Source organism: Clupea harengus, chromosome 7 (genome assembly GCF_900700415.2).
Source record: "Clupea harengus chromosome 7, Ch_v2.0.2, whole genome shotgun sequence".
In the NCBI taxonomy this organism is placed as follows: domain Eukaryota; kingdom Metazoa; phylum Chordata; class Actinopteri; order Clupeiformes; family Clupeidae; genus Clupea; species Clupea harengus.
In genome coordinates, this window is record NC_045158.1 from 15,865,422 (window position 1) to 16,002,794 (window position 137,373).

The window sequence follows — 137,373 nt, forward strand, 5'->3', positions numbered from 1 at the left end:
TATTCTCTTTGCTGGTGTGGTGAGTGATGATAAGACAACACTTTCCAGGGAATATTCATTCACTGTCATCTTAGCTGTCAGTGCCTTAACCATGTCATGCCAAGAGTTGCACCACTAAAAAACCACCATCAGTCAGTCTCCACTGCCTGCCTGCCAGCCCCTGACTGCTCAGCTGTCTCTACAGAGTGGGGAGACTTTACACTGCTGGTGACATCACCGTCAAAGAGGCGTCCAGTAACCAGTGTGCTATTGGGCATTTGTGTTTGTTCAGGTAGCAGGCCAGTTCTGCTCTCAACCAGGCTTTCAGACACCTCGGAATAAAACACAACAAAAAAAGAATCAGGAACATCCAGGGAGAAAGCATGTTTTAACTGGTCTTATTGAGCTAAAATTGTCGAGCTAAAATGGACTCCAAATCACCTGTGTCACAAGCAAAAACCTACTAACTATTCCAGGCCATGTAGAATTATGAAGGGTGAGAAAAAGAAGTATGTAGCATGTAGACATTACTCAGTAGCCTTAAATAAATGACATAGATCATGGAGAGTGATCTCAATGTTATTCCACCAGCACATCCCAGTCTGAGTCACAGCAAGCCACATCATGAAAAGCAATCAGGATCTCAACAGCCACCCTGGGAAAGCCATTGGAACATGTTGGATCATCTGGGGAAAATCACCCTATTAACCTCCCCCTTTGGATTATTAACAGCTTAATTTGCTCTGAATCTTTTGCCCCTTAATAAAAACACATAACTGAAATGAGTCTGCAAAACCACTGTCAGTGTGCGCTATGGGTTTAATTTTGCCTCACCAGTCTCATCTCAACAAGTGAAGCATGAACGTCACTCTGTGTCCCTTCACCCTTTAGCCCTTTGTCCACAGCACAGCTGCTGCTTTCAGATTAGTTTCATTTTTTTTTTAACTCTGAATAAGAAGAGCTAAAGTACTACTACGATCTGGCCACTGGTCTGGCTTTTCTGCGGATGTGGTTTTAGACAGAACACACTAAGGAAGGAAAACCAAAAGCACAGAACAAAATGATTTGGACCGGGTCGGATTACCACATAGACATATGGGCTAGGGTCATAATCATATGATTTATCAACCATGTGGCTGACAGATAACTGAACAAATGAGAACTTTACGACGATTAAACAAATTTCATTCTCTATGAACGGTTAGCAGAGGGTTTAAATGCAAAAGATGCATCTATTTACAGGGTGTTAGTCCTCAATGGTCGAAAAGAGACTCTAAACGGAAGTCAGTCAGTCATGACAACTCTTGTATCGGGTCGCCTGTTTGGAGTGCTGACAGTGAGTTCCAGCTGGGTGGGAACGTAACAGGTTTTGTCCGCAAACAAAGCCAAGCCGCAGCGGTAGCATGGATAATCTCAAAGCATCTGGAACAACGACAGCTCAGTAAGCGGGAGAAACTCAGAAACTCCATGCCTACAGCTCAAAACAAACACTAAATCCTTGACTCCTACATTCCTCACTCGAGCATAGTCACGCTCTTCCCCTTGTAACTGTCCATGGTGCAAGACCACAGCTTCAAATGGCTGTGACTTACTGGAAAACCACGAAAGTATATAAAAACGTGGTATATTTGAGTAATGCTTAATTATTGCATTCCTAGAATGTCTATGTACAGAAAGAGTACTTTAGGATCATTCATAGCCATGGAAAATGCCACTTCACATAAAGGAAATTGATGTTGCCTATTTCTATTTGCAACTGTTCCAACCCAATCTATACATTACATCTGGCAGAGAGACTGCTACTTCAGCACCCTGGACAGCACAAACCTACAGACTGTACAATACGTACAGATTCAGCAACATCCGCAAAGGAAACAACAGAAACAACACTTACAACAGAATTAGCCCAACAATGTCTTGTCTTAACAATGTCTTGTCTTCACAGATAGATAAACCAGGACACTTACACATTGTCACTAATCCCACTATTGTTATGAACTATGTAATAAAATGAACACAATCCTTACCAGAGTGGTTGCCCATCAGGTCGTCAAAGTTGTCCACAAAGACCTGCCCAGTTGTCTCAAGTACAGCAGAAGACATGGAGGGTGATGGGACGTGTTCAGAGTCTGAGTCTGTGGGTGTCTTCACGTCTTCGGTCACTGGTTTTGGAGAAGGTTCCGTTATGTCTGAAATTGATTCTTCTGAGGATCTGTCGGCCACGGCCGTTGTTCCGGATTTTTCTGTGGCAGAAGTGGATCCTGTGGATTCCACGACCTCAGGTGATGTTGCCATGGTACCTGTTATTTCAGCCTTAGCCTCAACTGCAGGAGTGGCACTGCTTTCTTCGTCGTGTGATGGGAGGGTAGTTTCTTGCACAGGTTCAGTTGTGGTTGAACTTTCAACACTGGGGGTGTCTGTGTCACAAACAAATGTGGTGAAAGTAGACAGCTCTGTAACTGGAGCTGTCGTGAACGTGTCTGTTTGCTCCACTGACTCTGCTGAGGTGGTCATTTCTTTGAATATCTCAAAAAGGGGTGGAATAGGTGGTGTTCCCTCGACTAGGACCTGAGTTCCGATCTCATAATCGGGCCCGTAATCTGGATAGGCAGTAGTAGAAGCTTCCTGAACTGGCGAACTGGTAGATACAGGTGACTCTGGAGCATCAATGCTTTGCTCTGTGCCTTCCATGTGGTCAGGCTTATGTGATGTGTCAACCACCTGGTCTGGTGTAGAGGCCTCAGTGACTGCCTCGCCACTGGCTGACGTATCACTTTCTCCTACAGTAGAGTGGAAGCCTTCGAGGTCAGAGGTGATCTCCGTGGTGAAGCCCGTCAAGATGGTCTCCTCCGTTTTTCCCTCTGCAAACTTGGGCTCCGTTGGAGAGGCTGTGAAGAGAACATCGGGTTGAATGGTGCCCACCACGATCACAGAGTGGTCCTCCTCATCATCCTCTGACTCTGTTACAGGCTGGGCAGTGGTGGTGATAGCCATCCCCTGTTCCTGTGGTGTGGGGGAGGACATCGCCCGTTCTGTGGCTGCTGGCGCATGGAACACGTCACCACGAGGAGGTGGGGTCACCTCTCTCTGGCTCAGATCCTGCTCTAAAAAGTCGGTAATATCAAAGACAGTCTCTGTAGTCGTCACAACATCTTCTTCCATGTTGTCGGTCTCACTTGCAGTCGTTGGCATCACCTCTGACTCCAGTTCACTTTCTGAAACCTCCGCAACGGTGGGTGGTGCCATGCTTGCAGAGAACATGGAAGGGGGCTCTGTGAAGACGCCTTCATTGAGCAGCTCTACACTAACTGCAGCCTCTGATGGGGCGTGTTGGGCTGTGCTTAGGTCCAGCAGAAAGGAAGCTGTGGAGGTTTGGCTGAGGGTTGGAGTCAGGGTGGGAGTAGCGGTGGAGCTCACAATTGTCACATCCACAAAAGAGGTTTGGTTCATCTCTGTTCTACCTGTAGAATCAAACAAGCAGAGATGAATAGTATGAACCATTTTGTTGTGTGTTCTTCTGTGTGCTGTTCTGGTTTGTCATATTTATCTTATTTGTAACCAGTTAGTTTTGCATGGGTTCAAAAAAACATGCAAACATTAAGTCGTAATAATGACAAAGATCAATTTGATATTCATATGCAATCCATATTAACTCAGCTCAACTAACATTAACTGTATATTTATATACACTTATATTAACTGGAAGATATCCTGATCCTGTTATACTAAAGTAAGATTTCAGTGTATCAAAGTGAAATATGTTAGTCTAATGTGACAGATTCAATCTGACTGATAATTGGGTAAACATAATCCACTGGAGACATCTTTGTTCAGAGAAAATCACAATCCTAATTTGATGGTTGACATGTTTACAGCTATAAATCCTGTTTAGTACAAAATTCGAATTCAAATGTGGTATTATTATGTAGTTCATATGAAATATTACTAGTGCTTTGCCTCTTGGAACCAATTCATTGTATTTTGGTTTCTGGGCCCCACTTTCAAACGCCTGACAGTGAGTGGATTAGCATGTTTTGATTGTGAAATGTCTTCAACTGAAGTTCCTCCATTGTGACGTGTCTCTTTTTTTCCTCCCAATTATTTTTGCCCTTTCACTTATAAGTGAGAGTAATTTTTCCGAAAGTAAATACAATGAAATTAAAAGAAGAACGTTGAATCACATCCAGTTGCTGTCTGCTTTGTCTGGGGTCATATTTGTTGAGTTTACAGTGGGTGAAACTACTATAAAGTCAGGGCTGAAAATGTTATTTATAGAGTTCCCTTTACTCAAAATAAAATTACACAAATTACAAAAGCGTAGGAAATCTATGCATATTGTCTACATCATTGCTTCTCTTTTCTTACGGCCTTGAGGTTGTGCTGGCTTTACTTGAAACACAGCATCAACACACACAGTCTCAAAAGAGAAACCCATGCAAACACATGGGAGGGAGACCATTAGAGAGAGTCCACTATGCTCCACCCAAACTCAGTCTAGTCACACAGCACACACATTCACATACTCACACATAACACACACACACACACACACACACACGCACAAACACACACACACACACACACACACACACACACAAGACACAAACACACACACACACATACGCACACACAGAACACACACACACACATACATACACAGCACACACACACACACACAGCACACATACACTCACTGTACACACACCCTTTGCTGAGAAATAAACATCCTTTGGTGTGTGACAGTTTAAAGAGCCTCTCCTCTGTCTGGCGCAACGCGACAGCACGTGGAGCAGGCTCCAGCTGTTCTGCATTATGCACATGGCCCTGTCACCCTCCCTCCCTAGCTATCTCTGATGTAAGGTGTGACATACTTTTTTCCTCTGTCCAGAAATAAGACACCCCCCCCCAACTCCCTCTCTCATCCAGTCTGCCTGGAGAATGCAGGGTTGCACTGACGTTTCATGGTTGTGGTACAAAGCAGAGCTTTGTTGTATCAACCACTTCAACAAAACTACTGTCCCTTTACCTTCTGTCACTGACTCATTCACTATCTCGTTCACTATCACTGATAAGTCGTTTTTAAGCGGGAAATACTCCAACAGCACCAAAACAGCTACTTGAAAGGTACTTAGGGAAATGCAGTATCGGAAGGTATGACAGACCCAAAATAGACTAAATAAACTGGAGGGGTCATCAAGTCCTGTTTACTTGACCCCTCGGGGGGGCATGACTTGTCACAGAGGTGGTTAGCTTAGCACTCTTTTTGGGCCTGAGCCCTGATGCCCAGCAGGAGGCTGGTTATCTATATGACCCCTGGGTGAAAAGACAAAGTCAAAGGTCGCCGGTGCTCGTAGGTTTTAGGTCTCTGGCAGAAGCTCGCCCCCCATTATCTGAACGTTTGCTCTGATAACTGCTGAGTGATAGTGACAGAAAGGGAGGAGACTGCGAGCGTAAACTGAGAGTGACATGTGAAAGAGAAAAGGCTGGAGAGGTGAGGAGCCCAGGGGGATGCTACCTCAGCACTTCCCAGAAAACACGAATGAGCAAGGGGCCAGTACGTTCAGGGCCAAGCTCCTGACACTGCATGACGATGTATGACAGGAGTTATCTTGACCTAACACTCATTAAGTGGCTTATATTTGTAATGGCTCGCTCATGTCAGCTGATTTAGTTGGTGAATTCACAATGCCTTCCTTTCATGGTGGCAGGGTGTAAAAATTGGATGCTGTCTTGTAACTATGATGAAGTCATCGGTGGCTATGGATACTGATTTAAAAAAAAAAAAAAAAACAGTACTAATGTGTTTGACAAAAAACATCAGGCTAAATTATCAATACAGTTTGATAAAAGCTGAATTTAAGCCTCTGACTTTGAATAGAGTTGATATAACATTCAAAACATATTATTTAGTTTTTCTATTTTGCCAAGCCCAATTTGGCTGCTGAGGAAATGGGTGTGAACCTAAAATGAAATGAGAGTGAGGTCAAGGAATCACTGGAGAATTAGCAACACAGTGTAACAAGACCCATGTAAAAGTTTCCATGCTCATGTGCTTCAACTCAAGTGAACTCTTACTGTAAAATCAGCACCAAATACAATAAAGACAGACTTCTAAAGGAGGGGGGGAGGGGCAGTGACAAGAATAGAGTGAATAGTGAATAGATCAGGTTAAGGGTATTGGTGAAGCCAGTGGCCGTCTCACCATATATGGAGTGTGTTTGTGTTTGTGGGCCTGTACAGTTGTTTGATGGTGTGTCTGGATGAAGCTTACAGGGTGCAGTGAGGTCATACATTAGTGGAGCGGGAGAGGTTGGTTGCTGTTTACAAGGGGAGCTGGAAGCGCAGCCAATGCAGTCTGGTAGAAGTGCACCAAAGTTACATAAAAGTTTACACACAACTCTACCTCTGAAGCAATATGCTCCAAGCTTCCGGGTGGGCTCCGGGAAACCCGTCTGGTTAACGTAGCGGTACATGGTGCGGACGCCGAGCAGGCCACCGCCGCACTGCACCCTGGGTCTAGCCACTGGATGGCGGGCGCTCCCGTCGGACAGCCAGCCGTAGTCACATCTGTCCAGGCCCCTCCTCCACGCAGCGTGTAGGTGCCCCGGAGAAGCCAGGACGGAATCTCGTTTCTTGCACTCCTCCTGGGCCTCTTCGAAGGTCATTTTCTTGGTTGTGGGCGCAAAGTAAACGTCACCTGGACAACACAAACAAGCACGCATCTGGTCGTCATTTTGGCTGTGTGTCAGCTGTTGAATCATTCTAATTCACTGAAAACCCCTGTTATGAATACATGCTTTGTGGGATGCTGGGTGAGAACATGATTTAATTACCTTACTTGCTAGACTCTTGTCTTCACCATCAATAAATGGTGAGTATTCATGGAGACATGGAAAGCCTCTCTCCATATTTACCTCAGCATGAGTCTCAATGGATTTACAATAGTCCATCAAAGCATTATAGTACTCTGAATCAAACGCTATTCCCTGCCCTTCATACTAAATCAGATATATGAGTCAAAAGGGAGGGCAGCAAATGTTTTGCTTGGGCGTGACATTAGAACATTTTTCTGTGGCATGGATATATGGGAGTCTCTCTGGGAGTGTATTTCACCCACAATTGTTTTTATTTTTTTACCCTATGCAATTGGAGTTATCCAATTTAACAGTTAGACTATGAAATAAACAGAGACTCTTCTCCGTGTGTCTCCTGGCATCTCAATTAAACTCCACGAGTAAGCCTTATATCTTCAGTTTGGTGTATTTATGTCAGAAGATGCGTAACAGCTATTTCTTTTACGGGAGGTCAATGATAGAGATAGATGTCGTTGATGCCAGGAGTGTGGGACATACCACTTGTGTCATTGCGCAATAATTGTCTCAGCAATTAATGCGAAGAGGACAAAATGAGCATCTACACTTTGGCTGCTCCCAAGCTTCCACTTTATTGTGCCAGAAGTATCAGTGACATCAATTATCACATATTTTCTGGTATCGCTTTTGCAAATTCTGGAACGTCAAATGAAGATCACTGCCTGTGTTGAAATACTGTCAGTGTGTCTCAGTCTAAACCACAAAGGCACACCACAGAATTGAAATTATGTTTTAGGATGGGTGTTTCTTTTGTCATTTCTTTTCTACATTTTCATACACATACACAACATGTATATATGTTTGAAGGACTTTCTGATTCTTACCATCTAGTTTGTCCACAAAGCAGTACACATCATAGGTCTCAGATGGCTTCCTCAAACCGTATGACCTCACGCCAGGATTGAATTTGAGATTACCATAGCAGCCTGACCTTGGTTTGGTGATAGGATATCTGGACAAGCAAGAGGACACAACGAAAATACACAAAGAAATTCAAAGACAATTCTCAGTTTACCATATATTAGGGTGTAGTATATTCATATATACAGTATGAATCAAATCCAATCTCAAGAACAGCGAGGTATTGGTAAGCAAACAGCTTAGAATGTTTCTCATGGCACATTAATGCCTTGGATTAACATCCATAACCCTGTTTTATGTTCTCACCTAGCTGTCTGATCAGCAATCCAGCCAGCATCACAGTGGTCAAACCCATCCTCGTATGCTGATTTAAGTTGGTCCGGTGTGGCAATGGAAGCCCCTATGTCCGTGCAGGATTGAACTGCCTTGTCATAAGTAAGAGTGTACCTACTTGTACTTGCTCGATAATGGAACACGACACCTGTGGATGAGGCACACAACAGACACCAAGTGAAATATCACTACAGATATCTGGTCCATGCAAATGTCCATTTATGTACAATTCCCTTAAGATAAGTGAATATGATAATATGGACAGGTGAACCAGGTAATCCTATATGTGCTACATATTTCCTCTAATTCTACTATGCACTCAGAATGTTTAATGCTACTGAGTGAAGTGTTTCCTCACACTCAAATAAGGACTGTAAGTGGGTGGAATGGAAAGGGTGGGGTTTAGGGGTCGTGAGGCAAAATAAAAAAAATAAAAACATGAACATAAATAGGGAGTGTGGTGAGAACTCTGTGTTTTTAATTTTTGGTCAGTGTTGAAACTGACACACACACACACACACACACACACACACACACACGTTTGGCTATTTACCATCAACTCTAAGAAGTAATTAATTCAGTAAAAATGCTAATAAGACAGAGACTGCAACTGATTAGTCAGTTCAGGTAAACAAGAAACAACATCAAACTAATGTTATGGTCCTTTGATGCTAGGTTGACTGTCAGTGGGCCTCACAGTACTATTACAGTAACTCCACCAAAACAGTCAGGGACAGATTGCAGCCAAATCCATCTCATCCAAGAGGAAGAAAGACAGAAAGAGGGTGAGACACAGTCAAATCAAAACTCACCATCGACATTCAGAGAGACCATGTCCTGTGTGTCCTCAATGCCGTACATGACCTCGCAGCGGTACGTTCCAGCGTCACTGGCGCGGAGCTTGGACACGACCAGCGAGGCGTCCCCGACGTCCTCAGGGTGGCTCTGCACCGACACACGGCCCCGGTAGCCGCGACCGATCTTGATGACGCCGTTCTGGGCCACCAGCACGATCGTCTCACTGTCGCCCTGCACCTTGGTCCACTTGATGCGCAAGTAGTCCTGGTCGCCGGGGGCGCTGGCTTTGTTGTCGAGGGTGGAGGGCGCATTGGTGGGAGTGGTGGAGAAGTGACACGGCAGCGATACCCGTCCTGACAGCGAGCCACTCACAGGCCTCATGACCATTAGACTTGCTGAGGCTGAAAGCAGACAACACATTTACCATGTATCCACTCAAAATCAGTTTAAACTAGTTAACTACATACCAGCTACTGGATCAGAGTAAAAAAAAATTGCAAAACATGATGTCTTCATTCATCTTTGTTCACATTTTTGGTTACATAATTTCTCAGTATTCGCTCTCTGTGGATGAGGAACCATATTTCACTCACTACATTACTCAAATTGACAGACTGGCTGCGTAAAGTACTGCAAGTGTTGGCTCCAGTGTCTTGTCAGTGACTGCTCAGTGATTTCATTCAAACCAGACCTAAATTTGAAGCCAGTGTGTTGAATCACTACTTTGCCCCGAGCAAGGAAACAGCCAGGCAAGATGACTGAACAGCCAACCTTACCGGGTGAGGAATGCTTAGGACAGGTGGGAGAGCCCCTGGGGCAACACAGAGCAGCAAAGGTGGCTCTTGAACTTAGGCAGAGACCATCTGGTTTGCCCAGACAGTAAGCCAGACCTAATTGAATGGTCTACCATAGAGTCTGGGAAACACACTAAAGCTCCCACGAAAAAGTAGGATTTGATGAGCGCATGATTGTGACAACAATACACATTGAAACACTCACCAGCAAGACCCACTGATCAGGTAGATAGGTGTAAGCTACAAGCTACTGGACAAAAAGTAGGTACATATCATGCACCCCCACCCCCCATCAATCTTTCTATCGCTTATAGCCATGAATTAGACATGCACATAGAGATCAGCATATTTAAATTCACCAAAGTTTGTGAGCCAAAATGTATGTATGACAATGAATATTAAGAGACACTTACCGATAACTGTTGTGTGACACAAGCCGAGTATCCACAGGATATGTTTTATATTCAATAACATCTTTGATCTAGAAAACAAAGAGTTGTTTGTAACAAGGAACATGCCAAAAGTAACAAATATACATCACAAAAGTTCGTTGCACACTTGAACCGGCATGTAGAATCATCTGATCATTACTATGACATCTTCGACCAGTGACCACCATTAACTTGAGCTCCATAAGCCTTTAACCCTCATGTTGTGTTCCGGTTTTGAAACTTCAGTCGTTAATGATAAAAATATTTTATTTTGTCTTAGATTGACGAGGATTCATGACATCCTTCTCCCTGCCTACTTGAATGGATAATATAAATTGTAGCCTCTTCAAACATGGTTACATTTGTTGTGTCCCTTGTCAAACATCACCGGCTTTAAAATGAATTCCCAAGACCTTAATATTTAGAGTTTTATGAGTGAAAATAAATGGTAAAGTTGCCAATCAACTCACTTACATAGAAAGGTTTAAATCAAATTAGATCAACATCAAATGTTAACTAAAATAACCCATGTTGCTAACACAGCAAGAGGGTTAGGGCTACGTGCTCTGGGAGAGTTGTGGGTTAACCTCTCGCCCTGGTGGTCTAGGGGCAATTTGTCCGACACGACACTTCCTCCGAGAACCTGGGTGGTGAAATTGAATATTTAGTTGTTGTAACCCCCCGTAGGGACAAGTCACAAATGTGTGGATGCGAGGTGGCGTGGCAGCGCGAGCAACGGTGAAACCTGTCACAATAATGCGGTAGGTAGCCTAAGCAAACAGATGCAAATCAGCACATTTCTTTCAAACTCGGATTGATTTAAGACATGGTATTATTTGACGGCAAGGATGCGATACTGAGGAAGCCACAGAGGGTACATTCACCTCATCTAACCTTTTGTGAGGGCGGCAGATTTCTCCACAGGTTTCGTACAATCATTGCCACCCCAACCCTTTAATCTATTCTAGGCGCTATTCTATTAAAGGGTCAGATGCTGGCATCGTGTAGTACTATGCACGTTCACAGTGAAAACATGTCAAAGGTAGTATTTTAATTTAAAAGTCTGTCTTATTTATTTATCTCTCATTAACTTGCGTCATTTATTATGTCTAGTGATATCGAGTGACACCCCTGGGGCAAAACTGGAATATCCTAATGTTAAAATTAGGTCGACATATATAGAAGCACATTAATATATGTCGATTTAACGAGGATTACCGGTCCAAACCGCTGTCTGAATTTCCTTACTGGTGAGTGCTGAGAGGGAAAAGTTGTCAAAATCTCTTCAGGCTCTGATTAACTGAAAAGCATCACATGGGCTCCCAAGTATCCTCGCAGTGGAGTGCGCCGGTAGTTTATCCATCATCTCCACCGGTTATGCAGAGGCACTTTACGAAACTATGTACACATTTTAACTCTTACATAGCCTGGATCAAACTGGGCTTCGACAGACAGACACTATTTCGAAAACTCCTACTTCCATCACATTATCGGAGTTCTATGATGCAAATATCAAGTGGAGAGTTTACAGACCAAAATGCTCAATACTATCAGCATTTGTTCATTACCAAATGTGACACAAGCATGAGCAACCCTATTGCAGCAGCTTATTGACAATAACAGCATAAACAATATAATTGATAATAATGACAGCAAAAACAATACCTCAAGTAAGTTTGTTATTCCACATGAATTGAAAGTTTGAGTTGTTCCTTTTTAAATCCAGTACATCCCACTATAAAGAGGCATTAAAGTGTTGTCTGTAAGAGTCCCCTCTCAGGCGATTAGTTCTCAGTTCCTGTCTGCGCTCTTGTGTGTCCCCTGTGCTTGCTGCCCCTGTTGTATGGGGTGCGGCGCCAGTGTGTTACTTGTGATGCTCCAGACAAGAAGACCAAGATGTGTAAGCTGGCTGAAAGTAGAAATCCGGCATTGACCATACACCCACAATTATTTCGTCAGGAGAGGAGGGGCACGCGCAGGTCCACCCGAAAAGTGAGTGGCACCAGCCAGATAAATGGAGTTGGCTAATTAGACACGCGTCACAGGTGAGCCGCTTCATAGAGTCGACTTTCGATCTTAAGACCACTCTGCTCTATAACTGGAAAAGTGAAACATATCAATGCATTTTAAAAACACGTTCGAACGGGTTCTAGCACACATAATCAATTATCTCGGTGCGTTAAGGCCAGTTGGAGGGTGGAAATCGAGTACATGTAATACCTTCACAGGTATCAGACATCAGTCAATTTCCATTCCACACTGAGTATTAAAAACAAGTCGACTTCACGTTATAAATTAAAACTGATGTTTTATTAGTTAAGCCGTATAGTTAAAGTTGTTTCAAGTGTTCACCTGTATTCTTATGGCGCTGTGACATTTTTGTCGGCTGATTCATTGCCATCAAAAAGTTAACATCTTTAACAACTTCACAGCTTCTTCCACACGGGGGAAATGCTGGGCCGTAGAGAGTTAACAGTGATGGGGAGGTCCTCGCCATTATTTCTTTTAATTAAGTCACTGGGGTAACTTATTTCATCCTCTTCCAAAATGAAATCCATTACAAAGACACTAAAGACAACCCTTTAATTACTTTAATGAATGATCTATTCATATAGAAAAAAGTGTATAATGTCAGCAAACAGTTAATAAAGTATCACAATGTATAAAAAAATCTGTTGTTTGCATACTGACTTAAATAATATGATAATACATAAGTGGTGATGACATCTAAAAGAAAATCAGAGTGAAATACATTTTGTCCAAAGCATATAGTCTGTGGAAGGGGTCTCTAACCTGTGAAGCTACAACTTGTCTTCTTCCAGGGTATTCAGTCTTTTATTGCTCATAAATTCAGTAAATAAACAGATAGTTCAGTAAATAAACAGAGAGTTCCCCCAGACAACTGTTCCATAGGGGCCACAGGCTTGTGGCTGGGTTGTTGGTTAAGGAAATGGTTGTAGGCACATAGGTAACGACAGGGGGCTGAACCCTCTCTGTGGCAATCCTGTCGCTTTACACCCACCAGATCCTCCTTGCTTCCCTCAGACACAAGCCAAGACCCGCTACAGCAATAACCCACTTATCTGAACTTTGAGATTTCAGGATTTCATTTAATGGAAATTGCAGCTGTTACCTTCACTCTGCCTTTAGAAAGATTCTGTGTCTGATAAAGATGGTTCAGCCATTTTCTATGAAGTTGTTAAGTATATAGTTATAAAAGTACTCAAAAGTAGTTATAACTGGCAATCATTTCAGTGTATTAGAGCACTGGCATATTTAATTTAATGTAACCTCTTTTACTTTTTATAACACATTTTATTAATTTGATTAACCAGTGGTGTTTCTGCTCTTCAAAAAGAAGAGGTGGTTCATGCCCCACTAGTTTGTGGCAGCACTGTTGTCCACAAGGTTGTGACTACATTTCAAACATGCAGATATTTACAGAGATAACTCAATGATAGCCTTAAGGGATTCTTATACACAGGGTTCGGGCTTTATCACACAATCTATTATCTAGCTAATTAGCGAATGGTTATGACTTTATTGTGGCTATTTCAGAGTGAGATGTAGTGCCAGAATGCTTCACTTTGAAACCGTAGTTAACCCTACATGAAGGTGGCTTTCTAAAGTGATCCATTCAAAACATGTTGGTGTGTGTTGTATTACAATGAGATTATATGTACAATAAGACAATAAGAGTATTCTTTCGCAGTGTTAGGGTTAGCATGGCACTCTTTAGGATGTTTTTTGTATTTGTTTGTTTGTTTGTTTTATTGCTGAAACATGACTCTTATTAAATGACCCAGTAGTTGGGAGGTAGAAAGATAAGAAAGAAAACAATTACATGGCATTCTGAGAAAGCACCCACTGAAAACACAAGAGGGCGAAAGGTATATTATGATAAAGCACCCACTGAAAACACAAGAGGGATAAAGGTTATCATGATTGCATTTAACTGCGTTATATAACACAAGAGGGAGAAAGGTATATTATGATTGCATTTCACTGCATTATATTACAATGGGAAATGTTCTGCCAGAACATTATTGCTAAGCGCCGTCTTAAAAAGAAAACAAACCAAAAAAAAAAGTTTTTTCTGCTACTCTGAAGCGGGTCCAGATGCAATAACCAGAACATGTAGGAAAGTGGTCTTGCCATCCAATAATCTGACCCAACTTTTAAAAATGATCCCCTGAAGTCATGGGTCATCATTGTGACCACCCCCAACTGAATCCAGGGGTTTCAGGGATTTGACTCCAAGCCTAACATATTTTCTCTGTGAAGATATTAAACCAGTCTCAAACTCATCCTGGGGCAAAAATCCGGGGCTCCCTTGACCGAACCAAAAGCCTTTCAGTGCAGTGTGAGAACATTCAAAGACAGCCATTCTTGTAGTTGGTACTGAATGGGGTACCACATCAAGGTGATCATACAGTTTGCAGACATTGCTTCAAAATACAGTTTTAAGACTTTGAAACCATTGTTATAACTATACCGAAGTTTCTAAGGTGGCATTACATTATTCCTGCAAATCAAATTGTAAGCAAATTGTTAATTTTGTATAAACTGGAGCATGTGGCATGTACCAATTGGCAAAGTCAGAGGAAATATGGGGACTTTTGTCGGTCCTGAGCGGGTACTCATTTCCTCCTCGTCTGAACAACATAAACATAATTAATAGGGGCCAGAAATGATAGCAGCCTTGAAGACCCAAACCAGGTGTCTATTGAATTAGAAGACTGCATGCTAGTCAGGAAATGGCTGTGAATCACAGGTACACAAACACACAACATCTCAATTGCGATAGACCATGAAGGAGAGATTAGGTTGAGTTTTGTTCACACAAATATCAGTGTCAGAATATTGATGAGACCGATCAGATTGCTGGCAAAATGCAAAAATGAGGGTCATCTTGAGAAAGCATACTTATGACAAACATCTGTAACAGGTTTTTGGACATGTCCAGGCAGATGTTTAAGAACATACAGCTTGTGTGTTACACAAGATATGTTCAGAATAGTTATATGCAAATAATCTGAATAGTTTACACAATAAGACAGGAAAGAATGTTGGAGATACTTTATAGATGTTGCTAAACTGCTTATAGAAGATGAAAAGATGTACAAACTCACATGTTAAACTAACAAGGCCTAATTTTACAGGACACAACTTCATAATGAGAAAGCAGTTTGGTCTAGGACTGCATATAAAAAAATAAAAAAATGATAACCTAATTAGTAATAGTTATTCATTGGGTTTTACAGAACATTTCTAACTGCAACTCAAATTCTTCAAGATTATCCAGGGACCTTCGGTTTCCAGGGGTCTATGTCCAATGAACAATGTGAGAGACAGTTTAAGAATTAGAGCAGAATAAAGGTACCGGAGCCATTTCCCCCTTATTCATTTATTACAAGAAAACAGGACACAACTGGGGAAAGATAGTTCACTGCATTCCTAATAAAATGCAAAGTGATAACAAGTCACTAAAATGGAATAATTTATGGTCTGACTGGCTCACCACTCACCAACGGCCTGCAGCAATAAAAGACAAAGAGCTGAGATCTTGAATGGGGATGGCAAGTGGAGGCCATAGCAGCATGAAGTAAGAGTTAACTAGGGCATCCACCATTTGAGTGCCTGACTTGTAATATTGTGACAGATAAACGATGGCTGTCCTATTGTAATCTTTGCCAAACGGTCTACTTTGTATTTCTACTTATAATAGCGCACCACAAGAAAGTGATTTGAGGGCCGCTACCAAGTGTGGATGTCCGATCGGTCCTACTAGGAATATACCAATGGTGCTTGATTACTTGATGATGAAGTTAGGCTTGCTATTTATGCATTAGCCTTAAGTGTACATAAAATTAACAAGACAAACCAAAGATTACTATGCAAGTACATTTGCAACCAAATAATGTCATTAGCTTAAGCACTGCCTCCCAGAGCGAACCACAACTGAATACATTGAAGCCAAGACATACAATGTAAACTGTAGCCCTTATTCTGTTTTATTTGGTTATACCTAAACTCTAATGGAACAGTGCTACCCAGCATACATGTATGTGCACAATGTATTATTACTTATTGGCAACTAAAGAAAAACTGATTGATACAGACTGAAATTGAGCCAAGTTTTTTTTTTTTTTTAAATGAGCAACTGAATCTGAGGTAAGAAATCAAAATATCCCATTAAGACTACAGAATGATATTGTGTTGACACTATGCCACCAATTGCCACTCTTTGAAGTATGTTTTTAAGACAACTTCTTTCTGTATCATTTTCAGATTTATTTTGTTCATATATTGTAGCGTGTTGGGGTAGAAAAACTTCTGGTGTGTTGTGGAGCGAGAGACTGTTGGTAGTTCCTAGCATGCCATGCGGGTGAGATACTGATTGTTCCACCAGTTTGTAATGTTCTAGAATAATGCAGCTCATGTCTTCTTTTTGTGTCTGATGTTAGCGTGTGTGACTGTTTATCATTTCACTGTGTGCTATGCTGTTTAACATGAGTGCTAGTCTCTTGTGCTAGTTTAACATTACCTGTCTACCCGTCAATGTCATCGTCACTGTGAAGTATGCCCTGCACTCATGTTTCTCCCAGTATGTGTGTTTTTTCCTGTGGATGTGTGCTTCAAAATAAATGCCTTGAGGCTAAAAAGAGAAGATATGCTGTCGTCACTTCAAGAGAGAGAACCAGAATGTTACAATATGGTGACGTGAAGGAAAGATAAACACTTGTTGTTCCCACTAGCCCAGGCTATTCACTATGTAGTTCTGTGGTCCGGCATACTGCAAAAAATTAAGAAAAGCTTTCACAGCACAACATTGCCAACCATATCACCAAAAGACACAAGTTAGCATGCTAGTAAGCTTTTATGAACTGTGCTGTTGTTGCCCTTACCGTTGTGTTCAAATTGTAATTTCAGAAGAACCAAGAGGTCTCAAAATGATGATGATGTAGGAACAAAACAATGACAAATTGACATGTTTATATATCACCATATATAATACATTTGTCCTAGATTATTGACTAATCTAATGAAATTTGGCACCATATTCTGTCCATCATCCCAAGCAAATCCTGCACCTTTCGTACAGACCACCACCCATTAAGCAAACTAACCTCAAAGAATAATTTAGTTAGGGGTTCTATGCAATACAATAATCCACTGGTTTATGACATACCCCATATAATTGCACAGCTCGTTCTCTGGTGAATGTTCTTTCACAGGTCTTTCATTTAGAGTTTTTCTGTTACTTTGTTACTATAGAAATCTTATAATGCTAAGAACTCTCAGGTTCATCAATGGCTGACTCTGTGAGACTCCCCACTGTCCTTCTATACATTCCACTGGAGACACCAGAGTGTCTCCAGAGGGAGGGGTTCTCCACATACACAAACCATGATGGCGACAACAGCACGTCATAAGCAGTCATTAACGATTTTCCATATGAAAAGGGATGTTGATTTACAGTGTGTTTGTGGAAATGTGCGTGTGTGCTCTGTCATCAGGGGAATAGATGCATAATTCAAAAATCTCTCTGAAACATTGCTTCTCCTCTCATAAAGAGAGTGAGGGAGAGGCAGAGGGAGAGAAGGGAAGCTGAGAAAAAAAAACTGCATGCTTTAAGTAATCAAGTCCTTTCACCATAGTTCTGATGGATTCTCAGTCTATACTATTTAGGATCTGATCATCAGGAACTCTGTAGAATGTCAGTGGTCTATACTCAATGTGTTATCTATCTTCACATCCTTCATTCCCACACAGCATCTGGGAGCTGTTTATGGGAAGACTATGAGGACACTGATGTAGACTGCCAGAGCTATACACAATCCTGCTAATACTCAAGTACAAGAGCTCAGAAGAGCATGTCACTTGGCTGTTTCAACAACACCCCCAAAAGAAGCAGGGGAAAATCTTCACATTGCATTAAATGTGAAAGCAAATATATACTCCTATTCTGTCTCTTTTGACACGTATCTATCTCTCTCTCGCGGTCTCTCTCACACACACACACACACACACACACACACACACACACACACACATAAACACACACACACACGGCTTGCAGAAAGCACTGACAAAGTCGCTTGCTTTTGATATTTTTTGTAGTGTGTCATTCTTAATTGACTTTACTAAAGTTTTGTCTAGTGCTAAAATGGACCTTCTTGTCATGCTCTTTCATAACTAGGCTTTTTTTTACAGGAATGGGCAAGGATTCAGAAACTTTATCATCACCACACTGGTTGTGTACTGGAGTGGAGGCTATTTATTCCTTTTGAAGTAAGACCATTAAGTCAAGTTTTAACACAGGATTCTAATACATCATTAAAATGCAGTTCCTCGACCCCAGCTGAGCCCTCAATTGAGACAGTCTGTGTGAAATATAAAAGGTGCATTTATCAGGGCTCATGGTCTCGGCATTAAACCTTAACCCCCAGACTGGGCTCTCCCCCACAGAGGCAATAATACACTCATGGAGTCAGTTAAAGCCCTCAAGGACACGTGTTGAATCCCTAGGTTATCCCTAGATTCTGTCTCTTTGTGAAAACAGTAAGGAGCCTCTTAGCCTCATTGAGGTATAACTGTACTCACATAGAACTGCACAAAAATTGGGAAATGTAATAATTCAATTCTGCCTTGGTAATTTGGTCCATTGCTTCAGATGTTTAGGCCTAACGGATACTGATTAGTTGTGATTAGTGGAGTGAATCGGCCTCTTTAAGATTAATTAGTATTTTTGTGCTTTCTGTGTTTTGTGCCATGTGAATTACCTTGTAAAATTGGATATCCAATCTCCTGACTCCTTGACCCGGTATATTCTAGCGGCTCTGTTTCCTAATTGTCGACTGTTATTTAATCGCTCTGGTATTGTTTTGCATTAGGGGAATGATTGCCAAAATGAAGGCACTTGTGCAAAAAATAAAAACTACAGATCAGAATACATGTGAAATTTCCTGATTGGGTTCTTTGTTTTAGTGAGATATTAACCCTTTATATTGGATATTCCATTGCTCCCTGGTAAGGGTGGCCCTTTTCTATGACCCTTTAGGATGAGTTGGAGAGTCCTTTAGGAAGTACATGGCCCACTCAATGCAGCGGCTGCGTATCACATGCTCTGGCAGGAGGCTAATGCAAGGTGGCTGTGTGGAGCCTCCCGCACAGCCAGTTCAAAGAGTACCAACAGGAAGACTCGTCGCCACACTCGTATCGCTCAGAAATCCACACTGCCATTTTTTTATGGCCAGCCTGCTGCTTTACTCACATACCTCCACTCCTCCCAGTGTGAAACAGAGGCACGGGGTGCTGCGAGTCAGTAGCCTGACGGCTAATACAGTCGGACATCTTAGGGGCCAACAAAGCCAATTAAAACTCATGAAAGGGAAGACGAGTTGTTTAACTGGCAGGAAGAATCCTCCTCGTCGTGGCAGAAAGGTCACGAAAGAATCCATCAAGCAGAGGCACAGTTTAGGTACACTGGAAGGATGGCATTTTGTGTTAAGTAAAGTAAAAACATACAGTATGGCCAGGGCCAGAATATTTATTTAAAGAAGAATATTAGATCCAACTTTAACCCTTCTGCATCATTCAATGTTTAGTTTCATACAACACCTGTTTCATTCAATATATTTTGCCATTGTTCAATATTCAGGCCTTTCACCTCAAATGAGGACTTTTGAAACATCCTTCCACTTGTAATCACTGATTACTTGAACGTCTCTGTAGATGTTTTACAAACTCACATCCTGTTTTCCATGCGACAAACTTCATAGAAGGACTTTCCTGGGCTCATGAGATCAGAATTATTATGACAAGTTTGGGTTGAGATTTGGGATGGGTCGTCTGCCCCAGTGAACACGGCTCAGGAGGCTGAGTCCTGAAACCCGCTCCCCCAGACATCCTCATTAGCCCCTGGGGCTCCAGAGGAGAGTGGAGTCCTGCATTTGACCCCAGACTGGGGAAGAGTTGACTTTCCCACCATGCCCCATAATCTTCCATTCTGGCACCTAGATAAAATGATTATACAGAGGGAGCTAAGAACTAGAGTTTAAAACTGGGTTTATGTCACCTATGAGCTGAAAAGGACTGACTGTGTAGTGTGTAGTACACTGTAGCCATAGATTACAGATTACATTGTGCCAGACAGGTAATGAAAATACAAGAATGAGAACAGGTCAGGACAAAACATCAACACACGACAAAAAGGACAAATAGGCAAGACCAGGCTTCCAGGTAAAAGTCTGGCTATTTAGATACATTTATAGTATTTTTCATACGTATGTACACAACTGTCATAACTTCACTATGTCTGTTGTTCATTTGGGTGAGCATGCGCTTCCTCTTCGACTTTAGTGTGGTGCTTTTAGTATTTCTTTTTTTTCCCATCAGTCATCTGGACAGCTACAGGCTAGACGAAAGTCAAGCTACAGAGCATCTCATCAGCATTATCATCGTTTGCCACCCACGCGCAGATGTGGTCTTTCACTTCACCGTCAGCAGTACACCACAATCATGTTCACTACCTTGGATGCATTTTCTTGATAGATAATTGCCCTGAAAAGTCAAACAGTAAAAAGAAAAGTTGGGCTTTTTTGTTTAATCACAGAGTATATGGTTGTGTTTCCAAATACTGAAACACCAAGGCCATGCAGTGTCTGCGTCGGCTTTATTGCGAGAGTATAGGGCGAAGGAAGTCTAATGAGATTCCTGACTGCACACATTAAAGCATTCATAAGCCCTGGATCCAAACACTTTGTGGTGGAATGCCTCTTAGCACTAGGGGGTCAAGGTTCAGTGGCTGATCGTAAACTGATCTGCGTGTTTTGGAATTGGCTCATTACATGGTTAACTGCAGACCTTTAGGTGCGAGGATGAAGATGATGAGGAGGATAATTGTAATGATGAGCTGGTGGAGGAGGTGGACGAAGAACGTCTATTGGAAGACTTAACAGAATGCAGTAGTGGTCTTTCAGTAGACATCTTTCATTGTCCACTGAAAGTAGGATGGGCCAGGATGAATTGCCATGGTCCTGCTCGTTCCGAGCAACACAACTGTTTGTTTGATAGAGTAACAACAAACTGAACTAATTTTGCTCAGGGACTGCCATGAATGGGCCATGGTGGAAAATATGAGAACCTCTCAGATCATCATTTGCGCACATTTCTCTCTTGTTGTCATGGTTTTAACTGCGTGTAAAGGCTTCAAGCCATTCAGGATTGTAACTGAGGGTTAGCAGAACTTCTGTTCCTCTAGCAGGAACTCACAGGAAGTTAAAGTGCTCGTTTCTTTGCAGTTAGGTTGCATAAATCCCACATTATCTGAAGTTCACCCGCTGTGTCTAACCGGATTTATTGTTTTTGGACTTCTCTTTCAAATTATTTTGGTGAAAAAAAATGGCGAGGGGATAAACATTGTTGAATTTAGTGTTCATGATAGTCATGCATTTATCCATTTTTTGCTATTGTGCAGCTATGTATTTTTATCAGTATGTGTACTTCCTGGTTTTTAAACATGTGACCTTGGTGGTGTTAGCACCTTGCTCTACCTGTTGAGCTGTAGGGACATCGTTATACAGGTACCTCATTGTAAGGGGATGTGTTATTGATAGTTTTAATGTCTCATTTTTGAGAATCTGTAGTGTGTTTTCCCCAGGCAGTATCAGTTTAAAGTTGTGGTAATGATTTATGGTGCATAACATACTTGTTTCAAAAACTAGGATGCTTGACCATGCAGCTTTGTCATTCATCATGTGGCCTGGAAGGATGTTATACATCGGACGTGTGCACACACAAACACACACACACACACTGTTCACTGCTCACCACATCCTTCAAACAGCATAACTGAAACACACACACAAAAACAGTACATAACCAAGTTATTTCCCAAAAGTCGTATTACATGTACATTTACATTTGGCAACCCATGTAAGCACAACACATCCACTGTCACCAGAGTGAAAAAACAAAACATCCTTCGACACAGTTTTAAATTACTACAGTCTCTGCAGACGCAACAGCTTCTTGTTTAGCCCCAGTGCGTCAGTGATTTGGGATGGCGGCTGTATCAGGGCTAATGACATTGGTCCAGTTGGATCCATCTCATTACCCAGTCAACTGTGAAGAAGCGTGCTTGTTTTGTGTCACTTTGGTTGTAAAGTGATTAGCAGACCATTAAGAGGTCATTGTGCGGGTGGGCAAGGTAAGACCAGACCGAAATCCTCAGAGACAAATCCCTATTCTCCTATTACTCCTTATCCTTAAAAAAAACCATAGGCTCACATACATCCACTTCTTCTACACTTTAAGAGCTTTGTGGGGCTTTGACTGCTACAATTAACCTCTATCCACAGGACAAAACCACAGTGTCATTAGACACGCCTATTAGCCTGTTATTATACGGCTCCTCAGAATGTTACGAAAAAGGTCCATTGATTTGAATGGGCCACCACAACATTTTGGAGGTCTGATATTCCTTAATATTGACCGCTGCAAAAAAATGAATGACCTCTACTACTGAGTTTTGTTCTTCTAATTCAAATCTTTCATTTCATTCCACAAGAAGTCCGTTCACTTAACACATCTGAAATTCATTGTAACTTGAAGTCAGCAAGTAATAGGTTGCTACGCAACACCTGATGAACTATCAAACTAAATCATTAAAAACAGGTATTTTGGAGGAATGTCTTTTATCGTTTTGCCAAGTAACCATATAATAAGCAGGATCATGTACAGTACCTAGTATACATCACTTAAGGACAAAACAATTAAACTGTTCATCCATTCGGGATTTATTTTCCGATACTGACCAGCAGACTGTACATGATCCCTTACATACTGGGCCTAAAACAATGATGTCATATGTCAGCCTCCTTCTCTTAACAGTTCATCTGCCTCCTCTTTTTTCACTGAAACCTCTCTGACACAGGCCCAAGCTGTCCACACACACCTCTGCCCATTTCCCAGGAAAGGGTGATTACCTCCCCGACGAAGTATTGCTCAGGAGAGTGATTAAGTGACAGTGACCCCAGATAACCCTGTTGTCTGCCCCTGACCTAGGTCGAGCCCAGCACTGCAGCCCCAGGACTAGGATTAGGACTAGGATTAGGACTAGGATTTGCACCTTGTCCACAGAAGCAGAATCAGAGACGACATCTGACCCGAGGTTTTGACATTCCACGAATACCCTGTGTTCATATTTCATTTAGTCTGTAGGTGTGTGCTTGTGAGCACATAGATGCATACACACACATACACACACACACACACACACACAAACATAGCTTGGTGTGATGTATACCTTTTTGGAAAAGAACAGTAATAGTCATGGACAGAAGACTCACTGCAAAGCCTGAGGCATTTTTAAACGAACTGAGGATGCACTTACAAAGATTACAGTGGAACTTTCAATTGTTTTCTGATTCGGTTTCTAAATTCTAAGAAATACCTTAACAGGAATAGCTATCTAGCTAGCTCTTCTCTACAGTTGCTTTCAGTTCAAATATTTAATAGATATTAATAACTTGCCATGTTTTCTTTTCTATATATATATATATGAGTATGAAGTCCAGACCAAAAACAGAACCCTATTAACAAATGGGAGCGACAATGTGTTCACAATTGCAATGTAATTCCCACTCCCCAAGAGAGCAAATAAACAGCTTGTTTCTGTTGGCATGCAGTTTATTGGCCAAACGGGCACACCCTGTGACTGTGAATTTGACGCAAGGCAAAAGCTGTAAAGATGGCAGATTGGCTTTCTCTTTTTTAAATCTGCACACACATGCAAGCACACTAATTCATAACACACACACACACACACACACACACACACACACACACACACACACACACACACACACACACACACACAGAGAAAAGGTGTTTGTCAACATTTCATCCCACACAAGCTAATCCTACACACATCCAAAAACCATTGAGTGTGTATATAGCTACATTCACCAAAAGCATTCAAAGTATCATGATGGTAGTAATAGCATGGGGCATGTAAGACATTGTGTAAGGGAAGAAAGTGAGGATGAGGTAATAGGAGTGTGGACAAGGGTCTGTGTCAAAGCAAGACTGAAACTTAAAAATATTTAGACATGCCACTGATGTACATCTTAGTCCTACTTTCAGCCTGAAGCTTCCGGGATGCCTCTATTCTCTAATGACTCATGCTGGCATTTAAGTCCCTGAATCAAAACAAAACTGTTTTAGGTAGATAAGAATACAGTCTTTTGTTTTTTGTAAAATTTGTATTTTCACATTATTCTGTAACTAAACAAGACTTTAAAAGCTTAGCCATTCTCAATGGTTATGTTTGAGGAGAAAAAAAACTGAATGTTACCCAATGCAGACCCATTGATATCAAGAGCCTGTAAAACATGAGAACAAGACTAAACAATACTGGCATTTAGAAAAGCCTTGGAATAAACCTCTTGTGCAAATCACCTCCAACTATGAAAGGTAGTCTTCTGGTCTTGCCAGGAGCTCTTAAGGGAGAGGGCCATGGGCAGTATACAGGGACAGGTCTCTGGTATCAAGCGTGATCCATTTTTGACCATTCACCTTGCTCTCCTTAGAAATAAGCTCTGTTTCAGGCTTGAGCTCTGTTAGTGAAACAGCCCGGCACACACTCAGGACAGGGCATCGTGTTGTGACACAATATGTTACACCCATCAACTGCTGAGTCAAAACAGAGAGAGTTCAAACACACACACAAACGCACACACACACCACATTAAGAAGAAACTGTAATTGTCAGGCAAATAGAAGGATATTATTACCAAAAGTTTGTCCAGTGCCAAAAGAAGAGGAAAGAGGAGCTAAGCTGGGTGTGCTTGATTACAGTCCGACATAATTGGATTATTTTGCACGCAGTAGACATTTCTTAGTTGGCGTTCCTCTGAGTGAATGGGATTCAGTTAGACAGAAAAGACAATTGGCATGTGACAAAAAGGGGAACAGGGTAAGATGAATTAAAAACATAATTTTGAACTGGGTGTCATTAACTGATATGACACTGTATACATTAACTATCCCAGTGTATAGAATAAGAAGCTGCATTATCCAACTATCCATTCAGCTGGTACACATTTATGAAGCTATTGTCATACATGGTGTGTATGTCAGCACCATAGGTTATAACATTACTCAGATGGGCTGTAAACTTCTGCAAGCCACATATGCCAGTCGCCATATGAAGCAGCTAACAGTCATGTAAAAACTTGGGTTGGGTGAAGTTCCTACTCAGAAATCCACTCACTACTGCTGTTAGTAATTAGTGTATAACGACTTAGAATGAGCTGTCACTGAGGTGGTAAGTGTTTGCAAGGATACACCATATTCTGCTGTACATGCACTAAACACAGCGACATGGCACACACACACTCGCAAGCAGGCACACACACACACACACGCACACACACACATATACAGTACTTCTACTGTCCTACAGTGTCCTTGCAACAGTACTGCATTACTGAAACAGTACTCAGTTTTTCAAGGACAACTGTCTCTACTTTGTGGGCCAGTGCTAGCTAGCTAACCATCACTTAACCAGTTATTCTTGTGGCCATGGGTCATATAGACGCAGTTTAGTTGTTCAAATATCTGTGTTCATAGAATCTCTTACTTGGCTTGAACTGTTCCATAAGCAATACACCAGTACATCAAACTGTGTCAAACTGCTGCCTCCCTAATGAACTACAATCAACATCACCCAAAATCATTTAAAGAATATATGTCGGCTCATGGATGAAAAACATCTATTGCACTTCAAATGCTTTGAAAAAATGAATGAAAATAAAGTCCCTCAAGCATGTCTGCCCTGATGTATTTCTCGAACAGAATTGTTTTCTGGGCCTGCTACTGCAGCTATATCCTGTTCTTTTGGAAGCTGCCAGTTTCCAATAATAATTCACAGCTGACGCGCAATGAGCAGATAAATAACTGCATCCGTATACAATAACTGCAATCCATTACAGGCTGCAGGTTTCATAGCAACGTACATAGCAACAGGTGGGAGAGCAATTGATGCATGAATGTGACGTGAATGTATTGGCAAAGTGGTAAAAACATCACTAACACCAATGAGAGTATCAATCATTATACACAGGCTGTCAGGTTTTTACAAACATTTGGTTAAATGGTTTGTACCGTAGAGGGGATGATGTAAGTAATCACAACCGTGATGGATTCTTTGAAATACCATATTGGACACTTTCACAAGAGGTACTTAGAATTAATTATCCCTAAGTGTGTATGTGTGTGTGTGAGAGAGAAAGCTACAGAGAGAGAGAGCACAGGAGAGAAAGTGCATGTGTGTCAGAGAGAAAGAGAGAGAGAGAGAGTGACAGAGAGCACACTTTTAAAAAGACAATTATATGCAACACACTGAACTGGACTGAATTATTTGGTTGGTTTCCTCTGTGGACAAATGTGATTCTGTTGTCTATAACAGCATGTGGTTAGGGCAGGGGGGTGGGGGAGTGTAGAACCTTTCTGTGCGTTATTTCCAAGAACTCCACTGCCCAAAACACTGGGAGAGGCTGGCTGACGTGGGCGCCGGCTTATGATGTCACAATTGACTCGCTGGGGATCAGCCCAGTTGGAGTAGTGGTAGGGAGGGAAGCCACAGGAATTAATGACTGGAATCAGACATCTGGGTGACTGTACATGTACGCATACATACAATCTCTTTCTCTATCTCTCACTCTCTCTCTCTCTTACTCTCTCTCTCTCCCTCTCTCTCTCTCATAGGGATGCTCTGGAATGCTTTACCCCTGTGCCAAAGAGTGACATATTTTCATCATTAATGCTACCTCAGACTTGTACAGTCTAATGGTAAAGCTATTGTAAATCTCTCTCTTTCTCTCTTTCTCTCTCTCTCTCTCTCTCTCTTCTTCCAGTGCCCCTCCCTTTAAAGACAACACATTCAATCTCACCAGCAACAAACTGACATGTGCTTCAAGATAAACGGGAAGTGAGCTTAGCATTCAAGAGGATGATTCTGTTTCCGAGACAAAGACCTGGTATCAGCATCAATCTTAGGGGGACACTAGACAACAAGTACCCAACCCTTGACTCCAAGTCACCAAATGGGAATTCTGCTCTCAGGAGGTTGCCTCTCATCAACCAGATGTGATGGGTAGAACTAGAGAAGAGTCTTTTGGTTTGGCAACCGTGCTCGTGATCAGTGGGCCTTACCAACCCCATTTCCTTCCGGTCATGTCACAAGATTTCCACATTTGGGGACTTGTAAGATGTGTAACTGTGTGTGACACATTTTTGAATAGTCATACAAACACAGTTGCTGAGTCTTACAGTATAAGCCTACCTATGGATGTACATATTTTTTTAAACTGTACAGAGAACAGTTTTGCCACCAAGTGAAGCATCTTATAGCCAAAAGTTGTCAAGAAGATTTACATAAGCCATATATTTGTTGAGTGACGCTTCTGGCAAACATAATAATGAATGGGTCTGTTTATGTGTTTCCTCACCTTGCTAGGCCTAGCCCTTAATCTTATAATTTTGACTAATGTAAATGTAAATTTGATCAGGCAGACACAAACTTTGAGATGAACTATGAGCTTTGTTTTGTTGTCCAAAGTGAATTATAATTAAGTAACACACTGCCTCCTCTCTATAAGTGTGTGTGTGTGCGGGTGTGTGTCTGTGTGTGTATATTCTAACAACAACAAAAAAAACCTTCTACCCTTCCCCTTTTCAACCAAAATGATTGACAAATCATGTCGTGTTTACCATTTTCACCCAGGTCCAATTAAAATTTACTTTTATCAATGTGCACTTGTTCCCATGTTGACCAGTCCAGTGCTGCTGCTGTTGTTCCCCCGGTGTGAGACAGTGATCTCAGTCTGACATAGAGGCCCCCTCTTGAAACACCTCATGTCATGTCAAGACAGCACCCTGCAGCTTCCCGTGTCATAGGAACCCACTGTGTGTACGGGAAATGAAGTCAACGAGCACAGACGCACAGACAGGGTGGGTAAAGACTTGAGTCATTTCAGAGGCTTGTATTTTTGTCTCCTTTTTAAAAAATGTAACAGTTACTGACACATTTTTATAATTTCTACCTTGACCTTAAAACTCAAGAGCTTGGCTGTTCACCGTGGGGGACTTAATCCTTGTAGTGTGTGAACAGGTTCCTCATTAAATTGTTAATGAGATGATGTCAGAGTCTTAAGGCCTTTGGCACTCCACTCATTTTAGACCTTCATGAAGCTGTTTCAGAACCAAGGGGATGGTTTCAAATAGAATTTGAACGGAACCAAAACGCATGGTGAATCTCACGAGTGGTTTTTGACATACTTGTGTGTACATTGTAAGTATCATGTGCATTATTAGAATTAGACTCTGTCTCGATTATGATTACAGAGGAACCACCCATCTTGCTCATGTTCTTCTCTCTCCCACAGATGTTTAGCCAGTAGCCAGTTACCTCACCTCCATACCACTCCACCCTCAGAATGACCATTAGAACCATCAAACCCTCTTAGCAGCAGGGCAAGGGTGGAATGATCAGCTCCCATGGCCTCATTTCCTGAAAACTTTACTGGGCATTTGGCAATAAACAGCGAGTATCACTGCACCACTGGCATTTAGCATGCATACTAGTTTTTAAGTTTGAGAAATTGCTAGCTAGTATTGCATGACAGGGTTGCGTTCATATCTGCTGAAGGTGCTGTGATCTGGTGTCAGTTTTGATATGTGACTTTTTTTTAATATAACCCCCCCTTCTGTGCATGTGTTGATGAAAGCGGGGGTTCAGAGTCTGAACACTCCTAAGCATTCCTGGATGGGCTCGACTGATTACCCTTCTCTGACTCAGAGACCATGCAGGACAGCTCGATGTGTGAGCAATAGCAGTTGTTGATCACTGCTGGGCTTTGTAGCAGTTTTGACACAAAAAATCAGTCATCGCCCCTGTCTGTGGTGATGGGGCACTCCATGTCTGTGTAGTTTTTGTTTCTTCATCTCTTATCATTTTGTCTATGTAGAAGAGAAAGGACTGTAGTCATTTTAGAATTTGGCAATCATACGAGACACATGTTACTCAGAATTATGGGCAGAGTATTCACAGGGTTAAGTCTTGACAAGTTTTTTTTTCACTCTTTTAGATTTTTCTTTGTTTCTGCCGTACTGAGTCAGTCTATTACATACTTTTTTGTCTAAACTATATCCAAACAATACACAGGTCTGTGCTGTGCTTACACGGAGAGGAGGACTTTTTAGGAGCTTTTCACCTAAGAGAAATGGGTGGCTTTCCACAGAGGCTTTGTACAAACATTAATTCTCTTTTGTGAGGCCTGTGGAATGATCTCCCAGTCCGAGTCTCCCAAGTTGTCCCAGTCTCCCAAGTCACTCCCCCCACCCCCCCACACACACCTCCCAAAACAGTGGGTGGCAGCCAGTGGCGTAACGTAGTGACGACGGGCCCAGGTGCAAGATATTATGACGGGCCCCCCTAGTGAACGCAAAAAAAATAAATAAATAAAATCGTAGCGTTCCATACTTCCGCAACCGCGTCTAAAAAAAATGCTAATCAAAGGTGTTTGTTATCGATATAAATAGTGTTTAATTAATCAACCTTACTTTTTTCAGAAGTGATGGGTGTGTACACAATGAACTAAGTCTTGTTTGACTCTCAGCAGGAACATTTCTTACCATGAAAATAGTTAGAAAGTAATAATAATAGCAACCACTATTTACCCAACTTGTAGCCTAGTAATCCTGCCCTACCATAATGTATGTAGGCTATAACTTGTCTTGAAATGTATATCTATCACAATAGTCGTAAGTTACCTGTTGCATGGTTGCTGACACACCACTGAGGGCAGAAGCAGCGATGCTGATCCCTGCTGACTCCGTGGGCTCGCGACTAGTTGACGGTTTAACTATAGCGTATTGTATTGTCACATGATCAAATAGAGACTTGACATTGGACAACAACATACATATTACCCAGCAATCATCATTGCTAATCACAAAAATACCAAAGAAAATAAGAACTTATTAATTTCATTGAATAGTTTTTGATAGTTTCTATAGTGTACTGTATGTAGGATAAGCATATGATTTTGTTATAAATTGCTACTTTTCCCCCAAAAAATAATAACAATCATGACTGAGATAAGTTTGCCTTTTCAAGTGTATATATAGCATTTTACACTACTGCCTTGTTATGAACAGCGCGTATTTGAACATAAGCATATCCAAGAAAAATGTGACGCTATACTAAGGTTGGGCTCGTCGAGCGACGTCTGTTGGTGTACTTGGAAAGGGGGGACCCGTCGGGCGACGCATGTAAATCTTTGGGCCCGGGGCCCTGACACCCCACGGGCCCCGGTGCAGCCGCACCTGCTGCACCCCCTATAGTTACGCCTGGTGGCAGCAATAGCATGTCGTCTGAAATGGACATGGAGGGTAAATGTTGCTTTGGATAAAAGCATAACCGAAGGTTCAGTCGTTTGCTTAGATTGTGAACATCCATGACACATCATGACATTATTTTTATTATTAACAATTGTCATCCATTCAGGCTGGAGCTTATGATGCTGTTTTTTTTTTTTTAAATCAAATGTCAGCACCATCAGTGCAGAAAAAAAAGAAAGAAAGCTTTCCTCAGCAGAATTTTACCCTCACGTTTCTGCAAGCCTGACTGTTTAAAGGTGGGGTTACGTGTCCACTGGTGACCCCTTTTCTCCCTTCGCCGACCGTGTCCCGTTAGCCAAGCTCTCTAATGACAGCCTCAGAAACCAGAAGGTGACGCGGCTTTAAATCTTCAGTTGGTTAGCGGCAGGGTCGAGGACCCGTGGTAGCCAAGCCACGGCTTCAAACGTCGTCTCTAAATACCTGTCACAGAGCACGCTGCCCTGGCAGGCTCCACACACCTGGTGCAGAGAGAGGCCGGCCATTGCTGCTCACTTTTGTTTTATTCTCTTCTGTTCTCTTTTTCTGTCTTACCCTCGGGCACTATTACCCACAGTTCCTTGGTGCTCTGTGAACTACTGCATCCACTCCAGAGTGATAAAGTGGTAATGGACGAACACTCACTTAAAATACACACATATTTCACAGGTGAACACAGGTTCATATGTCATGTGTGCAGAGGTAAAGGCCAGCAGGACTTTAGGGCTACGTTAGGACTGTCTATGAGTTTTATCAATGGCATTGATTGTATACATACAGTATGTGTGTTATCATGAGTTGAATATATTTATCAAATAAATATGGCTATTGTTTGGATGGAGAGCTTTTCGTTTTTAGTATTTTATTTTTATTAGATACAACTTTACAATTTTTTTATATTAATCATGTTGTGTGTATAGTTGGTCTTGTTTGTTTGGTACCAAAGACCATGGATGAGACATTCATGACAAAAGATGTCGATCATAATCTACGAATGCCATTTGTCTCTTAGTCATGAAAAAGACATGCTTTACTGCTATTCTGCCAACTTGCAACTGTCTCAGCTGAAGAAGTCAGACGTTGTTTGTTATTAGATTGGTGAGCCCCATGTTTTCCCTTGGTCCATCTGGCATGAAGGGCCACCCACATTTTCACACATCACAGCCTCAACACTCCAACACAAACACACCAATGTAGCCCCCCCCCCCCCCCAAACAAACACACATCTAAATACACACAAACACACACACACACACAGAAAAGGACTGACATATCACACTTTTGAATTTTACTATCCACTTTTTCACAAGAAACATTGTTTGTGAGATGATCAACTCATATACATACTGGCAAAATCATGGGCCACACATGCGCGCGCGCACAGACACACACACACACACACACACACACACTCACACACACACACACACACACACACACACACACTCACACACACACAGGAAGAAAACTTGAGTAATGGGAGGCTCTGTGTCATCAGTGACCAAACAAAGTCAAATATGTGTATTACATGCTGTCTCCTCCCTTCACAATGGCCAACAGGGGAAGATGCATTGGCTCAAGTCTGACACTTGCAAGCATGACCAAACCCAAAGAACAAACACAGCAGCAAAGACATGCACACGTACACACACAAACACACACACACACACACATATGTAAACACAAATAAAAAAGAAACACTACCAAACAAGATTGCACATGTAAATATATATACACACACACACACACACACACACACACACACACACACACACACACAATAGAAACACACACACACACACCCGGTTGTCAGTGAACAGGCAGAAATGACAAGGTCTGTTGTGGATGGCAGCTCCTCCAGTCCCACAGGTCTCTCCCAAATGTCAGAACACAGCTGTGAGGGCTGCTGCCATTTCTGCAATGAACAGCTTCTCTCATACACTACATCATCCTATCATGCTGTTCAGCATTTTAATACTGCACTGTGGACTCCTTATGTATTATGAGCTACTGATTTTACATTGATTTTGGAGTTCTAATTGATTATGAGTACAAGGCTGATATTTACAAGTCATCTTTTAAATTAATCTTTTCCCTCAGTCTACGCTTACTATCCTATAATGACAAAGCAAAAAGAGGATTTTAGACATTATTAAAAATATAACATATGAAAACATTGACATAAGTATTCAGAACCTTTGCTATGACCCTTGAAATGTAGCTCAGGTGCCTCTCATTTATCTTGATTGGAGTCCTTATGTGGTAAATTCAATTGATTGGACATGATTTGAAAAGGCACGCACCGATATAACCTATATAAGGTCCCACAGCTGACAATGCATATCAGAAACAAACCAAGCCATGAAGTCGAAAAGAACTGCATGCAGGGTTTAGAGTCAGGATTGTGTCACGGCACAGATCTGGGAAAGTCTACAAAAAATTCTGGGTTCACAGGAGCACAGTGGTCTCAAATGGAAAAAGTTTGGAACAACTATGACTCTTCCTAGAGCTGGCTGCCTGGCCAAACTGAGCAATCGGGGGAGAACAGCCTTGGTAAAGAGAGGTGACCAAAAACCCAATGGTCACTCTGGCTGAGCTCCCGAGATCCAGTGTAGAGACGGGAGAAACTTCCAGAAGGACAACCATCACTATAAGACTCCCCCAGTCTGGGCTTTATTGCAGAGTGGCCGGATGGAAGCCTCTCCTCAGTGAAGACACAGGAAAGCCTGCTTGGAGTTTGCAAAAATGTAACTGATAAAATGTATATAAAATGCACTACAATGCATTCCGTTGTAGAGCTTGAGTGTATGTATGAGATTATGTGAGTAAAATGTGAATGAAAAAGTGCATTTGATCCAATACTTTTATTATGCTTTAAAGTCTTTTAAAAGTAAGACCTAAACCTATTCGGATATTGTGCCAAACAGAATAAAATGGTGATGAGCTCATGCCACTTCTAAGCTTAAAGGGAAACTCCTCCCTATTTGTAAATCTTTTTGGATCCAAACTTTTAGACAGGATAATTAACAATTGAAGTTGGTCCAGTATTGAGTTAGGACGCTTAAACCGGCAACCGAAAAACAGCTATACAATGGAATCCTACGAGGCAAATCAGCACGTCAAAAAGAACTGCTTGTTTTCGCAACTGACAAACTTGTAAATGTCTTATGTCAATGACTGACAACATGGAAATTACCACTACAGAGATACGCCTGTGTCTGTTTACCTCAGTAAAGAAACTGTAGAAAATAGCAGTTTTCTTTTTCCCGGTCTCAGTCAGTGCTGTAGTCATTTGTTGCCACATTAATTGTCCTTGGTATGGAAGCAGTATGGATGTATGGAAGCTCTGAACCATGTGATTAAACAAATAATAACCTCAATACAAATAAGTAAATATTATTAGATTCCTCTATTTTAATTTCATGATAATATCTCACATCTTCTCTTGAAAAAAACAACTTAGTATCTTGTTATTCCAAGATATTATGTTGAATATAACGACTTAATATATCTTGTTATTTTAAGAAAACATCAAGGAAAATATGAGATATAATGGCAAACATAGGAAAATATAAAAGATACCTGATGGATGATGTGTTTTTCAGAAGGGCCATTATGGCACATTCTTAGCCAGATATTTATGCTGTGAGAGTTTTTGGCTTCAGCGACCTGTGTTCTGTTACCCTTCCACGTCAACATTGATTTGAATGTTATTGCCCAGCAGAGCTGAGAAAGCGTGACTTCCTGTGGGGACTGAAGACCCGAGTGGATTAAGACAATCCTACAATTGCAGTTTTTTTTTGCTTGCCTGCTGCTCCCCTCTGCATCAACTGAGTGGGGAATGCCAGATGAAACAGATGACTGCGTGGCATGAGACTGGGTGGTGCGGCACAGAGCAGGAAGCGATTCCTTTGTTAACAACACTGTCATACATCACAGGTCCAGATCTCTCTGAGCGCTATGATTTGAAATGTGTCTCAAAGCACCCTCATGATTTTATCAACACCAGATGCACCGTTTCCATTCTGCTGTCATTTATGATGATGCAAGACTCTTTTGAGGTGCGTTTACAATGCGGGTTTCAAAGCTTGCTGACTCACTGTAGGGTGACGGTTCATTCTGGGGTGAGGTTCACTCGAGGACAAACTGTCTGCTGTTATATTTACGGATAAACTGAACTGATTGAAAGTAAACCTTTCTACTGGTTCCACCCCTATAAAAAAGATATTCATTTTCCCTTTTTTTCTTAGGGTAACAGATGGGTTTCGCTGTAAGTGGGAGAAGTCTCTCTCTATGGCAACAAGACGATGCTCTAAGGAAGCAGCCATTTTGAGCATGGACAAATCTGCAGATCATGTGAACATTCGAGCGCAGGCGCTTTCATGAAAACCCATAGGATTGGACCGGCTCCAGACAGAAGCAGTTCCCCTCCAGCTGAAGGGGAATCTGATCCTGGATTTAGAGCGCATTTACCTAGGGCTTAGGGAGAATCCTGCATCGAAAATATGAAAAACTGGTAGAAAGGCTGGTACAAATCTGTGAAATGACAACCTGATGTTGTAATCTAATAAAGAGTTACCCAACTACACACACACATAAAGGTTACCATACTACCATGTCACCACCAGATACTTACCTGAGATTATCTACCATTTGAAAATGTGTACATTCTCTTTATCTTTTGCTATCTGATTAGCAGTTGGATTCACAACATGAACCTATTTTAGAACAAAAGCAGACTGCATTCACAGATTATTTGTATTTGTCTGAAAGATGCATCCTTGCATTTCATTGACCCCCCCCCCCCCCCTCTCCACACCCACCAACTCATCATGCCCCTGCTGTAACATTGCGATAAGGTCAGCCTTTCAGTTAACCGTGGGCACATATCTGGGCAGGATACAGAGCTTCCATTCTGTGAGAAAGAGTAGTCTGTGTGTGTGTGTGTGTGTTTGTTTGTGTGTTTGTGTGTGTTTGTGTGTGTGTGTGTGTGTGTGTGTGTGTGTGTGTCTGTGTCTGAGTGTGTGTGTGTTGACAGAAATCTGCTGATACCACTCCATTCAGCATAGTGATCATATGTACAGCTGGAGTACTTTACCATGCTGCAAAGAGAGGGTGGAAGTAGTATGGTACTAGTTATTCCAACTATTCAGTGAATATGTGAGGGTTGTGTTCAGGATCAGGCCACAGGATCAGAAAGATTCTCCTTCAGGTCACTAGAGGTCATGTGGGAATTTGTACTTTTGAAAAACACTCTGGATTTATACTGCAACTGTGACTTATGGTCTTTTAAAATGGAGGACGAAAGCCATTCATTCAGTGCTCAACAGTATTTAGAGGTGAGACAGTCTATCCATTCACACATACTACAGTAGTGCGACATGTACGTCCCCACTCTTTGTTTTCTTTTTGCTACTTATCAAGCACCTGGAGACATGTGGACACCTGGAGACATGATGGTACTATAAAAATAGATAAAAAAATGTATGCAAATTAAAACATTGTGTTTGTATACTAACAAGAACAAAAGTTTGACTAGGGATTCTTTGGTCATGGCTTGCATGACATGTTCCCTGTGGCCTTCTCCATAAACCCCCTGAAGGTTTGACATGTTATCACTATGAGTATGGCTAGTCTATAGAGATCTAGTGGAAGCCCCACTTTGGCTTCTAATAAAACATGCCATATGGAAATATTTTACACTAAATCTTGAGCAACAAACCCTGTCTAGGATTTAATTTACTTTGTCCTCAAGAAAACCATCCTTATGGTGAGAAATTGAATCATGTCTGAAATGAAATGTGAACAATAGTTTAGGGAGGCACTGGGTGGTATAAGGTTACTAGAGTGCACTAACATTTCACTAACTGGTCAAATATCGAACAAAATGCTGCCAGCACTGTGGTACAGAAGCAGTAAGAAGCAGCGAGGTGGTGGGGGAAAAGAGAGAGGGGCGGGGGGGTGCAATGTGATCTCAGAGTGTAATAGACCTGCCTTGACTAGAGATAACATCGAAACTATTTCATAGTCGATCAGTCCTTTGAAACTGAGTGAACGGATGCTTTTATGATAATAAAATGGCCATGACTGGACTGGATCTTTTCCATGTTGCCCCATCTGACAAGGAAAGTGTCACACACACCCACGGTGTTCCACTGAAAACAAGAGCATAAACCAAGCCTTTATCAGGACTTGTGTCAAAGAAGCGTCCGGTGCAAAGACCGAGCCTGGGAGGTCCTGGCCTCAGGATCTGCGTCTGGGGGGATGGGGGAGGGGGAGAGGGGGAGGGGGGCAGGGAACGTAGGTGTGAAGGAAGGAGAGTAATGAGCTGAGCGAAAATGTTACCATAACACACCGTGGGCGCGAGAGGAACACAGCATTCCCCTGTAGAATTGTTTTACGTCTCTGACCCTGTCCCCAAGTCACCCGCGCAGGAGAAGCCGAACAATGACCTTCTATCCGGGGTGAGAGTTCCCCCGCCCACACAAATATGGCAGCAGAAAAAGGCATCGCTTCGGCCTTAATTGTGTTTTTGTGGACTTTTTCTTTGGAAAGAAGATGCTTTTTATTACATCTTTTGCACAAAAACAGCTTGCCCAAACTGTTCTCCATGCACTGGTAGAGGCATGGGCGTCAGTTTGTTTTGAAAAGTGCTGGGTACATAGATGGGATTGTACATAATCCATCCTACCTGTCACTGACCTATTGTGTTTGCCTCTGCTATTCTAATGGGCGAAGCCTGAATACAAATGCAAAAAAAGAAGTCATAAGTTGCTGGTATTTAGTTGTGCTTTAAAACTAAAATGTTAAAATATGCTCAAAACAAGTGGGATGTATCCCTGTCAAAGGCCAGCAGACACATAACAGAAAGTCCTGTTTCTGTCAAGTGACAGGGATTGTGGTGTAATTACAGTATTAGTACAACCACCTCCGCTGTCCAAGGGAGCATTTCAGACATAGACTAGCCTGCACTGGTACAATGGTGACATAATCCAACTGGGGGTCATCAAAGGAGAGGCTACATACATATGTGATCTTACACTAATATTACACACAAGATTACACAGAAGTTACACACAAGTTATCAATTGGATTTTCATTGAATAACTGGTTATTAAGCACTTTGAGGAGCTATTCATTTTTTTAAATGATTATTTTCAGTTGTCAAAAGTGGCCCCCACCGTCCCCAGCATAACTGACATCTATGGGTAGAGGCATTTCTAGTCTTGTCTTGCATGTTCATGTCGAGGGCATAGCCAGCTGGTCCCTGTCGTCTACTGCAGTGAAAAGCACAGTCCCATTAAGGGGACAAGATAGACTCTTCCTGACCAGTCATTGCATGCTAACTCTAGATAACACTGCTTTAGACTGAAATAAACTGATATCTCAAAGAGATTGTGTGTGTGTGTGTGTGTGTGTGTGTGTGTGTGTGTGTGTGTGTGTGTGTGTGTGTGTGTGTGTGTGTGTGTGTGTGTGCGTGTGTGTGTGTGTGTGTGTGTGTGTGTGTTTGTTTGTGTGTGTTTGCATGTGTGTGTGTGAGTGTGTGTGTGTGTGTTGGTGGGTGTGTGTGTGTGTGAGTGTGTGTGTGTGTGTGTGTGTGTGTGTGTGTGTGTGTGTGTGTGTGTGTGTGTGTGTGTGTGCGTGTTGGTGGGTGTGTTGGTGTGTGTGTGTGTGCTTCAGTTGGGTGGGTTTTTACAAGAAGCAGCAGGGCATCAACCAGAACCCCCCCCCCCCCCATTCTTCCCGGCTCTGTCCCCTAACCTCCTACCGACTCCTTCCCGGTTTCCACCTTGCAGAGGCGTTGTGGAGATAAGACGTGGAAAACGAGTGGTGGCCCTGTTCAGACAGAGAGGTTATCTGGGCCACTCATGCCGGGGTCTTCCTGACAGAGCCTGACCTCCAAACGAGATGGAGACACACTGGATGGTGTGTAGTGGACAGAGCTGTACTTTAGATAAAATGACACTCGCATGCAACGTTTTTGATGAAGAGTGAGAATCCTGATTCTGGAGTTTTCTCAGAAACATCTCAGAGGCCAATACAGACTGCACCTTTTTTTGTGTAACTGTTGCAACAAATGTGTTTCAGAACTATTACTTCAAAAAAAGAAAGTAAATGCATGTACTAATGTCATAATGGGTGACACATAAATTGCATTTTTATATCAAAGAGAAACAGTGAACAGCTTAGAAACTGTGCCAACCGATGACAAATAACTTTTTTATGCATGAGTCTTCATCATGGTCCTTTACTGCCTGTAATTGTTATTTCATCACAATTCAAACATGTCACCCATGTAGAATGAAAACCGTCATGAATGTCATTAAAAGCACATTGGACCTACATGTCTGTCTGATTTGACCGGTTTGGTTTAAAAACATTAATGTAGAACAACACAGTGTGTCATTTTTGTGTCATTCTTTTCCCCTCGCAATTGATTTAACACTTCCAAACCAACTTGGGTCTGGCATTGAAAGAACAGCCTGAATTTCACACAGGCCAGTATTCCATTAAAGGCTTCCCTCTTACCATGATCATTACTGCTTCAACACTGGTAGTAATGATGATGGACACACAATATTTGATGTATTACAAAGAAGCTTCTTCTGAAACCATCAATGCCATAATGTCTGGAATCCTGGACAAGCTTTCCCCCCTCATCTATAATTGCTTGTACCAGCTGACTGCCAATATGAATTTCCACTTACCGTAAAACAATGTCATGCTTTACATGAGCTACAAAACCCAGAAGCCTCAAACGTAAAGGAGCAACATGCCAAGTTGGGCCATAATCTACATCAATCACACACTGTGTGTGACCCCCCCCCCCCCATTTTCATTAAATCACCCCAACTGTTTTCCTCTTGTCTGCCATGCTGCCATGCTGACCGCCTGGTTGGCACCTCTTCCATGGTGGCACAGTGCCATCCCAAGCAAACCCTGGCTGCATGAGAGAGCGCTATCAGCTACTGAGTGGGCACAGATGATAAAAGTGTGGCTGATGCGTCACACTGCGACACAAAAGGCTCCAGCGAGTCCAACACCAAAGTCTAACTGTAATGCCAAAGCTAAGCCAAGCTAATAGTTTCACATGTGCTGTCTTTTTACTTATATGCTACAAGCAAAACTCCTCTCTGCCCTATGTAAAGATTTGAATACATAGACAATGTTTTCTTAAAGCAGCAATAAGGAGTTCTGTTCCAAAACTAGCAAGCTAACTACCTAAAAGGCATGCAAAAACCTTGTAAACACCACCAACAGCCCAGTTGTCTTTTGGCAGTATAGCTGTATTCCAGCCTGGTATACAAAACTATATAGGGCATATCCTGGATGGCTAGTGGGAAAGACACATGTGTTTATCTGTCCTTCACATGACCATATGCTATCAAAATGAATTTGAGGATGGTACCATAACTAGTTGCCTATAAAACCATCCCTCAAAAAGTGTCAAATTGTTGCATAGTGTTACTTTAATCAAGGGCAGTATATGGTAAGGAAAGGGCAATGGCTCATGCTGTCATAGCGCCAGGACTTGAAAATGTCTATGGGCCCAGTCACCACTCACATCGGAGGCAGATTAATTTGCTTTGCCTGTAATGATCTACAAGCACGTTCCCACCATCAACTTGTAAACATGGGCCCCAGTCACTGACGCATAGAGACAGGATGTGATGCACTACGCTTCATCCATTCATCACCAGCTGTCAGTCAGAGTGGGGACGGAGAGCGGACATCTACCAAAAGGCAGGGGTTTGTTGAGAGGCAAATGAGACTAATTAGACTTCCAGTCGGGAGCCGAGACGCAGAAGAATGCCTGCAGGATGATGCTGTTCAGCTTGGCTGTTCTGCATAAACGTCAAAGCTGATATCTAAAACCGCTTTGAGGGAAAACCAAGTGAAGCAGAGTGGAAACTGTGTCACAGTATGAATTCATTTGTACTTTTTTTAGTGTTTTTGTAATTGACTTGTGGAGAGCGTGAGGTCAGATGGTAAAGGGTTCCCAGCAATTACCTGGAAAATAACAGGTTTGGCTGTAAATGGAGACATTCAATTTTTTTTTACGGCACAAAGAAATACATGTGATCATGAGCCTGTAAACATGGTCAGGTAAAGGTTGGAGCTGCTTGTAAAAATGACCTCACTGTAAATGTTTCCCCGGGGTGTCCTCGCCGCGTTGTACTTGCAATCATTACAGAATGTCTACTCCACAGACCACCTGGTGTCTCTGACGAAGCACCAGAGGCCCTTTTGACACCTTTAAGAGACAGGCCAAACTTGAGCTCTCTGCAGATCTTGAGAGAAAGCAGTAAGGGAGATTTGTTTGTCCTTGAAGTATTACATTCCACATTTGTGTTAACCAACAAGGGATTTTATTGGATGTTTCTCCCAGTCACTTATTACTTCCTCTGGTTACATGATGCACATCTCAACCTACTAAATCACATCTAAACACAAAGTGCGAACCAAGTGCAAGTTGAGTATGTAAGTTCACATTCAATTTGGGCTTTTTCTCTCATGAGTGCAATGCTTACCATTAAATGCATATAATATGGGGACATAACAAGTTTGAAATAAATCTGTAAAATATATTTTCCCATTTCATCTTTGTCTCCACAGGCTGATCACAGTCAAATGCTTCTTTCTTGTGTCTCATTGACCCCCACTGACCAATGAATATGTGGTTACATTAAGCATGGTGGAATGGTGTAGAGATCCTGGACAGCATTCTCCCCATTTGACACTGCCATACTAAGGGGTCAGTATGTCCCATGGCAGGGGATGTTTCTACCTCGTGTCAAAATGAAAATGCGTTTCCTTAAAAGTACCTCTTGTGATTTCAGAGGAGTCCTGTCAATGTGAATGACGTATCAATCCATTCCAGCCCATCCAGGGAAAATGCATTCGATGTTGGACAGGTACCTGTCAAAACATTCAACGGCCTACTTTTTTGTTTCGCAAAAGTGTTTGGACTCAAGCTGTCTAATACAGCTGTTTCACATCAATGTATAATTGTTGTCTGGCTTTTTGCACAGGCTTTAATTAGTGCGGGACAAACCCTCCACAAGAACACTGACTTTGTGCATAATATTGTATGTATATGTATGTGTGTGTGTATGTATGTATAGATGTTTATATTTATGTAGTCTGTGCACAATGTAGATGATTTTGAAATGAAAACAAATTCAATGTATGTGACTATTTTGCTTGACTGCAACATTGCTTGGAAGAAATGTACACATTGTTGGCCCCACTGGCGATATGGCAAAGCTAAGATGTCGACCAACAGACCTCTGGAATCTCAGCACTAATGCCATGCTATGCTAATTTGTGACACTGCCCAAACAAGATCAAATATTCCGCCCAGGCATTCAGGCCATTATGCCCTGTGACCCACCCACTAAATACTGCTGTCTCTCTGTGCTGACGCTGCTAAGGGAGAGACATAAAGCACTTCACCACACTAAAGAATATCACCAACAGTGCCCTAGAGGACATCAAATCTCCTGCCCAAGGTCCCGGCAAGCCATAAAATGCATGCTTCTTTAACAATGCTCAATTCAAGGAGACATCCAGAGAAAAAGAATGTGTGTGTGTGTGTCAGGAACAGCCTCAGATGGAGACCGGGGTGGTCTCACTTCGCTGCGGATGACATGGGACTGCCTCAGCATGCAGAGAGAGAGAGAGCTGAGGACCAATTACTTTCAATTAAACGGAACTGCTTTGGTTTTCAGAATTACAGCCAGATTTGGGTGGGATGTGAAGGTCGGTGGGACAGCAGGCTGCGCTTTCAATTTGGGTCACTATCATTTGGGGTGAAGAGGGAGAATCCAGGGCTCGAGAATTTTACTATGGAGTGATAACAGTGAAATTCTCCTAAGTTGGTCATGAGGGTCTAGATCATAATGACGATGCAGGCATCATGGATACATTTTGTACAAGTAAGACAGAGCAAAACCAGGTAAAGCACGCTAGACATGACTTTACAGAACATTCATAAATCAGAAAATGGCATTTTTTATGAGCAGAGCATTAAAGCTCCTAGTATTCTGCAATGATGGCCAGACAGGGCCTGCAGTGTGAGCGGGGTGAGAACAGATGAGGCGTCTGTGTGAATGTAATTATGGGTAAATTATGAGGTTAAGCCTCACTCACCAAACCAGCTGAGTTCACATCAGCATCATCACAGCCTCCCAGCTGATTGGAAGGTATTTGTGTGTGTGTGTGTGTCTGTGTGTGTGTGTGTGTGTGTGTGTGTGTGTGTGTGTGTGTGTGTGTGTGTGTGTGTGTGTGTGTGTGTGTGTGTGTGTGTGTGTGTGTGTGTGTGTGTGTGTGTGTGTCTGTGTGTGTGTGTGTGTGTGTGTGTGTGTGTGTGTGTGTGTGTGTGTGTGTGTGTGTGTGTGTGTATGTGTGTGTGTGTGTGTGTTTGTGTGTGTATACAAGCAGTATATCAGCCAATTGTTAGATCTCAATTAATGTAATGACACGGCACATGAGGAGTCATATGAATGGTTCATTAGTGAACAGCTTATCAACAGAAGCAGTGTAAATGTTTGTATGTACAGTAAAATCCAAATTGATCGGTAGAGCTGTGAGTAATAACAATTGAATAAATACGTTGGATGCCAATTAGACCAAATACTTAAATGATTAAGTAAATGATTACCCGAATGCATGAGACACAGACACAGACACAGACACACACACCCACACCCACACCCACACCCACACACACACACACACACACACACACACACACACACACACACACACACACGCGCGCACGCGCACAGAGAGATACGAACATCCTATTGGTTCACGAATACACCTCTTTATTTTTTCTTTATTGCATTCTAATGTTACAGCTAACTGGTCAATGTTTAGTGGACCACCCTCACAGTTTACATTTGAACAGTTTAGTGAGCCCATAAAATGGACAAACAATAGAAATGCACTGTTGTGTTGTTAATGTCTGTTTAGTCAGAAAACAGCTGGGAAGATATAAGGCATAATCCAAATTGAGCCTCTATCAACCTCATCTAATATATGTGTTTGGGGGACTATAAAAACAAAGGCTATAGTATACAGTATGCAGGTGTGTGGTTTCTTTAGTTTGTCAGATTAGGTCCAGGTGCTTCCATCTAGATGGTGTTGAAGTATGGGTGCCGAGAGGGACCATAAAACCTCATAGAATTGATCACCTGGCCAGGGTTCCACAAAGTCCTCTGTTTGAGAAAGAAGGGCTAAGATACCCACAGGTGCTCCTACTCATCTACAATCAGTCACTATTATGACCACCAACCTATCTTTCAGGAACATGAATGTATTGAAACACAAGACCTATTGGTAACTAATTACCCATGAGCAGCACATGTTAAGTTTGATCCTATCTTCACTGCAAGCACATTTTATGATGATATTTATCTACAAATTAATTTACATTTACTTTGCTGTTAAAAGCAATGTAGTTTTCACACTTGAGGAGCCATATTGGCCATGTGTCCACTTACATTGATGTTGAGAAGATAACGAGGGCTGCAGCGCCTTCGGAAGTTCTTGCACACCTGTTGAAAGACAGTTTAACAGCAAAACCCCACATTACATGGATCATTACAACTTCAGGGGTCATATTCATAAAACATAACTGTCAGGTTAAGTTCACCACCTGTTTCTGCCGTCTTTCTTCTGAGCTCAGAGAGAAAACTTGTCTTATTTCAGCCATTTTGCTACCCTGAAATTAACTAGAATGGTGAAGATGCAAACACTTCGATCTCTTCCAGTGATGTACTCTGAAGAAAAAAAGGAAGAAAAAAAGCAGGTGTGAACCACTGAATAAAACAACATGCAGAGAGGTGTATGGATTCTCAGGGAAAGGAAAGGAAAAGATCTGTGCGAATATGTGTGTGTGTGTGTGTGTGTGTGTGTGTGTGTGTGTGTGTGTGTGTGTGTGTGTGTGTGTGTGTGTGTGTGTGTGTGTGTGTGTGTGTGTGTGTGTGTGTGTGTGTGTGTATCTTACCCATGGTCACTTAAGATGTCAAACAACCTTTCTCTGTAGGAGACATCTTAACTGAGAGAGAGAGAGAGAGAGAGAGAGAGAGAGAGAGAGAGAGAGAGAGAGAGAGATGAGTACTGCCTGATGCTCTGAGACAAAGCGAAAGCCACTTCATAAATCTACTGTTTATAGTTCAGGCCCCACAGCCTTCTTCCCTTTCATCTAGTCTTGCACCACTCTGGATGCCAAAGGACCAGAATAGTTGACATACAGGCCACTTCAAGTAGAGATCTTCCACAGTTCAAAGGCATCAGAGAAACGTACCGTCAAAGAAACGTACCGTCAAAGATTTGTAGCCACTGAGAGAATGAAATCTCCACTAATGGCCACCAGACTAGATGTTGGTTCTATTCTGTAAGTTTAACACACAAATGCAATGTCCGTGTGCTGGATAAGAAAAAAAGACTGACCAAAACAGGATCGATCTACGCATACTGAGCCTGTTCCCAAAGGGTATAGAATTAGAAGCTAAATTAAAGCTCTGAAACATATAGTGTATGGGATATGGAATTGATATGGTCAGTGTCATGCACCAAGATTGATGTTACAGTATCAATTTGGTTATAGAGTACAGTGTTGCAGATGTTTATGTTATAGATGTGTTACAAAGAATAACAGCATGCAGATACTTTGTACTTACAGAAACTTGGGTAAGGTTAAAAGTTCTCACAAGGGATAGAGATAGAGGTAAGCAAGTATAGAATACTAGAGGTTATTACCTACTGATAACCTGTGTTACACAGAGAGTGGTGGTGTAGAGTTGAAATGTAGCAATGGTGTATTTATGTATTTATGCCTCCCAACTCTACATTCCAGGAAGCCCTGAAGACAAATCCATGTATGTTATCTCCCTCAAGATTGAAGTAACAATAAATGTTATCAGATGAGTTCTGAGTGGCCCTTATAAAATCCACTGAACCAGCAGCTTAGGGACTCAGGGCAATGCCCAAGGGGTTTCTTACATGTAGAAATAGGTGTCCAAGAACCTAAAGGATAGTTCCCAGATGGTATCTTATTCTGGAAAAAACACGGCCTGTATGTAGTGGCTTTGTCTTTGCATGTCCGTCTCTGATGAGTCACTGTTAACTGGAATTTGAGCAGCTCTCAAATTAATTTTCACCTTCAACTCACTTTCAACACGAATTCATGACTGACACATTGTTCCCGTAATAATTTAGAGTTTAAATGTCAAGCAGAGCCCACTGAGATGTTTCTGCTGTATCAGGATGCAGAGGGTGCGCCAACAGTCTCCTTCTTTGGAAAGGATGCGATGTGTTGGTGCATGTGTTGTGAGGTGTTGCAATAGCAGCTGTATGGATATGGAACAGGGACAGCTTGTTACAGTGTTGGATCTCTCTCACTACATTCTGTCGGCCCCTATAAGCACTTCAATTGCTGTATGCTATTACAATCGAGATTACAAGCATAAAAATGTCCTTGCTTTCAACAAACATTAATGTGGATCCTTGCATTCTCAAATTCTGAGCTATGAAGAAAAAGTGCAGTTTAAGCTTGAAGGTCAAAGAAAACTGGGTTTTCTACATGTACAATGTGTTGCTTAGCATGAACTGGCTTTTTAGCTATGGTAAGCTAATGTTAGTTTAGGATTTTTTTTCTAACTAGCTAGCTCATATTATTTCCAACGGAATCAATTCTATCGAGTCTATTGGATTTTTTTTTTTACCCTATGGACAACTATAAAGCACTGGAGAGTGAAGAATAAGACCAACAAGACCAATAATGGAAGGCCCTTGAAGGAATCAATGAATCAAGTCTTTAAAATCCAGACTGGGAGATGAGACATAGCCTGGGCACGGATCTGTCACCATCAGTCAGGATGTCAATCATCTGGCCAATGTGCTTACAGCAGAGTCGGGGCCAGGTGGCTGATAGAAGGAGGGTACAGGCAGCACAGAGTCAGCTATCACCATCTGTGCTGCAGTCTCAAACACAACGCTCAGGCTGTGTGCCATAGCCCTGGAGAACAGAGACTCATACATTGAGCATGAGCTGCAAAATCAGACAGAGAAGGAGCATTTTGGATTGTGGAGAACAGATTCATGTTGATGGCCCTTATCTGAAGATACACATACACACACACACACACACACACACACGTAAACACACAAACATGCACTCACTTGTGTGCACAGGTACATAGTGCAATGTTTCTCAGTATTTCTGAAATATTTCTGATTTGAATGGATTATTTATTTATTTATTTTCAAATGTTTTGAACGAAATTTGGAAATGTCCCTCATAAGAAAGACAGATATTACCTTTATGACTTTTTTCATTATTGTCTCACTGGAGTGTCCAAACAAAAAGATTCATCTGAAACAGTACACAAAATACAGTGGATCTCTTCCTGACCCTAACCTCACATAACGTAATGACTTCCCATGAAAAAAGGACCTTTGGTTAATTCAAAGATACAAGGTGAACTAGGTAGTATTTAGAGACCTGATTTTTTTTGTATTACAATCGATCATGTCAAAGGTTTTAGTATTTGGAATCAGGTTGGCAAAAAAAATGAAACGAAAAGGTCAAAGGTCGGTTAAAATCAAATTTGCACACACTTCAGCATGATACCCTAGATTAAACAGACCCTGGGAGAGAATTGTTTCCTCTTTGTGGTCCGAATCTCAAATAAACCGAGATCACTCCTGTAAAATCCAATTTCCCTCAGCACTGCCACACACATTGGGTTTGTGGGGGGGCGACCGCAAACTGCAACCCATTATAGGTAAATCTGAGGAGTTTTAGTGCCAAGTGGAAATTCAGGACAGTGGGCAGCAAGATCAAAGAAACCAGCCATGCGAAAATATACAGTATTGGCTTAATAGCACACTGGACCATTGAGACAATTACAGATTACCGGAAAAGCTGAGTTGTGACTCATCATGAACATTGAACGCTGTTCACAAACTCATGAACGGTGATGTGAAATTAACAGTGAAATCTGCTTACTCCAGGTTCTCACAAACCGCCAACGAGGGGAGGCCTGGGACAGAGCCAGTGATAAGAACAAGATAATAGTTCTAAGCTGCTACCGCAAACTGTGTCACTGAATACGTGACTCTGACTGTGTGAAAATTCCATCAAACAACTGCTTTAAATTCAGAGTCACAATGTTAAACATACATGCAGGAGCCAACCATCACCCAATCAACCATATATTGAGCATACACATATGATACAAAGCAGTGTCAGGACATTAGTACAAAAAAAATGACTGTGTGCACATCTGATGCTTGTTTCACACGCAAGCGCAAAGCATCTGGTCTCCTTAAGAACAAGGCTATGATTATGATAGCTGTGTCAATGAGACCACTCAATGGCCAGCTGTCTTTCTCACATGGAGCAAGAGAGGACTCTTTCGACACGGGGCCATAACTTATTACCTGTGCATACTGAAATTCACCTCTCCCCCCAAACGCTCACGGTGACAGCGGAGTTCAAGGTAACTTTGAACGGGCGGAGCGAAATGACACCGGACCACCTTCCACAGATTAAACCTGACCCAGCGCACTGTGAGGAGGGCTCAACTTTAACCTCATAAAACCAGCCGGCCTATTAATTAGTAACAGTAACATCTGCAACGTGGTGAAGATGACCCCTTGGTAATGACAGGCGCTCGGGCCAAATTAAATCAATAGTTTGCTGCCACAGAAGAATGGGGAGCAATGGAGGGTCTTCAAAGCAGGCAAAAAGAATGCTGGACATGTTCTCAGACAGGAATTAAAATAAAAAGAGATCATAAATCTTTCTCAGCATCCTTAGAAATTCTCCTCTCACTCTTAGTCATGTCTTCCATTATGGCTGTTCTAGTTTCTCTTTTTTTTCCAAATGAGGGGTACAGCGAGTTGTGTTGCGTTCAACTCTGACCAACTGAGCCTCTGCTTGACTGTTAATGTAACTGCCAGAGATATTCCCTGACATCATTTGTCATCAGTCACGTGACCCATACTTTCATCCTAATCTATATTCATCGGTGATATCTGAAGGTGTATTTTAACTTCTGATGAAGATCCATCTAAGAATGCAAGGGTAGATAAATTACTAAAATCTAAAAATAATTATACCACTGTAGCTTAATGACTATTGTACACACTGCACTGGAATAAACACTTGGCAAGGCCTCAAATAGGATGCAATGGACACACACATACACACACAGACACACACACAGAGACATCACCCAAATCATTGTCTGCGTCAGAGGGAAAGAGTGTTTGTGATAGACAAAGGGGCTGTAAGAGAGTGTGGCCCGGCGTTTCCTTAAGGGCATGTTGAAACACGCTCTCCACATCCCTCCCCCACATAAACATATGCAAACACACACACACACACTCACAGACACACACACACACACATACACATACACACACACACACACATACAGAGAGAGAGAGAGAGAGACATCATCTCATCCAATGTCTCCTCCACAGCCTCACTCCCCAATTTTGACAGGCTATGTACAGGTGTGATGGGGGCACGTATTTCTTACAAAGTAGAGCCAATAGCAATGGCTGTCTTCTGTTGAAAACTTTAATCTTAACCTGTCTCCAACAACCTACAGAGGAAAAGTTCAGCAAGGCCAAGCTCTCACACCATCTAAGTATTTTGAAAATCATCACTAAATCATACTAGAACAAATTGAACCAAACTCAAATCACACTCACTGAAAATGATCAGAGGTCCTAATCACATGTTGAATATACCAGTGCAGTAAAGTTTTCAGTGCATATAGACTCGTGCTTTACACCTTGAAGTTAAGCTCATTGGATTTATGTCGACATAAGCAGTTACCAGTAATACTTTCAGAAGGAGACAAATCCGTACGAGATAAAAACAGACAGACAAATGTCAAAATGTAAAACTTGGGCTCCTGTACAAAATCTTACAAAAACGCAGGATGATTTCCAGTGATTTATGGCAGGCGGTTTTTCGATTCTGTCATACTTAAACCTGGGAAAGCAGGGCCTGATAAAGGGTCAGCAACTAGAAGTGTGATTTATCACTGAGAAAGGCCAGGTCGTATCATCCCAGCCAAAGTGCTCCTTTGAGGTAAGTGTCTCTCTAATAATACAGAGCATAGGCCTTGTACCACAGCAGACCACTATCAGCATTCTCAACATGCTCTGGAGTTGTAAGACTGAGATTCCTCCCCCCCCCCTCTGTACTTTGTCATCGAACGAGAAGGATATTACTGATATGTGTGATAAGTCATGCAGTGTCCTGTCATTGATAATCACTGTCAAGTCATGAAGTCCTAGTCCATAATCAGCACAGCTATGGAACAGTCAGCGTTATTTTCAGAGGAACAAGAGCAGTTGTGTGAATGACATACATTGGCCAACAGAGGGCAGGCCTCCCGTTCAGTTCAATGAGCATTCTCCGCATTGCAGAGTAGCAGAGGAAGTATAATCTTACGAGCCCTTTGCATAGGAGTCACTTTTTTGGTAAGACGATTCCTTCCCAGTCAGTCATGGCATATAACTACATGCATATATTTTCCTGTTATTGTTAAGATCCTACAATTGTGATTTTGTAACTCGCTTTGGATGAAGGGGTCCACTACATATCTGAACGTAAATGTATAACTGTGAAAAAGGGATTGAAATTCATGTTTATATAATTAAATAAACATGTAGTGAGATTCATACTATAGCCCAGATAATTAATTCTGCAACATATTCAAAATTAAAATGGACCCCTAACATATCTTGTTAGAGACCAAATTGTAAACACCCATGGGTGATATAAGGGATAGCCCATCAAATGCTCAGACCATGATTGTTCACTAACTTCTTAAGATCTGACAGCTTATTCACAGAGTTCGACCGTTTGCATTCAATTCAGCAATCACAACAACTGATTCTTTCATTGTGCTTACTAATTGTTCCTTTTCATAAGAAGTGCTGTTGGATAATTTATGTGTGGTTTGTAGTTGGATCAATCGGAGATTTTTAACATTGCTTAAATATCATCAATGGCCAAAGGCTAAGGAGGCTAAAGGGTTTGGAAAAACATGTTTGACGTCCAATACAAATGGGGATTACTTTGTGGGTGGAGAGGGTTATATATTTAAGAGTTGGTTGGGATATTTGACCACAAGCATTTTGTGTATAATGACAGTGAGAAGTCCCCTGGAGTCGTTCCAAGCGCTTCACTGGTGAAGCACCATACCAACAAATAGGGTTCATTTTATCACTTTGTCATGTCGGTGTCTTGAGTCTTGAGATTAGTTTGCTGTGCACTTTGTGAAGTGAGCTCCTCACTGTAGGGGCTGCTCTGTGTTTTTAAGAAAGTACAGATTCCCTTTGTTAGCAGGTCTGCGTCATTAACTTGCTTTGGGCCTATTTATGCTCATGGTTGAAATGTAAAGCTTCTGCTAGTTGATAAGCAAACTGGATATTGGGGTATGAATATTCTTTCTCACAGAGTTCTCATTCTTTTCCTAACCCAAATGTATAGTGCACAGTGCCAGTCAGTTTGCTGTGGCTGCAGTAGGTTATGTTCCATCTGTAGATTGCTGTTGGTGCTTAGCAGTCAGACATACCACTTTCTGAGCAATAGAAGTGGCATAACTCTTAAATCAAACTACCTTGCCTCCGCCCCACCCCAAAACACACACACACACACACACACACACACACACACACACAAACACACACACTCAGAAGAGCAAGTAACCCTTGACTTGAGGATCTGAGAAGGCCACAAGTCTGCCCTGATCCCGTACTGTTTACCTTGTCATTGACCAACACGAACAGCTGGAAGCAGAGAACTTCGGGTGCAATGATTTGTCAACTGACGGTCTGTTTGTCCTGCTGATACGAATGACGTGTTAATGATCACTTAATCATCACAAAAGAAGGAAAGTTGAAACCAAGTATGCATGCAGCAAGTACACTTACTCTTTCAAGTGACACCTGAAAAGTATCAGCTTGTAGCAGAGCAAAGGTTTGCACCCTTCAACTTAAAATCTGACATTTCATATCCACACAAATTACACAAATTCACCTTTCATCCATCAAACACAGAGCAAAGATTTGATCCCACTTTCTACTTATGCTGACAGTCTGTTGACAGTGATCAATGAATAAAGGCGAGTTGGGGATAGCACAGAAGTTGTAACCTTTTTACAGTGAGAGATAGGATTCCAGCCATTACAAGAATGCTTTACAACTACTTAACTGATAGCTTAGAACTAGCGCTAGCTGTAGGATAACCAGGTGTCCCGCTTTGTGTTGCACAGCACAGCATGTGGACCCTTTGTCCAGCATATTGAGATAATGTCCCGCATTTGGTCATTTGGTTTTAATTTGTCAGAAATAAGAACACAAGCCGACAGAATACAGTTGTTTCTTATTCAGTTAGATAGATATTCAACCTATATCAAAGGTTTAGGTTGCTCATCCCACATTCGGTCTTTTTGCATCTGGTTACCCTAGCTAGCTGACAGATACATAGTAGTTTGGAGACAGTTTGAGTGTGTGTTAAATAGTTACTTCATATAAACAAATGATATCAAAATAAAATGTTATGACATGCCATCCAAAGTGAACTGTTAGACCTATTTAGTTTGTCATTATTAATTACAGTATGTAACCATGAAATTGAGCAAAGTATAAAAACTGCAGGGGATTTACTGTCACTGGGTGGTGAGATGTTGACTCTGCATTTCATCACTGCACAGCCCTCCTCGTCTTTTCTTTTTATTTCAAATGAATCAAACAATCATCATGGACGCAAGGCTCTTGCCCATCTGCCCGACTAAGAGGGCCATTTATTATTCTTGGGTGAACAAACTGAGTGATACAACAACGAATAAGTCCAGAGAGAGAAACAGTCACTGCGCTGGGCCTGGACATGTCAGCCCTCCCAGAACTAACGCAAGAGAAAGCAGAGATTTATTTAGTTGTTTATTTTCTTTTACTCGCTTAGAAATGTTGCTCTTTCTTCCAAATGAAAGCTGACTTTTAGCAACATGATTGGAAAAAATATAGATTTTCTTTAAGTCCTTAAAGCTTGAAGTATGAGAATGCACAATAAAGCTTATTTTGTTGTGCATGGCACTGATGACATCATTGCCCCATGTGTCAAATGCTGTTTATTCACCAACTGCTCTTTATTGACCCATCTGTGACTCCATCCAAGCTTTCAAAATAATAATAAATGTAAAACTTCAAGCTGTAAAGGGCCACTCACACGTCCGCACTGGAGGCTTAAGCAGAGATGCTTCTCGTTCACTTTGAATGAGGTGACGTCATGCACTGCTGAACTGAATTTTGGTTCCATTCCTTTGCTTTGCTTGCGCTAGAAAGTTGAGAAAAGTTCAATTATTTAAGCAGCAGAGCAGGCACCAGCTTATCGAATCACGTTATAGAAATATTCCAGCGCAGGCATCAGCCAATCAAATCATATTACTCCCAACAGAGTTTGATTCCATTCACAACGACAAATTTGAAATGGAGAAAATTCTCATCATAAAAAGCTTTATGGATACTGGGGTCAAGTAAGGTGTTACAATGATTGTATACATTACACAGTTCCACCAATCAAAATCATACCCTGTTTACTATCAACAGATTCAATTAAAACCAGGGGCATAATAAGAGATGTAGGGGTCCCATCACTGGACAGGGGCCCTAGAGCTTGACAGGTAATGTAGTGTAGATTTGCAACACAGATGTTGTGTTTTTTCAGGGAACCACAATGTCTAGACACACCCGTACACCCCTGTACCACCCCAGACTTGTTCCCATCATATTCTGTATTTTTAGATGTGCATTCTGTCTACATTCACCAGTCCCTCAGCAGAGAAGATCTGAAATGTGATGACAGGGTGCAGACATCGTGTGTATCAGGACACAGATATGATCTCAGGGGTTGCCACCTACACACATGCCCATATTTGAACACATCCATTCTGGCACCTTCTGGAAAGATAACCCACCAAGTCTGGGAAGCTAATGCAGTTATTATCAGGCCTGATATAGATACCAAGGGCACACGAGGGGATACAATACTTGTGCTATCTTGAGGATCTATGGGATGGAACCATGTGCTGCACTTGTTTACCACTACTTTACAAAGGGAATATTCTTTCACTACTGTTTTGTATTTGACTGATCCTTTAGCCAGGGATCAAAGCAGGGTGAGTGTGTATGGGGTGTGTGTGTGTGTGTGTGTGTGTGTGTGTGTGTGTGTGTGTGTGTGTGTGTGTGTGTGTGTATGGGGTGTGTGTGTGTGTGTGTGTGTGTGTGTGTGTGTGTGTGTGTGTGTCAGAATATGAATCTGCGAGGATTCTTCTGTTTTAAATCCAGTGATTTTCATGTTTATTTGCTTTGATATATTCAATATAGCACTGAAGCATGGAAAATCAGAGGATTCCAGATCTGAGAGTTGCAATGATTTGCAATGACTGCTGCCAAATCAACAGTGTTATGTTATTGTCAAAAGTCCTGAAGGTCCAGCAATCATCTAATTACGTGTACTCATAACACCCATTTGGGATCATCTCTGACACACAGGGATATAACACCATTGCCTAAACCAACAGAATAACCCCCAGCAGAGCCACAATCACAGTGTGAAAGATGAGATGGCTCCCTGTGCTATTGCTAATATATTTCCCTTGGCACATGTGCACTTTCAGTACAACACCCAAGTGGAAGGGTTTGAAAAACTGCACAGTAATATGATAGTTTTGTCTCTGCAAAGTAAATGCTTTATTCTCTTTTCCCCACAAACACTTCAGTGCCAGTTAAACTTTCTACCGCAGTTTCAAAATAGTAAACATACCCTGCTAGCCTGACTTTGAAGTCGTACTCAAAGGCAACACACACTGGAGGAATATCCGTACCATGTACACATATAAAATACTGATTTAGGTGTATAGACATCTGCAGTTTTTTTTTATGTAACAGAAAAGCCAACAAGTGCCTTTAAGTTAAAAATGGTAGAAGATTTATAATACAGGCTACTTTTGAAGTAGCGTTGAAAAGTTTGATTTGTCAGTGGGTACATTTAGAGGTCTGTAATTTCTGAGAAATAGACCACTAATTTGCAACAGATAATTTCAACAGGCAATCATTCTTCATGACATTGCTATTAATGCCATTATAAAGGCACACAGTGGGATGTTGGATGTTGAATGTTGACACTGGTACTAATATTACTTCATATTAATATTCTGTGTTGAATTATTGATGTCTTGAGAAGGCAGCAATATGTATTACTTCAGATAGTGTACATCCAAGCAGTAATTATCACAAAATACATCTCTCCACAGCAGTGCAAGATGCCTCCATTCTACAGGTTCCATGTCCCCCCTGTCAGAGTTGTCCTCAGGACACTGACTGGCTACCTGTGCATTATGCCTTATATATCATTTTGGTGATAATTTGGATGAGTGCTGACTGATGGCTGTGCATGTCATTTATAACTGGTGAGCAAGATGGTGTTTCAGTTTGATAAATGAAGAGAAAATCCTTTAATAGTCTATTGAATTCTGTTTAAGTGTTCAGTCTTTTTCAACCTGGTAACGTGGACACACTAGTATGTCCATTAGGTCCTCCTTTACCTTCTTTTGATCATGAGAAAAGAAGTTATTTGATGCCGTTATTGCAGACCAGGCCAACAAACTGTACCATCTTGCCAGTGGGGATCACTGTGGGAGACGGAGGAGACCCTCTCTTTAAAAGAGTCTGCTGGAGGCCTGCCATTTTATTGGACCAATAGTTCTGTGGAAAAAGGGAGAGAAAGTAAGATGCTGGTGAGGAAGGTATTAGAGTTTCAAATAGTACTGACCTGAGAGGGCTTATTAGAATTGACCTGTTGTGTATTACCTTTTTATGTATGTCAAATGTAACTTCTTTGTGGTATATCAGTTCAGTGCTGCCTAACAGTTTCAGCTCTGTGGACAGAACATTAGAGGATAACTAGAGTGTATGTGAAAGTAAGAAGGAGAAAGTGTGTGTGTGTGTGTGTGTGTGTGTGTGTGTGTGTGTGTGTGTGTGTGTGTGTGTGTGTGTGTGTGTGTGTGTGTGTGTGTGTGTGTGTGTGTGTGTGTGTGTGTGTGTGTGTGTGTGTGTGTGTGTGCGCGCGCGTATCCCTATATGTGTGTGATTGTGTATGGGTGCTCCACAGACACCGAGACAGAATCAAAGAGAGAGAGAGAGTGGAGAGACGCCTACCTGACCCCTAATGCAAACAGATGTAGCTGCTACATAAAACTAACAAGAGTCATCCCTGGTGCCCCCGGGCCACCGCTCACTCAAAGTAGTCATGCTGTGAGTCTCCCTTTGAAGAGGTGTGTTTGTGCCCGGGGCACACCTGCTACTGCGCTGTCCTCAGGCGCTAACTCGAGATGCTAACAAGCCTTTCCCACGCAGCCATAGAGAGGGGTTGGACAGGCCTGAATGTCAGCCATCATGAAGGCTCTAGAACCACTCTAAAGGCAGAGGGGTAGGAGGAGAAAACACGCTGTGGGCAACTTCAAAGCAGCCTGGTAAAGTGGGGGTCAGTTAAGAGAGCCCTGCTGAGGTCAAGACATGTCCGAATCACTTTCCCTGAAGACAGTGTTCCCCTTCCAGAGATTGTCTGCTGGAGAGGGCTGGCTGCAAAGACTTAAAAACTGCACGGTTAAAGCAACCCATCACATCACATTCTTGCTCCCTCTCTTTATTGTTTGATATAGCATGCCTTGTATTGACGTTCAATCACCCATCAGAATTCATTTGACATTATCATCCCCGTGGGTCCCTTGATATAAACATTGAATTCATTTTATATTTCTCAATTATATACTTATGGCATGATGGATGATCTTCTTAAGTCCTTGGTGGTTTCATTAAGAAGATACTGATTAGCTGTGTCTTCCTGAATCTCTAATTTAGTTCTGGGATAAAATGGACCCTGCTATTCAGTGCATATCTTCATCAGACATGGATGAAGAACGAATCAAGCCTTGAGGACCTATGTGACCCATTTTAGTGATGTGGCATCATTATTTTACCATTTAGCAATTACCAAAGAGTGCCACTGGTTCCTCAAACAAAGCAGAGGCCTATGCTTCTCAAAGGTCTAATTGAATCTATATATGATTAGGACACAAGATAGGACCCAATACAGGACACAACATTGGGGGCTCTGCCACTGTGGAATAATACTATCCATCGAAAATGTCTAAATCTCCCCCAAAGCAAAAGCATGTTTGAAATAGTCAGAATGGGCTTGCAGTTATGGCATGAACATAATGCAATGTGCAGATCCACAGTCAAAGATATTGGTCTATGGAGACACAGAAAACTGAACAATACTAACAAAATGACTCCCAGCCCACCCCTCATTACTCATATCAGTCCTATCCGCACCTCTGAAACAGTTCGCATACACAGAAACCATGACCCACTTTTTAGGGCTTTCTGTAGGCCAAGAGCAGATCCTACCCCTGTAGATCAGACTGTAAAAGTGGGGCACGGCTTTTTGCATGCCTGACGAGGCACAAAGCCACAGCCAGTGTTTTCAGTGGGGAAATCCCCAACTCTGACTGCCACTGAGATATATTGGGATATGTTTTCAATTAGCAGATTGATTAAAATTCTGCGAAAGTAATTATAATGTTGCAAAAGCAGCATTGCCTTGCAGTTTATGTCTAAACATGAATTTGGTCTTCATTGCTGAAATGTGATGAATGGCTAAGGGTGTGAAGGTAAGATCTATGTGTCCCACAGGGACAATGCATATGCTTCTTAGACCAGCCTTTTAAGAAAGATAACATGTGGTACCCTTAAGCTTTAGATGTAACTTACAATGAACGTAATACATGTTTTATCAGAGTATCTATATGTGCTTATATACTAAATATTTGTCCTTGTTTTCAGTATTTAGTATTTCAAACACCCATTTCAGAGACTTCCTTTGGACCACCCAGTTTGGACATCCTACCAATAAGTTACAATGCTTGCTATCTAAACAAAGTATTAACTGCATAACGGTAGTAATCTATTAGATGCATTAGATGAAATGCCATAGTGCTTTTCATTAAAACAAGGAATTGACCCATATTCAACCAATCCTAAACATCCTTGCATAATGCACAACCATGTACAGATGTCTCCTACTCCCTGTGGGCAGCTGACAGTGGGGAAACACCCCGTCATCCGACAATCATCTCATTACACACGACAGACTATGAAGCAGCCATACGTCCAGATGCTAACTTCCCAAAGCCTTCACTCGTTCCGAGGGCTAACTGAGCGAAGGAAAGAGGCTTGATCTGCCAGCCGGCCTCTACAGGGCTCTCTGCATCACAGTACAACCCCTGAAACTGGAAGGCAAAAAACTTGCTGATACAGGGACATATAATGAGGCTTTGAGCTGGCCGTGGCATTAAGTTTCATAAATATTTATCTGCGCCACAGGCGGACGTGTTGACGGGAGGGCCAACAATAAACTGATCGTTTTCAAATAAAAGACTTTGAAGCGCCCAAGCGGGGATGGAGAGGTATGCTTTGGGGAAACCGAGCTCAACTGAATAGTTTGGGCTAATTGGAAGAGTCTGTGTTGTGATAACCTCGACACATGTCTCTGAGAGACCGAACATTCTTGTGACTCCAGAAAAAAAACAAAAGTGATCCTCAGCTGAATGTGTGACTGGTACGTGTGGCAGTGTGTCTGCACAGCAACAGTAATTGCACCTCAGTAACACCATGGCTGGCGGTAATGAGTGCTTCATGTGTGAGCACCTGTCACATGAGTGTCACACTTCTGTTCAGGAGCTTTCCAGCTGCTCACCAGAATATCACAATAAACACACTTCCTGTAAACAATTACCCTTTTCAAATTAGTATAGAACTTGTCATTTTTTTCCCAGTCATTTTTTATTTCAAATTATTATTTTTTTTATCCTCTACGTTGGCACATATAATAAAAAGCAGACATATATGCCATGCCATGTCATGTATGTCATACTCTGAGGGCCATATAATTACAAATCCAGATTAAAATTTTAGCCACTGTAGATAACTGTGAATAGGAATCTAGTCAAATGGTTTTCAAATGCAATGTCTCATTAAAGTGTCTTTATCTAGGTTATAGAATTACAGTCACAAGGGAAACGAAATGAGTCAATCTGAAAGATCTGACTGCCCTTTTTTCAACTTTCTCCCTTTCTTCCAAGAAAGTGGGGTTTTTTTTTCGTTTGAGAGGGCTACACACGTCCAGCAGGCCTATGGCCAAGCATGAGCTGCGAGTGTGCTGCTGGACCGGTGATGGATCAAGGGATTTTCATCCTTCATCAGTTGTTCCATAGTAACCGCTGTAAATAACACAGAAGCAATCACCAGAGTTGTTGCGCAAAGCTTGTAAGATCACCTGGGATTCACCTCTACTGAAACAAATCTCTCTCTCTCTCTCTCTCTCTCTCTCTCTCTCTCTCTGGTTCCAGAGGCCTTCGCTGATCCCTTTATGACGTTTGCAGATGATGACCACAGGGTCTTTGCTGGACCAAGCGCGTAGACTGCTGAGCTGTTGGCCTAGTGTTGTACATGGAAGATGTACAATTTCACCACGTCCTTACAGTGCCCCTGTGCTTTGCTCACTTTCTTAAGCACTATCTCACTTCTGCACACAGAGGGTGACTCCAGTCCAAGTGCTCAGTCTTGGAAATCTGGGTTCTTTTGCAATACAGATTTTGATAAATGGCCTTCATTATCCAGGCCTAGAGCACAGAGCCTTTGATTGCACATTCTTCTTTGAATCTCATCAATCAATATTTGATGCATTAATAATAAGATTATATGTGGGTCATTTTGACTTCACAGGAAGTCTGCCTCTAAAGGTTTGGAATAAAAAGGGGAGTAGGATGAGAAATGCAATGAAAACATAATGTCTTATTATTTTCAGCCCCACCTTATAATAGTTCCCTTAGTGTGTGTATGTTCCACATGCGATGAGCGAGCGCATTATGTGTGTGTGTATGTTCCACATGCGATGAGCGTGCTGGACGTGGTGTGCGTGTGGGGGCTGAAAGTGATATGCATGCTGAAGATGTTAAGAAACGTACGTGCATGTGTGCATGTGAGTCACAGAAAAAACACACCATTGGCCCTTATGGGATATAAGGGGCAAGGGGTAGGGCAAAGGGCAAGGGGCAAGGGTCATCCGATACAAACTATACCACACGCATATAAGAGCACCGTGGTGGTTCCATGTCCATGATTTTTTTGGTGTAACATGCTTACCACATTGGCTTTTGTTTCTCTTGTAATAATACAGTCCCCTTTAACACATTTCTTATTCTTTATCCTGTGACACATACAAATGAACAATATTGCGTCTCAATTCTAACTAAACTAACTAACTGTGCAATTTTCCTTATGGTGCTAGCAGCTATATTCTCTGTCTCTCTCTCTCTATCTCTTTCTTCCTGTCCCTCTGTTATGTGGAGTCTAAAATGAATGCACATGACTCAAAAGGAAAACCTGAGGTTACACCAGATATTTGTCTTAACACAAACAATGATTGTCATTCATCTCCATTTTAATTTCCAAAAGTAATTACCGCCACAAGCACTGCTATTCATTTTCAGAAGCACGCCTCCTGCGTGACATTGGGACATAAATGGTAAACAATTGTTGTCCCCAGCAGCATAGGCAGCAATGTTCCCTGTAATCTCCTCTGAGCTGCTGACATCACGGCTCTCTGTTATGGTTTGCTGCTCTTAATATCAGCAAGCCTCACTTATGTTTAAAGCCTTTGGTCTTTTTGATAATTTTGCTGATTGATAGAAAAGGGTGAATCTTAAAAATGTCAAATGGCACCAAGTAGCCACTCAGGATTCACCCTTTTCTATCAATCAGCAAAATTATCAAAAAGACCAAAGGCTTTAAACATATGTTTAACCCCTTAATGGATCAGACTAGACAGGATCTGACTCGCTGGTCCTGTACCCATCTTTCTTGCAGGTCATATTAATTCAATCAAAATGACAGTACTACCAACACTCCCTGTATCTTTTCCCAATCATCCACATTTTCTTACCCTAATCTTTGTTTTTGTATTGTCAAAAGGATATCCGCTTTTATCTGGAACAAAAAAACTGCATAGATTGGTGAAACATAATTATGCGGAAGTCTAGCCCTACCTAATCTTTTACATATTATTGTTATTGTTTATTTTATATTACTAAATTATTATTTTAGCTCTCTAGATTTTAGAATTGTGAAAGTCCTGTCTGGTCCACTATTGAGCTAGACTCCATCTTACCAGTCTCGCTCAAATCCTTGTTCTGCTTTCCATTTACATTTACATTTAGTCATTTAGCAGACGCTTTTGTCCAAAGCGACGTACAAGGGAGAGAACAGTCAAGCTAAGAGCAATAAAAAGCATGGTGTAACAATAAATACTACTTTACATGAGAATTAGAAAACAACAACCTAGAAAAAAGAAGTGCAGGAATGTAACTGCTGAAGTGCAAGTTAAGCGCTAGTCAGGTGCCAGTTAGGAAGGGAGGTGCTCTCTGAAGAGTTGGGTCTTCAAAAGCTTCTTGAAGGTAGAGAGGGACGCCCCTGCTCTGGTAGTACTAGGCAGTTCGTTCCACCAACGTGGAACTACAAATGAGAATAGTCTGGATTGCCGTGCTTGCACAGACGGCAGTGCCAAACGACGCTCACTAGACGAGCGCAGCGTCCTGGGTGTAACATTTGCCCTTACAAGAGCATTTAGGTAGGTGGGAGCAGAACCCGCAAGCACTCTGTAGGCAAGTGACTTGAACTTAATGCGAGCAGCTACTGGCAGCCAGTGGAGCTCAATGAGTAGCGGGGTGACGTGTGCCCTTTTCGGTTGGTTGAACACCAGACGCACCGCCGCGTTCTGGATCATCTGTAGTGGTTTCACCACGCAAGCCGGCAGGCCCGTTAGGAGGGCGTTGCAGTAGTCAAGGCGGGAACTCACCAAGGTTTGCACCAGCAGCTGGGTGGCATACTGGGTTAGGTACGGCCTGATTTTGCGGATGTTGTATAGCGCAAAGCGGCACGACCTGGAGACAGAGGCGATGTGGGCCGTGAAGGTCAGTTGGTCATCAATAATGACCCCGAGGTTTCTTGCTGTTTTGGATGGAACAAGAGATAAAGAGTCAGTATTGATATTGATGTTGTGGTGGATGACCTGTTTGGCTGGGAAGACCATCAGTTCCGTTTTGGCCAGGTTCAGCTGAAGGTGGTGATTTTTCATCCATGTGGATATATCAGCGAGACAGTCCGAGATCCGCGCCGAGACCGTGGTGTCCTCAGGAGGGAATGACAGAAACAGTTGAGTATCATCGGCATAACAGTGGTAGGAAAAACCATGCGAGCGGATGATAGGGCCCAACGAGGTGGTGTAAATGGCAAAGAGAAGTGGTCCCATCACCGAGCCTCGGGGCACCCCAGTGGTGAGGCGGTGAGGTACAGACAGCTGACCTTGCCATGACACGTTGAACGAGCGCCCAGTGAGGTAGGATTCAAACCAGGAGTGCGCATTGCCAGAAATGCCCATACTTGACAGTATGGACAGAAGGATGCGGTGGTTGACTGTATTAAACGCAGCTGATAAGTCAAGCAGGACGAGAGCCGAGGATTGAGCTGCTGCTCTAGCTGTTTTTAAGGCCTCCGTTACAGACAACAGGGCTGTTTCGGTGGAGTGACCGCTTTCCCTTGCCTTTGAACTGAAACAACTACCTTAACAATCTTGTGGGTCCGAATATACTTACTTATACTTACTATACTGTAAGAATTTGATTCCAATGTAGGGATCATTTTGACTCCAAAACAAGCTCTTAGCTTCTCTCCTATAACATCAAACTCTCTTTCCACCCAGATTGACCCAGCATTTAAATTGTGATTCAGAAATGGTATTTATGGACCTCTTTGTGAATAACTAATTTATGTCATTAAATACCTTAGTGATAGATGATAACACTCATCGATCTAATTTTTTTTAAATACTTACGAGCTCTAAGCTTTCCTATGAAACATTAAACTACATTTTCCCCTTGTCCCATGAAATTGCCCTTATGAGGACTGTCTAAGCCCTGACCGCAAACCTGAAAACCCGTATTTCAAGACTATATGATGCAATCCAACACATCAGCCCTCCCACACTGACCAAGAAGAAAAGATGCCTTGGAGTAAGACCTTCATGTGACTATCCCTGACACCATCTTGGATATTACTATTAGTCGCATTTACTCTTCAACCATTTGCATCTGCCACTGTCGCTCACGTCTCTATTTTATTTTTTATTGAGTTAAATTGTCTAATATGTTCTCTGTTCCTGATGCCAGCTGTCTAACATGTCATCAGCGACAATGGGTCATATGTTGTGGTCATGTAACTCATTAAATAATTCATACCTCAATATTTGAGGGTATACTCATATATCTGCAATAAAACAATATATATTTATCCATATGTGGCGACTTTGATGTACCTACAACAGAGAATAGCATCACTTCAGATCAGTCAAATGCTATGGCACTAGGTACTATCTCCACCTTTAGCACACCGATTAATCCTAATCGATGGGAGGCTGCCTGTACTTGTTGTTTTTGTATCTTCTGTTCTGTTCTTTTGGTTAAGGTTGTTTTGCTTTATTTATTCAAGAAAATGAATATATAAAGTGTTAAAAGAAAAAAAAAGGCTGAAGTTTGTTGTGAACATATCAACACCTTGACCTTTATGAACTACAGTGAGTAATACTTACTATCAACAGTGTTGATTAAGATTAATTAAGATCAGAGACCTCTATTAAAATGACAGTTGTTGCACAGCTGTGATCTAGAAAAAAGTGAATTTCCCTGCAACCCATCCTATGTGTGATGACAGTAGGTTCCCAGATAAGGTTGTGTCTGAACTGGAAAGTATAACAACAAGATCCACTTCCTCTTGGCCTTCTGGCAGGGTTGCTCAGAGACTGTGGAGGACTGTGGTTAGAAGGAAAACGTTTTTTTTTTACACATATAAATGACCCGTCTGTCACGTAGTGTAGTATGTTACGCAATCCATCCATCACATATGAGTTTGGCATCAGCATGCTCAGAAGACAGTGAATCAGAACCAATGAGACGCATAACCACAGGCTCCACGTAAACAGAACGCCTGTCATGACAGGCAAGGTTACTATCATGCACACGTCTCCCATTGTGAAAGCAGTAGTTCAAACAAAACACAGAGAGAGAGAGAGAGCGGGAGAGGAACGCATATGCTTCTGATTCAAAGCAATCCTTGAAGTGCAAAACACTGTCATATGTATTGCTCATCAAATATTTGTAAAACTCTTTGTAATTTTGTATTCATTATTAATGTTTTCAGGCAGCTATTCATGTACATTTAGTATATGAGACTTGGAATTATCCATCTGCCAATGCCAGTGAACTCATGGATATTCTCCATGACTCATTACAGTTTGTTAGCATACAGGCTACCACATTTCAACCTCCATATCTCAATGTCAGACTGACAAGGCACATGGCAAGAACTAGGTATGAGTACATCGACCCATGAAATTACTGATAAGACAGCCCAAGAGAGGCATTCAGAGGGATGGGAGCTTATACCCAGAGACTGACATGCCTTTTCATCCGGTCCCCAGACAGCAGTCCGTATTTACCTTCGTCCCTCCACAGGGGACCACACGCTAATGTAGCTGCACATCCTACAGGAAATGGGGTCAATCCTGTGGATCCGGCAGAACCTTTCTGGACTGCGTTTCCCCAAAAGCGTTGTTGAGCGACGTGGTAACCATAGAGTGAGCGTGTTCAAAGTCATAGTCTTTCTATCATTAAACTGTGGTAGTTCATCGACGCTTTAGGGAAAGGCATCCCTGATCTCTCCGTTCTACCCATTGTGACATGGTTCCTGCATCATCAGACTGGGGAATCGATAACCAGTGCCATATGTAGCCAATTCCTCCCAATGCTTCACTGAAGCTTAGTGGGGTAAGAATTTGTGCAAGGTCATGAATTTGCTGGCACAAAAAGGACAGGGAAAGAAACTGATGGGGAGAGAGAGCGAAAAAGAAAAGAGAGTGCTGAGTGAGGGGCACTGGACAGTACATGGAAACCTCCTCTGCAACATCATGTCTAGATTATCTGGCCATCTGTGGCATGTTTCACAGAGCTACAGCTCATGCAGAACTAGGCGTCACACCCAAACAACACATCGGAGCAGTGAGATTTGTGTATCCCTGCATGTTCGATAATCATTTGGAATCCGAACGTCACACAATGACAGGGCCTTTACCTTTTTTTTTTTCAGGATGAGATGTGCCCCAGGTATAAGAGTTTACAACAATCACTGAATATGGTGAGATGTACCATTACCTACACATACAGATAAAATATTATGTAATGTAAATAAAATCACAAGCTTAAACTTTCATATCATTGAGGTACTGCTCTGGAGGATTGTGGCATTTTGTAAGGGAGTCTTCTATCTGAGTTGGTGGCTGAGAATGCAACTGTTCAACGAACAACTGCCAACTGTCAAGCAAAACAGAGAGACTGGACAACTGACCAAAGGGCGGCAATGGACGAATGTCCAGACCACCCAAAAGCACTTGGATTCTACTGGTGTATGAGGTTTATATAAGAGTGAAGGGTGAGTCTCATGCGTCACCATTAAAGCCAGCCTGTGTCGGAGTGTTTATCCAGAAATGAGCCAAGTACAAAGAACTGTAGTAAACATGTGATGATGAAAGATGTACAACATTGACAAATACTAATGGGTAATAGTAATGATTTAGCTGTATCACTTATTGCATCACTTCATTACTAACCTTGTATAAGGATATCTGAAATTGGATAAAAAGTTTCTAAATAGTTGTGCATTTGTAATTCAGTTTTCATAAAAGGCACTGGCATTGTGTCCGTTGCTACAAGACTGATCAAATCTATCCCAAAAGAGGTCCATAATACCACTCAGTCAATGTTATGGATGCAATCATCCAAACTTCATATGTAAAGGTTTAACTTCCGTAGCTTTCTCGCGGTTCCTGTCTTGAGAATTCATTTTATGAGAGAAAAGAGAAAACTTAAGACTTAAGTTGTGGCCTAGAAGGATGCGGGACAGAAAAGATTATGTTTGCAGTTCTTGTCACCCTCTACGCTTCCATCTTTGTGAAAATGAGATTTTCAATAATATCTATTTATATCCACACATATCACTGATAGGAAAGGGCAGCCGTTATTAAGGTTATGTAAGGCAGCTGATATATTAGTTAGCAACATATGCTAACATGGCAGCAGCTTTCAGCTTAATTTGAATTTGGGAGAATACACATGATAACCTAATGCTTTATAGCTTGGAAGCAAACCTGATATATATAAATGTATAAACATTTATCAGATATTACTGAGCATCATTAAAACACTCTAAAGGCTACACTCCAGTCAAAGTTTTCTAATTATGGCAAAACTTGTGGTATATGTCTTGTCCCATCCCATTTGAAAAAAAAAAAACATCTTAAAGTCAACTATTGCTTTATGGCGTCACCACTAAAAGACAAACAAAACCAGCGCAATAAAAATCAATACAGTACACAAAGAGATGCTAATAAATAAACAAATGAGTAAGGAAATGGGGGCAATAAAAACAGATGGATGGGGTGTGGTTCCTTTTTTCCAGGGTGACACAACACTGAGCCTGGGGTTCCCATGTTCTGTTGGTGATTAATCGTTGACATATGCTCATGTAATGAGTAGAACCCCAGTGAGTGGATCATTTAATTTGTTTACTTGATTCTACAAAGCACCAGTGAGGTAATTAATACCACACTATTCTTTTCATTCGACAAACATATGTTATACCTTGGAACACATAAATGATCTGAGTGGCCACCGTACAAAGCTTTAAAACTAATCATGTTCAAAGATCAAGACCATATTGTTCATGATACAAGATCGTAGTAGACCAGATGTTATCCCGCATGAGAAATAGAAAATGGTACTTCATAGCTAAAATGGTTGATTGAATTTCCTGCATCGTTCCTGGGAACCATTCATGAATCATATTCTCACCTGCACGCAACAGGGTTCCAGGGAAAAAGCTAGTTGGAACACTGATCAAGTGATTGCTTCATCCAGCACCATAGCAGGCATCCGCAGAAATGCCCCAGACAAGCTGAGTGTCAACTTTCACCTGAGACAACTGAGTGCCATCTGTCAGAGATGCTGCCATTGTGTGGCAATATGGCTTATCCACTGTGCTGGTCCATTACCTACCGGCTTAGATAAACAGAAGATAAGAGTGAGCCAGTCGATGAGGAAACCCAGGACTTACACTGACACTTCCTATCTGTGGCCATGGGTGACTCTCAGATATAAACAACCTGCCAATGCTAAGGCTAGTCGCCCAGCCAGCAGCCCTCTGCTGTGCAATCACACGTATTGAGACACACTCTTCTTTTCGCTTCCCATGACGCACCTGCGACCACCATGTATCCGGCTGAGCCATCATTTGTCAAACAAAGAAGAGAGGAGACTGGTTCTGTGCCCACTGCATGTCATACTTTGCGTTGTTTTCAAAAATGATGGCCAAAAAAATCTGTGAAACTCCTCTCAGAGCCAAGCCACTCAACTGGAGTGGTGTATGTGTCCTTTTGATAGGTACCTGGCTGCTGGTCAGGAAAAGCTCAGTGTATCATTGATGAGCTCTTATGTTTATGAGTGCCATTGACATGGTTACAGGCCACCATCAGACATACACGGTTTGGCTAGCAAATGAAAAAGCCTGGAGGAGAGGTGTTGACCGAGTGTGAAAGAATGGATGGGAAGACAAGCATGCATAGGCACGGACATGTGATGTCACTTCAAACTTATTATTTTCATTCAAGCCAATCCAATTCAAAATGTAGACTTATTTTCATTGTGGGTCCTATATAATCCCTCTGTTAGAACATCCCATGATTGATTGTCACAACGCTGCACATTTCAGTACAAACATTCAACAAGGTACATGCACAGCTCCAGAAAGCAGATAGGTAAGGATTACACATGGAGCCCCAAAACACAGGAGCCTTCTATGAATCCCTCTGTTGGGCCATGGCTCCCTCTAGTGGCCAACAGACAAATTGACTGCAAAGGCAGGGCAACACTGGACAATGAAACTTTAGACAAAAGGTTAGGAAAACTTTTGAAACACTTAAGCAATGACCACAATATTCATTGATGAAGGTGGCTGCTCATTATGTCTTAGACTGTTCCAGTGACACTGAGAACCACTGTTCACAAAACAGTGCCCAGTGTGATACATAGGTACCACACATCCCACTGAGTCCTGCTGTTATTCCAACACAGTGAAAAGCAGGGATGTCGAGCCAAGAAGGCAATTAGCTCATCTCCATTGGAAAGTTATATTAACAATTTTGATGTTTTTTTAATAGTCAGTAATCTCAGTCATTTTCTTTTCATTAAACCTCTGTTTACTTTTCCAATTACAGAATAATCTATTACATCAAACAAATACTTTGCCAACTTATGATCAACTGAAAACATGGACTGAAATAATACAGCTTGGGATCATTTTGCCTTGGCCAGACATTCATGAGGTTTTTGTGCCGCCTGAGCTGTAGTCCAGCCAATCCAACCAAACCCCCTCCATTGTAAATAGCTTTACAATAAAGTGTTTCAGGAGATGATTGGTTAATTTGCATACTTGTGCTGAACATAAAGAGTCAGATTGATTGAATGTGATGTTTTGTGTCATGTTTGGTTATACTGGGTGATGTCTTACAACACTGTTCAAAGTATGTCAAGTAAGCTTGGCATAAGGGCAGAGAACCATAGCTGTCAGTTGCTGAGATGACATACAGGCCAAATGAGAAAATGGCCGACTAGGCCATATTCTTCAGAACAATAGCAATGTCACTTGGTGATCATAGTCAACTACATTATGCACTTAGCTCAAAGGCAAACCATAGGTTCCTCCACACTCTACCTCATAGGAGTAGGACAGGTTGTCAAGGTGTATGTGAAGCCACATAGTACATTATTACATGCATAATGCATACATTTTACAAATGGCACAAACATGGTATTTAATTTGATATTTAAGTGTTGAGAAGAGCACTGCAATTGGGAGGTCACACATAGCCATTTGATGGAATTTCATTTTCCTAACCAAACAATACATGGTTTGACCACATGTAGGTGTCCATTATGAATACCATGCTCTCTCTCTCTCACACACACACACACACAGGTAGACATCTTAGATCCATGAAAAACAACAAGATTAAAGACTAAATCAATGTCATTTTAATATGTATAAATGGAGTCAAGAATCCTAACTAATTCGATATTTACGTGTACATTGACTTTTGTGTCCAATCTCAACTGATGTAGTGTTGGTGGGCCAAAATGTTTTTTCCAAGTCTGTCAAGCCTTAATATATGGCACCACCTGGTGGACATGCAAACAAACTTCACACAATCATTTTTTAGCCAAAATTATCCTTTTACCCTTGACAATCAATTGCACTGGGAACTCCTGAAATTCTAAAATAGGACCACAGTCTTCCTCCAGATTTGATGATGCATAAGATGTGAAGAAAGAAAAATGATAAAGGAGATTGACTTATGGTGATGTTACTCCAAATATGATAAATAAACAATGTTCCAATTAATACTGCAAACTTTAAATACTTTGTTTCGGTATTTCTTTGCATGTCCTAGACCTATAAATTGTCAACAGATCCATACAAAGCACCTCAAAGTATCAACATGCAAGTAGACAAAGGTGCAATTGTCAACTATTAACCTTCAGATATGTCATTACTGTAGACCAAATGCCCCTTTATTTAGCTGCTTAAATTAATTATATGTGGTTGGCAATACATGAACTCCAATAGGATTCAAATCGCTTCACCAATGTTGAAACCACAGTTAATACAAATGTTTAGTTATATACTGTAAATAAAAATATACAAAGTAAATTTTTATGGTGCAAAACATTGCAATATAATGTAAAGGACCACAACTCAACATATTGACTCTTGCTCCTCCGCTTTTGGCAATCATCCAGGAAAATGACATGAGTGATTCTAATAGGTCTCTCTTATCCCGCAGACAAATACGTGAAGCTGCAGCTCTGGGCAGTAATCAAGGACCAGTTACGCCCCACTTAGGCCCTCCATGCCAAAGTCAGAGGGTTTCAAAAAGTTGATGTGCTGCTGTCCAAGATCACCTTTTGGTTTGGATGACTAATGGCTGGTCCATGGTTCACGGTCCCTTTGTCACTTGGGTATGCATCCATTTTCTGATCAGTACTCCTGAGATACATGTAAATCCCTCTCAACACAAGCCATCTGGTAAGCATGGCAAACTGACAACGGAGTTCTGTTTCACTTGCTTTTTTCTGGTTCCCTGCAGACACAGTTTACAGCAACACATTTGATCCCTTTGGCCAGTGGATCAAGCAATCTGTCCTCACTATCATCTTTCACCAAAAATGTTAAGTTTTTTTTTCCTCTCCCCCCAAAACACCAGAGACATACAGTACACATGCTTAAATGGCATATTAGGGTACACTGCACAGGATGACAGGGGGGGAAATATGCACCACTCGTTATCATACAAATGTCTCAACAACCAGGCAATCATATGCACCACAAAACCAATGGCCAGAACTAGGGGGGTGTCGCCCAAGGCACCCAACCACTCCTACATCCTGCTTCCTCAGACAGGCAGCAGGCATGCTCTCAGCTGCCCTCTGGAGGTCACTGTGCCCAGAGAAGACCAAGATGGCTACTGCCATCCTCTCCACAAGCAGCGGAGACACCAGGAAAAAATGGGGTGGGGATGTCATTGGGAACGTAATAGATTATTCATTGACTCCAAATTGGACTCAAGGGCAGTAGTGAGAAAGCTATGTAGACATCAGTTTTTTTAGGGACCCGTTTATCAGGTCCAATTAGTATTAGGTGGTGTTTTGATTGCCTGCCACAGACTAACTGAGCATGAATTCCCCACATTGTGGCTTACTACAGTACTCGTAAATACAGTACTACAGTACCGTATTCACACCAAATCTGTGCCTGGTCCAATTACATTGAGATGTTCTTTAACGTGGCACATGTACAAAAGGGCAGACCCCTGACAAAAGACCTGATCTGACCCTGATAGACAGGATACAGGCAGGAAGAGGGCCACATCCAAGACCAGGGCCACATCCAGGCCAGAAGACTGCCATATCTATGCTGCAATCAGCAGCTTTCTCCCCATCTGCACGTGTGCCATGTTGAGGAAAAGTATTCAACCCCTCAAGGTTACAACACAGTTGGACAAGATACAGAATTTGTGGTAAAGTGAATTATTAATTTGTCTGAGGGAATTCTACCCTTTAAACAAATGTAACTCAATTTAGAGACATGAAAACTGTTCTCCTTTTCTGTATTAAAAAAAATACATTCATGTCGGAAAATAATATGTGCTTATTCATGCAAATGAATGCAGCCCATAAAATTTATCTGACAAATACAATTTGCTCAGATAAAATGGGACCTTTTAATGTGAATACCTTCCCACATATTTATCACTATGGATTTAGATGTCCTTGAATTAACTCCTCAACCTCAGAAAATCCATTTTTAACCTACCGGTGAAATTCCAAAAACTGACATCTTGCTCTTTGATACACTTAACGTTGCTACAAGACATGGAAAGTTAGCTGTAATTACACAAGCGAATGTTAAAATTAATTTTTGCAGGAAATATTGTAAATCGTAGACATGGATGTGAAAAGACGTTTTCCTTGAAGGACCAGAAAGTTGTTGCCAATCAAAGTAAGTTCTTTTCCTTGAAGGACCAGAAAGTTGTTGCCAATCAAAGTAAGTTCTTTTGAATTTGCCCACTTTTTCAGCAGAAGTTCACATTGAAATGACGCAAGAGGAGTTGTTAGCGCTGACTGGGTAATGCTGATTGCCCTAGTACATCTCAATTTATGTCGTTAGCAACAACAAATACCCAAGGATATTTGACCCACTTAAGTACTAAAACTTGTCATGGCTACAACACTGTGCCCTGAGCCATCACTGTGTGTATGTGCATATATATATATATATATATGTGTGTGTGTATGTGTCTCTGTGTGTGTGTGTGTGTGTGTGTGTGTGTGTGTGTGTGTGTGTGTGTGTGTGTGTGTGTGTGTGTGTGTGTGTGTGTGTGTCTGTCTGTTGTTACTGTTTGGTAAACCTGTCATATGCCATGACATATCATCAGTTTTAGGTGCCAATATCAGAAAACAAGACGCTAGAATCTCTGTTATTACGTAAAGGAAAAAGGGAGGAGCAAACCCCCTTCCTCCTCCTTCCCTCTCTCCCCTCTGCTCTCTCTCTCTTTCGCTCTCTCTCCCACTCACTCGCCTGCACGCTCCAGCTCTCTCTCTCTTCACGCACCCTCCCCCCTCTGTTCAACCAAACCAGCCCCCCCCCCCCCCTCTTCCCCCAACATGCACAGACACACTCGGTCTCTCTCACACCACCACACTACACACACACACACACACACACACACACACACGTACAGTCTCTGCCCCTATTGGTCAGCGCCTCTCTCCACCCCACCATTGGAGTCTCCATGGGGTCTGCTGCAGCCCTGAGCTCCAGGGGCCTGGAAATGCTGGAGTGAGGGTTTTTTCTCTCCCTTTCTATTTTTGGTGGAGTTATCTTTTTAAGCACACCGACACACACACACACACTCTCTCTCTCTCTCTCTCTCTTTCTCTTTGCCTAACCATTGCCAATTCATTGCTGGCTTGGTGTCGTTACAGAAAAAGAAATGAACATTCCAAAGAGGTGTGCCCTATAGTGGTTATGGCTACCAGGGACAAACCAACACTTCTAGAAAGAACCGAAGGCGTCACAGAGCGTCTCGTACTAAAATTAAAACTCCCCTTTTAGCACAGTCAGCGGTGTCGCCTTGGATAAGGCAAAAACCCTGAGCTCCAAAAAAGAATGTGCAGAGATTTGAAACCAAACACAATCACTAAAGCTACGCCAAATGAACAAAGTGTTTCTATAAGTAACAATGTCATTGGCCAATGTGAGGTCTGCCATTTGCCATGTTGTGTTGACAAGAACATGAGCCCCTGCGTCAGACATGGACATTTTCTTCAGGCTTGGCTTCCTGCAATAGTTCACATTCTTCACTCACTGCACTGCAGTGCTCCCCACAGAACACTAGCAACAACTCAGGTTAGCCTACATTTCCACCATTCATACACCAACCCATTCATATTCTGGACAGCGTGTTATAAGCCAGATAGTATTTTCCACTTGACTTTTATGACGATAACACCATACTGTTACATAATAATTTAGTAAAAGCTATAGTTTGTAGCAGACACTGCCCTCGCCAAAATGGTGCTTTCAGAGTTGAGATGGCAGAATGGCCAAATAGGATGGATACCATGGATAGGGGAATGGTGGTTCTCCTCGCCTCTATGCAGTCTTGGAGTTAAATCTTTTCAGAGCTGCATGCTTAACCAAGCACAGCGCCAACCACTGACTGAACACGAGGGAGAGAGGGGAGGAGAGATATAGATGACTCCCAAGGCTTTTTAAACAGAGAGGGGAGGGGAAATGACTGGTGTGCTTGTTTGACACAAAGTTTACTATTTCTTCTATGCAGCCTACCCTTCTGCCCTCTGCTTGCCTGATTAAGATATTGAATTTATTACGGACAAGTGGGCTACTAGGTCTCAAGTAGATTCAAGTTGCTGTTGTTGTGATTGTGATTGTTGTTTGTTCTGCTGCAGAGCTCAAACGTGGCATGTACATAAACTGTTGCCGGTATATTTACCTGTCACACATCTGCGTCAGGCACAATATCACGATGCGCAAGGGGCTGGCAACTGCTGCTTCCATAACAACGATGTTGTTACTAATACACTCCATGTGTTTAAGCCATGTTGGCTAAGTAATCTTTCATTAAAACTATCTTGTGTCTTATCAAGAATGTTTAAATCATACTTAGGAACATTAACCTTATACCTGGCGTTTCCCTGGGCTTTTTTCGAGATTGGTGGCCAGCTACAAAGAGTGGCGAGTGCCAGCGGGCATTTCAACAGCAAGCGGCCATCTGCCAGCCTAGCGAACTAGCAACCCCACCAGCTGCAGTCGCAAAACGCCCTTACAAAGCAGGACATGCAAGCAGCTTCTGACGTCTGCGGCCACACTGCGCTACAAAGCGTACAAAAACCAAGAGCGGAAACAATGAGATTCAAGGCTCTCAAAACAGCATGGTTTAAAGACCAACGAGTTTCCCGTGGACGCACATAAGTACATTTCAAATAATTTTTTAATTTGCGGCTAGTTTTGAGAAATATTTACCCCGCTAACATAAATAAAAGACTCATGCAGGGGCAGTTCAATACCCCGACATGGCGGCAAGAAAAAGGAGAGAGCTTTTTACTATTTTGGAAACTAGCGCGGACACAGAAACTAATACCGTCTCCGACAGTGAAGAGTGTCCGTTAAATCTTTCAGTAGATGTGAAGTGGTTCGAGATTCCTTTTAGAAAGCCGGACTCGGACTCGGAGGAAGAAGAACTACAGGAGAACGAGGGGGAGACTGAATTCAAAAGCACAGCGGCAGCAGACGAGACTGCGGACTCAGCCAGCTACATCGCGGGAGGCGGTTGCAATATTATTTTAGTCACTGGAAATGGGATCAAGCACGAGGAGTACGCAGAGGAGTACGCTGAGGAGTCCTATTATTCTACCTCCAATAACTGCTCTGAAACAACGTCTACCGACTCGGACATGGATTTTTCTGATTTAGAGGAGGAAGAACACTCGGGGTTTTTCAGTTCAGATGATCTTTTAGACGAAGACTGCACTTCTCCAGACTTCTGGGGAGAGCCCGATCAGGTAATATCAATTGAGCCATTCACTGCTGTCAGTGGCCCTCAGCACTCGCTGGGGGATGATGCTGACACACTAGACTACTTCCGGTTGCTCTTCCCAGATTCATTGTTTGAACACATTGTAGAACAAACAAACAACTACGCCCTCTATAGGCAAAGGAGGAGTGGGAGATCAGATGCCCACTGGCATCCCACTGACCTGAGGGAGATGAGGGCTTATATAGGTCTGAACGTTCTCATGGGTATAAACCAACTCCCTGACTACGGTATGTATTGGGCCAGTGACATATTCATAGGGAATGCTGGCTTCAAAAAGACCATGACAGCGCGGCGCTTTGAGAAGCTAAACCAAAACCTCCATTTATGTGACCGCGAATCTGAACCAACGCGTGGCGAACTGGGCTATGACGGCCTTTACAAAATCCGCCCCCTGCTGGATGTGGTGGAAAACACTATGTGGGACTCGTACGCGCCTAACCGCTGTCTCACCATCGATGAGTGTTCCATCGCATCGAAAGGCCGCTTCTCCCCCACACAGTACATGCCCTCCAAGCCCCTGAGGAAAGGGCTGAAGGTGTGGATGCTCTGCGACTCCCGCTCGGGCTATTGCCACCGCACGCGCATCTACGTGGGCAAACCGGGCGAGGAGGCGGCACTCGGCGTGGCCCGCAAAGCGGTGACCGCTCTTGTGCGTGGCCTAGAGGCCAAGCACCACCACATCTTCATGGACAGCTTCTTCACCTCTGTGACTCTGCTGCAGAGGCTACTGCGGGACGGCCTGTACGCCTGCGGGCCCACTCAACCGGCCCGCCGCGGCTACCCAGATACCCTCAAGCCGCGCAACGTGGGCAAGCTGGCACCCGGTGAGTTTTACCAGTGCCAGCACGGCAACCTGGTGGCTACAGTGACACGGGACGCCAAGGTGGTGAGCTGCCTGTCGACCAACTCCGCGCCGGGCATCGTAGGCATCAGCCCTAGCAGGCAAAGGGATGGAGACAGTGACGGGGACAGCGGCGGTGGCGTTGGGGCTTGCGGCATGGGTCTGGGGGTGCCGAGGCCGCTGCCACTGCTGCTTTACCAGGAGAACATGCGTGGCGTGGACCTGTGTGACCAGCTACGCGAGTGCTACCAGGTGGGCCGGCCATGCAAGAAGTGGTGGCGTTACTTCCTGTGGTTCTACGTCAACCTGTGCATTGTCAACGCCTATGTGATCCTGCGGGAGACGCGCACCGGGGCGCCGCCAGCCGGCTTCAATGGGAAACAATTCACGCTGCGCCACTTCCGTGTGCGCCTCGCCCAGCAGCTCATCGGGGACTACCAGGGTGCACGGGGTATGGAGCGCGCCGCCCGCAAGCGCCACGCAGACTCACCCCTGGAGTACGGCCACCGGCTGGAGCGCATGTCCGAGCGCTCACGACGCTGCAGGAACTGCACCAACAAGGGGCTGCGACACGAGAGCGTGTTCGGCTGCAAGATCTGCAACGTGCACCTCTGCCGTGGAGGCTGCTTCTCGGAATTCCATAAATAAGCCTTTTTATTCGTATTTCTTTTTTTAAATCTCTTATTTACAATGTTTTGTTTTGTTTTAATGTGACATCAGAGAAAAGTAAAACAAAAAAAAAACTTTTGAAGTTTGTTATCCAAAGGTTATCATTACAGGTACTGTACACGTCATACTTAGATTTCAGTAGTAATTGTTAACTAGTCATAATTGTTAGGATGGTAACGCACGTTTCAATTAGCAATTAAATCTGTTATCCTTAGTTGCATTAATGTGGAATTCGTCAAATGCCTTTCATAAGACAAAAAACAAGGCCTTGTGTCACTTTTTTATATTACAAGAAAAGAAAAAAAATTATTAAAACTCTAAAGCTAGATAACTTTGAAGCCATTAAAGTGGACAAAAAATGTTTTTCTGTGAGACCTTCTTATGCTTTTCCAAAATAAATTCTCCATAAAAAAAGGATTTTCCCTCACTCTTTGTCGGAATTAGTTATCTTAGTCTCAAAACACACAATCCACACACTGTGCTAAAGGTTCTCAATGAAACTCCAAGGCTTGTAATTGTTGCATCATGAAAGGGACACAGCTTGCAGCAATTACAAGGCCAATAGACTTTACCTCGTGGACAAGCAGATTGGTGCCATTTTAAAGGCACTTCAAGCGCCACAACAAGACCATCTGCGTGCTGATAAGCAGCCTAAATGTGAGTTTGCTGCATGTCAATGAAATACTCTCAAATGAGGGATTACATTATGGAGAGCTCTCAGAGAACTCCTTACATTATGTGTACTTTTGAAGAGTGTCTCGGTTAAGTGGGGCCACATTACTCATTTCGAGAGTATCAGGTTGATAATGGCTCATCCATTCACAGTACGCACAAGGTGCATACACCGAAAGGGCTGATCTTTTCAGAATGCACAACAAACTGTAGCAATGTTAACCTTCACTCATCAGCAATTTAATAAATATTTCCTTTGACAGGAATTGTTCTGTTCAGTTGAGGACATGGCCAATTAAAGGGAAATATCCACCTGGCCTCTCTCAAGGGATACTCACACTCCCTGTCCATGATGTTATAATTTCTAATGATGTCATAATAATAACACACTACCATGTGTTATTTGCTGTCTCATTGAGAGTAGTCTGTGATGATGTCATGAAAAAACCATTACACACATTTTAACTATGGGAATCCTCACAGTCTACTTGATTGCCCACCTTGTAGTATTCAGCATAGCAATACAGAAGGCTTTAAGAGTCTAGTCAGGGGTGTGGGTGTTATGACTGTTTAATATGGCTCCCATTACCAGGTAATACCAGATATGTTGCGTTAACATAAGAGCATTGCATTGCTTTTTTTTGGTAGGGTTGTGAACAGTTGTCCTTTGTTATTCCTTCTCTTGCAGCCACATGCTATTGTTAACAGAAATGTGATACCTTAAATGATCTGTAGAAATGTGTAGGTCTACAAAAACAGTTTTCGGGAAATTGGAGCAGGACTTTTGCCTTTTTCTGCATCACATATTATGTCAATGCAATGTCTTTCCCTGCCTCAATGAAAGTACACCAAAAACGAGTACTCTTTTCAAGGCTTTCTTGCAAAAACACAGGCTCCCAGAAATGAAAATGTTTGGCACAGGAAGCAGCATTGCCTTCAGGCTCCGTGGTAGGGCATTCATCCCGAAACCAGAACGGCATGCATGCCACACTTTCATGAACGAGCACGACTGAATAGCCAAGCTAACAGGATTCATTTCGATGACCATGGAGTGGTGCATGTGTTTTCTGTAGGCTTGGTTTTCTCTCTCTCTCTCTCTCTCTCTCTCTGTTTCTTTCTTTCGTTCTCGTGGTTATTCAGAGTCCAGGGCCTCTAGTCCTAGCAAGGTTTTTTTTGGTCTCTCAGATCTACTGCAGTGCATTTTCCCTGCAGCTCCCCAACTGGGAGAGGGTTAGTCAACTGGACGCCCCTCCCGTTGATCTGGGGGAGTCCCACGGGGAGTCTCCATGGCAACCCCAACCAGCGAAGACAGGGAGTTGCCAGCAGGCTCAAACTGTTGTCATGGGTACTCGCTGGCGGTTGGGGTGGGAGATCTCTCTAAACCACTCCTCCAGCCCTCCTTTCCAAAAACAGCCTCCCCAGCACGGGAGTGGAGAGGGACACTGGGTATTCTATTGTGACTTCAGATTTGCATGGGCTGCAATGGAGAATGTGCCCCAGTGACAATGAGCATAGCCATGTGGCTTCATTTCTCCCAAGGAAGCACGGAGGCACGTTCTCCAAATGGTGTTTACTGGCCAACTGATCATAGTAATCAACTAGCATTGTCTTCAGACTGTGTTACTATTTTTGAAGACTTAAGGGATATCTGAGGGTCGAGATGTTCAACTGGCCTCTACAGGCATTTTATTTTATAGTTTTTATCTCTAAGGGTAAACAGCCTCTTAAAATAAGACAAAAATACAACCATTTCAGTTTGAATAATTAACATTTGAGATAGAGTATGTGTCAGATAGTTCAGTCTTTGCGTTGTTGTAGAAAACAAAATCACCAGTAGTCATGAATATCCATCCAGAAGTTTATTCATAATGCAACAAAAAGGTATTTTGTTTTCTGTTTCAATTACTGTGAGTCTGTCTCTTATCCAGCAGTTATGCAGAAGTCTATAGACATTTACAAAAAAACTTATGAGCCTGTGATTGACAGGGCTGTTACTATGCATACGATTCTCATTCCTCTTCTTATGGTTCCGTTTATGTGAAGGCATTTACGTGCCAAAAGCATTAGGATTATTTCATGTATTGTAAACCTTTCACCATGATCTATGTCATTTATGATTTTATGTGATGCTACACAGCACTGGAGAGCTGTTAAAACCATTAACAAATCTCTATGAAATCTGAGACAGGCTATAGGATCAGTCTTCCACAGCAAGTGTAAGGCACCTTTCTGATCACTACATTTTTTTAGAGAAGCATAGTGACCTATTGACTTTGGGACAGTTTCTTACTGAATTTTAGCAAGACCAAAACTTAAATGAAGGCCCTTAAACTCTGCAAACTCCTAACTACCTATTTGTCATGTGGAAGTAATTATGTGGACCTGAAGACTGGACATGACTGCGGAGTAGGTCAGCTCTGATCAAGAGCAGGGTCACAATAGGATCAAAGCTCAGTCCATTACAAACCAGGCTACTATTTCAGAGGAGTAGCTATGGATCCCAGATGTTTTCACTTAATGCAGTTGTAGCTGATCGGTCAAAACGTGCACTGTGTCTGAAGTTACATTCTCTAGGTCAGCACTGAAATGAGCTCAGCCAGGGTGCAAAACACAAGCTGAAATCAACATCGATTGTTAGGCATTTTTGACATTTAAAAAGGTAGTATACACTTAAATGTGTTTTTTTGAGTAACTAAATGATATGACTGTATGGGTTGAAAATGATTCAACACGCCATCTACTGTTTAAAATCATCCAAGGCCAAGGCTGAGAGAGTCAACTGTTTGGGATTTCTCTTTGTCACGATACCCACCCTTTTTATTTAAATTATAAAGTGGATAGAGTTGGGGGTTTACTGACAATTTAAGTCTTACATTATCTTGCATTACATGCTGTACGTTACAATGTTTAACTTGTATGTCTTAACTCTTATCAAAAGGTGAGAACAATTTAGTAATCATTTAGGTAGTCATTTAGGACTATGTTTTTATATACTATAATATACAATATACATACGATACCTAAACAGCCCGTTCATGGCAACTGACAGGCATTTATAAACATTTATGACAGCTGATTCCAGCTGGTGTGAGCAATTGTGAAGCCTTTGTCAACACTAACGTAAAGCTGGCATTATATCTGTATAAACTGGTAGCCTATGTTTTATAACATAATGTTATGTTCTTAGGGTAGAAAGAAGAGCTGGTTATGATTATATACATTTTAATAGTATATAATCACGTAGTGCTTATCAGTGTGATAGTACTATAAAATGTTTTAAGCTGCGACTACTATTTAGTTCTAAATCAATGCTGTTTGCAACAGCTACCATTATAACAATTTAAAACATCCGAACCCTTACCTTCTTCAGGCAGTTATAGTGATTGTATATATATAGTTGTATGTATTATGTGTATTATGTATGTATTATGTATGTATGTATTATATAGTTATTGTGTTACATGCAGCGTAACACAACATAAAATAACTTAATGTTAACCTTTTTACATCATGTGTTAATGTGACAATAGCCAAGCTGACAAAAAGCAACCTTTGACATCAGTTTTATTAAGTCAATGTACTTGATTATAAAGCGTTACCAAAAATCTTACATCAGGGTTATCTGTAGAGTAGAACGTGACTGTCGTATGAGGTTGACAGTTTACTCCTTTGTCTACCTTGGTGGAGTGTGTGTTTGCAACAGATATCAAAGTTGGTGAGTCATGGTTCTCCTTTGAGCTTTTTTATCTTATGCCACTTCTAACTGAAATGTGTCCAGTTGGGCCTCCAGAGAGCGGATTTCAGTTTTACTCTGGGACCCAATGAGCATGCTGTAACCCACAACATCACAGTCATGAGGAAGTTTGGTTATTTATGGTGCCAGGATTCAGAATTCATATCAACCAGTAGGTGGCAACCTTTACAAAGTAACAACAAACAAAAAAATAGGGGGTATTGGCGTAGGTTTGTGGGGAATGACAAATATGTCACTGTGGAATGATACAAGTGTGTGGTTTCAAAAATAACAAGGATGGTGAACAGATGCTCGCCAACAGAAAGGCAAAGATGTGTTATGGAAGATTATTTGGAGAAAAAAAGTATTTGTGAGTGTCTTGAGTAATACAGGAAGACTCAGCATACAGAACATGTATATTGACTACACTTAAATAAAATTGGTAGGGTTTGAGATACACACTACTTTCCCCAAAAAACATGAATCCATCATCACGTCAGAAATATCTTTTTCATTGCTTTTACTGACTAATTCAAACTGTGTTGGCACTTCTCATTCACAAATAAATATAGATATGTATACATTTCGCTCTGTGCTCCAGACAGGATTATCATTAGAATCAATGTAGGACAAATATACAGAACATCCTTTTCAGTCTCATTTGCAACCTGGTGATTGGTGATTAGTAATAATAACACTACAATCAATGAATCAAGATTTCCCAGGATAATTAGGTAACGGAGGATACAATGCATAGGACTCATAGGCTGGAGGAGGAGGAGCCGTGTATGGGGTGCTGTTCCATCCTGCTTCACCAGGGTTCCAGTAACCATCAAACCCAATCGCCGATGCTGATGGAGCCGCCTGTTGTATGGCTGGTGTAAGCGGGAGAATGACAATAGGAAACTTGATCTCTGGGTCCGAAGCATATGGAACATCGAGGTAGAACTGGAAGAGACGTCATGTGAGAAGTATAGGTGTGGTACTGTGCAAACAACTTCCTAAAAGAGAGCTTTTCTACCACTACTCATTACATTACACTGACATTTAGCAGACACTTTTATCCGAAGCGACGTACAAGGGAGACAACAATCAAGCTACGAGCAATAGAGACCTAGTGTAACAATAAATACTATTTTACATAAAAAATAGAGAAAGTGCAGGAATGTAACTACTGTAAGTGCAAATTAAGTACTAGTAGAAGTGCAAGTTAGGAAGGGAGGTGCTCTCTGAAGAGTTGGGTCTTCAAGAGCTTCTTAAAGGTAGAGAGGGACGCCCCTGCTCTAGTAGTGCTAGACAGCTCGTTCCACCAACGTGGAATTACGAATGAGAAAAGTCTAGTTTGCCGTACTTGTACAGACGGCAGTGCTAAACAACGCTCATTAGACGAGCGCAGCATCCTGGGGGAAACATTTGCCCGTACAAGAGCATTTAAGTAGGTGGGAGCAGAACCAGCAATCACTCTGTACTCTCCACTCAAAACAATCTGCATTTGATTACCGCTGCACAGTGAACAGGGCAACAGGCCAGCAGGTTTATGAACCACTCTTGCAGATCTTCAATGCTAGGACGTGGACTCCTGCACCCTGGGTTTGGAATCTGTTGACCATGACATATAGCCTGCCTCTGCCTGCCTGTTGCTCTCCCCAGTTGTTTGGTGGGGGTGAAATACAGTGGATGGCTTACACCAAGCTACATGCATAAACATCCAAACAGACATCACAGCTATTCAACAAACATTGCACACAGCACCACATATTTCCCTTGATGGCTTTCTCTAATTTCCTGATTGAATAAAATCTATATATTCCAGCCTATGACAGACACTTTGAGCAACTGGCCTGCAATCATTGAGCAGAGTTCAGGGGCTGTAAATGTTGGAATGTCGAAACACAAGAGAGTCTGACCCATTCAATGCCAGTGTTTATCTATTGGAAAATTAAATGACGTGTATATTATGTGTAAACTGTTATTACATAACACAAATCCCAGTTACCTGGGGTTATGAAACTGAGAATATAAAGATCCTGCTTTAGAGATAACAAAGAAACAAGTGCTTTGACCTTTTGTATTTGGAGAAGGTGTTAGTCGCTAAAGTTGTTAGACAGGTTTTTTCCACTACCATGAGCGCAGTAGACCCAAAGGTAAACTCTTCTGTGCACAATGATCGCAAACAGTTTAGGAGAATGCACACATTATTTCTGTCTTAAACCAAATACCACTGACTAAAGTATTGCACATCTGAACACTGCTGAGTTTGTCTGATCATAGCCGGTTCTTACCTTGAGTCTGTACTCCACCTTCAGGATCCTACAGTTAAGGATGGACAAGTCAAGGCTTGCTGGCATGGTGAGGACCTTGGTTATGGTTTGATTTGTGGACGGTGCGATGGGCTCTCCTTCCTCTTTGATTATCTCGTTAGTGCGTAACCTCCTTTTGTGTCTTGCAAAGAAACTGTGCTTCGCGTAAAGGCAGTACTTGGGTTTGAGGGCACGAGACGAGTTGTTCTGAACTTCGGCCACAACCTTAATTCCTTCTCCTGTAAAAGCAACGGTGGTATCATGAGAAATCCGTTAATATGGAGGACATTACTGACATAAATTCTCTCTATGCCTATGGTGGCTGACACAGAACATTTTTACACAGTTTTATGTAGTTGTCCAAATCTACCAAAGCACCTGTAACTATGGCTATCCAGAGCCTCTGCCCAAGGGTGATATTTTAGGAAATACACAAACACACACTTGTGGTCTGGACAATCGCTCTATGGTTTGAAATCTTACCCAAGTAGTAGCCCATTCTCTCCGTGTGGATAGTGAATGAAACATTCCCAGAGGTAAACACTTTCATCCCCTTCTCTTTCGTGCCATACTGAGGAGTCTGAATGAAAACAACAGAACGATGTGTTGTCATAGAATGCACAAGAAGAATTGGTTAACTGGAAAACAAACCACAGCTCATCAATTCAGACAAACTTGGTATGTTCCTGTGGTCCAACTGGTAAAGCAACTGGTAGAGCAAGGTACTAAGAACAAGAAGGTCAATATCTTTAAAAAAGATACACTACAAGATATATATATTGTCTATGTTGCTTCGGACAGAAGTGTTTGATTAACAAATATAAATGACCATGAGCTCACCATGAGGTTTGGAATTGTCATGTCTGGCTTTGGAATATAGCGGATCTCTGCTGTGGCTTTGCTCGAGAGTCGCATTGACCTGCTCAGTTTTACCTCCAAGAAGTAGCTAACATATCCCCATGCACCTTTAAAAGATGCCGGTAGATTCCTGAGCAAAGGGGGGATAAAATTAATTTGCAAATTCTAATTCCCACTTCGTAACCTGAACAATATTTGGTGCCCTCTACAGTATTAGGACTCACTGCTGTGGGAGCTGAAAGGTGAATGGGTATACGTGAGTTCCAGGGGCAACAACATCACAATCTGAAAAACAAAACAAAAAAACAGGCATTCGCATTTTAAATACCGGGGTAGTTTGTTTGATACTTCAGGTCACTGTCTAAATCTGTAAACTGTTACGAGGAATTCTGGCTTATTCCCCTGTACAGAATAACTTAATAACACATAGACCCACCCTCACAGAAAGATATCCTGACATTTGTGCTACATAGTTCCCTGGCACAAGGCAGAATTCATAGTTCTGTGAATGATGGCATGCTATTCAAATCCTGAGAAAGCAGAACCATGAGTAGCAGAACATGAAGCAGGAAGCTCAGTACCGTTGAAGTACTTCTATATGGAGAAATAGGGCAATATTTTTCAGTTGTTGTGTGGGAATGACCAAAAGCTACAGGAAATGGTTTTTTTTTAAGTCGTTGATGTCAAATTAGTCCACAGCAGTTTTTGGAGGATCTCACAGTAAGGTCACATGTCGAATCATTTGACAAATGAACGAATAAGACCATACTTTTTGTGATTTGGGTATTTCAGTTGCATTTGTTAACATATAGATTTGCAAAATACATGTAAATATCTCTTGTTTGATTTCAACTTACAGGGCTGTCCAGCCTCATTTTTCAAAAGAACCGCGCCAAAGTCATCTGAAACATAAAGCACAGTTTACGACCACAACACATTATTAAAAGGCAATGGACATGCTACTTTGAAACACACTAGAATCAAATAGAGCACGTTTTCACAATTTACCACGATTGGTCGGCTATGACATTCTCTGTTCACAAAACTTGCCGTTGTCTTTCTGTTCCCTTATGAAGAATTGCTCGGATTTGAAATATTTCTCCTTGTCATGGTATACGACAGTTGTTTTCCCATGACGCTCGCTCCAACGTACATTCGCTTTGCCTTTGAATTTAATGAAAAGCGTGTCTATCTTAGCGTCCTTTGCAAGTTCTACGGTAACTCGTCCATGTAGTATATCTCCGTTGGTGAACGTGTTACTGGGATTTATGGCATCATAAGTAACTGAAATATTCTTTATAGTTTGTGACATCTTGTCTGGTGTGACTGTTCACGTCGCAAAGTCGAAGTCGAAGTCTTCCTGAAAAGTGTTTAGATATGGTTTAAGAGCTCTGGTTTCAGTCAAGAGACACACCTACATTGTCACTGCGGTCAAGCCAGCCGACACTCGCGTGTCTTCGGTCAAATCAGCCGACACAGAAATTCTACTGCACCTATATACTGATATTTATGGTAAACGCATCCGAACCGCCCAGAACGGGAACGGGGATATTTCAAAGTACAATAAAAACTGTTTGCTCAATAATTCCAAAGTGAGACTGATATGGCTGTGTTCAGGACCTCTCTGACTACCCACATAATTAATATTAGACATTTTTACTGTATAGATTAAGAGATTTTTCAAAGTAAAGTCCAACATTTCTACTGTGTAATAGATCATTTCTGGATATTTCAAAGTACTATAAAAATACTTTTCCCAATAATTCCAGAGTGAGACTGATATGACTGTGTTCAGGACCTCTCTGACTACCCACACAATTAATATTAGACATTTTGACTGTATAGATTAAGAGATTTTTCAAAGTAAAGTGCAACATTTCTACTGTGGAATACATCATTTCTGGATATTTCAAAGTACAATAAAAACTGTTTGCTCAATAATTCCAGAGTGAGACTGATATGGCTGTGTTCAGGACCTCTCTGACTACCAACACAATTAATATTAGACATTTTTACTGTATAGATTAAGAGATTTTTCAAAGTAAAGTCAAACATGTGCCCAATCAAATCGGTTCATTTCTGGATATTTCAAAGTACTATAAAAATACTTTTCCCAATAATTCCAGAGTGAGACTGATATGACTGTGTTCAGGACCTCTCTGACTACCCACACAATTAATATTAGACATTTTGACTGTATAGATTAAGAGATTTTTCAAAGTAAAGTGCAACATTTCTACTGTGGAATACATCATTTCTGGATATTTCAAAGTACAATAAAAACTGTTTGCTCAATAATTCCAGAGTGAGACTGATATGGCTGTGTTCAGGACCTCTCTGACTACCCACACAATTTATATTAGACATTTTGACTGTATAGATTAAGAGATTTTTCAAAGTAAAGTCCAACATTTCTACTGTGTAATAGATCATTTCTGGATATTTCAAAGTACTATAAAAATACCTTTCCCAATAATTCCAGAGTGAGACTGATATGGCTGTGTTCAGGACCTCTCTGACTACCCACACAATTAATATTAGACATTTTGACTGTATAGATTAAGAGATTTTTCAAAGTAAAGTGCAACATTTCTACTGTGGAATACATCATTTCTGGATATCTCAAAGTACTATAAAAACAGTTTTTATTGTACTTTGAAATATCCAGAAATGATGTATTCCACAGTAGAAATGTTGCACTTTACTTTGAAAAATCTCTTACTCTATACAGTCAAAATGTCTAATATTAATTGTGTGGGTAGTCAGAGAGGTCCTGAACACAGCCATATCAGTCTCACTCTGGAATTATTGGGAAAAGTATTTTTATAGTACTTTGAAATATCCAGAAATGATCTATTACACAGTAGAAATGTTGGACTTTACTTTGAAAAATCTCTTAATCTATACAGTCAAAATGTCTAATATTAATTGTGTGGGTAGTCAGAGAGGTCCTGAACACAGTCATATCAGTCTCACTCTGGAATTATTGGGAAAAGTATTTTTATAGTACTTTGAAATATCCAGAAATGATCTATTACACAGTAGAAATGTTGGACTTTACTTTGAAAAATCTCTTAATCTATACAGTCAAAATGTCTAATATTAATTGTGTGGGTAGTCAGAGAGGTCCTGAACACAGCCATATCAGTCTCACTCTGGAATTATTGGGAAAAGTATTTTTATAGTACTTTGAAATATCCAGAAATGAACCGATTTGATTGGGCACATGTTTGACTTTACTTTAAAAAATATCATAATTTATACAGTAAAAATGTCTAATATTGAGTGTGTGGGTAGTCAGAGAGGTCCTGAAAACAGCCATATCAGTCTCACTCTGGAATTATTGAACAAACTGTTTTTATTGTACTTTGAAATATCCCCGTTCCCGTTCTGGGCGGTTCGGATGCGTTTACCATAAATATCAGTATATAGGTGCAGTAGAATTTCTGTGTCGGCTGATTTGACCGAAGACACGCGAGTGTCGGCTGGCTTGACCGCAGTGTAAATAGGCAGGTGCGCAATATGTATAGATGTTGTATCATATGCAGATAATAAATGATGCATAGTAGTTTGGTGGGACTGGGCAGTAAACTGTAGACAGAGGGTTTCAGGTGGAAAACTAGGGGAGGGACAAAGTGAGTGGACGTTGCATTATATAGTATAGGTTATGGTGATAAGGAACAATGTTATCACAGCCATTAGCGTTTGCAGGGAAAGGTCCTACTATATGGGAGAGAACCGAGACAGGTTAGTAAACAGAATGTTAGTCATACACAAGAAAAGATTAAGCATGCACATCCCAGTGTCTGAAAAATGAACTGCCTAATTATCACAATTAGTCATTGAAGCAATTTGGAGCTAGGCCATGTATGGCTTTGTATGTTAGGAGTTCTTTGAAGTCAATTCTACTTTCGACAAGGAGTCAGTGCAGAGAGGCAGTACAGGTGACATATGTTCATATTTTTTTGGTTCTAGTAAATGTGCGAGCAGCAATGTTTTTTATCGGTTGGAGATTCTATAGTGAGTTGTCGCCCCATCCAGCATTGCAGTAGAGTAGACTAAGAGCGAAGTAATGCATGTCTGGATTCGTTTTTCTGCATCTTGAAGGGATAGGACTTTTCTGACTTTGGCCAATATTACATAGATTAAAAAAAGATGTCTTTGACATTGGTTTTATTTGTGAGTCGAATGAGATGTATTGGTAAATAGTTAGTTACTTTTCTCAACATTACAAGTCTATAAAGAATTAACATACATGACAAAGTACTGCTTAGTTGTGTCTTTTCATATTGCGCAATCAAAAACATAAACTTTTACATAACAGACAATCTAGCAAGGGGCTGCTCTGGACTTAGCTAGGTATACATGTAATTATTACCAGACTGTATATAATACAAATGTATAATAATGAATGCATAATTGATAGGACATAATTGATACCTGACAGACCTGCAAGACACAGATGTGAACAAGTGTGTGGCAATGAGAGTATTTTATCAATACCTGACAATTGATGTGAGTTTCACCTTTTGCAATATTTGTTGTTGTTTAATTAGTGAGTAATGAATGATCACAACAATGTGTATTCCACCCATTGCGGTTGTTTATTTCAGGTGTATTGAATGTATATAATTAAATAAACTATTTAAGAAACTGAAAACACATGAATGCCTTCAAAATCTCAGTTGTTTGAAGTCTAAAAGTATTTCAGTTTCAGTACAGAAACTTGGTATTGCATCTTCAACCTCTGATAAGTATGTACTTACTATAAGCTTGTACTCCATTTTCAGGATCCTACAGTTGAAGATGGACACAGTGACGCTTGGTGGTATTGTGAGGACCTAGGGGTGATGATGGGTGGAGGACGGGACAGGCTCTCCCTCTTTCAGAATTTCCTCTTGCCTTGTGCAAAGAAGCTGTGCTTCACATAGTTGTAGTACTTGAGTTTGAAGGCATGTTCTGACCCTCTGTCACAATCTTCAGGACATGTATGCGATAAACATCACATAATACACAAACATACGCATGCGCGCACACACATTTGTAGCATGGATATTCTCTCTGTGTGGATATAGAATGATATCCCAGAGGTAAACAGTTTCATCTTTTTTTTAATAATAAAACAATAATTTACTACAAACAACAACAAAAAAGAATACAAACATTTGCCATTACTCTATTACAACTTGAATAACCTTTGATTGGGATGAGATTTGAGTTCCAGGTGATGGCATAGACTTGTAAGGACACATTGCTATGTAAAACCTCACTCGTACAATTACATTTCCCACTTGCATCCAAGTAATGTAAGAAAAACATATTAAGGAGCGCCTACATTTTGGGAAGGTTATCAATATATTCCAGACATCCAAGATGGCATGTAAGGTATGTAAGTGGTAATTCTTTATATTTTGAGGGGTTATCTGTAAAATGACCTCTGCATAGGCAGAAGTGGAGAATAGGCAGTGGAACATACATGCTGCTTAAGGCCCCGTCACACCATGACGTTCTGGTCAACGTTCTATGATGTTAGAGGAAACGTTGGTAATCGTCCATGGTCGCTGGAATTGCGCCAGAAGAGCTTTGTGTGAAAGCTGGTGAACGCTGTAATCGTCGGTAATCGTCGGTGATCGGAGGAGAACGCTCGTCCAAAAAAAAAGTTTTGAACATGCACAAAAGTTCTCATGGAGATTTAATTTAAACGCTGGAGAACTTTCGTGGAACGTTTTATTAACTTTGCACGCGTTTGGCTATCATAGTCAGTCGTTGGGTAGGGTAGACTGAGTACAGTTGATGCACCCGAAATAACTTATGTGCGCAGCAATCCTGAGACGTGATTTTTAGTTTGGACATGCCTACTAACGTCCTCTTTGATCCAGGGAAATTTGAGCACCTAACCCATCTTTCGTAGGTAGATATCGGCGAAAGTTTTTTCACCAAGGGAAGATCTTGATTTTATCATGTCCCTTCTACAATTAATATGTTATTAACCATACGTGATCAACAAACGCAATTTACATCATTGCAGACGTTATTCTGTGCACTATACATCTACATATTCAATGCTATCATGCCATGCAAGGTCATTGCATAATCTAGCGAAAAGCGGAGTGGAGGGTATATGCTTGCTTGAGCCAGCATGAAGTAGATGTAGCCTACTGAACTTGAACATAGCTGAGCACTGTTATAGCTGGTGCTGTTCCATGGCAGATGGATATGATATGAAGACTCTTGTGACAGGGACAATGTGTGTGGATGTGTTGATGTTTTCTAATAATAAACATTGAGAAACACAAATTCAGTGTCAAATTTAAATCATTTATTTTAATAACATAAAACCCCAGGAATAACGCCCGTAATAACAGTAAATCTTCGTCCGAAGACATTGCTAGTGAAAGAGGCTTTGTATTCTTCTTACTTTCAGCAGCATTTATCATCTTCTTACTTGCAGCAGCGCTAGTAGTAGAAGCCCCCCTCACACCTTTTCGTGGTCTTGGCGGCATGCTGTTCACTGTTCAGATCAACTGAATCCACTATGATTTTCCAGCGTTTTTTACCCGTTTGACCATAAAACCCACACGTAAATTACACTCTTAACACGCTCTTCTATTTTTTTTTTATTGATGCATAGTGACAATACAATAACACAAAGAACATCATACATTACAGCAGTACATTAAAACAAACAACACGCTCTTCTAAGGTTGACTTATCGTTTGTCGCGCTGGAGTGACACGTCAGCACACGTTTGTCGCGGACCAGTGACACGTCACTTGGTCGGTGTTACACACTCCTCATGCGTCAGTCCCACGCTAGTCATGTGTCAGTCCTACGCAATTATTTCGTTAGTAACACGCCAGATGTGTCCACATCGCCCTAGAACGCTCGAAATTGAACGATTAGAAAGTTCAGAGAACTTTGACCAGAACGTCATGGTGTGACGGGGCCTTTATATGTAAAGGGTCATCATTCATAAACAGCACAAAAAATGTACCATATATTTCTCTCATGTAAACTCAAAAGGGCCTGTACCATACAGCTGAAATCAGACATTATTTTCCTCGCTCACAGGGCACAAAGGGAGTAATAGAAGTCATGGAACACGGCTCTCAGCTTTCCCATCCTGCTTGGCGAGACCTATCAGAACACACCTTTTATGGAAATTTAGAATGGCAGTTTCAGGAAACTTGTCTCACGTGTTGACAAATTGACATCCTTTCAACAGTAGCAGCTGACTTTCACGGTTTACTGTTTCAAGTCAACTGTGTACTTGTGGAATCACTCATGTCAGGTGAAACTTTCTGTAATATCTCCATGCAGCTAAAGGGCAGGGAGACTTACATTTGGATTGTCGCTGATCTAAAGGCAGGGTGATCACAGGAAGACAAAATGGAGACACATACAGTCCACTCAACAGTAAATGAAGCCCATCACAATTACTTAAATGAGGTATCATTGCAGTTAAGGCTGAATTCTTACTTGTATACCTCTTACCTACAGGTATCTTGTCAAACTCATTTGTAGTCATGAGAATATGTTGTAGCTTTTTAAAATAAGTATTTATTTGTATTGACAAATACAAATAAGATAATCTCACTACGAGGATATTTCAGGTTGAAACACAGGGTATGCAGAGTAATCAAGGTACCCAAGGCTGTCACGGTTTTGTAAGTGTAATATCTGGAATGCTCATATCAGCCAAAGTGACCTTTGTCTTTTCTGCCTACATGCATCTGTTCAACCTCACCTCCAAGTAGTAGAGTAGTAGTAGACATAAAACATTTGGTCTCACTAAAGTAGTGCACAATGTTGAGATAAGTAGATTTCCCCCACACATTCTGTTGAAATATAGATACCTCGAGACCTGCTTTGCGTCTGTAGTGATTTGTAACATTGTCTTAATAAAGGAGAACTCATCTTGTCACTTACATAATAGGCTATACGATGACTCCTCATATTAGAAATCATCATATTCACCTCATCAACCAGACCAGTTATGAGTGAAACCACAATGGTAATGTACTAATGCACAGTAACCCCCGGACGTGATTAGTAGAAAGGACGATGACATTTATTGTTTCCATGACCTCTGTTGATAGTAAGGGTTAAGGAGATAAGAAGTCATGTGCTGCTGACTCATTTTCCCCTATGGTTGTTTAACCCCAGGACACCAAAACACTAATTATAAAATAAAATAATAATTATAATAATAATAATAATGATAATAATAATAAAAGCTGGATGAATATAATTTATTACAATGGGCTATTTTTTAAAACACAATGGCTAAAGTACTGGTTGGGGCATTAGGTATGAAGTGAAAAGTTCTCTGTTCAGCCTTACTAACTAGGAACCACACTAGGCGTTTCCTACTGCCAGGATGTTGCAACATGTTCAGTGCATTTGTTCTCTAAGTTAGTGAGCTAAATGGTGGAAATGTCATTCTCTGAAGCTTAATTTATGGTTGAGGAAACATAAATAGGGAAAGTTTTTCACTCTTTAAGCTAATTCTAGTGTACATTGGAAATCTGTTCTAAATCAAGGCGATATTGGTGATATAATCATTAGTTGATATTTTAGAGTTAGTATCAAACACTTCTTGTTTAAATAGGAGGAGGAAATAGGAATAGTCTGCTAAATGACTAAATGTAAATGTAAATGTAAATATTCTTCAACTGTTGTTGGTTTGACGGGGGAAAAAATGATGGTGCAAATCAAATAAATTCATACAATGTTGTTTAAACCCCAGTCCTCCACTCCCTCCACTGGCTTCCAATTAACCAAGGAATCATTTTCAAAGTCCTTCTCCTAGTTCACAAGGCCATACACACTACCGGTCCAACCTAGCTCCAGGACCTCCTCACCCCTCATTTCACATCCAGGACACTTAGGTCAGGAAACTCCAACCCCCTTGCAGTTCCCCGGACAAAACTGACAAAAATGGGAGATCGTGCCTTCTCCTCGCTGGGGCCACGTCTATGGAACAAGCTCCCGGAGAACATTAGGGCCTTAGATTCCCTCGCTGCTTTTAAATCACACATCAAAACCATCCTATTAATCTCTGCCTTCACCTAAAGTCCTGGTTTAGTTTTTGTTTTTTGTTTTTAGATTGCGTTGTTTAAATTATTCTGTCCTAAATTGCGTTTTTTAATTATTAATTATTTTAAATTAATTTTTTTTTTTTTTTTGTATTTTATATTATCCTATTTTCTGCACTTCTTTAGCACTTCTATTACTTTTTATTATTGTTGTGATTGTTTAACCATGTAAAGCACCTTGAGACTTCTTTGTATTTTAAATGGGCTATACAAATAACATCCATTATTATTATTATTATTATTATTTTTATTATTAATGACCTGTACATTACCTAATACCTTTCGTATCTTTGGCCTCATCATTCCACTACTCTACATTTGTCTTAATATTCAGGTTGTATTTAATTCGATGTTGTTTAATATTTTAGATAGAGTTTTAATTAAAGGAATATGTCAAAAGAAATTTTTAAGTTTAAGCAGATTTCACCGTTTCTGTGTAGTGATCCCTCTGTGAATGATCTTCTTATTATTTCCCTATTTTAAGTACTAGTGGTACCCCAACTTGACACTGTAAATTGCGTTACAATGTTTAACTGGCCAGTTCATGCTATTGAGATACCACTGTTTGTACAGTTTCATAGACAGTTCTTCCTTTAACTAGTAAACACTAAAAATGCCCTATACTACACTATAGTTTACAGTGACAATATGACACATGCAGTCAATGTCTTCTTAGGTATCAGTCTGGCATATTCTGCAATTTATACAAAACCCTGTGGTGCAGAATTTCAGTAAAATTTTTCTGTGAAATTATGAACTATTATGAATTAATATTACAATGAAATGACTAACCATGTAAAAACATCTCAGCACATTCACTATAAAGTATTATGCAGACGTACTCCCTGACGGGCCCAAGGGGGATGGGTATAGACTGTAGGCACTGTATGGAGGAGGAGGCTCTGTTCTCTCCAAAGCATCTGATGTGGCTGCACCTGTGGCTGCACCTGCCATCTGCGGCGGGGCAAGGATGACCAATGGAAGCTTGATCGCTGGATTTCTGGAATACTTGATATCCAGATAGACCTGAGGAGTTGACATCAGACCGGAGTTGACAACCAATGGGTCAAAAATCACTTAAACAGTACAATCCATACACTGATGCATTTAGGGAATTTTCCTTCAATGCAGTTTGTAAATGTTTTACTGACTCTGCCACAAGTAAACTTTAACTTAAGGGGTTAACTCTGCATATTTTCTTGGATTATATAGAAGGCGTAATTGCAATATTCATTTAAAATGACACTATACAAACAAATATAATTCAAATTACTAATGAGGCTCCCTCTAAATGATGACGTACCTTGAGTCTATATTCCACTTTGAGGATCCGGCTGCTGTCGAGAATGGAGGGGGTGATGTCTGAGGGGATGCTCATCGATAAGCTCACAGTTTCATTTGTTGATGGTTCAATGGGCTCTCCTTCCTCTTTGACGATATCTTTAGTGTGTACCCGCCTGTTCTTAAGAGCAAAGTAACTTTGTTTCTGGTACAGGCAATATTTGGGCTTAATAGCACGAGAAGAGTTGTTCTGGATTTCAGCCGTTATCTTTAATTCATCTCCTGTTGATGATAAACAAAATTAATCAATTTTTCAGACTTAAAAGTTTACAATCATACCATATAGTCTATTACTAGACATGCTGGTACTGACAATACAATACAATCTAAAGTCCATATGAACCTTACTAAATTTTGTCAGTTAGGAAACAAAAAAGTGAAAACTATTTTTTATACCTATGTACATAACTTCATAAGTGATGTAGAACACAGTGCATGTTCCCTACGAGTTTTACATTAACATTTAGTTCTGAGTATGCAGTGGTGTTTGTGTTTTTGTACGTAATTGTTATAACATTTTTTTTGTCATGGTTCTGTTGGGATGATTATAACAAATGAATAATAAACACACTCAAATAAAAACAGAAAATTGAGTATGTGGGTCTAAACCCCAGCCATTTTGGAGGGTGCACATGTATATAGTGTGACTGATATCTAAAGGGATTTATAGAAAAATAAAGGGGGTATTTACAAGCTAGAAAAATAAACAAATTGTGGAAACATATGGTGAATATATTATGTTTTGGGGCAAATGGACTGTTACAAATAAATCAATTGCCTGTAATAACAATGCTAACTTGCGATGTTAGCCTTAGGGCTAGTTCAGAATGTGAATTAGTTCTCAAATTAATTATCTGATTGTAAACTATAGTGCAGAGGCACTGGTTAGATCCATAAGATACATGCTAAACTCCAGGGTTGAATAGTAGGCATAAACCTGCATCCTTGTCTTCCACCGCACCTGTTTTCTCCAGGAACCAACAAGGTGGCAGTGGTAACTGGGGTGAAGTTACTCATGGTGCCTTGTTGCACTGGTGAGTTGCCCAGGCAACCTTAGGGGCCATTGAGTGTACTATACAGCCAACATGTGGATTGAAGCAGTGTCACTTGGAAGTGATAATTCAGTAAAATGGTCCCATGGACAACTACAGTTTTTATCTCTTCATTGTTACATAAATATAAGTGCTCTCCATTCTAATGTTAAATAAACTTCTCTTACTCAACACATGACACCTACCAGTGTAATACTTCATGCTGTCGATGCTTGCTCCCACTGAGATACTTCCAGAGTTAAGAAACCTTAAATTCTTCTCTGTAGTCCCAAACTGAGCCGCCTGAGAAGAAACAGAACTGAATTAACACCAAAAGGGTCACACAGTGTACCTTTACAAGAACAGGAGCAAACACTAAGCGGGAAGAGGGTTTTTACCTTCATGTCTGGAACATGCATATCAGTCCTGGACACAAAAGTGAACTCAGTTTTGTCTTTGGTTGACAGCAGCATCGACCTGCTCAATTTTGCCTCAAGGAAGAAAATCACTTTTCCAGTTTCACCTTTGAAGGATGATGGCATGTCCCTGTTGTGTACAAATATGAGAGGGCAGCATACCTTTTAATGTTTCACAGCAAGGCTGTCTGCAAGGTGCAATGCATAGAGCGGGCATTAAAGATTTGCAAGGGGACCAACATTTTCTACTGTTAGATTAGTCTGAGTTACAGTGATGCAGGCATGGATGGACATGATTGGAGAGAACTGAAAGTAACACTTTAAGTTGTAATTTACAAAGAGATTGTATGAGACTGAAAACAAAGAGAGTACAAGTACTGAGACAACAAAATGCAGTTAGCATCTAATCAGAAGTGAAAAAAGCAGAAAAGTGCAGAGTATGTACATATGTATAGTGGTAATATATAAATAAATAAGATGTATACAGTATGAAATAAGATATAAGATATATGCAGTATGAACAGTATTGAGTAACACTTTAAGTTGTAATTCACAAAGAGATTGTATGAGACTGAAAACAAAGATTTTGACAAACAACTTACAGGACAACAGTCCTCTATCAAATACATATTGTATAGGCCTATAATGTAGGTTGACGAAAAAATGACAATGTCATCAGTTGGACTGTTAACGGGATGTCATCCTGGGGTGGACAGTTGTGTAAGGCGCGCACAACAATTTAACATGAATAGTTAATGTACACATGCCATAGTGAAGGCTGCAATTGCAACTTTGCATCAAATTACAATGACTTGGTGTCAAGCTCAATCGTTTTGTGATTCAAACGCTGGTCAAACAGTCCTGCTTAGCAACCACAAGCATGAAACTAAAGAAAGAATAGGCTACTAAAGTTTCTCCCCACGCTGTCTAATGGGAGTAAGTGGTTGGAGTTTGTGACTTGCATTAGTCAATGTAACATGCAATAAGATATTCTTCCGTTATTGATCGATTTGTTTTGGTTATGTTTAGGGTTAGTTGTTTAAGGATACATTTTACTTTTCGACTGGAAACTTTGTAATTTATGAAATTTGTATACATTTTGACAAGCAAAAATGGCCCTGCAGCAGAGTAACATTTTTATTCTATACAATACACAATATCGGCAACAGACTTACTGCGGAGGTATTTGAAAAGTGAATGGATACACATGGCATCCCGGAAGAACAACATCAGAATCTGAGGAGATAGAGAGAGGGTGTTGAAGTCAGTAGTGCTCCTTTTCTATATTACATATATTCTTGTGCTTTGTCATGGGCTGTTTGTAAACTCACACGTCTCCTGTGATTGGTCTTGCAGGAGTGAAAACCCATCTCCTTCTGGAGAGAAAACAATTTGTTGTGCCATCACTTTCAAAAGATCAGGGAAAGTTCCTTGCTGTGATTGACAATGTGGTCCAACGCAAAAGTCTTTATATATGTTTTGCAGGAGGGATCTGGGCATTACTGCATGCTTCCTTGTTGTGTATATTATGTGGTGTCTCCCAGTGTGCCATGAGAATGCTGATGTCTGCAGAATTCTGTTTTAATGTTCTAAATTGGAGTGATCTGTGTTTCCCCCTTCTACATGTATTTCCTGTGAGTGATTGAGAGTCAGTGTGTATAAAAGCGTTAATGTATAAATGCCCTATCGTGATGTCTATGATGTTTTATCGTCTTCATCTACCCTGAGCCTGTAAAATGTCTCTGCCTATATAAGCCCGTTCTATTTGTGCATTATGTAAGACCCCGTTCACACCTGGTATTAGTTTGTGTCTTTGGTGATGCACTGAGGAGGCATTGAGAACACATTGAGATCAGATGACTCGGACCAGTCCGGGTCTGGGACAAATGTGGTCACATTATTTTAGAAGTTTGAACGTGAATGTGTCTTGAGCTACATTGAAAGCCTGCCTACTCGTATCCATAAGCAGAAGTTCTTGTCTGCGCGTCAATGGGGTCATACTTTAAGCCTTGATTGCTGCCTTCTGCTGGTTAAAAACAACTTTTTGTCGTTGCTAGCGGTTGCTGCTTTTGTCGTTTCTTTGCCTATAGAACGAGACCTAATCACAAGCAAGTCACGCAATACGTGTGGACACAATTGCCAATACCAAGTGTGAACAACCACCAGTGTCTGAATATTTGTGCCTGTGCTCTCATTAAACGGCAAGAGAGAAGGTAATCAACTTACCATTACTTTTCTTCTCTTGTATGAAGAAATGTTCCGACTTGAAGTATGTTTCTTTGTCGGAGTAAACTATTGTAACAGAACCATAATGTTCACTCCACAAGACACTTGCTTTACCTTTCGCTTTAACTGTAAAAGACTTAATCTTCGTTTCCTTAGCGATATCAAGGGTAACACGCCCGGAAATACGGTCACCGCTACTGAAAGTATTGTCCTCATTGATTGCGTCGTATGTTACTGAAATGCTCTTAATCGCTGAAGGCATGTTTGCAATATTGCAAATTGCGGCTCGAGACGAATATAACAGGGTATAAAGGGGACTGAGTTTTATGTCGTGGACTTCCTGGAAAAGCTCACCAACCATAAACACCATCTTTAATTACTCCCTAGCCACTCCTACTGAGAAAAAGTAAAAACAAGGATGCAATAAGTAATCAAGGACATACATGAGAAATGACGTGTGCTTTCTTATTCATGCATCACTAGCAAGGTAGCCTACGTCACTTTCTGACACAGAAATAACTTTAAATCAAGACAAGGAACTCTTAACTTACAACTTGGAGTAGCCTACAGACAGTGCAGCGAGAAACACACACACACACACACACACACGGACATTGAAAAACAGAGAACTGAGGAAACACAAGGGTTTAAATACACAGGACTAAATTAGAAAATAAGACAGAGCTGGCCAAGGAACAACGAGACACACCAGGCAGCAACGAAAGGGGCGTGAACAAAGGCACAAAGGACAACAAAAGCACGTGGTCCACAGAAAGTAAACCAAAAAGCACATGGCCAAACAAGGAAGCAAACACCAGGAACTTTATGTCACAAGCCATGTCTACTACCGCGCACTTTACGAAGTGCACTGCAATACAGTGCGTAGTGCACGATAAGCACTTACATCTGTAGTGCGTTCTGTCGCTGATTAGTGTTGTCTCAAATGGAACAGTGAGGGACGCAAATGTGCCAGCCTTTTACCCATAAATCTCTGCGCCAGCTTCCTCCGGCCAACTGGAAATTTCAAACAAAGTCGTTGAGGAAAGTAACATTCGTGAATATCTTCCACAAGGTGGATTTGTGCAGACCTTTGTAAAGGAGATGATCATCAATGATCTAGGCTACCGACTAAACAGTTTGTCAAGGGCTTTGTATATTGCTACAACACAGGATGTAGAACAATCAACTATGTGTTTTAAATGTGTGTTTCATGACTCATTCAGTAGAGGAGTGGCCAGCATTGGCCAAATGCCATAACATGACCTTTGACACTGGATGAACTTTACCCTACTTTCATTGGTGTGCTCGCTCTCTTGCTTTTCTAATTCAAACTGGTGAGGCAAAAATGTCTACCTCATTTAGCAACAGTCACATTAATCACTTTAACATTTTCTGATAAGAAAACTTACACATTTTCAAGGGAATTGAGTGAACTCAAATATGATTTCATTATATTAGTTGCATAATCTCACATCAATCATATTTTAGGGTACTTGGTTCTACTATAATTTGGAGCAATATTCTCCAGATGTCTCCTACAAGTCTACAAACTACACATAAAATGTAAGTGCCATATTCACAGTTTCCTCTGTCAGCATTTCTCAAAGAAGATTGTTTTTGTTTATTTTGGGATATCCCTACTTGATTTGTCCGGATGGTGCTGCAAACAGCTGTGTGTTCTTTCCATAGATCAGTGAAAAGAGTTGGTCTCATGCAGAAATTGTCTGTAAAGACTTTGTATCCACGGCCCAGGGAAGGAAAATCCAGTAGTGCCATGACAGAATCATAGCTTAATCCATTTCCACTGCCCAAGGTATTCTTCCCCTCATAAATGGAAAAGTTCCAGGCCATTTGACGTATCAGAACAAATCATTTATAGTCCAATTTGTTGGGCAGAGCACTCTGGCTTGTGGGCCGAGTCACCAAGGTGAACCCTGGAGTCGACGGTCGTATCAGGTCAGCGGTGGTCAAGGTCAAGGACAGACACTACCTCAGACCAGTTGCCCGCCTCATCACCCTTCCCGCCATCCCGGAGATGGACTCAGAACCATCCAGCCCTTCTGATGATGGCAAACTTGGCGGACCAACTTTGGGGGCGGCTGTTACAAAGGACTGATGGTTTAGACTGTGCACGTGAACAGCCCTTTGGCTGCTGCTGGGTCATTCCGTTAGTGCATGCACCCCTTATGGCTGCACTTGTACAGCCAATCAGAGTGTAGTCTGGGGATGCTTGCGCTGACGGTACCCAGTGGCGGGAATAGCAGATCAGTGGACTGACGAGACAGAAGTAAGGTGTTGAGATACAAACGTTTCAGTATAAAGATTAGATTGAGAGAGTGTTGGAATCGTGTGCGTTCAGATACCTGTAAGTATTTATAATGCTCCTTGGTTATGTTTAGTTTATACTGTTATCAGTCTGTGTTTGTTAGACAGTGCATTGATGTTTTAAATGCGTTGTATGATCGCGGGTGCATATTTAATTAATGCTGGTGTCGCGGTTACATTATAAACATGGACATAATCTTTGTTGGTTAATTACTGACATGTTTAACCATAACTTGTGCTGTTTAGCAGCTAGAATGTGATAGACTACGTGAGTTATGTAGGAAGTAGTGTCACTTCAGTAATATGTGAGAATATTGCTATTATTAATGTGAGGTTATGACTAGCATTATATTGTGAGATGCCTACTAGTATGATTGCTAAGTATCTCTGTTGTATTGTTTCTTTGCAGAACCACACGCAAATATAACCACACACAAGTATATAACCTTATCACACACACACACACGTTAATATAACACACATACAAAATACATCTATGTTGAATTCCATTCCATTCATCTCAACTTTGCAATAAACCTCAAGTTTGGATTGTACATCATCTCAGGCATTTTAATCAGATGCACCACAGTGGCTTCTAAGCATTTCTTACCAGACAACATAGTCTCCACAACAAGTAGAGTAGACTAAAGGCGAAGTAATGCATGTCTGGAATTCAATTCAATTCAATTCAACTTTATTTCGCCATGTATACATATACTAGGAATTTGTTTTGGTATTCTCCATGCAGGCTATAGTATCACCAAACTATCTCCTGCACGAGATCTCCACGGCCGCTACACAAGCGCCATCGGAATTTTTTTTTTTTTTTTTTTTTTTTTTTTTCAATAAAACCAGACCAGTCCGGACCAGTCCGGGTCTGGGACAAATGTGGTCACATTATTTTAGAAGTTTGAACGTGAATGTGTCTTGAGCTACATTGAAAGCCTGCCTACTCGTATCCGTAAGCAGAAGTTCTTGTCTGCGCGTCAATGGGGTCATACTTTAAGCCTTGATTGCTGCCTTCTGCTGGTTAAAAACAACTTTTTATCGTTGCTAGCGGTTGCTGCTTTTGTCGTTTCTTTGCCTATAGAGCGAGACCTAATCACAAGCAAGTCACGCAATACGTGTGGACACAATTGCCAATACCAAGTGTGAACAACCACCAGTGTCTGAATATTTGTGCCTGTGCTCTCATTAAACGGCAAGAGAGAAGGTAATCAACTTACCATTACTTTTCTTCTCTTGTATGAAGAAATGTTCCGACTTGAAGTATGTTTCTTTGTCGGAGTAAACTATTGTAACAGAACCATAACGTTCACTCCACAAGACACTTGCTTTACCTTTCGCTTTAACTGTAAAAGACTTAATCTTCGTTTCCTTAGCGATATCAAGGGTAACACGCCCGGAAATACGGTCACCGCTACTGAAAGTATTGTCCTCATTGATTGCGTCGTATGTTACTGAAATGCTCTTAATCGCTGAAGGCATGTTTGCAATATTGCAAATTGCGGCTCGAGACGAATATAACAGGGTATAGAGGGGACTGAGTTTTATGTCGTGGACTTCCTGGAAAAGCTCACCAACCATAAACACCATCTTTAATTACTCCCTAGCCACTCCTACTGAGAAAAAGTAAAAACAAGGATGCAATAAGTAATCAAGGACATACATGAGAAATGACGTGTGCTTGCTTATTCATGCATCACTAGCAAGGTAGCCTACGTCACTTTCTGACACAGAAATAACTTTAAATCAAGACAAGGAACTCTTAACTTACAACTTGGAGTAGCCTACAGACAGTGCAGCGAGAGAAACACACACACACACACACACACACACACACACACACACACGAACATTGAAAAACAGAGAACTGAGGAAACACAAGGGTTTAAATACACAGGACTAAATTAGAAAATAAGACAGAGCTGGCCAAGGAACAACGAGACACACCAGGGGTACGTTCGTCGTAGGATTGAAGCTAAGTTAATCAATTGGCCTTATAGCCCGTTAAGATTAGCGAGCTGATTGAGAACAGCAAATATCGGTTCGTTAACGGCTGACCCGCATCCTAATCATGTGGTTAATTTCAAGCAGGCTAAAGTTATCATGGCATTTGCGCGTGCACGTCCTACTTCAAAAGGCAGGAAAGGTCGATCACCAAAACCATGATTTTCTAACGGTATAATGGTTCTAAACTCAAAGAAAAGGGCTCTTTTTTTCTCCGCTGGCGAGTAGGAGATGAACATGAACGCTTATGAAGAATACAAGACCATAATCATGGCAAAATTCAACACCACCACCGCTGTGAGAGCAAGGTGTGTTGGGATGTTTATATGGTGATATCTATGTATGAATATCTGATGCCAAGTGTCAGCTGGTACAGAGGTTTCATCTACCGGTTTGCATCTACATGGTTGCTAGTTCAAATCCCCTCACCTCCTTCCTCGATGTAGTTTTACATTTCCTTGGAAGTCGCTTTGAATAAAAGCGTCTGTTAAATGACTAAATGTATTAATAACAAATGCAATAAATTGAAGCGGTGAAAATAAATTGTCTGTATTTCTCTCTATTCTTATCATGAGTCCACCGTAATCATTTTCTACAATAATGGTGTAGCCTACTAATAACACTCATATAATTATGAGTGCTTTGTTCTCCGCATCACCGACACTACAAAAATGTACAGTCAATGTGGTGTTTGCAATAAATGACTCGAGAAGGTCTTGTAAATTAATGATTCCTTGTCGGCTGAATCGGTAGCGCTCATACAAGAATAATGGATCTTGGCGATCGCAAAGAACTCTCTCCCTCCGCTAATCTAACTCTAATATCAGTCCTTGGTCAATGGGATCCCTCCTTTTTCCGGGGGTGTGGCAAGCTTATCCAGCTACACTTAAGTTAGCCTGCCCTGGAGCAGGTTAGTGCTAATCGATATGTAACTATGGTGATTTATCAAAAGTTGCTTCCACGAACCAAAAAGAGGGGCGTTTTTTATCTTAGCCTGAAAATTAGCTCGCTAAACCGTTTAGCGAGCTACGACGAATACCCCCCTGGCAGCAACGAAAGGGGTGAGAACAAAGGCACAAAGGACAACAAAAGCACGTGGTCCACAGAAAGTAAACCAAAAAGCACATGGCCAAACAAGGAAGCAAACACAAGGAACTTTATGTCACAAGCCATGTCTACTACCGCGCACTTTACGAAGTGCACTGCAATACAGTGCGTAGTGCACGATAAGCACTTACATCTGTAGTGCGTTCTGTCGCTGATTAGTGTTGTCTCAAATGGAACAGTGAGGGACGCAAATGTGCCAGCCTTTTACCCATAAATCTCTGCGCCAGCTTCCTCCGGCCAACTGGAAATTTCAAACAAAGTCGTTGAGGAAAGTAACATTCGTGAATATCTTCCACAAGGTGGATTTGTGCAGACCTTTGTAAAGTAGATGATCATCAATGATCTAGGCTACCGACTAAACAGTTTGTCAAGGGCTTTGTATATTGCTACAACACAGGATGTAGAACAATCAACTATGTGTTTTAAATGTGTGTTTCATGACTCATTCAGTAGAGGAGTGGCCAGCATTGGCCAAATGCCATAACATGACCTTTGACACTGGATGAACATTAACCACTTTAACATTTTCTGATAAGAAAACTTACACATTTTCAAGAGAATTGAGTGAACTCAAATATGATTTCATTATATTAGTTGCATAATCTCACATCAATCATATTTTAAGGTACTTGGTTCTACTATAATTTGGAGCAATATTCTCCAGATGTCTCCTACAAGTCTACAAACTACACATAAAATGTAAGTGCCATATTCACAGTTTCCTCTGTCAGCATTTCTCAAAGAAGATTGTTTTTGTTTATTTTGGGATATCCCTACTTGATTTGTCCGGATGGTGCTGCAAACAGCTGTGTGTTCTTTCCATAGATCAGTGAAAAGAGTTGGTCTCATGCAGAAATTGTCTGTAAAGACTTTGTATCCACGGCCCAGGGAAGGAAAATCCAGTAGTGCCATGACAGAATCATAGCTTAATCCATTTCCACTGCCCAAGGTATTCTTCCCCTCATAAATGGAAAAGTTCCAGGCCATTTGACGTATCAGAACAAATCATTTATAGTCCAATTTGTTGGGTTTGTCTTTCATGTATTGTTTAAGACCACTCCATGCTTTAGAGGGTACCATCATTTCATCAATGGACAGCTCCCTTCTGAGGTGGAAGAATGCGCGGCATGCAGTCAGTATGTCTGTGTAGAGGGGTTTTATCTTGATTGTTGTCAAGGTTTTGGCTTTCACATTCTCTTCATCTTCTTGAGGATCGCATGATAAATGTAGACACCAAGAGATGACAAAGAACCAATAGGTGGAATAGGTCCTCCCTCTTCCCTGCTTGGTTGCTGTTTCAGATTAGCTGGGGGAGACAGTACTTGTGAAGGGGGTTGGACATGGACTTGCACTCTTGGTATACCGAGAGGTGATCACCTTTGATCCAGTAGGGTTGAGGAGCAAGTGGGGGTGGGGGATGTGTGATGGCGTTTCTTTGCTTGCGCAGAGGGTTCCCATTCCTGCCCTGCGTCTGGGTCAGTCCTAATACAATATGCAAGCTTGCAGACTCTCTGTTTCAGTCTCCTCTTCCAATAATGCAGTTGCATCAAATAAAATCCTGTTTGGGCTGTGCCCATTTCTGGGTTTTCCTTTCAGAAGCCATGGCAACGTCGCTTTGACAAAAGCGTCTGCTAAATGACTAAATGTAAAATGTAATGCATAATAAAAGTGTTTTGTTGTGTACCACTCTCATAATCCTTGCGCAACAAACCGGCGAGACAAATGCATGTGTCCAAACTGAGTTTCTATTTACATCCTACTTACTCTGTTGCGCAATACGATATCTTGGCATCTGATTGGTCTATAGTCATGATTGACACATGCGTGGAAAGCTCAGACCGTGCCCTATCCAATGACTCATTTCATGATCAAGCAAAGGAGTGTGGAGTTATCCTTACTTTAGAAATGTTTGCATTCTGCTTGAGGAAGTTTTATTGTATGTCCGCAGTGCACAAAATTGAGGATTATCAACAAATGGAGTGGGACAAAGACTTGTATCTGATGCCATTTTGAAGGGGACGAGCCAAGGGAAGTATTAGTATAAGTTGTCCACGTACAGGCTTAGTGTAGTTTGCCTTTTTGAACTACAACTTATGTGACAGTGAAACAGACCAATGTTGAATTTTATGTTATTTTATTTGCTTCTGTGTAAACAACATACTTTCCAACTACAGTGTAGGATATTCAACATATTACATAACCTACTTAGTTTCCATTGCTTAAGGATAGAATATTTTTTCCTATGCAGAATGGGACACATTCACATTTATTCAAGTTAGTTCTGCATGCACAATTTATTACTCAACACATTGACCTTCATTCAGGCAAATATTAGTCCATACTATTCTATTTCAAATTCAGCCAGCCAATTATCACCTGGTTTCACTTGTTCGCCACAAAATCTTAACACACAGGCGGTAGTCAACATGTTTCTCTAATACCCATGAACTAATAACATAGGTGGAAGTATGTGTGTAAAATAGAGGTAGATGTTTGGGGGCTGTGTAAGTACATTCTGGAAATTGATTTGCTGTGCCAATCTACAGCAACCTCTGCTGCAACATTTCAGAAGCCTTCTTGAAATGCTTCTAAACCAGTGCAAAACATTTGAAAGTTATGACCAATTTAAAAAAATATCAATATATATCTACATATAAATAAAAAAAGAATAGAGGAGGAGTAACTCTTTTGCATTTGTCTAGGTAAGGTAGAGAAGCATCAATGATAGAATTGATCAACCTGATAGTAATAATGGTAGTAACATGTGCAATCTTATTAGCCAGACTGATATGAACTATTGGGAAGTTCAACAACAAAGATACCGATACTAAAATATTGACTGATACCTTGCAGAAAAACAAGCAAGGCAGAAATCTGACAAATACATGCATAAAAAAAATCATTTAACAATCTCATAGTGAAAATAAATTCCTGGATCCTCCCCTTGATCTGGATCTGCTCCAAATGTCAAGGGTTCTTCCTACGCCCGTTCTCCAAACCTCCACCAAGTTTCATGAAAATTGGACAGTTCGTTTTTGCGTAATCTTGCTGACAGACAGACAGACAGACAGACAGACAGACAGAAAAACAAACTGCAATGAAACCATAACTTCCTTGGCAGAGGTAATAAAGTTTTTTTTTTTTTTAAATTGTACACCATTCCAGAACAGCCATTTGTAGTGTATCTGTTTCAAGGATTCAGGAAAAAGCAGCAGAAAGAACCTATGAAAGGCCATGACACTTCCATATATAGTTTTACAATGACCATCTTACAAGTTACATGTCTTTTATTCAAATACTGTTAACACCAAACCTTACACCTTCAGCTACTATGACAGATATTCATTTAAAGTGGCATAAACATCATGAAATTGACAAAAAATATTTTCCTTCATGGCTTCATCGGGGCGTCAGAAGAGGTGGGGTACACGTCATACTCAGAGTAAGGTGGAGGAGGGTCAGAGAAAGAGACTGTGTATGCCTCCTCTTGGCTGTTGCTCCTGCATGCCTCAGAAGAACTGCTTCCACTGTCTGATAGGGGCTTCCATCCTGTGACTTGTCGTGGAGGAAGGAGTTCTACCTCAAACTTAATCTCTGGGTCTAAGGCAAATTTGACATCAAGGTACACCTGAAAAAGAAACAGTACCGTCCGTTATTCCTTTTAGAAAATGAGGAAAGCTTTGTGGCTTCAATTTGCACACTGATATCATCCTCAATGATGACACATGATGATGGTTCATTAAAGAAGCAGTAAAGAGTTTTGGTCTATAAACTAGTGAGCTAACTACTTGCAAAAACCAACAATAGTGTTTTTTAATCTCCAATATGGGATACTAGGATACTTGGTGACATAAACATAATGTCCCCTGCATTACAACTGCAGTAAAGTATATGTACATTTCAGGCAGCCTTGCCAATTAATCATGTTGTCTTTACTAGCAGGCTCCAAGATTTATGACGAAGTGTGTTACCAAAAACATATTTGTTTTGTGATAATAAATATTAGTTCAAATAAAATGGGTAATACCAGGTAGCAGGTAACAAGTTTTATTATACGGCTCTTCAGAATGTTCCAAAAAGTACCGTTGATTTGAATGGGCCATCCCAACGTTCGCAGGTGAATATTTCCTGATATTCACCGCTGCGAAAAGATATTGACCGCTGTCATTGGCAACGGGTTTTGTGCTTCTAATTCACATCTTTCATATAATTCCGCAAGTAGTCCGGTCATTTAACGTAACAGACTCATTGTAATTTGAAGTCAGCAAGTAATGGGTTGCTACGCAACACCTGAAACTTAAAAGTTCTATTTGCTTGAAGAACTATTTTTTCTTAGCAGAAATCACGAAACGGCAACTAAATCATTAAAAAGAGGTATTTTGGAGGAATGTCTTCTATCGTTTTTGGCAAGTAACCGTATAATAAGCGGGATAATGCACGGCGGGGTGCTGTTCGCCCCGTCTGGATTTATTTTTGGATAATGACCTCCGGACAATACATTATCCCTTACGTAATTCCCTCATGGATACCTACCCTAAGTCTGTACTCTACTTTCAGGATGTCACTGGTGAGAACAGAGGGTGGGATGCTGAATGGGATGTTTAACACTTTGGTCACATTTGTAGACGTGGATGGCTCGATGATGTCACCTTCTTCCCTTAGGATATCTCGAGTGTTAACCTTTCTCTCTTTGTCTGCAAAACAACTCTGTTTCTGGTACAGGAAGTACTTAGGCCTGATTGGACGGGATGAGTTGTTCTCAATTAATCCTGTGACTGTTATCCCATCTCCTGTGGAGGAAAAGAAAAAGAAAAGTTATGCATTAAACACTACAAAAGTTTCCCAAACATATTTTCTTAACTGGTAACATCTGTGTCAAACACAGGGGACATATTTGTCAATATCGCATACAATATAGCACCTGGAGAAAAAAATATATGCATGGCAATTAAATGTATTGTTACTGTTTTACTACATACATAGTTTTGTCCTTTCTAATCTTTTTAAGGAAGTTGCTAGGCCTTGGCCTAACTAGACACTAAAAAATATTTTTCTCTGAAAATTCACACAATTATTTTATGTTATTTTCACTGGCTCAATGCACTCTATCAAAATCTTTAATATTTCTCTGTTCTTTTTAATGCATTACACCGTAATGTAGAAATTGCAATATATTACACCTTGATGTAGCAATCTCTTGTTGTAACTTTGTGAACAGAAAGCGAGCCCCACCAATTTGGGATCATAAGAGGCTTTTAAATTTAACCAGCGTTAGCAACTACAGATACATTTTCCGAACGATCTGTCTGAGGTGAAATTGTGTAGATCAGTTTGTAGGCTGGGCATTTCTAGAATCACCTCAGCTGTGAGTAAATCTACAGTTTAAACCTCCTAAAGTGTGCTCTCTGGATACAAATGTATACTCTTGCAGGGCTCCAGGCATATGCAACCATTTCCTTAGAGTGTGCGAGTTAAAACTGCACGTGGTTGCATCCAGTGATTGCATGATCTGTTGTTGGTGGAGAGGGTCAAAAGAATAGCTGTCTCCCCCACTGTGGTGAATCCTAGTGCAGCGCTAAGTCATTATATTAATATGTTCAGTTTAGAAAGTTGGCTCACTCACAAAAAAATGTCAGATTAACCTAAGGAATGAACATTGAATCTAAATGTAGACGTGTCACACACATATTACTGTAGGCCACTGTCAGGTGTCAGTGATGGTGCTGTGCAAGTTGTGTATCGATATTTGAAGCGCGTCTAAGAACCTCAACGAGAAAAGATGTGTGTAATCAGTATGGAAGAAGCCTGCATTGTAAAGCCAAACCCAAACCCTTCCTCCAATTTTCCAAATGCATTTATTCATTTTTGCAATGTGTAGCCCTCACATGCAAGAAAAAATGCATGGAAACACTCTCTTTAGAAGTAGGATTTGTAATGGAGAAGAATCTGGGCTAAACCCCTAACTGATGGTTAACAATCCAACCAAAGGCCCTGTACTGTACCAAAACAAAACAGGGTGCAACCAGATCATGTGCTGGTAAAGCCAACTGAGAAAATTAGCAGTTGGTAAATTGCTACCAGTAGAAAAGTTAGTCTTGCCCTGTCTTGTCTAAATTGTTTATTACTGGTCTAACATGGTCCAACCTCACACTTTTATCTTAAAGTCATGAAAGGTCATACAGCACCTAAAGTATTTTCAGAGGATCTTGAGAAATGGTGCTTACCTACAGGATACTCCATGTTGTCTATACTTATATTCATAGACACACTCCCATTGTTGAAGAATTTCAGTTTCTTCTCTGTGAAATCCTGCTGAACAAACTGTATGAAAGATGAGAATCAGTTTCTCTTCCATAGTTTCTACATCAAATGTTTATAGGATATCTGTAACATGTACTGTATAAGGTATCTCTGTTTCCTTTTGTGTTTTTGTTGAACAATAAAACATGAGTGTTACATTCAACAAATAATCAGGCCAACTGGCCTTAAAAATGTAAGTTGCATGATGGAGATGTTGCTAAGATTGTGTACATTTGTTTTCTAGTTTCAAAGAACTTTACTGGTTCGGCTTCGTAGCTGGGGTCCGGTTTTGAGACGAAGGTAAACTCAGTTCTGGCTTTGCTTGGAATCCGCATTGATCTAGTCAACTTTGCCTCCAGGAAATAAACAATTTTGCCATGTACTCCTTTAAAAGATGGAGGCATTTCTCTGAAAGAGAAAACATTAAAAGTGGCTGTAACCTGTAGCTGAACATTGAGATAATTTATTATTGGTTATTATTAGTGTTTATTTATTATTATTTAAGAATTCACTCACTCTTGAGGTAGGTGAAAGGTAAAAGGAAATAGATGACATCCTGGTGCAACTGTATTTGAATCTGAAATATAAAAAAACTTTCAAATGTAAACAGACCTATTAGAAAAATATGTTACTAATGCTTCATTAATTTGCAATACATACAGGGTTGCCCATCTTGATCTGTCAGTAGTGGAATGCCATCTTGTTCTGGAAAGAGTTCATGTATACAGTGATATTGTACAAGTAGACCTGGAATTTTGTGCTAGTATTTCTTGAATCAGCACCAGCCTAGCATAAAGGAAATGGTTACTGTAGGGGAGACCAGGTACAGTTTCTGTTTTTACTTGTTGCAAAAATCCAGTCCACTGCTTTATATGCAACATACAACTCTCATCTATATTGACTTTACTAATTCAAGCACATTTGCCTTAGCCTACATTTTCTGTCATTGTCATCTAAATGCAGTGAGTGCTATTGGGGACAGCTCTAACATGTCAGGGGCAGTTGTAACAGTGGCCCAGGACAACAGTAACATGACAGTTTGAAGGGGTGAGGTCAGATTTATTATGCATCAATCTAAAATAGTGTTGGGTAAGGGTTTTTCTGTAGATTGTAGTCTTTACAGCATTTGTTTTAAAGTGCCAGTGAGATAGTCGCTTACAAACCAGGGGTTTTACATTTTCGCACAAGTGGCCTATTTCACTTGCTAGCTAGCTTGCTGTTGCAACCAATTGTATTAAAATATATTTTACAATTGCCTCTCCTAATATTTGAAAAGAATGGAATATAACACATTGTAAGCTGTTAATAATTATACTACCAACTACATCAGCAATCACCGATCACAACCACTGGTTGCTTGTTCCTGTCAAAACACAACTATTGCACAGCTATCTTGCGCAAAACTTAAAAGTTACAAAGTTGCCCAACAAAATGACTCGTCTATAACTTTATAACTGTACCCGGCCTCCCCTACCAAAACAGGATCGCAAGAGTAAATTGTAAAACCACCTATTTTACCCAGTAGTCTAGAGAACATCCACAGCATCTTCCTAGATAGCAGTTAAGTGCCCCTAGCCCAATCACTGCTTTGGCTCCAAACTGTAGGCTACAGGATTTATAACAAGCAGGCTGACTTGTAGACCATAGAAAGCTGCAAGATATTTAACACTCATTGGTTAAAATTAGTAAAAGCTATACGCAGTGTTTGTTGTTAGGAAATGAAAATACCTCAGGACTTTAATGAATTAACTCTGAAGTTATGATACATTTAATGTTCCCCATACTGTGCACTAAACCCATTTTTTTCCTCAGCACTTTTTAGTTCATTTGTTTGTCTGTTTCTTGATTGTTTGCAGGCAATTCAGAATGGCGCTGCAATACTATTCACTACAAATCCCTTTACTCTCGTCTTCACTGGCTCCCTGTTGCTTACATGATCCAGTTTAACATTCTCACTGGTCCTTATAGAGTGCATATGTGACTGACCCACTTTACTCCCACTCATCAAGTCGCTCAGGTCAAATAATCTTAATTTGTTATCTGTCCTACGCATTCGACTAAAGAGCCGTGGAGATCGAGCTTTCGAGGCCAAACCAGTGTTGCCAACTTCTCTGTAAGGAAAGTAGCTGTTAGCTCTTCCAAAAGTCGCCAGAAGTCGCTAGATGACGTAATCAACTAATTTGCATAATATGCACGCGAATACAAAGTTCTAATATTTTTCCCGCGAATACAAAGTTCTAATATTTTCCTGGTATCTAGTCAGACTGGCCAGGCAGGCGCTGTGTGAGTGGAGAGGTGACAACGACAGCCCTCGCTGTACTCAGCTCTCGTGAGATCGGTTGTAATGTGAACTGCAGAACGGGATATGTGAGATGCTTTTTCAGTGCTTTGTCAACACAATAATAGACAAGCTTGTGGGTAATATATTGTGTTCACTTGTGTATTACGTCTTGCATTGTGTATTGCGTCGTCTACCATGAAGGTTATTGTGTATTTTTACTTCTTTACCTGCTATTGCAATGCAGTTTGTGAGTCATGTATGTTAAAAGCACTATATAAATAAACTTTAATAACTTACTTATATATCGAGGCCATCTTAATGATAAAAATGCATAGAAACACTTAAGCAAATGATCAACATGTACAGACAGAAATATCTACAGCTATTATCCTTCAGATAAGAATGGCATGACAAGTGGATGTTTAAACTGAAAGGAAAGCCAGAGACCGACGTCAACTATTTACCTTCATCTTTCTGATCTTGAATGAAGTATTGGGCCGACTTGAAATATATCTCATTGTCGGAGTAGAAACGATGTAGACGACCACAATGTTCCGACCAGCTAACGTGTGCTTTCCCTGTAGCTTTAATCTTGAAGGAGTTGATTTTCGTTTCCTTCATAACTTCTAAAGTAACGTGGCCAGAAATGCAATCCCCATTGGTGAATATATTGCTCTCGTTAATTTCATAGTATGTTACAGAAAGGTTCTTAATGGTAAAAGACATTTTTGCATTGCTTTTAGAAATGTTCTGGTCGGTGAAAAACACTGCTCCAGGCTAAAGGGTCCTGCGAATGGGCGTGGTCTTCAGCCCTCCTTTTTTTCTTTGGGTCAACAATTGGGTTAACAATCCAACCAACGCCCCTGTACTGTACCAACACAATATTTGGCTGCGACCAAATCATGTGCTGACACGACCAACTGAGAAAGTTGGCAGTTGGTAAGTTGCTACCAGTGGAAAAGCTAGTCTTGCCCATTTTATCTTAAAGGTCATACAGCACCTAAAGAATTTTCAGAGGATCTTGAGAAATGGTGCTTACCTACAGGATACTCCATGTTGTCTATACTTATATTCATAAACACACTCCCATTGTTGAAGAATTTCAGTTTCTTCTCTGTGAAATCCTGCTGAACAAACTGGATGAAAGATGAGAATCAGTTTTTCTTTCATAGTTTCAACGTCAGATGTTTATAGGATCTCTGTAAAATGTACTGGTATCTCTGTTTCCTTTTTGGGTGAACAATTTTGCCATGTATTCCTTTAAAAGATGGAGGCATTTCTCTAAAAGAGAAAACGTTGAGAGGTAAAAGGAAATAAATGATATCCTGGTGCAACTGTATTGGAATCTGAAATATATAACAACTTTAAAATGTAAACTCCAAAAAATCATTAATGAAACTCCATAGTGTTAGGTGAAAATTCACCCTAGTTACCTCAGGACTCCTGAGCTGCATATACTGTAAGTATATTTATTAGACAAACAACAATTGCAATCAGGCTCACTCCCAGCACAAGGCTGAAAGTGAAGCAATGATAAACACATTGCACAAAATGTATATAGACAGAAGTTTAGCGTTTAGCAGGGATAACCACGTGGTGGATCTCTGACGTCCGAGGCTCCCTGTCTTGCAAGGATGGCAGTTTTGCACAAGGTCGAAAGAAACTCATCACCTCTGGTCTAAACATGCTCTTGAACATATGCGGACTAAGTGGCACCTAATAATCTAAGTCAGGGGTTTTCAACCAGGGGTCCGTGGCCCCCAGGTGGTCCGCGACGGCATTGCAGGGGGTCCGCAACATGAGCCTATGTTGATCAGTTCACCATTGACTTTTTTTATTTTTATAAATATACCTGGGCCCGTCGACATATTTATGTCTGAATAGCCAAGTCGCATTGCCCAAAATACTGATGTAGACCCATATTCAGCGAAGAAATTACACTGACAAGTATTATAGGCAGAATATGTGTGCGGGGGGAGGGGGCGTGGCGGCGGCAGTTACAAACATGAAAAAGAAGGGTACGGGACTGTAAACTGTTTTGGGAATCACTGGCACATCAGTGGGCCGCGGATTACTTTCTGGTCAAAATGGTGGTCCCTGGGACAAAACCAGTTGAAAACCCCTGATCTAAGTTACACACACGCAGAAACACAGAAAAGCCATGTTCCTGCTTACATAAGCACATGATTCATATAAAGTAATTAATAATACAAGGCACTTGATTATTATATTCTTAAGTCATTAACAGTGTTAGGAAATTATCTCCATCACATAGCGTAATGCCCCCAGAAAGTTAATATTGTTTTTTTTTTCAATATTTATCCAATTTTTTTTTATCACTTTCAGTGTATAAAAAAAATAACACTTATAGAGTGTGGGAGAGACTGCCGTCATTTTGTATGGGGTGAATAAGCATTCTTGCAAATTCCAGTTTTCAGCAAAAAATCCCTGAAAGAATGATTGGGGTTTTGGAAAATCATCAAAACAACGCCCGTAGTAGTTAAGTAACTGCTTTAGAGATCTTGCATTCGATTCAATAAATAAGCATTTGCATGTGATCTCCATATAGACTTTAGCTTTACCCCTCAGCTAACAGCAAAAAGTCGCTAAGCTAATGCATCACCAATTTCACAAGGTGAACAAAAGCTAACCATAGTGAGCATTACGAATTGGAGATCAAGGAATCAATCATTAGAATTTCATCCTACAGATCATGCACTCAGCAGTCATTAACAACACTGTCCAAAGTTCAAATTCTTAGCTCTGCTGTTCTCTGTTTAAAGTATAGCCCACACACAGAGTCTTCCTGTCTTACGCTGCTTCTTGAATAAGAAATTTTTTACTTGAGTTTAGCATGATAATGCATGAGCTATGACTCAAAATAACTCCAGCAGTTGCTTCGATGGACTCGTGAACATTTGTAGTTCTCCGTCGGTTGGTGGGTCTCGCAAAGCAATAAAAACCAAAAAGATGGCGGACCAAACTCTCTAGATGTAAAAGTTTATTTTTTTCACTTTTTTTGCTACCGTGTCATGGACATGGACACTGTGCAATGTAAAAACCCCGTTATTTGTAACTGAAAAATATGTTTGAGGGAATTTGCGAGGTGTCTGAGCCAGCTATTTAATGTACGCTTCTACCCAAAAGGTAAACAGCGATGGGTTGGACCAATCACAGCCCTGCGGTCTGCGTGCAGCTTGCGTCGCCTCTTCGGATAGTTAAAAAATTTGGGAGGTGCACGCAAGCCGTAAAGAGGGGGTTCGCACTGACGCAAGGGGCTCTTGCGTGTCTGCGTAAAAGGCCGACCATAAATTAGTCTTAAGTGTAGGATACGAGATGGGAAGGTCGGTAGTGATATTGTGGATTGTTCACTGCGGGATGGCCCAACTATAATAGCATCGCAACTAATCGTCCCTCTTTCATGGGCCCAAAACAGCAATACTCAGTAGAGAACTACGTCAAAGGGCCAAAACAGCTGTGCAACAAAATGTGTACTTGATTACAAATCCAACAAAGTAAACATATATACATCACATGTATATCACATTACAATCACATATATACATGTATATAACATATATAAAACTGCCAATGGCACACCAGCATGTTTGAATACTGAATAGTCAAACAAATGTGTGGCCCCCCTTAGAGCAGTGGGTGTAGGTGTGATTGACTTGCTGTGCGTGTTAAAGAGTGGTGGTTTGGGTCAGTGGACATGTCTCTTTTCACTTCTATAAACTGGAAAAAAAAACTCCAGATTACATGTGAACAAAGGAAATCAAATTTACATTGAATGTAATACAATTTTGTATACATTGTTCAATGGAACAGACTGTGATGTAAAAAAAATGTGATTAGACCTTGTTTGATTGTAAATAGTTTTGAAAAGGCAACAGCTTGAGCAAGGGAAATACAATGCACTCTGTGATGGTCTATAGTATATCTTCTACTATTTGTCTATCTTTGGTTAAAATTGATCACAGAGAAAGGACTGGTTTGATATTATCTTCCCTGATTCACTTATAAGGTACTTAATAATATTGTATAACTGGGTATGTGCTTTCCAACCTCATTAAGATTGTAGGACAGAGGACTGGTGGATATATTTCAAGTTAATAGATGCAGGTTCCAAACAGAACTACTGCTAACATAATTGTCTAGCTGTGGTTGGAATGAACACAGTGAAGGAAATGATATTGTGTAGGTACAATGCAATCATGGAAGGTTTGTATGATGTGCTAACATGAACTATATGAGCTATGTTCCAGTATTGGCTAATTTGGCTATAAGCATAGTACCTTTCTGAGCATTCACAAGCAATACAAATAGAATAAGATTTCTACCATTCATTTTCACTGGCAAAGCTTCCATTTGACTCTGCAAAATAAAGTCTAGCCCATACTTACATTTTCAAAACAGTAAATCCATCTCAAAACAGTTGGAGAAAGTTGACATTGACCCAAATGACCACATACAGTATGTAATTTGGCAAGCTGTTTCTTACTAAACCAGTTTACCACATCTAAACAATCAAGGTTTGAATGACAATTCAAGTCATTTAGCAAACATTCTAAAAATATCATGTCACTGCAACTGATGAAGCAAATGGTTGACACATAATGAGAACTGGTTTAACCCATCTCCATGTCACGACTTCTACAAAGACTACATACCTAAATGTTTTGAGGGTAAGATAAAAGAGCAGTTGCACATACCACATTTGCAAAATGTTAAAAATATTGATAAACTGCTGTTATGATGGGCACAAGTGATAAGATGATGTGGAGGTTGAACAACCACAAGCGACTGATAAAAACTATAAAATGATTTAGACTTCATAGGTGGAGAGTATAAAATCCCTGAAGAATTATTTAAAAATAGCGAAAATAATGAAGTCATTAAATAAGCACAACTCCAAATAGGATACATTACTCCAATAATGTTATGCAACCTTAGAATATGGAGGTGGTTGGCACTCTTCTTAATGCAGAGGAGTACCCCAGAGCACAATGGGGAACAGGGTCTCAAGGCTAGAGCATCCCTTCATCAGCAGAGTCACCTGTTGTGTGATACATTAAACTGATTAGATCAACAGACTCCACTCCACCATGAAATGCAAAGCAGAACATAACTACAGTTTATGTGTAACTTGGCCTGCTTTGTCCGCCTGTGTCTTACCATGACAACGTATTCAACCTCAAGGATCTCACAGTTAGCTATGCTTAAGGGAGCATCGTCGGGAATGGCAAGCGTTAGCTCAAGGTAGAAGTCTGAGATATTGGGTTTGACAGCCTGGCCCATAGTGCAGACCAGAATATTGGGCAGAACTCTATTTCTACTTCTGGTTAATGTGTAGAATATTTGTTTCTGAACCAGAGCAGCTTTTGGCACAATGCTCCGAGAAGAACCATTCCCAATCTCAGCCGAAATTTTTATAATATCTCCTGGGGATGAGAAAAAAAAAATTCTGATAAACCGTAATTCAAAACAATTGTGATTAAGTAAAATGTATCTGATGATTCATATTTGTATACGATACATTCACCCAAAGACCATGAGGCTATCTTCACCACTTGAGGTGCTGATTCTAATCTCACTCTTATCTCACCTGGAGCATAGCCTTTTCTTTCCAGACGCACAACCATAGAGATGGACCCAGAGGTACACCAGAGGCCGCAGATAGTCCTGCTATTGGCAGCTGACATTGGCATCTTCATAAAACAATACAACAGATGCCAACAACAGCCACATTAAGCACAGGTTCTAAATGAGTAAACTAGATACTGACAAAACCACAAATCTAAATGTTAGAAAAAATCACAAACATAATTGATCAACTCAATAAGAAATTTTAAAAGAGGTAAGAATTGAACTGTAAGTATTCTTGTTTAAGCATTTGTCTGGTAAGAGGTTTATTATGATAACTTACCAAAAGCTCAGGATCACTGGCGACATGGCTTTCAAACTTGAATTCTGATTCAAATTCTTTGGCCACGTGCCATGACCTGTGTATTCCAAATATCACTTTATATGATATTCTTCCGTTAGCCTTCGCAACAAAGGAAGATGGGAAATCTCTGTTGAGATAAAAATAGAAAAGAAAAAAATGTTATGCGTGTTCTCCATATTTTCCATCTCTGCATGTCTGACTGAACTAATTTGTGGCACTCTTGATGAACCGAACCGACCACACCTGATGTATTATATGATGGGCATTCATTTAACTGAATTTAATCAGGTGAGCTTGGAGCAGGGCTTGAAGCTTAGGTGGTTTTCAGTGTATAGGCGCAGGACTGAGAGTCCAAGAGACAACGGTTTGATATTGCAAAGAATTTGAATCAATTTCATACAGTGAGGAACAGCGATATAAATACACCATTCTAGCCATATTTTTTAACTAAGGTATGCCGAAAAATATGTAAATGATGGGATGCTCTACTCACCCATGGGGAATCTGGCAGCTGAAGGGGTACACGTGGATGCCCTGTTTGAGAACTATTTCATCTATCGATGTAAACAAACAAGTGAGCGGTTAAAGCTTCCGAGAATATGCAGCATTCATATGCACTCACAAAATATAGCTACCGAGTCTGCAGATAGATACCGTTCTGGATTTGTAGAACATAGCTCTTCAAGTTAAATAATTCCACTTTTGCTGAGACAACCCGTCTTTTACCACCCCGTCGAACGGCCCACGAAACTTTCGCTTTGCCTTTGAGGGCCATGGATATGTTCTGGATCTTGGTGTCTTGGGTGAGTTCGAAACTAATTTCACCCGAGACCGTTTCACCACCAGAGAATGTACCTCTCGGATTTGGGGAGAAGAAATTTACAGAAAAGTTCTTAAGTGTCTTGCCAAACATGTTTACAACTGTATTTAACGCATCGAGTTTGTTTACTCCCTACCCTTGTTTATGCCGATGTTCTTGTTGATGCGAGGTAGATGCTGAATTCCTGATCGTTTCTTATCTATGCGCCAAGTCGTTACTAGAAAAAAAGGGATATTTGTTCATTAAGATCACTAATGAAGCCTTTGTTTGGTTGTGTTACCCAAACATGAAGCATTGAAAAAAAACTTTGTTCGAACCAACAATGGAAAGGGAGGGGCTAATGTAGCCTACTCGCAGACATAAACTACAACATTGATTAGCTTGTAGCTAATAATCAGACCGTTTCTTTCACTGTTCCTCAGCTTGCACATCAGAGATAAATATCATATATCCTCTTTTACCTCTTTTAGATAAGCTATTTATTCCTTTAAATACATATATTCATACTTCCTGCAACAACATCAATTTGTTATTCCAGGGACTGCAATAATGTGGTGCTCCAGGAACAACATGTCAACAGTACAACAACAGTAACACAAAATGCCATGAAAAAGTAATTTTTTCCCTTCCCTTCCTCATACCCCAGCTTATAATTGTATTACCATTTACAGCTTTGCACTATCCACACTTGCAGCACAAGAACACTTTCCTCGTGGACATCAACACTTTCCCAATCTATGCATAATGTACGTGTATTCCCCTATGGTCAGATCCATTCCTGTATCTGTAAACACCCCACTCCCTGTGAACATGTTCTCCTATGTGTATGTGATTTATGTATATATGTCTGTGAGTTGCACAAGTGCATAATAGTCCAGGCAAAGTAGCGTTTTACGACAGACTAATTGTAAAATAATTTTTTTCAGCATAGATCATTTCTATGAGGTGTCCAGAACAACATACTAAAAGTCCTAAGAAATCCTAGTTGAGGACATATGTTTAATTCTCATCAATCTGAGATTAGTGTATAGCTCATTTGCATATTAAAATTAATTTTCAAAGAAACTTGTAATACAAAAAATGTTACTTTTCATGGGTACTTTCATTGTGTAAAGTTTTATTTTGATAGGAGTAAAGGAAAAAATTACATTTTTGAGGTGTATTTTTGCCATGCATTATTGGCACAGATCTCAGATTGATGAGAATTAAACATATTTCCTCAACTATGATTTCTTAGGACTTTTAGTATGTTGTTCTGGACACCTCATAGAAATGATCTATGCTGAAAAAAAATATTTTACAATTAATTCTATTTTTGGCTCCAAAATGGATTACTTTGCCTGGCCTATAAGTGTATAAGCTACTATGGATGACCTCAATTTCCCACTGGATTAATAAAGTATCCATCTATCTATCTATCTAAACACAGAGGCACACCAATATGAACAGGAAAGTTTTTATTAAATTGGAAATAACAAAAATGAGGTCTAACGGTACAGAATACAGCTATTATCACCACAGTGGCATTTTGCAGTGGCATGTAAATTAATGAGATTAATTAATGTCCAGACCATTAACAGACACGTTTCTCTCACTCCCTACTTCCCTTCAATCTCCTCCTCCTTCAATCTCCTTCTCTTCAATCTCCTGTTAGCTAGCTAACAATGCTATTTCAAAATCTTTACGAGAGTACTGTGACACAGCATTAGCCTTCAACCATTTTGCTATACTCATACTACACTGTTTTCATTATATTGCGTTTGTTATAAGTGGATTGACACCTAGTTGCAGTTTGCATTGGAATGCATCTGTCGTTACCTTCTCCCGGCATGAATTTGAAATTTGAGTAAGCAAATCACAGGCCCAAGCTGAACAACAATTGGCTGAGTAACACTTCATATCCCTGGTACAACATTACCATTACAAACTGTTGCCCAAGGAAATCAGAGGAACCTTACAATTAGAGTCATAGTAATTGACCTAACAGTAACTGACCCTATCACTTTACTATACGCACAGAACAACTACTGCTACTCGATCAGAAATTTCCTGACAGACCGCTCCCAGAGGGTTAGAGTAGGATCCCATCTCTCCTCAGCTCTCAGCATCAGCATCGGCTCGGTGTTGAGCCCCCTACTCTACACCATCTATACCCATGACTGCACCCCCACCCACCCGAGCAATGCCATCATTAAGTTTGCAGATGATACAACCGTGGTGGGGCTCATCTCAGGAGGAGATGAGACTGCATACAGGGAGGAGGTGCAAAGGCTGTCGACATGGTGCACCTTGAACAATCTTGTCCTCAACACCTCCAAGACAAAAGAGCTGATAGTCGACTATAGGAGGAAAAAAATCGGACATACAGCCTATTGCCATCTATGGGGAGAGAGTGGAGAGGATATCAGACTTCAGCTTCCTGGGCACTCACATCGAGAAGGACCTTTTCTGGACCAGAAACACCACAGCACTGCTGAAAAAGGCACAACAGAGGCTGTATTTCCTGAGATTACTCAGGAAGAACAAATTAAAAAAGAAACTGTTAGTGTCCTTTTACCGCTGCTCTGTGGAGTCAGTCTCAAGCTATGGCATCTCGCTGTGGTTTGCTAGCTGCACGGCAGCAGAAAGAAAGGTACTCCAGAGGGTCATTAACACAGAGCAAAAAGTAATTGGCTGCTCTCTTCCACCTCTTGAGGACATTTATAAATCACGCTGCCTCAGAAAAGCATCCTCAGAGACTCAACACACCCTGGTTACCACCTATTTGAACTGTTGCCCTCAGGGAGATGCTTTAGGACCATCGCAGCAAAAACAGACTGCTATCCCAGAGCCATCATAGCACCTAACAATGCACAAAACTGACCTGTATTTGTCTCTCTGTTGTGTTAAATGTCTTGTGTTTTTATAGTGTAAATATGTATATATATATATATGTTCAATCTATATTTGTATTGTTTTTGTGTCTGAGAGCTGCTACCTTAATTTCGTTGTACTTGTGCAATGACAAATAAATATATTCTATTCTATTCTATTCTAGAACAGGGCACCATTGATTAGTGAGTTCAGAAGATCTGCATGCTCTTACTGAGTTGACCTTTCAGTTTAGACCACAGGGTGGCAACAGAACACTCCATTCATTCGAATCTCTCTCACTGCTCATTGTATGCACTCCATGGCATGACATATATAGACAAGTCTCAGATGGGTTCACGGGCTAAACTTGATCACAATTGTTACAGCTGGATGACTTAACACAACGGCTGGGGAAATGATTAATGAATGCTTTTTTTTCAGCTTTGCTTTGAAAAAATGGATAGCCCTGGGGGAAATGTCATTGTAATAATAAATAATAATACTACATCAACTCTGTCTGTTTTGTACAGTGTCTATGTGCTGAACTAAATAGCAAAAGTGAGGATAAATCCTGAGCACCGATTCTGATGCAAGCATTAGCTGCATAACTGGATTCAGTCTGGATTTGAGGAGATGGGGTTTTTTTTCTCTCAGGAATGACACATGCAATTCAAGACTCCAAATAATGCATGGAAAATGTGTTGAATGCTTGAACGATCATTATACAGAAAACTGGTTCAAGACGTATGAATCGGTTGTGCTTCCTCACAAATTCTTCCATACAAAACAGGAAGCAGCACAAAGAGGACCTTGCTTTCCTAATCTACTCTAGATCCATTTGAAGATACTCCCTTCCCAAACAATGGTCAAAAAAGAGAACTTTCTGCCCTGGTTCACTGGCCTTAGTTGAAAGAAAAACTACCAGGTGCAACTGACGTAACACGGGAGTGGAGAATGGGGAGGTACTGAGGTGAATTTTTTTTAGAGCAGCCCAGAATGCCAGACTTACCTTGACCTGGCAGAGGGAAAAGCTATAGATTGCTATCAATGGAAAACCATCTTCTTGCCAGCTACCACAATCATGCTCCCAAACCACAGGATCCTTTTATTTCTCTCAGTTCCACATGCTCTCTCATGATGACTAAACCATGGGGTGGGCCTCAATCAGGGTGCTCACCGACTGTCTCACTACAGCCAGGCAGTAAGGGGAAAAAAATGCAACTTCAGTATCAAGACAGGGCGCTTTTTCTTGAAATGAAGATGTATTCTTAACATGCAAAATTACCTCGCAAAATTATGAAATTAAATATTTATGATATAATGAACAATTACCTTTTAAATGAGAGGCCATCCGAGATATTCTAGGGAGAGCAATCTGTTGGCCAGTACAATGCTTATGGAGCCCTTTTAGGATGACCAGGTGTCTCTCTTTGTGTTGTTTTGTACAGCATTTTTACCCTTTGTCGCACATCCCACGTATTGAGATAATGTCCTACATTTTAATATTTGAATTGGTCAGTTTCTACTCTATTTATTAGCACTAAATCAAAAGCAGCAACCAGCTCATGCAAATGCAACATAGCCAAGCCTTTCTTAAAGCCTGACTTTCATCCAATGGCAAAGAAGAGAGCAGTGAAGGTGGTCGTCAAGAGGCTGTGATGGCCATCAGTCAAACTGTATAGACGTGGGGACATGTCTGCTGTCATAAAAAACAAACTTACATAGGTGTTTCGAGAAGAAATCAGAATACAAATGTTTCTTATTCAGTTGGATAGACATGATACCAAAGATTTAGGTACCTCTCAGCATTGGTAACGTTGTATAATTATAATTTACACTTCTAACCTAAATGTATCTGTGTAAATAGCACACTCACTTCAGAGAGTATAGGAGGTCCAAGGATTTTCTGAAAGGAGAGCTCACGGTGAGATCATTGTGAAGGAATCCTAACAATAGAAGGCTAAAATGGTTTTCTCCCTTCTGTGGTTTTCATATAATAAATGTATCCATGACCACGGTGTTATAACCACAGCACTGGCATCACTCACTAGTCAGACTTTTAAACAGAAGATACTCATGTGCAGATATAGACCATGGCAGCATGCATTTTAATGATATTAGTCACTGGTTGTGACTCAACAGAAATTCATAGCTGTTTGAAAATAACCTCAAACGGAGCATCTCTTGTCTCATTAGAAAACATGTCCCATACATGACAATGATTTCACATGAACTAAAACGAAACAAAACAAAAGTGCATTTCCTCAGAAGAATTCAGACTTTAAAAATGCACTCCTTTCTAATTGATTCAAACGATATACCAAGGCTAATGCTTTTGTTAATGTGTTTCTATGCATCCCTTTCACCTTTCACCTTTCACCTGAACTTGACTTTTTTAGTACTGAGGTAAACACGCAGGTGTCAACAGGGCTGCAAGGCTAAAGTTTTAAAGCTAAAGTTTTTGGCAAGTTGGTCTGCATTAAACTGCTTATGATATAGCTGACGGTAGGAACCTTACAACAGGTAAGTTAACCTGGGCCCTATGCTTTTGAAAGTCTTGGTTATAATCTCAGTTGACACCAAAGATATGTGATATTTGTGGAAGCATTCGACAAAAATTATGTTGGCAATGTAGTAGTGCATGGTTCATAAACAGACTTTCTAAAAACTGCTGTTGTGAGCCCAACCCCCTCCACATCACACATATACACACAAGCAAATGGCAGTTCCACTTTTATCAAGGATTGGTAGCTTGAATACAAAAATACAACTCCCAGAGCACTCTAAACTGAATGTGAGACTTCAAGAAGTCACAGTCCATTACCAAAAACCGAAGATCCTGGAGGTGCGTGAGCATCACCTCTGTGTTGTTTTACATGTCTGTTTTCTTGTAGGTCAAGCATGGAGTGAATGAAATGTCACTGGAGTCACTGAGCCATGATTAGAGACACGGCAGTGATTATGATGTCACCATGTATGTCATTTTGAAACCATTCAAAACATCTAAAGAAAATCTCAGAACATTCACTCTATCAATTAATCACAAGCATACAAAACTGTGGGCATGTGTGTGTGTGGGGGGGGGGGGGACGGACTCAGATGTACTGTTGTACTGTTAAAGTCAAAAAGGTGTGACTTTGTATGTGTATGTGTGTGCGAAACTGGCCTTGGCTTTTCCCCACAGGATGAATTAGGGATAAGGTAGACTTTGTGTATGATTGACATATACTCAACATCAGTGTGAGGATACAGTATATCACATGACCTGTCATGTATGTTCCCACAAACTCACTCTTATGTGAGAACAAAAAAAAATGTCTTGTATGCTTCTAACTGATTTTGTGATGCCATCCAGAATGAAGTCCCGTGTTCATCATTTTGACTACAGATCTCCATAGACTAGGAGCTATCACCACTCAATATGACCCAATGGATACCACCCTTTCAGTTATCAGCAACAATAATTACCTAATGAAAATAGACAGAGAAGTGGAGGGAAAGCAGAGGAGAACACATACACAAATGAGGGCCATGGAAGGACCATTTCAAAACGGAGGCCAGAGAGACAGAGGGAAGAGCAGAGAGCAAACTGAGCCTGTACTTTCCAACTAGGTAATTTTGGCAGGAACATTGCGTAAGAACAAACAGCCATGCCTTGGGCTGTGCGACATACTGTGGCGGTGTCTGAATGGTCCCTTCAGTCTCTCATGGCTTACCGTACTCCACACCATTTCAGGCGAAATGCACGCATTATACATACATCATGTTTTGAAATGGTCTATAATGCATTACATATAAAGTAATGTTTACAAATAGCAGAGAATTTGCTGAGAATTGGAATTCTAACAAAGAAACATAGAAATACATTTGACAGTTTAATACATTTAAGCTGTAAGAATGAGACAAGATGAGAACAGAATAGTTAAATGTTTTGCAGCTAACAAGTTATTCATAAACTTTATGTGTCCCTTGATGTATGGACTCTATGTAATGTTCATAATTTGTTAAACATTGAAAACAAAAAGGTTTTCAGCACTGACTGAACCTGGACTGAACATCTTAAATAATAGGTTGTTAATTTAGTGCTTCTGATTTAGGCTCTTCTAGAACTTGCTTCAAATGTTCAGCAATTAGCTTTGTAACCTTTAGGAGAATGTCTCTGCTGTGGTATCATGGCATAGCTCATCAGAGGAGAATGTGAGTCACTTTAAGGAGAGGTCCATTTTGTTTTGGAAAGTACCAGGGCTGTTTGTCAACGGCAGCCATTTCTCCCTTTACTAACCCTCACAAGCTCAGCAGCGACCCGTCACAGCTGAAACTCTGCTGCAGTCTGGGGATGTCTGACAAAATAGTTAAGTCATGCCTGACATGGTACAGTCTGTCTGTACTAGACAAATCTATGTATATTATACATACACATTACAGTACAGTATAGTACACACAACACACACACACAAACACACTTGTGCTACAAAAATGCTGCCCTGAGGAAAGACGCCTCAAGGGTCCAATTAAATATTAAAGGTGAGATTTTAATGTTAAAAAGTGCAAACAATAATATTATAATGCTGAGGAAAAGGTAAACGATTTCCCAATAGCCGGGTATATACATCTTGATTATTTTATTTGGGGCCTGACATTTAAGTAAACAAATGTGATGACACTGATAATTATGATGCATGGAATTGTAAACAATAGAACAGTGTCCTCTCTCTTGTACATAAGCTCTTGGACATCAGTGTTACAGGTATATAGCCATTTATTTATTCGATGCAGTGTTGGAAGTGTCAATATCCCCGTGACATTCCAGAAATGTTAAGTTACCTATAATAAAGAGTAGCCTATATGAACATGTTGACTCCCTTGATGGGAGAAAAGGCCTTTTCTGTGTGGTTTGTCTGCACTGAATTGCCTGACTTTGCTTCGGTTGGTGTGATTATCTATAAAAGGAACAGCCAGTTGTTAAAAATCCTTCTCCAACGGTTTCAAATTCCCCCTTGCACTGAGAGTGAGGGAGAACAGGGGAGGGTGTCTGTGCGTGCTTGTGTGTGTGTGTGTGTGTGTGTGTGTGTGTGTGTGTGCGACTGTGCGTGCTTGTGTGTGTGTGTGTGTGTGTGTGTGTGTGTGTGTGCGTGTGCATTTGCGTGTGCGTGTAGACGTGTGTGCAAGCGTCTTTATATGTCCACCCAAGCGGGCGGACCAGCATAGAGATATGGGGTGATGGGGTGCACGTAGTGTAGGGGTGTGTGATATTCGAAGGCGTGGTCAGTCAACTGTCAGTCATGGGTCTTGCCGACAAGAATGGGCGTCTTGTACATGTAGGACAACCAATGGTAAGAACTGCTGCTGGAGTCGCTATGGTGACGGGGTTGTAGCTCGCGGGGCTGTGATGGGTTGACAGGTGTGTGACCGTCGGCGCTCTCTGTAAGCATGTACACCAAAGGCAAGAGTAGCAGCGTGCCGTCCGACAGCCAAGCCAGGGAAAAGTAAGTTTTTATTTATGTGGGAGAGGAGGGGGGAGCATATAGCGGCTGTGAGAAGGCTCAGGAACGTGCCTCGGTCCTACGCATTTGGTGAAGCGAAGAGCGTTTGCCTCTTGAAGTTAATGAGCAGTCCTAATGTTTTTTTGGACGTATGCGTTGATATTTGTGAATAACTTGCACTGGTAATTGTAAAACCTTGAGAAGGTCGTCTGTAACAGCGGTTTAGCCATATTATTTACAGCTTGTAGCCTACGTTGAACAGCTTTTCAGGTATGTGTTTACTTGGTGAGAACCAAACCTGTAAACCTGGTGTTTAAATGATTCGATACGACAGGAATCAACGTCACCTTTCAAAACTGTTACAAACGTTCTGTCAATGCAGAAGTAAGTAAAAACTATTAAACAAAATAGACTTGGCTATTGTTTATGTCGTGACAATTTCATGTTTCACACCGCTCTTCGCAGTCGTCACTTATTAGTCTTCCAAGGGTGTTGTAGATGCTGTTCATTCAAATTTACAGACTTGCCTAGAAGTAGTTATGCGGGCTTGCCATTTGTTATCCTACGTGTATCCTAACGCGTTGCCAACGCTGTGCCAGTTGTTCGGTTCCGATGCTTTTGGAAATAGGCATTCGTTCCTTCTTTTGGTCGACAATAAATCCACGTTTGCACTGCCAAGGTGCTGCCCTAGATTTGCGTTTGTGTTACATTGTCACATTTAAGTAAGGGCACCACGTGAAAAAAAACACTGTTCTGTGCGGCCTGATTTGGTTAAACAGATCTTTTGCAGGAAATAGTAGATTAGACATTTACAGATCTACTGGTCATCTTAAACATCTCTCACTCTCTCTCTCTCTCTCTCTCTCTCTCTCTCTGTATGTGACAAAGTGAGAGTGAGAATACTCTGCATACTGCATATTACATACTTGTGTCCTTTAGCACAATAGAAAGACTAGTGACCATTCTGTCATTCTTTGGGGCAGCACCAGACTGATTTTGCATAGGGTAGACCAGGTACTCTATTTGCTTTTATGTAGCCTGCTTTTTGCTTGTTGCAAAAAATCTGCATAAGTGACACCTTTTATTTTAACATACGTATATGCAACATAGCCTACATCTTTTGTCTCTGTATTTACTTCACTAATTCAAACACACGTGGCTTACTTTTTCTCTAATGTGCTTCTAAAAGCAGCTTCTAAAAGCTGTTGTAACAGTGGCCAAGATCAACAGAGGGCAATTGTAACATGCCACTTTGAAGGGGTGAAGTCAAATGTAATGCAACTGCAATGTATTATTCAACCCAAACAGTGGTGGATAAGGGTTTTTCTGTAAATTGTAGTCTTTGCAGCATTTGTTTTCAAAATGCCAGTGAGATAGTTGTTTACAAACCAAGGGTGTCACATTTTTGCAAAAGTGTCTAGCCTATTTCAGTAGCTACACTTGGTGGTGACAACCAATTGTAGGCTGCTAATTGTAGGTGTTAATTCAATTCAATTCAATTTTATTTATATAGCACAGAAACAATACAATTGTCTCAAGGTGCTTTACAGAGCCCAAGGCCTGAACAAAGTGTTACATTTGTCCCCAGCCGACCTTTCATAATATTCAATGATAATTTAAATATGACATATTGTATACAGCTAATAATTATACTAGCTTATAGTTCAGACATCATCCCACCCACCTGGTACTTGTGTTCCTGCCAGAGCGCATCAATTGTGCAGTCAAAATCTGGAGCAAAACTTGAAAGTAACTGCTATTACTTGAAAGTCAGAGACAGTTTATGTTGTGCTTTCTGAAGTTAACTTAGATACACCTTTTGCTGGTAACCCAAAGTTACAGTTGTGGGCAAGTTGTCCTACAGTTATCAGGTATACTCCTACAGAAGACAGGGAGAGAGTTGTAGTGATGAAACATGATGAAGCTGTGTGTGCAGAGCGATTCTGACTTGTGTTTCAGTAGTATCAAAATTAATGTAAAAGAGATTCCCCCAAGGACTGTGATAGATACCCCCTTGTGCCCTCCGTCAGGGAAATCCAGAAAGATTCCTTATTCACACTCCTACCACCTGCCATTGTAATATATACCTAGTCAAATATTTCCCCACGTTTTGCATTGCTCTTGTATTGAAATGAGAAGCTTAAGAAAGCTATCTACAGATGTCAACATGAATCCCTCTCACTGTCAGGCCTTTTTTCAGCTATTGGCTATTCCTCCTCTCTGTGCTGGACAGCAAAACAACATCATGATGTGCAGTGGTAGTAAAGTGGTAAGAGTATCGATGAGCATTGGACAAATGTTCTCATGAACAAGAATACAAAGAATGCTTGGAATATGGCTTGTCCCTCAAAGTGGACATACTTTACAAAATATGTCTGTGGACAACCAGGGGGAATTTGGTCTAAATGTGAGTGTAAACAGTAAAGTAGAGGTAGCAGAGATGCCTTACATTGACCTTTTGGATAGATAGTTGTATAGGCCTTTTGCAAATGGGAAATTTTTCTCATTGTGGTGTCCATTAAGTGTGATTTTTATTCTATTTACTTAGCCATATGCTGCCAGTATACAGCTCGTTGATTGCAATGACCAATCAGTTTTAATATAATATTAATCAGTGCTCATTTGCAACATCCGCTTTCTCAATCAGAATGCGAAGACACATGTATACAGACTGATTTATTAGCAAACCTACATGGCCATGATATGGGGAAAAAATGAAGAGTAAGATGTTAATGACATTAAGCCCAGTGAATGCAGTGAATTTGTTTGGGATTGCAACTCCAGGCAAGAACTCTGATGTACAACATTCTACACACACACACACACACACACACACACACACACACACACACACACACACACACACACACACACACACACACACACACACACACACACACACACACACACTCACACTCAGGCTTGTGTGGTTGTGTTTGATTCCCGGTCTCCCTCAGGAGCAGTAGCTTGGGCACCTACACTGCTGTTGTTGTCTGTTTATTCCAGGCTGATGGTTGGCTGGAGGCACAGCCAGGCTCTTTTTAGCAAAACTCTCAGAACCTGTCAGGAAGTGCTTACTCAGTGTTGTTCTTTCAGTGGGAGAATTGCATGCTGGGAGAGATTATGCTATCTGACAGGGCTAATTCGGGGTGCCACTCTTGTTCCTGACAGGCAGTAAGAAAGTGCCTACGGTTTCAGAGGAAGAGTTGCAAGGTTGTGTTACCTCTGACTGATACTGTATGGTGCACCAACATGTAGTCAACACAGACACCAGAGCAGTTCAGTTTCAGGAGTAATTAATATTTTTTTTTTATCTCAGAGGGTGATCTCAAATTGGTTCCTAAATGTCAGTCATAAAGTGGAATTCTGATTTGTTTTCAAAACTGCATGATATGATTTCTCTGCAGTCCATGATATATACATTGAGTTTCTGGCTGTGTCTGAAAATCAAGATACAAATCAAATATACTTTATTCATTCATTCTTTTGTGGTAGCACATTGATCTGGAATAGTGCTTACCACCTTAAGGTACTCTCTGTGTAATAGCAGGATAGAGATGATAAGTCTCTACCAGGATCAATATCATATCACATATGCAGTTTTATATTTGTTTTTAATAGCTTGGCAGTCGCTAAAATGTACATCGGAGCAGCAAAAAGTCTGTTATGAGGGTCTATTACAATGGAAACATTCTTCATTTGATCAATAATATCAATAATTTGTGTTTCTTAGTCTAGTGGAGCATGTTGTCGTATTTCCCATGTTCCATTTTATCAAATAAGGAAGCTTAGAAGGTAGCATTCATATTTGTCTTGTGTTATAGTTTTGTCATTATGACTGACCACATTGGATATGGCTCCATGTTATTACTGCTTGAGATATACCATAGTATGTGCAGTAACAGTTGTAGTCAAATTCTGTCCCACCATTTTTGTAACAATGCGACCCAAACCATGACCTAAATCGCTTTGTTCTCGGACAGATATAACCTCTAATCTTGGATTATACCATGGTAAATTTACAGAAAAAAATGACAAAAGCTGAAAGCCCACATGTGTCCTGAATCCTGAAACTGCTCTGTGTTGCTTGCGATGTCCTCACATGTACTCTTAGACCAATGTTGTGATAATGGTCTTAATCACATTCTGACATATCTTTTCTCTGTCTAGAAGACTCTATTAGCCTCTTAGCCTCTACTTTTCACATTTGACCCACTGGGGAAGTGCTGTGAACAGCTCTTTTAAGTGAACAGCTCTTTCCTATGCTGGTTGGATGAGTCAAGCCTCAGGAAGACCTTACATTAAGCATTCATTCAGGATACCGCAGGGCCCTTTAGATGTGACAGCGAGACACTGATTGTATCAGATAGCATGCAAGGTTCTTAAACAAACACATCTGACAACTGATCCTTGAAGGTTTTCACATAGTACATCAAAAGATAAGTGGAGATAGAGAATGTCTGTTATCTACGAGAGACCCACTGGACTCACTGCTGACGGTTCAGCATTATCTTATCTCTGTTAGACGATCCTTCAGATATCCAGTCTTGTACCTTTATCACTGTCTGTTCACTAGAACAAACTATCCATCTACCCTTGTCCCTGATGGATGGGAACGATTAATTAAATAGTAGTTGGAATAGTTAGCCCAGAAGGACCCACATTAAGGAAAACATGTGCATTTGTTCTCCTTCAAACTGCCTTTTGCACATCTAACTATTGCCAAAAATCCTGAATTGGCACATTGCTCATAAACAAGATGGTTTCATTCCTAGCATGAAAGTGTGATATTAGTCTGTGAAATGTGCCAATAAGAGAGCTTTGAAACCGGGTCACAGTGTCTTAACTAAGTATAACCCGGTGTTACAGTAAAGTTGAAAATGGCTGGTGATAATAGCCTGCGTATGTCGCAATATGTGCAATGCAGCCATGCCCTGCTGTGCCACAGACAGAAGAAATGCCTCCGTGGCCAGGGTTCAATAGTGTTTAGTGCATGAGCTGTTGTTTGTGGTAGTAGTTGTGGTGTGTGGACAGAACTCCTCTGCCAGGAGTGAAACCAAACACCCATTCATTTAGGATCCTGCAGCATCGCAATTTCCTGTAACCAGAACAGAAACGTAAATGAAAGGCTCAGCATCAGAGGAAGGGAGAAAGAAAAAGAGACACAATTGTGCATCACAGTATGTCAGAACACCATTGTTTGAAGTGGCAGGTTTTTTTTGCGTTAAATTTGGTATCATTTTTGTTGCTTACAGACATATACATCACTGTAATAAATCAATGACATGCAGTGAGTGTTTCTTCCAGATGTGGTTTTCGTAGGAAACACTGTTGTTTCTGCTGCTGCTAGAACACTTGCCTCTCCTGCAGTGTTATCCACCTCGGATATTTCCCCTCAGCATTGATATGCAAGCAGCATCGTCTCACCACAACTGCAAGGTTAAGCATGCGTGGCGGCAAGACTTAGAAACAACCTCTCTCTCTCTCTCTCTCCCTCTCCCTCTCCCTCTCCCTCTCCCTCTCTCTCTCTCTCATTCGACACCCCTCATTGTCTCTTCTTATTCGACTGATGGAATCTCTCTCTCTCTCTCTTTCAGTCTATCTCTATATTTCACTCTCTCTGCCGATCTATCACATTCTTTTGTGCATATTTGTTGTTGTGGATATTTTGTGTGAGGTCCTTCAAAAGTCTTTACAAATCTCCGTTCTTCATCCTGATGATGTTGGACCAGACCATTCCTGATGCCAGACATTGTCCTACTTTCCCTCAAGCGAAAGGCAAGGGTGCAGACTTTCCTGTCTGTGTCTTTGCACGTTGAAGCCATTTGGCATTTACAGTTTAAGAACAGTGATGTCACTGGATGTAGAAAGCTGTTGTTTTGTTGATGAAGGAGACAAAGTACTGACAGCCCTATTTGATAACACTCAATTTGTAATGATTACACACAGACAAGTGGACTTGCAGATGTCTAACCTTTCATTTGAATATCATATAAATGCTTAATGTATAGTATTATTGCCACATGTGACTTTGACCTCTCACTGGTCTATTTAAATATGCTTACTTGAGAAGAGGAACGTCTACTGCAGAACCATTTTGATCACTGTTTTGGCAGAATCGCATGCCACGTACTTATTCGCAAAGCCTCATGCACAGCCCCGACTTTAATATCTTCTTATAAATCTTGCAGCTTTGAAATAAATGTGTCCCAGTCTAGCAAGGCATGTCTGAACTGTGAAAAACTTTGGAAACAAGAACGATTTTTGCCTTTATGATAACCATATGAGTGAGCATGGCAGGCTAGTTTGGTGGCTCCACACAGAGCTGAACTCCTGCCAGGCTTTTGTTGGGAATGGTCAGATGCTTGTGGTCTTCGGCTCAGCCACATTACATCCCAACATCTGGAATTTAAGGATTGCTAAAGGGAACTTAACAATTACCAATAAAACAGTTATATTTTGCAAGACATGCGTTATTATAATTCTTGTGATAAGTTCCTCTTTTTGTATGTTCATTACCAATGGTGTCCACAATTATAGGGCATAAAGGAACGTCTGTTTGTTTGTTTGTTTGTTTGTTTGTTTCTGTGTGTGTGTCTGTGTGTGTGTGTGTGTGTGTGTGTGTGTGTGTGTGTGTGTGTGTGTGTGTGTGTATCTGTTTGTGGTCAGTTCAAATGTTTCAGTGCTCAGTTTTCTAACACTGTTATCTCCTATCCTTTCGTGTCTTTCTAATAGGCTGGTGTTTCCTGTTATCCCAAATTGAGAACATTGTTGTCCCTGCTGTTGTTCTAGATTGCCATGACAGACAGCAGGGATTGTATTACTTGTTGATTGGCTTGCCGCTCTTGACCATCAAACAGTATGCCATGGTAGCAAAATAGGAAATTTGAGGCAGAAAACAAGAAACAGTTCTAAACAACTTTTGATTTAATGAATGTATCTTTCCAACATACTGGAAAGTTATCTTTGAGCTATTTCTTTCTTGATACTTCTTTGTGCTCTGCTGTAACAACAGAGATTATATATATATATACAGTATATAAACTGACAGCACTAATATATATATATATATATATATATATATATATATGTGTGTGTGTATATACAGTATATATAATCTCTGTAAACTAATTTGTGATTCTTGGCTTTGAGGCTTGATTTTATTTATAATAAATATTATTATTATTATTATTATTATTATTATTATTATTATAAATAAAATCAAGCCTCAAAGCCAAGAATCACAAATGAGTTGAGAATCACACAGGTGATTGGGGTGTTTGTTGCTGAAACCTGTAGGGCATTTTGCACAAAACATTTTGCAGATCAACCTCCTCTAAGGAGACCAAGGCCATGCCTATGTGGGGTAACAATGCGTTCAGTGTGTTTGCTTGTCTATTTCCCCCTCTGTTGGGTTTGCCTCTTGTTATTCCACCAAGAAAGCAGTATCCTTAATGGCAGTTCGGTTTGCTATTCTCTCCTCATAGTGTGTTGATTTTATTCCCCATTGTACTAATGGCTGTTCTTTCCTTGTGGATACTCTCTCTTTGTGTATGTGTGTGTCTGTGTTAATGTGTGTATGTGTGTGTGTGTGTGTGTGTGTGTGTGTGTGTGTGTGTGTGTGTGTGTGTGTGTGTGTGTGTTTGTCTATTTGTTGGTTTATGTATGTTTCTCTCTCTCTCTCTCCACACACCCACACACAGCCAGAGAGAGAGAAAGACACATAAACACAGACACACACAGACACAGAGACACACACACACACACACACACACACACATTCACAAGCCTTTGCTCATCACGGAGAAGGCACAGTTTTTAGCTGAATTGAAAGTAATCATGTTCAGTGCAGTTTAATAGCACATAAAGCCTTGGGTGCTCATCCTGATTAATGAAAGTCCTGCAGCCTTGCAGTCCTCTGTGTACATCCACCGTTTGCAGAATGTCACTTCAGCAGTACTACTGCCCTTTAACCCTGTGTTACACAGAAGTAGAGGCTGAGCAGGGATGTCCTGCGGTGACAGTTTGTCTTACTGTCAATTAGCAAGCGCCTGTAAATCTCAGAGTAATTTCCTGAAGTGTTTTTATAACTGTCTGTGACTATTGTTCAATTCAATTGTATTTATATAGCGCCAATAACAATTGTGTCTAGGCACTTTACAGAGCCCAGAGCCTGAACCCCCTTTAAGCAAGCACTAAGCAAGGATGCAAGGAAGACTCCCTTTTAACAGGACCTCAGAAGCAGAACCTTAGCTTCAAGTAGAACCTCAGCACAAAAGGGGGACCCATCTCCTTCGGGCCAGCCAAGTAGACAGATAGAGATAGAAGGGGGTGGGGGGGATTCATACACGTATCAGAGGATATCAGAGGATAAAACATATTAGCACACATGCTGCATATGTACATGATACATTCATGATTCCATGAAAAGAAGGTATATTCATTAAATATACAGAATTAATAGTATATAAAAATGGAAAGAGACAGCCTTGGTTGTAGAACCGCTTAGTGGGTATACAGTGTCCTCATAAGGTTACTGTTACAAGGAGATCAATGAAGCAGAAAACTGTGTCAATGATGGCATTTGTTTATATTACAGATAAATAGGCTGGCATACATTATGCATTATAAGCAGAGTAGAATTTGTGCATAATAGCTTGGTGGAAATGGGCAACTGTAAGAAGAAGATTTCTGCAGGCAGATCGGGTGGAAAGGCTGCAGCAGCATCCCACAGTGGAGAGTCTAGGGTAGGTGGGGAAGAAAAGAGACAAAGTGAGAGGACAGAGCTAATTTTCCTTCTATGTGTATATGTAATTATAGGTTTTAGTGATGAGGGACAATGTATTGACAGCCATCAACATTTGCAGGTAAATGTCCTACTATATGGGACAGAAAAGAGACAAGGGTATAAGGGTAGAGTGTGTTTAAGTACTTTTGCATGGGGTCTAGTAGGCACGCTGATGATGTAGATGAGGAGATCAGGGAATTTGTTTCTCTTGAAAAAAGTCATGAAATCATTACTGCTACAGGTTAGCAGTTAGTTTGATTGTATTGTGGTGTTTTGTTAGAGTAGAAATGGTGTTGAAGAGAAACCTTGTTTTTATTGTTTTTAAGCAATAAAGAATAGTAAGCTGATTTCACATTCAGAAAGTCAGTGTACCATGGGGCAAGTCTTTTCTGTTTTCTTATTCTCTTTTTCAATGATGCAACAGTGTCAAGGGTTGAGCGAAGTGCAATATGATAAATAGAGAGAGGAAGAAGAAGAAGGAAAGGGAGAAGTTGCCCGGTATGGTCATTTTTGATTTTAGTTATACACAGGAAAATATGTTTAATTCCTCGTGCTATTGTGTTTTCCAATCATCCTAAATCCTATTGTAACTCCTTTGTGTGCAGAATAAGGGTGAGTGAGAGTCTGCATGTGTGTGTGTGTTTGTGTGTGTGTATGTGTGCGTGTGTGTGAGACCGAGAGAGAGAGAGAGAGAGAGAGAGAGAGAGAGAGAGAGAGAGAGAGAGAGAGAGAGAGAGACCGTGTGTGTATGGGTATGACCTTAAATAGATGTTCAGTAATGAGACATGAAACTGGACCTCACTATTTTATGTCCTCTGTAAGTAAACCAACAGTGTAAGTTCTTGGCTCTTTTGAGGCTCTTTTTTTAAATGGCAGACACAGATGTTTGTACGGCTGGTTTTTGCTGTTGGTGTACCATGGATACTCAACTTAATAGGCCTTCAGCAAAGATTGGCAAGACGATACTGATTTATTTTTTTCTTCTATTCTGGAAAAAAGTGAAACTGACCTAAACTGGCTTTCTGGTTGTATTTGGTATTAGATTCGGTCTTAAATGTGTTCCACTTTGGTCTGCCATGGCACACGTACAATTGTATGAGAGATGGAGAATCGACTAGGATTTCAATAAGGCATAGAAAGGGTTAAGAGAACTGAAATTGTGTTATTACAGACAACATATAACATATAGTAACATATAGCTAGGTATATAAATGAATTATTCCAAATTTAGCCATGTCTCATTCGTTCATTTCCATAGGTCTTGCATCTAGCGGTTGGCCATTTTATTTCTGTGATATGCCCAGTACCAAATATACTTATTCTTGTAGGTTGTCAGTATGTCTTTTGTCCTTCGGTGCATGAACCTAGTGACTGCGGATCGGATAATGGTGGGTTTGTGGGTTCAGGAGGTAGCCTGGTTTCCCCCGTCAATCCCAGCCGACTGAGCGAGCGCCCCGTCTCAGCAGGGGTTCCCCATCCTTATCTTCTGAGCCCCTCTCGCTCTCAGATCAGACGCAATTAGAATATGAAAGTTTTCCATGTCTCAGGAGAGTTAATTGGAAGGTTCACCGACAACAACAAAAATCCCTCACAGACCCCGTCTTTTTTTTCTTACCCCCACCTCACAACCCCCCATCCTCTCTCGGTTCATTTGCCCCCTGCTTCGCTTTCATCCCAGCCTCAGATCTCCACTAGATCAGCTGGCATCACTTCTGCTCCGTAGTATCCACTCCATCTTCACTTCTTCTCTGAA

At 41.0% G+C, this 137,373-nt stretch overlaps 7 protein-coding genes across 10 annotated transcripts in view; 2 read left to right on the top strand and 5 right to left on the bottom strand.

Moving 5' to 3' along the window:
- Window positions 1–8,741: 8,741 nt before the first annotated feature.
- vcana (versican a) lies at window positions 8,742–9,408 on the bottom strand. The gene has a single exon (XM_031570656.2). It carries the CDS (start codon window positions 9,261–9,263, stop codon window positions 8,847–8,849), a length of 417 nt encoding a protein of 138 aa, XP_031426516.2. The 5' UTR covers window positions 9,264–9,408; the 3' UTR covers window positions 8,742–8,846.
- Window positions 9,409–73,994: 64,586 nt separating this feature from the next.
- Window positions 73,995–76,007, top strand: LOC105901098 (piggyBac transposable element-derived protein 4-like). Its single transcript, XM_012828492.1, has one exon. It carries the CDS (start codon window positions 73,995–73,997, stop codon window positions 76,005–76,007), a length of 2,013 nt encoding a protein of 670 aa, XP_012683946.1.
- A 4,300-nt stretch (window positions 76,008–80,307) lies between these two features.
- On the bottom strand, window positions 80,308–84,934 carry LOC105901097 (arrestin domain-containing protein 3-like). Its single transcript, XM_031570657.2, has 7 exons — window positions 84,633–84,934; window positions 84,449–84,493; window positions 83,816–83,876; window positions 83,574–83,721; window positions 83,217–83,313; window positions 82,716–82,972; window positions 80,308–81,381 (listed from the first exon to the last, which is right to left on the bottom strand). The coding sequence occupies exons 1-7, from the start codon at window positions 84,901–84,903 to the stop codon at window positions 81,145–81,147; spliced, it is 1,116 nt and encodes a 371-aa protein (XP_031426517.1). The 5' UTR covers window positions 84,904–84,934; the 3' UTR covers window positions 80,308–81,144.
- A 5,535-nt stretch (window positions 84,935–90,469) lies between these two features.
- LOC105901096 (arrestin domain-containing protein 3-like) lies at window positions 90,470–98,448 on the bottom strand. The gene is made up of 7 exons (XM_012828489.3): window positions 97,704–98,448; window positions 96,809–96,853; window positions 96,653–96,713; window positions 95,460–95,607; window positions 95,268–95,364; window positions 93,993–94,252; window positions 90,470–93,715 (listed from the first exon to the last, which is right to left on the bottom strand). The coding sequence occupies exons 1-7, from the start codon at window positions 98,071–98,073 to the stop codon at window positions 93,518–93,520; spliced, it is 1,179 nt and encodes a 392-aa protein (XP_012683943.2). The 5' UTR covers window positions 98,074–98,448; the 3' UTR covers window positions 90,470–93,517.
- A 6,814-nt stretch (window positions 98,449–105,262) lies between these two features.
- LOC116221099 (arrestin domain-containing protein 3-like) lies at window positions 105,263–113,166 on the bottom strand. The gene is made up of 7 exons (XM_031570658.2): window positions 112,191–113,166; window positions 110,106–110,150; window positions 109,962–110,022; window positions 109,706–109,853; window positions 109,370–109,466; window positions 107,679–107,935; window positions 105,263–106,773 (listed from the first exon to the last, which is right to left on the bottom strand). The coding sequence occupies exons 1-7, from the start codon at window positions 112,450–112,452 to the stop codon at window positions 106,537–106,539; spliced, it is 1,107 nt and encodes a 368-aa protein (XP_031426518.1). The 5' UTR covers window positions 112,453–113,166; the 3' UTR covers window positions 105,263–106,536.
- Window positions 113,167–114,712: 1,546 nt separating this feature from the next.
- Window positions 114,713–119,319, bottom strand: LOC116221100 (arrestin domain-containing protein 3-like). Its single transcript, XM_031570663.2, has 6 exons — window positions 118,331–119,319; window positions 118,170–118,230; window positions 117,656–117,803; window positions 117,335–117,437; window positions 116,905–117,170; window positions 114,713–116,785 (listed from the first exon to the last, which is right to left on the bottom strand). The coding sequence occupies exons 1-6, from the start codon at window positions 118,587–118,589 to the stop codon at window positions 116,708–116,710; spliced, it is 915 nt and encodes a 304-aa protein (XP_031426523.1). The 5' UTR covers window positions 118,590–119,319; the 3' UTR covers window positions 114,713–116,707.
- A 7,370-nt stretch (window positions 119,320–126,689) lies between these two features.
- Window positions 126,690–137,373, top strand: part of ssbp2a (single stranded DNA binding protein 2a) — a 37,052-nt gene continuing 26,368 nt past the window's right edge. For all 4 annotated transcript variants that reach the window (XR_006152492.1, XR_006152493.1, XM_012828548.3 and 1 more), the window contains exon 1: window positions 126,690–126,835. Coding sequence is in view for 2 of the 4 variants with exons in the window: in XM_012828548.3 (XP_012684002.1) it covers window positions 126,780–126,835 (56 nt within the window). In the remaining 2 variants the exon portion in view is untranslated. The remainder of the gene's footprint in view (window positions 126,836–137,373) is intronic.

Coding starts and splice junctions, on each gene's coding strand:
- vcana (XM_031570656.2), bottom strand. CDS start 9,263: ATGTGTTGTCTGCTTTCAGCCTCAGCAAGTCTAATGGTCATGAGGCCT.
- LOC105901098 (XM_012828492.1), top strand. CDS start 73,995: ATGGCGGCAAGAAAAAGGAGAGAGCTTTTTACTATTTTGGAAACTAGC.
- LOC105901097 (XM_031570657.2), bottom strand. CDS start 84,903: ATGTCACAAACTATAAAGAATATTTCAGTTACTTATGATGCCATAAAT. Junction 83,722..83,815: donor ACCTTTCAGCTCCCACAGCA/GTGAGTCCTAAT, acceptor CCCTTTGCTCAG/GAATCTACCGGCATCTTTTA. Junction 82,973..83,216: donor GAGAATGGGCTACTACTTGG/GTAAGATTTCAA, acceptor TTGCTTTTACAG/GAGAAGGAATTAAGGTTGTG.
- LOC105901096 (XM_012828489.3), bottom strand. CDS start 98,073: ATGGTGTTTATGGTTGGTGAGCTTTTCCAGGAAGTCCACGACATAAAA. Junction 96,854..97,703: donor ACAAGAGAAGAAAAGTAATG/GTAAGTTGATTA, acceptor TTTTCTCTCCAG/AAGGAGATGGGTTTTCACTC. Junction 95,365..95,459: donor TGCATGTTCCAGACATGAAG/GTAAAAACCCTC, acceptor GTTTCTTCTCAG/GCGGCTCAGTTTGGGACTAC.
- LOC116221099 (XM_031570658.2), bottom strand. CDS start 112,452: ATGTCTTTTACCATTAAGAACCTTTCTGTAACATACTATGAAATTAAC. Junction 110,151..112,190: donor TCAAGATCAGAAAGATGAAG/GTAAATAGTTGA, acceptor AACTCTTTCCAG/AACAAGATGGCATTCCACTA. Junction 110,023..110,105: donor AGATCAAGATGGGCAACCCT/GTATGTATTGCA, acceptor TTTATATTTCAG/ATTCAAATACAGTTGCACCA.
- LOC116221100 (XM_031570663.2), bottom strand. CDS start 118,589: ATGTTTGGCAAGACACTTAAGAACTTTTCTGTAAATTTCTTCTCCCCA. Junction 117,804..118,169: donor AGCTGCCAGATTCCCCATGG/GTGAGTAGAGCA, acceptor TTATCTCAACAG/AGATTTCCCATCTTCCTTTG. Junction 117,438..117,655: donor CCAGTGATCCTGAGCTTTTG/GTAAGTTATCAT, acceptor TGTTTTATGAAG/ATGCCAATGTCAGCTGCCAA.